The sequence below is a fragment of the Ischnura elegans genome, chromosome 6, assembly GCF_921293095.1.
Source record: "Ischnura elegans chromosome 6, ioIscEleg1.1, whole genome shotgun sequence".
Taxonomy (NCBI): domain Eukaryota; kingdom Metazoa; phylum Arthropoda; class Insecta; order Odonata; family Coenagrionidae; genus Ischnura; species Ischnura elegans.
In genome coordinates, this window is record NC_060251.1 from 121,618,982 (window position 1) to 121,740,877 (window position 121,896).

General features: G+C 38.9%; 3 protein-coding genes across 3 annotated transcripts; 2 read left to right on the forward strand and 1 right to left on the reverse strand.

Annotated features, from left to right (window-relative positions):
* Nucleotides 1-22,153: 22,153 nt before the first annotated feature.
* LOC124160075 lies at nt 22,154-27,606 on the forward strand. The gene is made up of 2 exons (XM_046535793.1): nt 22,154-25,289; nt 27,093-27,606. Exons 1-2 carry the CDS (start codon nt 22,986-22,988, stop codon nt 27,363-27,365), a joined length of 2,577 nt encoding a protein of 858 aa, XP_046391749.1. The 5' UTR covers nt 22,154-22,985; the 3' UTR covers nt 27,366-27,606.
* Nucleotides 27,607-28,508: 902 nt separating this feature from the next.
* On the reverse strand, nt 28,509-97,602 carry LOC124160076 (vesicular glutamate transporter 1-like). The gene is made up of 9 exons (XM_046535794.1): nt 97,356-97,602; nt 70,819-71,047; nt 58,187-58,423; nt 57,493-57,667; nt 52,593-52,726; nt 50,289-50,406; nt 46,673-46,982; nt 39,299-39,419; nt 28,509-29,722 (listed from the first exon to the last, which is right to left on the reverse strand). Exons 2-9 carry the CDS (start codon nt 71,044-71,046, stop codon nt 29,489-29,491), a joined length of 1,557 nt encoding a protein of 518 aa, XP_046391750.1. The 5' UTR covers nt 71,047; nt 97,356-97,602; the 3' UTR covers nt 28,509-29,488.
* Nucleotides 97,603-115,776: 18,174 nt separating this feature from the next.
* LOC124160580 lies at nt 115,777-117,463 on the forward strand. The gene is made up of 4 exons (XM_046536462.1): nt 115,777-115,811; nt 116,728-116,805; nt 116,883-117,112; nt 117,197-117,463. The coding sequence occupies exons 3-4, from the start codon at nt 116,888-116,890 to the stop codon at nt 117,425-117,427; spliced, it is 456 nt and encodes a 151-aa protein (XP_046392418.1). The 5' UTR covers nt 115,777-115,811; nt 116,728-116,805; nt 116,883-116,887; the 3' UTR covers nt 117,428-117,463.
* The last annotated feature ends 4,433 nt before the right edge of the window (nt 117,464-121,896 follow it).

Consider the following 121,896-nt stretch of genomic DNA (forward strand, 5'->3'; position numbering starts at 1 on the left):
TGGAAATAAGTTCACCATAAGACTCTACCGGACTGCCAAAAGAATACACATTTCACATGAGTATACGCTTTCGCCAATATTATACGCAAGTCTCACTTTGTTATGAACTATAAAACATTACAGATGCACATCAGCTACCTTTCCATTTCTCGGCATCGACTTTCCGAGCCGACGAAGTCTACAGTTTCACTAAAATACCCTGTTATCATGATGGAATCAGTAACAGGAAGCTTGCTAGGATCAGCCTAAGAATAACCATATGCCTTCATCTTTACGCAATCTATCGCTTTCAATGGAGGAGAAATAGATCAAATAATAGCCCCGAAGTCACAATGAACAACTCCGATAAGTCTGCACTTCAATAAATGAATCATAACCACGCCGTCGCATGTATTCAAGTATGCAACCTATACTATGGCCGTGCCGCCGTGCCTCGTACTGAACTATGACGTCACTTTTCTACCAGCCAATCATCGGCCGTTTTCGCTTCTCACTTGCATTTGAAAATTCTCGTGAACTTTGATGCATTAAATATCGCAAACCACGTCATAAAATAATAAAAAAACTTTCACCGAGGTATGCAAACATATATTTTTATATAATTTTGGGGCTATTGATTATATCTGAAATATATGCAAGTTCCCTATTAGAGCTTAAAAAACTTAAATTCTGTCAGATATGCGTCCCGTTAGATCTCTTTCTTTTTTTGAACCTCGTGCGTGTCATACAATTATTGAAAGCTATCGAGATATCTTCGGGCTCAGTAGATGACTCACCTAGCATTTGGCCTCCATAAACTGGGAGATCGATCAAGGTCAGTTGGTGAGACGGGGTAGGGATGAAACACGTTTCCATTGTTCCCCTGTAACTTGATGTTTTCCTATTTTCCTGCGGGGTCTCGGAAAGGAAAAAAAAATGGCAGAGGCATTGGCTGATGGAGGGCCGAGTGTGGTTCCGTTAAATCCACGACGTGGTTATTATCTTACGGCGCTGAGATTGCCCCGATTGTTGTCCAAGGTCTTGGGAAGGTTCATGCTATGTGCCTGTCGTGTTTTGCCTTAAAATTTTCCACAGCTGCAATTCTATTTCAATACTCCTGCGAGAACATTTGAACAAAATTGTTCGAGAATAGGACAAGCTATATCCCAAGCAAGGAGATATTAATTGAAAGAGGAAATTTTGATAACTGTCGAAATTCCAGGCGTACGTCTGCAACACCGCGCGATAGTATAAAAAAAATGCAGCAAATTTTTTTTCTTCATAGCTCCGATGCTCAAAATAAGGGTGCGCCTCTTACACGTGTGCGCCTCTTACACACGCTTATACGGTATAATGAAAACATTTTTTTGGTACTCGATGCTTTAATTTAAGGCATTTAATCTCTTTATCCTGGACTTAAGCAATCCTATGCTTATCTTATAGCAATAATAGAAAGTAAAATTTTAAACACTTATGTATATTATTTATGACTTATAGAAACATTGCATTTTCGTTTTCTATTTAAGTGTGCATATTACTATATTCAACAAAATTTAATCAGTCAATCATAATTAACTGACCAACTCATCCACTTAATTTATTTTCTGATATTATAAATAAATAATTTAAAAATGCATCCTTCTTTTATCTTACCCAGCCAAAACCAATTTATTTTTTTTATTTCAATTTAAGAGTTTGCCTAATCATTATAAATAAAATTCAAATAACCAATTTACTACCTGCAAATCGAATTCTCGTTATTCTATTCAAAAGTGGATCTTGCTAACTTCTATAAAAACTTAATACACCTATATGTAATCCTTAATAACTGCTGACCTCATTTGCTACTGTGAGAAATAATGAAAAATACCTGTTTTTGTAATTTGCACCTTAAAAAAAACATTGTCTTTCATTTTTTTTGTAAACATTATTTCATTCAATGTATTTAACTCTTACTGTCTACTTAGTTTATATTTTACTGTGAGAAGTAAAAACTTGAATTTTGTTTTTATTATATGAACCTTATAAAAACCAATTTAATTTCCATTTCAATTTCAGACTCTTCCTTGATATTTTGAATAAAGAAAAATTTCACATCTTAGCCTCTAAATATCTATTTAGTTAACCTACTCCTGTAGAAAAAAATATTAATTACTTATTTTTATTAGTTAGTTGAGAGTATACTTTTTTGAAGGGTGGTATATAATTTAGTAAGAATGATGTGAGCATTTTGAATAGTGCAAATGAGGGTATCTAATTCAGTGTGAATAATGGTTTTTATTTAATGTATTTGATAGGGGGTTTTTAATTTTTATTGGCCCAATAAATACTTTAAGCATAGGCGTGTAAATAATTTTTTTGCATTTTTTCCCTCGGGTACTGATGGCTGCCTCTCTCAGGGAAGCAGACTGAAATGTGCTTCCGGGGGATGGGGTTGGTGTGGTGGCTGGAGTGTTGGCTTCCCATCCCGTGGGCTCGGGTTCAAATCCCGGCAGTGGCAGAGAATTTTCATAGACTTTTTATATAATTTTCATAGAATTTTTCATACAGACGTCACTTCAGCTGCATCACTCTTCTCCGACCCCCATAGAAGTCCTCTCCACCTAGCAGTGCCTCTCTGACCGTCACATTTGTGATAGCAGGGGGCGGAGTGACACCGTATACCGAACGGAAACTCCACCTGGCGGAGGCACACCGCCCTCTCGTTCGTAATGGGCCCCCAGGAGCCTCAACTGTGAAAGACCTGGGTGTTTATTTCATCAAAGCACAGTCTTTCAATGCTAATATTGAGCATTTTGTTTCAAAGTCTTTACGTACGCTAGGCTTTATAAGATTGCTGCTCAGTGATACAAAAAACATTTATTTGCTTTAAGTCTTGTACTCAGCACTGGTATGTCCTATTGTTGAATGTAACAGTGTTATCTGGTATCTTTATTAGAAAGTACAAATAAATAAATTTGAGAGAGTACAAAATAGATTTTTAAGAATAGTAAATTTCTATGATGGATTTTACACTCAATATACCCATACAGAGAAACTCCTCAAATATTGGATATTGAACCTTTACTGGCCAGAAGGAAACTTATAATGACTTTTTGTTCTTATATAAACTATGCCATAATATAATATGTTGCACTTGTCTTAATGATATTATCTAGTTTTAATTGTTTAGTTACTTCAACAAGAAATTAAAACACTTTTTGTTAAAATTTAAAAAAAAATATGTTTTACAATAATCTCGTCACCAGGGCAATGAGGCAATTCATCAATGCAACACATGAAATTTATGCTGATATATTTTATGATTATTTTGATTCGTCTAAGTAAAATATGTTAACATATTTGCTGTCATTACACTATCAATGTGATACCTAACCAATTTTATGGGCACTCTGACAGGTATATAAAAACAAAAATTATCAATTTGCTAAATTATGATAGCCATCTTATTAATATGATTTAAATGATTATCCTCTAATGAATGTACCTGTACTCATATGTAATTTGTATTTGAAATGTTACCTTGAAGCTTTTTAAGTGTATAACTTTTCTTGTAATTTCCTTCCTTAGGTTTTTTTGTAGATTGGGTTTACTCCCGAGATGTATAAAAAAGTACATATATTTCATAGATTAATTGTTGCGTGTACTTTTATATTCCAAATATGAGGAGACTGTTTGCCTGTAATACCCTAGTGCCCCTCCCCCCAGAAAAAATCCTGGATCCGTCTTTCTCAACAACAATGATCATATATCATGAAAGTTATAAATTATTGAATGATAGCATACCAAAAAAGGCAAAGTCATTTAAATCTCCTTTAGCCACTAGGATGAGATTTAATTACATGCCTGCCATATGTTAATATGATTTTCAGGGGTAAAAACAACATGTTCAATGTTACCAGTTACTTTAACAGCATTATTTTAAAAGTTTACTTATAGATACATGAATATGACATGGAATGATTAGAATGATTAATCACAATTTTTATCATGAAAATCATGATTACTCACTATGCAATGTATCACCACATTTGTGAAATATTAAAATAAAAATATCAAACTAGCCAAATTTAGTAAGGTAGCTGCTAAAATATCATGGTGATATTCCAGTGTGGCTTTTTCAGATACGTATTTAAGACTATTTTTTCCAATTTTTCAATAAATGTATCTGGTATTCTACATTTCACAGATTATTCATCTTTAAGGGAGATGGAAATATAGCTAAGGAAGCATTCGAATAGTTATTACATAAGGATGTTTTTTGGCCAATTTGACCCCTCTGCCTCTACAATTGTGAGAAAAAGTGTCCATTTAAACTTGATTGTTTCTGGCTTTACTTTGTGAAAATCCATTCTTAATAATAAAACGTTATTGTACTTTTCCACACGATTTAATTAATACGACCGGTTTCGTCGCAGAGGCGACATCATCAGGTACAGAATCCGTTATAATAACAGTTATTTTGTTCTTGTTTATCTGGTTGCTATTACGTTTGTAGGGGAGGGTTGCGTTGGGGTTGGAGCGTCACTCAGCTTCAGGGGAATCTCCAAGAGCGGGGAATAGTTTACAAAAATATTTTCATTTGCTAAAATTCCATTTTATTATGCAATACAAAAGATAAAATTGACTTAAATGATAGAAGTGGCATCTACAGACTCAAGTGCAGTGACTGTGAGACCTATTACATAGGCCAGACTGGACGTTCGTTCCGAGTAAGAGCAGAGGAACACGGAAGGCATTTGAGAAACGGGGAGTTAGAAAAATCGCATTTTGCGAAACATCTATGGGAGAGTGACCACAGGAGCAATTTTGTTCCGGAAATTCTCCACCTTGAGGGAAAGGGAAGAAGGATGGACTGCTTGGAGGAGTTGGAGATAAGGAAGCATATCAAAAATGGAATTTTAGCAAATGAAAATATTTTTGTAAACTATTCCCTGCTCTTGGAGATTCCCCTGAAGCTGAGTGACGCTCCAACCCCAACGCAACCCTCCCCTACCAACGTAATAGCAACCAGATAAACAAGAACAAAATAACTGTTATTATAACGGATTCTGTACCTGATGATGTCGCCTCTGCGACGAAACCGGTCGTATTAATTAAATCGTGTGGAAAAGTACAATAACGTTTTATTATTAAGTGTCCATTTGCCAAACACTTCCCCCACCACTTGCTCAAGAGAAATTTTTCTATTTTTAATATTAGGTTCTCTTTAAGAGAACTTAACATTTACTATTTTTGAATGGTTTCTTTAACAGTGTCTCATACATATGTATATACCATAAAAAAGCATACTAAGAAGTGCTTAAGTACTGCTCCTCAGCAAACTATTATATGTACACTAGACCCTCATTATTACGAAGTTATTACTCTGCATGCGTTTATTACCTGGGCATTCCATCTTCACTGAATAATACACTCTGCTCGACCTATCTACCTTTATTGGCTACAAAGAGTGAGACCATCCTATCCTGTACTTAACCCATTATTCCCCAGACTGCCCATAGGGCTTTTAACTCCGGTTATTTCGTATTTTACGCTTAATTATGGCCAAATTAAGATTAATTGTCGAACAAAATTTTTATATTCAGCATAATATATGATTTGCATAATGTTGCGTTTATGCAATGCTGGGAAAACTCCAGAAAATAAAAGCAAAAAAAATGTTCAACACTTAGGTTGCATATTTTATTTTTCATCGTCTTTTCCGATGTAATGTTCAATAATATGCTGCATGGAATTAAACGTAGCACTTTTAACAACATAATTATCCTTGATTTGCAAATTTGACATCTTCGCCGGGCATTATTTGTAGCCTGCGGATGAAATGCCCTATTCGCCCTTGACAGGCATGCTGCGGTTTACCCCACATACATGTTATTTTTCCTAAGGTGTCCCGCATGTGGACACCGATTTTTATGCCAAATGTCATCAGCCATTGTATTGGAAACCACTTCTTGTCTCAGTAAAGTTTTACGATCTCCGACCGAAATTCTAACTGAGGAATTGCTTTGCCCGTGACTTAGGCGTAAAATCACCACGCACTACAATTACATTTATGGTCTTTGAGGAGAATGAAACGTGAAAGTAATTTAATTTTCTGCTTGCTTTTCTAGGGCAAAGAGAAGATTAACTGAGAAGCACTGCACTGTCAACCCCTTTTCGGAATAGAGGCCACCTCCATTTTTTGCTCATAGTCTAGATATGGTAACATGCAACATAATTATCGAGAAAATCTAGCCCTCCCATTCCCTGATTGTAATCGTTGATGATATTTCGATTTTCTACGGGAATCTCCGGGAATATCTTTTCGTCCTTACTATCAGTTCCATATTCCCATAATTTAAAGCAACAGCGATGACAGAGTTATCATGCCATCGCACTAAGAGAATATGTTTTGACCTGTCAAACGAATAGTAGAAATCCCCGTTAGGTTTTTTTGTCAAATATATCTCTCGAAGACATGAGTGCGCAGTTTTCCGTTCGATTTCCTCTTGCTTTTCCCGTTGAAAAATAACAATTATCACTTAAGAGTTGCAAATAGATTGTAACTGATGAAGAAATTATCAAAATACTTGGCAAGAATTTTCGGAGACTAACAAAAAATTCAGCAAATTTATTACAACCCTTTCTTCTAGTGAACTTACAAATCCTAGGCATATCACTTTCATGTTCACCCTCTCCATATGGCAAAAATTCATAGAGATAGCCTGTAGATGAGGCCAGACACCACAATGTTTAACCTACTCTAAATTGTTCCCCACGAATGAACATTTTAGCTGCGTGCCACCTGAAATATGGAACCATTTGTTAGGAAAATTCCTAACTGAATGGAATTTTGGTTTAGTCTATTGAGAAAAAGTCCAACTTTCAAAAATGTATCACTTTGTGTAGTTGAGAATTATCGGAGAGCTGTCGATATTTATTAAATTCATCAAACCAAATCCTCGTCATAAATTGCCTCACAATTGCGACAGACATCTCCTCATGGCTTGTCCAGTACAACTTCGTGCGTGGTAATGTATGATACCCCGACAACATTACGATTCCAATTATTTTTTTATATCTGCCTCACTCTGAGTAAATGTATGGTAACTTATCTCCTCAGTGTAATTATTGAGTAGCTCAAAATAAATTCAATTAATTTTCCACTGAGAAATAATGACGGAGCTCAATTGGTGAGTGGCCTCCATACTGAGTAATAAGTGTTTCTATTCCCTTTTTCACACAGAAATTCGGTACTCCTACGGAGGTAGATTCTATTTTTTCACATTTAGATGAACCACTGGTTGTTCTCTGCATCTTTTACCTGGGCGTGCGCATTTACTGGACGATTTTTCTTTTGATACTGCTTGAGTAAAATGTGATTTACCTTGCAGCACCTCCTGCAATATTTGAAATACTGAGAAGATGTAATCCCCATTGTAGGTCCAAAGTTAAGAAAATATTATACATCGCCTCTCCTATCAATTTATATTCTTCAGTTACCTTCTTGACGCTTCTAGTAGTCAGGATTTGGGGAGTCTGGGACAAGGTCAAATTAAGCGTTCCCTTTCACTCCCAGTGAATTCCAGACACGTGCCGAGCCCATAGCTTCTCCCACTCGAGTTGGATATGTTCCCATTGGTAGTTAGCAAGATCTCCTCATACGTGAAGGTAACGTGAATCGTATTTCCCCGTCTCGGCATCGGAAATAACCGAAATAATACCTCTAACTACTTTGTTATTGAACATTTTGAAAATAAATGCTTTTCAATGAGAAAACGGGGACAATCCAAAGTCACTTCCGCGTAGCAACCGCGGGGAAAGGCGTCTCGCTGTACAAGTCCCCATTAGACGCACGTACCGAGGTCGCCTCCGCCCTAAACATGACCATACGCATTTCAAAACTTGGTTTTCAAACATAGCTACCGTCGACATAAGAAGTCAATAGAAATTGGGAGAACCACCTCAGAGAGTGAATTGGTGGGTGCCAACCTGAGTCCATATTCTTTTGGCAATATTTTTTAGAAGTCCATGCAAATGTAAGATCATTAAAACCGATAAAATTGATCCGAGAGCTTCAAAACACCTTACAAGGGAAATTCTGTCAACTAGCATTAATCCCTGATATTTTTCTCGAAAATACCCTTTTCAGGGTATTTAAGGGTATTCAGGGTAAGGGAAATTTAATTTTGTCCTGACACCCCCTATGTACCCCTTAAGGGGTCGATCAGGGCGGGGGGTACTCACTACTACGTAGTGAGTAAATTCCCCAAGTTTCAGACCGATTGGACCTACGGTTTTGGCCCTATGACCAAAAAACCCGAAAATTTCGGGAATTTTGCTCAATAACTCCTTTATTTGAAGAGATAAAAATATAGTTTAAATTGGAAAGTTGTTCAGTAAGTAACTGGTCATCCATTGCGTGTATTGTTTAACACCTTACACTTCGGGTGTGACCCCTACACTCTGGGGGTAGGGCATGAGGATAAAACTTAAACCTCAATATCTTTCTTATTTGAAGTGATAAATGAAAACTGTAAACGGCAAAAGTGATTTAGTTTAACTGTCCTTCGAATACACTAATCAAAATTTCTCCGACTCCCAAGGATTCAGGGTCAGGGTAACCATGTACCCTAATTTGTAGAGTTAGCATTTTGACAATAAGTATCGAACTTGTTCATCTTTCAACTTTATATACGATAAATTAATTTATTTTTCATAATTCCCTCTTAAAGTGCCCAAAAATCGATTTCAAATGGAGTTTGGACTTCGAAAATTTTTCTCGTTTGGGGGAAACTTATAAAACCTTAAATATCTTCCACATTTGAATAGATAAAGTTTTGCTTTAAACGGCATAGCTGTAAGCATTTTATCATCCTTCGAATGCAATCATCAAATTTTCTAAGACTCATTCAGGGCGCAAAGTAAGGGTACTAGGGTATCCAATTTGAAGAGTTAGCGCTTTGACATTTATTACAAAAAATGTTTCTCCTTCAACGTTATACACGAATCACTGATTATCTTTTACGAATTCAACCCGTAACTCTCAAAAAGTGAATGGGGAGTCTGGCGCATGACGTCACAGCATCATTTACCTTGAATATCTTCCACATTTGAATAGATACATTTTTGCTTTAAACGACATAGCTGTAAGCATTTTATCATCCTTCGAATCCAATCATCAAATTTTCTAAGACTCATTCAGGGTCCAAAGTAAGGGTACTAGGGTATCCAATTTGAAGAGTTAGCGTTTTGACAGTTATTACAAAAAATGTTTCTCCTTCAACGTTATACACGAATCACTGATTATCTTTTACGAATTCAACCCGTAACTCTCAAAAAGTGAATGAGGTTTCTGGTGCATGACGTCACAGCGTCATTTACCTTAAATATCTTCCACATTTGAATAGATAAATTTTTGCTTTAAACGACATAGCTGTAAGCATTTTATCATCCTTCGAATCCAATCATCAAATTTTCTAAGACTCATTCAGGGTCCAAAGTAAGGGTACTAGGGTATCCAATTTGAAGAGTTAGCGTTTTGACAGTTATTACAAAAAATGTTTCTCCTTCAACGTTATACACGAATCACTGATTATCTTTTACGAATTCAACCCGTAACTCTCAAAAAGTGAATGAGGTTTCTGGTGCATGACGTCACAGCGTCATTTACCTTAAATATCTTCCACATTTGAATAGATAAATTTTTGCTTTAAACTGCATAGCTGTTAGCATTTTATTATCCTTCGAATGCAATCTTCAAATTTCCTTTTACTCATTCAGGGTCCATAATAACTGTACTAGGGTATCCAGTTTGAAGAGTTAGCGTTTTGACAGTTAATACAGAAAATGTTCCTCCTTTGTCGTAATATACGAATCACTGATTATTTTTTACGTATTCAACCGGTAAGCCTCCAAAGCTGCATGCCGAAGCTGGCACATGACGTCACAGCAGCATCTAACTTTAATATCTTCCACATTTCTATAGATAAATGTATGATTTAAACGACATAGCTGTTAGCATTTTATTATCTCTCAGATGAAACAATTAAATTTTCTCAGACCCTTGAGGCTCCATTGCCAGGGTGCAAGGGTACCCCTATTTCACGATATATCGTTTTGACGTCTATTACAGAAAATGTTCATCCTTAAAGCTAATAAACGAAACCATACTTTGTATTAACATTTCTGTTCTCTAACATTAATACTTTCTATTTTAATATTCCAAATTAGTGTTGAATTTTTTAGTTTTTAAAATCGAAAGATCATCTCCATCATTCTAATGCAACTTCTAGCATATTTAAAGGTTATTGTTCTGGGTAAATAAATTAAGAAATAAATAATACATTTTTCATTCCATTTGTAATGTGTTTTATTAATATGCGTACATAAAACTTTTCATCCCCGTTTCAGTTGTAAAAACATACTCCCCCTTCAGTCATCCTGAACATCCGGGGATAGTATAGATTTCTCTCTCCCCCATCATAATTAATTAGGGGCAACAACCCCTCTCCATCCGATACTTCACCCATCCTCCAACTCTTACTTCTTGAGGAAGGTGAACACCTCCAGTACATCTTGTAGTCTTCTCCTTAATAATCACTGCCAGAATAAATGGATAGAAAAAAATATCAGATATTTGATAAATTAGATACATTATCATATATTTCACAACGAAAAAGAAATAAACCCTTTTAAATGAGTAGGAAAAGCTTGCCGTGTTGGTGAGGGTATGGGGTGGCGGTCGTGTAAGAGGTGGCGGTCGTGGTAGTAGGGGGTGATTCCCATCCTTCCATAACAAAAGGAAGCGAATAAATTAACATCATAATGAACAATGAGATTTAAGAACTCCAATTCTTTCCTCCATGATCTGTAATATATTTTTGAAGAAGCAGATCTCATTAATTATTTCATTGATTATTATAGCAATAAATTATACTTTTCTTCCTCCCAAGTCGTGAAATTCCGTATATTTCACTCATAATCAACTTAAAGTTGAATCTCAACGTTTACAACACTCATAAATAACACTTTTCACCCATTTCCACGAAACACCGCATGGAAACGGTAGAGTACATTTCTTCTTCTTTATTTTAGGTATTCTAGTTGACATTTTTTCCATTTCCTTTCCTTTCTTATTTCTGCAACTTTTTCTAGTGAGATTTAGGGGTAAGGGGTATCACTGGGGTCATGACTCCGTAACTATCTATGCAGTTATGCCTTTAATTATTGAAATACAAGTGTCCTCCATATAAGATGAGTATTATGTTTTTTATTAGACGAACCATCACTTCACAAATTTGCGTCAAGCTCGGGTGCTTATACTTATGACGTGGGAAGTCAATGAAGATGACAAATATGCGTCGAAAAGTCGGAAAAGATGTTAAAAAATTGACAACACCTCAAAATAAAACAGAAGCATTACTAATAACTAGATATACGTGTAAATAGCACATTCATTTTAATTTTATAGCACCTTCAATTATAGTTTATAGCATTGCGTAGCGTCTATCTTTTTCTTTTTTCATTATACATTACCAGTAGATGACGACAAAATGCGGTGAAACACAGTTATTTGAAAAATACGGAATAGTTTTATTAATAATGTGTTGGAAAAAATTAATTAAGGAACTAGATATAACTAAACTAGATCACCCCGGTGAACTTCGTACCACCTGATATTCAATGAACGGTTTCAAAACACCAGTTCTAAATCAAGAACGGTTGTACTGATTTTAATAATTTTTGAATTATTATAAAAATATTAGTAAAAAGTGTGCACTCAAGAAAACTACAAGAATAAGTATTACAATGGCTTGTTAGAAAGACATTTTTATTTATTCTATCTACGCTGGGTAGACGGGAGACTTAACTTGCCCGCTCTTGGGACAAGCTTACATAACGCTAGACCGATGCTTGATTGACGTAACAATCTCGTGAATCGGCCCTAAGGAAGAACATTAATATGTTATGACTTATGGCGCGCTATAGTTTTAACTCGGTTAGGTAAAGTGCACCGCGTAAATCTACCCCATGTGCAAACGTACCTCTGTCTACCCTACACATTCGGGTCTATTCCATTGAGCCAAGCACCTTCTGATATACAAGGCAAAACACAAAATGTCATCATCGTATAGATCGCTAACTATCTTTGGTAGCGTTTTTAATAACCGTAGTCAAGGTGACAGTCTGAAAAAAACATTCTCAGGAAGAAAGGTAAAGAGGGAGAAATGCTTCTATATTCCAATTGGTGAACTCACCGATTTTGCGCCTTTTAGACGGAAGCGTGCGAAAATGGGCTGGCGGGGGCGGTGGTGTAGCCTGTATGGTCTAGTTTGAGTCTCATTCAATTAGCAGTAAGAGCCGGCAGAGCATTTCCATAGAGCTCGTGACTAAATTTACGAATTTTACCATCGAAAAGACAAATTTGCTGATTAAACATCATAAGAGTCCAGTCATCGCGCCTATGTCGCATTTATTCACGTGCATCGCATCAATATCGCATTTATCACATTAGCAATTTTTACGTATCACTACAAATAACTTATTGGTCATGAAGCACACTCGTTGGTTGACACAGGAGATACCCATTTCCTCTCGTTTCTCATTGTTCTCTAAGCTCTCATGCTTTCACTTATTCTGTTTTTATTTTGCCAACAATGTCAAAAAATTGAAGTATTTTCTCAATTATCATTAGGATACATCTATGCTGGTAATCACTTATTTATTCGAAAAGTCAATGGTTTTCATTACAAAAGTAAGTACAATCTTCTACCATAATCAACGTATTTTAATGCGCATCATCCTAATGAGATTTTTTTATTTTGATATTTCGTACAGATAATTTTCGATCACAATTTTTTTTACGTATCTCCAGCTTAATTTAGCTAATTCCACAAGCTGTATAAGTGTTATGCGTCATCAAAATGGCATGTGAGAGTAGTTTCCATTGAGGCAAAGCTGTTTCCTGCTCCGAATTCGATCATTATAATGTAAAATTTTAGAACTCAGGTCTACAAGCTCCTAACATGACTTATGATCCCACAAATCCATACAAATATATTTTAGACGTCAATTTACGGGAAGAAATCTCTTTCAAATTCATTTATAGCGATTAATTTACCCACTGGAGGCGCTCCAAGCCCCTCCCCCCCCCCTTGCCCCCCAAAGCTTTTATTTCTTAGCTTACCATGATCTAACCTTTATGTGATCCGGATGCGTCATGCGTCTTTCAAACAAAAAATTTTTAGAATGTGTTAGCTTTATTTGAGTGATGGAGTCACAGATGGATACCACTTATTTATCTCCAATAGTCAGAAAAATATGGTTCAAACTGGAGGAAAAATATCAATAAAGTTCAAAGCTCATGCCCTAGAGACATAGGAGTAGGAATAATGAACATATTTGAGTAATTATCAAGGATTCTGACTATGGAAAACATAAGTGACTTTTATTCATCTAATCAATGAACAGGTAACATAATTTTTTTGTAGTATATATATTTCAAACCGTCATGAATCATATGTTGATATCTGCACTGTTTGGTTTCCATTTCTTCAATCAAATTAAATAATTATCTCCAAACTTCTTTGCAATACTCTGTGATTAGAATTGTTTTGGTAAATATTGTTGTGTCCGTAGACGTCCAGTCGCTCTCGTTGCGGCTCGTGAGAGAACAGGATGCGTTCCAAGTGTAAAAGGACGAGTATTCTGCTCCACAATTGTCAGTTTTTGGTCCAAAGCCGAATCTTAACCTACGGAGCACTAGCCTCCCGGTGAACTAGAGAGAGAGAGACTAACTCAGACGGTTATAAATTCGTTAAGTGCTTTGACGTCTTGACCCTGATTTCTCCCAAGCTCCTTCGGTTGTAGCCCGGACGGTCCACAACCCCGATTTTCAGGGTCCTGTCCTGATCGTCGTAGGGATGCGACAATATTTTATTCCAATAGATCAGCTTTCTTAGAAAAACAAACTTCCATCACGGTGAAATGCAGGTAATTTACAATACATATTACTGTAATGAAGTTTATTATGAAGAATACTTAGATAGTTTATCTTCAGCGTTTAATTGCAGGCTATGTTTTATTCACGGAGCCTTGATATTGAAATTTTCACTTTAACCAATTTGTTATACTTGTATTAACTTGAGTTTTTATAAACCAAAGCTCCTAAGGCACATTCCATTCTTATCATTGGAATAAATGGAATTAACAGTGACGGCGATTTGGATTTCTCGGTGACAACTAACGCCATCTATTACTATGTATCCAAACAAGGTCGTTAGGCCCACGGATAAAACGTTACGTTAATAATACATAGGAGTAATGCACATGAATTTAATCGAATGATCATTAATCGGGTAAAACAAACTTTATCGGAAGGAAAAGAGTTTAATTTTCAATCGCTTCGTGCAACGAGATTGGTTGGATATTTCACCATCCCCTCCAGGACCAACCTCCTATTATTGCCGAGCATAAATGAATGGGTAAAGGCTAGAACTCCATCAGTGTGTGGTCCAAGGCGTCGCTGATGTGACATCGTCTTGCATACGGTGATAAACAATCATCAAAAACAAGCAAATGACCATTGGAGAGAAAGAACCACTGGTTACTATTTGCTTTGGAATCCTACGGTACACTTTGGCATTTGGCATTTTTGGTAAATTTGAATATTTTTTCATTTTACTGATTTGCCGATACTTCCTGAATGCAAATATTTTTCACTCTATTTGCAAAGTGTACCGTAGGATTCCAAAGCAAATAGTAACCAGTGGTTCTTTCTCTCCAATGGTCATTTGCTTGTTTTTGATGATTGTTTATCACCGTATGCAAGACGATGTCACATCAGCGACGCCTTGGACCACACACTGATGGAGTTCTAGCCTTTACCCATTCATTTATGCTCGGCAATAATAGGAGGTTGGTCCTGGAGGGGATGGTGAAATATCCAACCAATCTCGTTGCACGAAGCGATTGAAAATTAAACTCTTTTCCTTCCGATAAAGTTTGTTTTACCCGATTAATGATCATTCGATTAAATTCATGTGCATTACTCCTATGTATTATTAACGTAACGTTTTATCCGTGGGCCTAACGACCTTGTTTGGATACATAGTAATAGATGGCGTTAGTTGTCACCGAGAAATCCAAATCGCCGTCACTGTTAATTCCATTTATTCCAATGATAAGAATGGAATGTGCCTTAGGAGCTTTGGTTTATAAAAACTCAAGTTAATACAAGTATAACAAATTGGTTAAAGTGAAAATTTCAATATCAAGGCTCCGTGAATAAAACATAGCCTGCAATTAAACGCTGAAGATAAACTATCTAAGTATTCTTCATAATAAACTTCATTACAGTAATATGTATTGTAAATTACCTGCATTTCACCGTGATGGAAGTTTGTTTTTCTAAGAAAGCTGATCTATTGGAATAAAATATTGTCGCATCCCTACGACGATCAGGACAGGACCCTGAAAATCGGGGTTGTGGACCGTCCGGGCTACAACCGAAGGAGCTTGGGAGAAATCAGGGTCAAGACGTCAAAGCACTTAACGAATTTATAACCGTCTGAGTTAGTCTCTCTCTCTAGTTCACCGGGAGGCTAGTGCTCCGTAGGTTAAGATTCGGCTTTGGACCAAAAACTGACAATTGTGGAGCAGAATACTCGTCCTTTTACACTTGGAACGCATACTGTTCTCTCACGAGCCGCAACGAGAGCGACTGGACGTCTACGGACACAACAATATTTACCAAAACAATTCTAATCACAGAGTATTGCAAAGAAGTTTGGAGATAATTATTTAATTTGATTGAAGAAATGGAAACCAAACAGTGCAGATATCAACATATGATTCATGACGGTTTGAAATATATATACTACAAAAAAATTATGTTACCTGTTCATTGATTAGATGAATAAAAGTCACTTATGTTTTCCATAGTCAGAATCCTTGATAATTACTCAAATATGTTCATTATTCCTACTCCTATGTCTCTAGGGCATGAGCTTTGAACTTTATTGATATTTTTCCTCCAGTTTGAACCATATTTTTCTGACTATTGGAGATAAATAAGTGGTATCCATCTGTGACTCCATCACTCAAATAAAGCTAACACATTCTAAAAATTTTTTGTTTGAAAGACGCATGACGCATCCGGATCACATAAAGGTTAGATCATGGTAAGCTAAGAAATAAAAGCTTTGGGGGGCAAGGGGGGGGGGGAGGGGCTTGGAGCGCCTCCAGTGGGTAAATTAATCGCTATAAATGAATTTGAAAGAGATTTCTTCCCGTAAATTGACGTCTAAAATATATTTGTATGGATTTGTGGGATCATAAGTCATGTTAGGAGCTTGTAGACCTGAGTTCTAAAATTTTACATTATAATGATCGAATTCGGAGCAGGAAACAGCTTTGCCTCAATGGAAACTACTCTCACATGCCATTTTGATGACGCATAACACTTATACAGCTTGTGGAATTAGCTAAATTAAGCTGGAGATACGTAAAAAAAATTGTGATCGAAAATTATCTGTACGAAATATCAAAATAAAAAAATCTCATTAGGATGATGCGCATTAAAATACGTTGATTATGGTAGAAGATTGTACTTACTTTTGTAATGAAAACCATTGACTTTTCGAATAAATAAGTGATTACCAGCATAGATGTATCCTAATGATAATTGAGAAAATACTTCAATTTTTTGACATTGTTGGCAAAATAAAAACAGAATAAGTGAAAGCATGAGAGCTTAGAGAACAATGAGAAACGAGAGGAAATGGGTATCTCCTGTGTCAACCAACGAGTGTGCTTCATGACCAATAAGTTATTTGTAGTGATACGTAAAAATTGCTAATGTGATAAATGCGATATTGATGCGATGCACGTGAATAAATGCGACATAGGCGCGATGACTGGACTCTTATGATGTTTAATCAGCAAATTTGTCTTTTCGATGGTAAAATTCGTAAATTTAGTCACGAGCTCTATGGAAATGCTCTGCCGGCTCTTACTGCTAATTGAATGAGACTCAAACTAGACCATACAGGCTACACCACCGCCCCCGCCAGCCCATTTTCGCACGCTTCCGTCTAAAAGGCGCAAAATCGGTGAGTTCACCAATTGGAATATAGAAGCATTTCTCCCTCTTTACCTTTCTTCCTGAGAATGTTTTTTTCAGACTGTCACCTTGACTACGGTTATTAAAAACGCTACCAAAGATAGTTAGCGATCTATACGATGATGACATTTTGTGTTTTGCCTTGTATATCAGAAGGTGCTTGGCTCAATGGAATAGACCCGAATGTGTAGGGTAGACAGAGGTACGTTTGCACATGGGGTAGATTTACGCGGTGCACTTTACCTAACCGAGTTAAAACTATAGCGCGCCATAAGTCATAACATATTAATGTTCTTCCTTAGGGCCGATTCACGAGATTGTTACGTCAATCAAGCATCGGTCTAGCGTTATGTAAGCTTGTCCCAAGAGCGGGCAAGTTAAGTCTCCCGTCTACCCAGCGTAGATAGAATAAATAAAAATGTCTTTCTAACAAGCCATTGTAATACTTATTCTTGTAGTTTTCTTGAGTGCACACTTTTTACTAATATTTTTATAATAATTCAAAAATTATTAAAATCAGTACAACCGTTCTTGATTTAGAACTGGTGTTTTGAAACCGTTCATTGAATATCAGGTGGTACGAAGTTCACCGGGGTGATCTAGTTTAGTTATATCTAGTTCCTTAATTAATTTTTTCCAACACATTATTAATAAAACTATTCCGTATTTTTCAAATAACTGTGTTTCACCGCATTTTGTCGTCATCTACTGGTAATGTATAATGAAAAAAGAAAAAGATAGACGCTACGCAATGCTATAAACTATAATTGAAGGTGCTATAAAATTAAAATGAAAGTGCTATTTACACGTATATCTAGTTATTAGTAATGCTTCTGTTTTATTTTGAGGTGTTGTCAATTTTTTAACATCTTTTCCGACTTTTCGACGCATATTTGTCATCTTCATTGACTTCCCACGTCATAAGTATAAGCACCCGAGCTTGACGCAAATTTGTGAAGTGATGGTTCGTCTAATAAAAAACATAATACTCATCTTATATGGAGGACACTTGTATTTCAATAATTAAAGGCATAACTGCATAGATAGTTACGGAGTCATGACCCCAGTGATACCCCCTACCCCTAAATCTCACTAGAAAAAGTTGCAGAAATAAGAAAGGAAAGGAAATGGAAAAAATGTCAACTAGAATACCTAAAATAAAGAAGAAGAAATGTACTCTACCGTTTCCATGCGGTGTTTCGTGGAAATGGGTGAAAAGTGTTATTTATGAGTGTTGTAAACGTTGAGATTCAACTTTAAGTTGATTATGAGTGAAATATACGGAATTTCACGACTTGGGAGGAAGAAAAGTATAATTTATTGCTATAATAATCAATGAAATAATTAATGAGATCTGCTTCTTCAAAAATATATTACAGATCATGGAGGAAAGAATTGGAGTTCTTAAATCTCATTGTTCATTATGATGTTAATTTATTCGCTTCCTTTTGTTATGGAAGGATGGGAATCACCCCCTACTACCACGACCGCCACCTCTTACACGACCGCCACCCCATACCCTCACCAACACGGCAAGCTTTTCCTACTCATTTAAAAGGGTTTATTTCTTTTTCGTTGTGAAATATATGATAATGTATCTAATTTATCAAATATCTGATATTTTTTTCTATCCATTTATTCTGGCAGTGATTATTAAGGAGAAGACTACAAGATGTACTGGAGGTGTTCACCTTCCTCAAGAAGTAAGAGTTGGAGGATGGGTGAAGTATCGGATGGAGAGGGGTTGTTGCCCCTAATTAATTATGATGGGGGAGAGAGAAATCTATACTATCCCCGGATGTTCAGGATGACTGAAGGGGGAGTATGTTTTTACAACTGAAACGGGGATGAAAAGTTTTATGTACGCATATTAATAAAACACATTACAAATGGAATGAAAAATGTATTATTTATTTCTTAATTTATTTACCCAGAACAATAACCTTTAAATATGCTAGAAGTTGCATTAGAATGATGGAGATGATCTTTCGATTTTAAAAACTAAAAAATTCAACACTAATTTGGAATATTAAAATAGAAAGTATTAATGTTAGAGAACAGAAATGTTAATACAAAGTATGGTTTCGTTTATTAGCTTTAAGGATGAACATTTTCTGTAATAGACGTCAAAACGATATATCGTGAAATAGGGGTACCCTTGCACCCTGGCAATGGAGCCTCAAGGGTCTGAGAAAATTTAATTGTTTCATCTGAGAGATAATAAAATGCTAACAGCTATGTCGTTTAAATCATACATTTATCTATTGAAATGTGGAAGATATTAAAGTTAGATGCTGCTGTGACGTCATGTGCCAGCTTCGGCATGCAGCTTTGGAGGCTTACCGGTTGAATACGTAAAAAATAATCAGTGATTCGTATATTACGACAAAGGAGGAACATTTTCTGTATTAACTGTCAAAACGCTAACTCTTCAAACTGGATACCCTAGTACAGTTATTATGGACCCTGAATGAGTAAAAGGAAATTTGAAGATTGCATTCGAAGGATAATAAAATGCTAACAGCTATGCAGTTTAAAGCAAAAATTTATCTATTCAAATGTGGAAGATATTTAAGGTAAATGACGCTGTGACGTCATGCACCAGAAACCTCATTCACTTTTTGAGAGTTACGGGTTGAATTCGTAAAAGATAATCAGTGATTCGTGTATAACGTTGAAGGAGAAACATTTTTTGTAATAACTGTCAAAACGCTAACTCTTCAAATTGGATACCCTAGTACCCTTACTTTGGACCCTGAATGAGTCTTAGAAAATTTGATGATTGGATTCGAAGGATGATAAAATGCTTACAGCTATGTCGTTTAAAGCAAAAATTTATCTATTCAAATGTGGAAGATATTTAAGGTAAATGACGCTGTGACGTCATGCACCAGAAACCTCATTCACTTTTTGAGAGTTACGGGTTGAATTCGTAAAAGATAATCAGTGATTCGTGTATAACGTTGAAGGAGAAACATTTTTTGTAATAACTGTCAAAACGCTAACTCTTCAAATTGGATACCCTAGTACCCTTACTTTGGACCCTGAATGAGTCTTAGAAAATTTGATGATTGGATTCGAAGGATGATAAAATGCTTACAGCTATGTCGTTTAAAGCAAAAATGTATCTATTCAAATGTGGAAGATATTCAAGGTAAATGATGCTGTGACGTCATGCGCCAGACTCCCCATTCACTTTTTGAGAGTTACGGGTTGAATTCGTAAAAGATAATCAGTGATTCGTGTATAACGTTGAAGGAGAAACATTTTTTGTAATAAATGTCAAAGCGCTAACTCTTCAAATTGGATACCCTAGTACCCTTACTTTGCGCCCTGAATGAGTCTTAGAAAATTTGATGATTGCATTCGAAGGATGATAAAATGCTTACAGCTATGCCGTTTAAAGCAAAACTTTATCTATTCAAATGTGGAAGATATTTAAGGTTTTATAAGTTTCCCCCAAACGAGAAAAATTTTCGAAGTCCAAACTCCATTTGAAATCGATTTTTGGGCACTTTAAGAGGGAATTATGAAAAATAAATTAATTTATCGTATATAAAGTTGAAAGATGAACAAGTTCGATACTTATTGTCAAAATGCTAACTCTACAAATTAGGGTACATGGTTACCCTGACCCTGAATCCTTGGGAGTCGGAGAAATTTTGATTAGTGTATTCGAAGGACAGTTAAACTAAATCACTTTTGCCGTTTACAGTTTTCATTTATCACTTCAAATAAGAAAGATATTGAGGTTTAAGTTTTATCCTCATGCCCTACCCCCAGAGTGTAGGGGTCACACCCGAAGTGTAAGGTGTTAAACAATACACGCAATGGATGACCAGTTACTTACTGAACAACTTTCCAATTTAAACTATATTTTTATCTCTTCAAATAAAGGAGTTATTGAGCAAAATTCCCGAAATTTTCGGGTTTTTTGGTCATAGGGCCAAAACCGTAGGTCCAATCGGTCTGAAACTTGGGGAATTTACTCACTACGTAGTAGTGAGTACCCCCCGCCCTGATCGACCCCTTAAGGGGTACATAGGGGGTGTCAGGACAAAATTAAATTTCCCTTACCCTGAATACCCTTAAATACCCTGAAAAGGGTATTTTCGAGAAAAATATCAGGGATTAATGCTAGTTGACAGAATTTCCCTTGTAAGGTGTTTTGAAGCTCTCGGATCAATTTTATCGGTTTTAATGATCTTACATTTGCATGGACTTCTAAAAAATATTGCCAAAAGAATATGGACTCAGGTTGGCACCCACCAATTCACTCTCTGAGGTGGTTCTCCCAATTTCTATTGACTTCTTATGTCGACGGTAGCTATGTTTGAAAACCAAGTTTTGAAATGCGTATGGTCATGTTTAGGGCGGAGGCGACCTCGGTACGTGCGTCTAATGGGGACTTGTACAGCGAGACGCCTTTCCCCGCGGTTGCTACGCGGAAGTGACTTTGGATTGTCCCCGTTTTCTCATTGAAAAGCATTTATTTTCAAAATGTTCAATAACAAAGTAGTTAGAGGTATTATTTCGGTTATTTCCGATGCCGAGACGGGGAAATACGATTCACGTTACCTTCACGTATGAGGAGATCTTGCTAACTACCAATGGGAACATATCCAACTCGAGTGGGAGAAGCTATGGGCTCGGCACGTGTCTGGAATTCACTGGGAGTGAAAGGGAACGCTTAATTTGACCTTGTCCCAGACTCCCCAAATCCTGACTACTGCTTCTTATAAAGTATACGTCTGAGGCATGGAAATAACGGATAAAATTTTCTTCAATTTTAAATCTGAAGGAAACCCCTGAATAAATTATTTAGCAAAAAGCCGAGCAAAAACTATGCGGTATGATTGATATAATTACTGGATGAGAATTAATGAGGCATTTCAGTGGACAATTTCACTGATACGAACCCAACTGAAGCTAGATTATTACCCTTACATCAACTAAGCGATAGAAGAAAAAATAGGTAACTCAGGATTGCACGGAGAAAATTCCAATGAGCGACTAGAGGAACGCTCCTCCTTCCATCACAATCCTGCTTCAACTAATAGGTTTTGTTATGTATTCGAGTTCTCTTTTATTTGTATTGCCGCCTTAGTGATGCGCTGTCCGCCATATTGGAAAATATGTATTGTTATTGCTTTGTTTTTTTGGTATGTATGGGATAGCTTGGGGAATAAGGCTCTCTCTCTGACTAGACTTGGGACTAAACGGACGTGCTCACCGAGAGCGGCCATCGGGTGATAATAAACGTCTGATTAAGATGTAGGCCTTTTTATTCCACCTTCCGGACCCAACAAATGGCGACGAGGATGGGATCCATCGGAAGCGGCGGAAATGCAAGATTGGTGGCTGGAATAAGTATTGCTTTTGAATTGTGAAATGAAAATGTGAATTTGAACTTGAACTTAAAATGTGCTCACCACGTGGTCGTAAAACTTTAGTGCCTCAGTATTCTTGCCTGTTTGGTGTTATTTAAGAGCCTGTTTGGCGTTACTTAATTGCCTGTTTGGCGTAAACGCTTCTTACATGTGTTTTTTTTTATTATTTGCCGATTAAATTTTTGCCTGTTTGGTGGAATCTTGTGTGCACGTGTTTAACGGATAGTGGTTGCTGTTTTTTGCCTGATTGGCGTGTGTATTTGCTGCTTTTATCGCTTGAATTTTTGGCTTCAACTGATGTGTGATCGCTTTTTTTCTTAAATTTTCGTCATAGTTATGGATTTGTAGTTTTTGTGTTTGCACGTTAAGGGGTTTTCGTTGTTGAACTGATACTGTGTACAAGAGGACTTAAAGTGATCATACTATGGGATGAAAATACCTCTATTTTGTTAGTTACCGATTTCCTGTGATTTGTGTTTTTTGTGTGAACTCTGAACCGACAATTCAAAATGGCTACGGGCGAACTTGGTGGCGTGGGTACGGCATGTGCTCCGTTAATAAACGTCGGTATGGTCCCTAATTTTAGTGGGAATGCAGAAGAATTTGAGGACTTTAAAGAACAATTACTATTTTATTTTGAGGCACATAATGTGGTTTTACCTACCCAACAAAGGGCTGTGCTTTTATCGTGTACTGGTCCTCACACCTACGCGATTGCAAAAAAATTGTGCGCTCCTGACCGGCCGGGGACTAAAACTTTTGATGAACTGATTGCCATAATGTCTAGCCATTTTATTCCTACCGCGTGTGTGTGGGTTGAAAGGGATAAGTTTGATGCCCGCATGCAGGGGCCGGATGAGGCCTTCAAAGATTTTCTAGCGGACCTTAAACAGTTGGCCGAACACTGCAAGTTCGACAACCTCGATCAAGCCCTTTTGAGGCAAGTGCTCCGCGGCATGAGGAATTTGAGCTTGAAAGAACAATTATTTTCCTTAAAATTCGAAGAGCTTACTCTAAGGGTTGCAACTGATCGCGCTATTGCGGCAGAAAGGGCTAGAGTTCACGTTCGCCAATTTCAAAGTGCTGGTTCGGTGGAAGTGATAAACATTCATTCAGTTTCGTCCCCGAGACAAGTGACTAGGGCAGTGGGAAGTGGTCCGGATGGCCCACGTCATGAACATCAAGGGAGGGGTCCAGCGCAGAGTGGCACGGGATGTCACCGTTGTGGGTTTCCATCCCCGCACAATTGCCCCATGAAGGATGCCACCTGCCATTATTGTCACCTTAAGGGGCACATCGCGAAGATGTGTTTCCGGAAACGTCGGGCGGCGATGCAGAGGTCTGATGGGGGAGCTCAGCAGCAGCAGCACCGTGGACATCAGGAGGATGCAGACCGCTTTGAGCCAAGGCGGGATAACGTTCAAGAGAGGACCTATGGTGGACCTTCTGTGCGGCAGCAGCGGAACCAGGGGTTTCGTGGTGGTCACGGGCCGTCTTGGCGGATTCAAGGATCTTCGCAGCATCATCTGCCATCATCTTCACAGCATTATCTGCCATCTCCAGATGAGTCTCCTGAACCAGGGTTTCGAGGTGGTCATGGGCCGTCTTGGCAGCATCAAGGATCTTCACAGCATCATCTACCATCTCCAGATGAGTCTCCTGAGCCAGTCCCCAGCCCATCCAGTGCAAATCAGATAAGATCTATGCTTTTTCATACCCCTGCTTCAGTGGCCCCTGCTCCTATTAAAATTTATGTCAATATAGAGAATGTGCCTGTTTTAATGGAAGTTGATAGTGGAGCGGGGCATACCATAATAGGTAAAACATTGTATGATGAGAAATTCTCCTTTTTGAAGATATCTCCATCAGAGATTAGATTGTCCACCTGGTCCAATCAAAAGTTAGATATTTTGGGACAGTGTATGGTGAATGTGTCGTACAATAACGAAAATGCTAGGCTGTTGCTCTTAGTTGCTGCTACCCCAGGTCCTTCACTTTTGGGACGCTCATGGTTTAAAAATTTAATGATAAGTGTGTCAGGGGTAAATCATTTGAGCAACTTTGATAGCCTTCCTCGAGAGATTGCTGACTTTCATCATGTGTTTTCTCCTGGCTTAGGGAAATATTCAGGACCACCTGCTCGTATTCATCTTAAGAACGATGCGAAGCCAGTATTCAAAAAAGCACGGCCAGTTCCCTTTGCCTTGCTTCCTCGAGTGGATAAGGAACTTGATAACTTGGTGAATGAAGGAATCTTGGTTCCTGTGAAAGTGTCTGAATGGGCAACTCCTGTGGTGAATGTGTTAAAAAGGGATGGAACAATTCGAATTTGTGGAGACTATTCTTGCACAGTGAACCCAAATTGCTTGAGAGATGTGTATCCCCTTCCGACTATAGATGAACTCTTGGCTAAATTAGCGGGTGGAAAGTTTTTTGCACGCTTTGATTTGTCTTTAGCTTTTTTGCAGCTGACAGTGGATCCAGAGACAGCTAAACTCCTTACGCTGAACACTCACAAGGGGTTATTCCAGGTACATCGCCTTAGCCAAGGTCTGAGTGCCTCACCAGGCATTTTTCAACGGACAATGGAGACTTTGTTGGCAGGACTCAAAGGAGTGGTTGTCTATTTAGATGATATTTTGGTGCAAGCTTCTTCTAAGGAAGAGTTGTGGCAGAGAGTGCGAGAGGCTTTATCCCGCATATCCACTGCAGGCCTTCGTCTTCGACCAGAGAAGTGCCAATTCGGGGTAACGAGTATCCAGTTTGTAGGGTACTTGATCAATGGACATGGAATTTTCCCTACCAATGAGAAGGTAAAAGCCATATTAAGTGCCCCTGTTCCTCATAATGTTGATACCTTAAGAGTATACTTGGGTTTTATTAACTATTATGACAGATTCTTTCCAAATAAGGGCTCCAGATTTCATATTTTGTATGATTTACTGAAACAAGACACTCCATGGAATTGGTCTTCAGCACATGATGAGTGCATAGAATATGTGAAACGTGTGGTCACTACTGCTTCTTTAGTACATTTTGACCCCAATCTTCCCTTAGTTCTTGCTTGTGATGCCTCTCCTCATGGAGTAGGTGCTGTTTTATCGCATGTTATGCCTGATGGCGATGAAAAACCTGTGGCTTTTGCTTCTCGGGTGTTGAAGCCAGTGGAGAAGAACTATTCACATGTGGACAAAGAATCCCTGGCAGTGATTTTTGGTGTGCAAAAGTTCTATATGTATTTGTGGGGGCGTAATTTTACTATAATAACTGACAGTAAACCTGTTGTGGGTATATTTAATAGTGAAAGGAAGCAGCTTCCAGAAGTGTTATCTCCTAGGGTATTGAGATGGTGTCTGTATCTGGCCAATTTTAATTATGTTATAAAACACCGACCAGGGAGTAACCATTGTAATGCTGATTTTTTAAGCAGGTTACCTATTGACCAAGATGGAGATGACTCCTTCCCAGACCCAGCAGGTATTTTGTTGCTGGAAGAGGCCCCCCCCTCTTCCGCATTGACGGCTTCATCAATTGCAGAAGTCACACAACGGGACCCTGTACTATCCATTGTTTTGGACTGTATCCTTAGAGGACGGCAATTTTCTTCTGATCCCGCTGTTCAAACCTTTTTGCGAGGGCATGGAGGCTCTTTATCTGTAACGAGTGGGTGTCTTCTTCGGGGGGATCGAGTGGTAATACCAGCAGCTTTGAGACCTTCAGTTCTCCAGTTGCTGCATAAAGCCCATCAAGGCATTGTCCGAACAAAAAGAGTGGCACGCAGTTATGCTTGGTGGCCAAATATTGACAAAGATATTGAAATCATGATTAAATCTTGTGAGAGTTGTGCGTTGGCACAAAATAGCCCTCCAAAGGCTAAAGTAATGTCATGGGATATTCCTAAAAAGCCGTGGTCGAGAGTCCATGTGGATTTTGCTGGCCCCTTTCATGGCCATACTTTATTTATTTTGATTGATGCTACTTCGAAGTGGGTTGAGGTTGCATTTACTAAAGGGTCTTTCTCTTCTAGTACTGTTATTTGTCAATTGAAAAGATGGTTTTCTACTCATGGGTTGCCTGATCTAGTAGTATCTGACAATGGCCCAGCATTTACGTCTGAACAATTTAAAATTTATCTGGAAGGGAATGGGATTAGCCATTATTTGACTCCTCCTTACCATCCAGCCTCTAATGGCCAAGTGGAAAGAACTGTCCAGACCATAAAAAGATTGTTGAGGAAGCTACCATCAAAGGATTGGGTAGAGGAGCTCCCAAATATTCTCCTCATGTTGAGGTCAACCCCTAATGATATGGGAAGGGCCCCGAGTGAAATCCTAATGGGTCGCAAATTAACAACCTTACTAGACAGGTTGCTCCCCAACACTGGAATTGATGGGGGGGAGGGAAGACCTGACTCAAGTCTCAAGTCTTACAAATATTCCCTTGGGGATTTAGTTTATTTTAGAGTTTACTATGGGGGTAAGAGGGTTTGGCAACGTGGGACAATTGTAGGAATTGAGGGTGCTAGAATTTTTAAAGTAAAAAATGAAGAGGGGAAAATTGAGAGGCGTCATGTAGACCAACTCCAGAGGAGAATATCTCCTAATGACAATTCTCAGTTCATTTCACAGGCATGGTCTCCAAGCAGAGATGTTGAGGAAAGAAGCTCGTGGGATTGGAGAGGTGAGCTACCTCCCTTAATATTAGATGAGGTTCCCGAGCCCACAGTAGTAAACGGTAGTCCTTCAACTGCTCCAAGCCCTGAGACAGAGACTGATGAGGACACAAGACCAGAAGCCCAGATGGCAGTAGACAATTCTCCTGGACAAGATAACCGTCCGAGGCGGATGACCAAGCAGCCTCCCTATCTAAAGGATTATTTTGTTAATTGAAGATTTATGTTCATGATTAAAAGGGGGGAGGATGTTATGTATTCGAGTTCTCTTTTATTTGTATTGCCGCCTTAGTGATGCGCTGTCCGCCATATTGGAAAATATGTATTGTTATTGCTTTGTTTTTTTGGTATGTATGGGATAGCTTGGGGAATAAGGCTCTCTCTCTGACTAGACTTGGGACTAAACGGACGTGCTCACCGAGAGCGGCCATCGGGTGATAATAAACGTCTGATTAAGATGTAGGCCTTTTTATTCCACCTTCCGGACCCAACAGGTTTCTCACCCTCTCATTCTACCATCTCTAAAAATGAATGCATCTGAAGCTGAATTTAACGTCTACGAAGTAATCCTTTCACTCAACGACATGGGAATGACATTGCCCTGTATCGGTTACACGTGTGCGCGCAACAGTTTGACTCCACGAAGTACCAGTGTGACCGATGTAAAATTCGTACCGATGGCCATGTTGGAATTCAAGATGCCATTCACTCTTTACTATGTAAACTCACAACCTGTGAGTGCAAAAAATGCATCTAAACTGCCTCCAAAAGACTACGTTGTCGATTAAAAGCCATATTGACGATTTTCGCTATGCTTTGAGACAAGGCCTCTGGTCTACCAGAGAATTCCAATCGTTGCGTAAACGCAACATTATTAACAACAACCATATTTATAGCAGTAATGGCGAATGTTCGTGACAAAAATAAACATGATGAATAAAGAAGCTTAGAACTAAGAGAAAACATTGTCTCTAGCAAGATCGCCCAATAAATCTTTGTAAAAAAATATTTACAGTTTGTAGTACTTCAGCGCTTCGAAATAGGCAAATTTCGAAGTAAAATAAAAATTGTTATTTTAATGAATATTTTTCCAAAAATAACTGAATAAGAGCGAATGGTATTTCAGGAATTCAGAAACCCTGAGAAAAAATTATCCTGAAGCAAAGGTTTTTTATAATAATTTCAATTCAATAATGTTGCGTTTACGCAACGCTGGGGATTAATGGGTTAAGCACTGCCATAAAAAGTAAGCAAAATCTTAACCCTCCCCACTCAGGGATGCAATTTCAGTAATAATTGAACTTAAACCAAGTGCAAAGTGCAGTAAAACATTACCTTTATGAAATCACAAAATGCACAATACACAAATGAATATTTACTGAGCTAGAACACCGTCTGAAATACAAGTTCAATGAGATGTTCAAGTACATATCAAGTGCCCTTTTGCTCATATGACAAAGAGGATGAGGAAAATACATCAATTGACTTTCACATCTCACACAAGTTTTGTACTAACTATCCTCAAATATTCCTGCACATTCCACAACTTTCCAGGTGGAAAGAAATGGGGTAACTCACTCAGAACCAAAATTGGAAACTTTAAAAGAATTTGTAGGATGAAAGGGAAACATTATGAGCATAGGTTTATTTCCCTTACTAAGCCATTGCGCCATTCTGCGTACGCAACAAAAACAGAGGAAAGTTAAATTTCATGAGCAGGTGACGTCATTTGAGTTGTGATGGTTCATTCCGCAGCATTGATGTGAGGAATTGTCGCTCACAGCATAGAAAAGTGCATGCAACAACATGAGGTGGAGGCTACAGAGGTGTGGAGACTGGCTGGGCAAAGGTGACATCATCAACTTAACTGTAAAAAGGTTAAGGCCATCGCAAATTAGCTGGAGATGTAGGCAACAAATTGTGGAACAGAAAAATATGACTCACAAAGTGAGTGATTCAACTCGTAGTTTGGTTTGGATAGAGCTTGCCCCAAACTAAACCTCAGGCATGCGAATTTCTCACAATGTGAGGCCAGTTCCTTTCCTCCTTCAACTTTGAGGATTTTAATTTGGGGTTTTTTTCAAGGGATTCACGCAGGACTTGGGCCCAGCCAGCCAAGACCTCCTTCCACGAGGCCACCATAAAATACACTCCTCCTCATGTTTCAGATCATATCACAACCAAAGACAACGGAAGAAAATTGGTGAATGAGCTTTCCCATGACAGGAGGAGTGGCCACCTCGTCCATCACCAATGAGGCCGTGCCGATGGCCATCGTGACAAGTAAAACAGTTTAGGTCTTTGTTCAAAAATGGTGAACAAAGACCTGGATGTGAGTCCTCAGAGGCTCTCATCAGCCACGGCTTCATTTGTGTAGCACAATATTCTGCCCTCAGTCTCTCCTGGACCGCTGCTGCCAACGTCACCACTCCCCGACACTTTCTTCTCCGTCGCTTCGCTCTCAACTCGAGCCCATGGCTGGAGCTCCCCAGATGCAAACGTCCCATAGAACACAGCTCCAGCAAGGTAGATGGCACTCGAGATGTAAAACACTATCTTCCACTCTGCAGCAGTCTGCGAGACAAAGGTATTTCTCTGCATATGTAAACATGAACAGGCTCTCCTCTCCTTCCAACCAAATGGTACTTTCACACACTCCCACCTAACTGACAGCTTTTACTAGATTTTCACAAACAAAACTCAGACCTTGGGGCATTGGCAGGCAGTGAATAATTATTTTTCAATTTTGCATGATAGCAAGGGTGCTTTTCTGTTCCACTTTTATAAACCAAGGTTATAAACTAATACCAACATAAGTGTCATTTGGAGCCAATGCCGACTGCCTGGAGATGACCCTTGAAATCCCAGATTTTGATGCGCTTTGATACACACGTGAAACTCCTCAAAAATAAAAACTAAGATTTGAAGGGATAAATCACACATTAAATGAAAAATACTATTTAAGGGTGTTGATTGGCAGCCCAAATTAAATTCTGGTATTTCCCAGATGATTTTCTGCTAAATTCTTGCATGCATTTAAACTTTTTGAGTTTCACATGATATACTTTCCCTGAATCCATGCTGAGTTCTCATATATAAGTTTTGAAGGTGTTTTGAAGGAGTTCTCATAAATAGGTGCTGAATTACCAAGCTGACTACAATGTGTTCCACGACTTTGCATGAGATGGACGTTATATATGTATTGATGTATGTAATTAGATGGCTGTTCCTTGTCTCCACTTTGAATATTGGCGTAACATTAGCGATTTTCCAGTCATTAAGTACTTCGTGCTGCTTGATAGATTTACTGTATATTAACTGCAAGAAGGGGACAATTTCTAAGGCTAATTCTCTACATACGCGAGAAGGGATTTCATCCGGACCAGGTGATTTATTTGGACAGAGCAATTTCAATATATTTACTATTCCGTGTGCACTAATGTCAATAGGTGGCATCTTTCGTATGCAGAGATTGTCAACTGTCTCGGATGAGTTCTTGGAAGGCTTGGTGAACACGCTCTTGAAGTAGGGATTTAATAAATTGGCTTTATCGGAACTGTTTGTCAACACATATCCATTATTGTTTCTCAGCGAACATACGGTAGGTCATTTACCTTAAACATCCCCAACATAAGACTAAAATGCTATTGGTTTATTCCACATTTTCCCACACCTAATTTTTCTTGGTTTCAAAAAAGTATTTCATTAAGTCCCCAACGGATAGTTAATTATGAAACTGAAATCTTACAACCTTTATGATTATGTCATTTCCTGGATAAGAGAACTTTTAAGCGTTCACATGCAAATAGAAGCATTAGACAGCGCAGTCTCCGATGGGGTTAGAATAACCTGGCGTCCCTAAGGGCAGTGTCATTAGGCTGTCCCAAAAAAACACTTTTTTGGAAATTCCAAAATCGTCACTCGGATTTCGATGACCCTCGGGTATACAAGGATAGGCAAAAAAAGATTTTCGAAAAAGTTTAAATAATTAGGTAGCGAGGGGCGCCTTAATACCAACACCCTTAATTTATCATATGATTTCCCAAAAAATGTCAAATTAAGGGTAATCAGGGTAAGTTGTGGCCCTTTGGGCTAAAATTTCGTCGGTTTTTGCGTATCTTTCACCGTTTAGGCTTTGCGGCCTGCGCAGCCTGGCGCCAAGAGTGGCGCTAAGCGATGCGGCTCGCGCGACGCGGCGCAACTGACGGCTGAGGCGGTCCCCCTCCCCTCCCACACCCCTCCTCCTCACCTGCCGTCGCCCGCCATGTTCGCATGCTTCAGTGACTCTGTCTCTCTCTAAAATTCAGATTTTGAACTCCTTTCGTAGACCAAATCATGTCGGCACGTATGGTAATAATCAATCTTATCCTTATTTTGGAAAATCGTTATAAATTTGTTAGCCTACTGAGAAAATTATTCAACAAATCCAGGTTTCAGTTGAACAAGCTCTTTCCTCGTACCCCCATTTAGCATTTACCGAAGTTGGGAAGCAATCTGCAGTAAATATTGCTTTTGTTCTTCGTCGTTTGAGATACTGCTATTTAATTCTATGATTGGGGCCACCCCCTCTCGGCCACATCATTCACCACCTTGAACTGTTTGATGTGATGTCGAGCTGTTTGGTAGCTTTCTGTTGTTTCCCAATTCTTAGGATATTTGTTGAGAAATTCATGCGATAGCTCACGAATAAAACATTCATTGAACTTGATGAAACAAAAAATGATAAATCTTACCTGTGCATGTTTCTAGTCATGGGTAATTTTTTCAGAGATTGAACGAAATCATTTTCACGTTCATGCATTCGTTTCATCATTTTTATTTTGATGTGAAACGGCTTGATTGTCAAACGATTAATGAGAATAGTTCCTGGCTTAGCTTTTTTCGTTTGTTCCAAAGTTCGATCTCTTTCTTACGACCTTGGATCACATTCCACCTTTCTATGGCTGGTATCCGAGCTCTACCGTAAATCAAGAGAGCAGTATGTACCCGTTAAATAGCACTGACGCTTATGGTGTGCTTCAACTTTCTCATTTGGAATAATAAAACTGATAGTAGATCACGCAATTTTGGTATGTGCTTGGTGTACGAGATTCAGATTTCTCTTTTATCCCGAGGGCGAAGATATAGCGGGCTCTTCTGATCACCTTCTTGGCTCCATGTCTACAGCTCAAACACAAACCACTATGTTCCTATAGTATGCATACGCTTTTACACACTTAGACGCAAATTGGAAATGCAAGCGTTTAGAACGTATTGCAGAGCAAGAGTAAAGCCCACTGAATAACAGCACGATTCAGTAGACACGAAGCTGACCCACAGCGAACTGACTTCGCAATTCACAATGAAGGTCCGAAAGAGAACGGGGCGTAAGAATGTAATACCATGCCAATTACAGCAGTGGTATTAGCTTCTGTCCTTTCGCAGAAAAATGATTTTATGGCTTGGACATCAGAACTTTCAAAACCCTGTCTGGCGGGGCAGGAAGGTTATAAACTATGGAGGGTCAATGAGAGAACCCTTAATAGTTGCTGCTAACCCTAGCGCCTCAGTAAATTCCATGATTCATATCTACCAGAGGTCCGTGTTGTTACATTGAATTCGCAAAAGGTGAGGAAATGCGCCGTGAGGACCAAAAACATTATCTGTTGCAGTTTGTATCTCAGTCTCGAAAAATGGCAGGACAAATAACGGAGAAAGAGCTTCTGGACATGAGTAGGATTGGACCATGACGAAGAACAAAAGCAATATTTACTGCAGATTGCTTCCCAACTTCGGTAAATGCTAAATGGGGGTACGAGGAAAGAGCTTGTTCAACTGAAACCTGGATTTGTTGAATAATTTTCTCAGTAGGCTAACAAATTTATAACGATTTTCCAAAATAAGGATAAGATTGATTATTACCATACGTGCCGACATGATTTGGTCTACGAAAGGAGTTCAAAATCTGAATTTTAGAGAGAGACAGAGTCACTGAAGCATGCGAACATGGCGGGCGACGGCAGGTGAGGAGGAGGGGTGTGGGAGGGGAGGGGGACCGCCTCAGCCGTCAGTTGCGCCGCGTCGCGCGAGCCGCATCGCTTAGCGCCACTCTTGGCGCCAGGCTGCGCAGGCCGCAAAGCCTAAACGGTGAAAGATACGCAAAAACCGACGAAATTTTAGCCCAAAGGGCCACAACTTACCCTGATTACCCTTAATTTGACATTTTTTGGGAAATCATATGATAAATTAAGGGTGTTGGTATTAAGGCGCCCCTCGCTACCTAATTATTTAAACTTTTTCGAAAATCTTTTTTTGCCTATCCTTGTATACCCGAGGGTCATCGAAATCCGAGTGACGATTTTGGAATTTCCAAAAAAGTGTTTTTTTGGGACAGCCTACAGTGTCATATACCTACCCAATACCCTTCCTTCTCTACATCAATGATATTGGTGAAATAGCCAGTAAACTTCAATTATTTGCAGATGATGCTGCTATTTACATGGAAATCCGTTGCAGTACAGATGGGTGACTTCACGAACAACCTTATTGCTGTCCAAGCATGTTGCGATGGGTAACTTAGAGTTAAATTTGAAAAAAATGCACAAAAATGAATTTCTGAAAAAAAGCCTCTCTGCAACAGAGATATTTCATTCAAATTTCAAGGTACCAAATTTGAGACCATAGACTCTGTAAAGATTAAGGAGTTAGACTCAATAATGATCTATCGTGGAATAAACATATTCGGGATATAACAGGTCAAGCTAATTGTAAATTAGGTTTTTTTAAAGAATACTAGGAAAGTGCGACGACAAAGTGAGAGAAATCAGCTGCTTCTCCCTCTTCAGACCCCATTTCGAACACAGTACCTACCAATATTGTGATTCTCATGAAATAGGCTTAAAAACAAAGAACGCATAAAGAGAAGAGCTGGCAGGTACCTGAAAATTTGTTATGATAGTCTTTTTACTGTAACTGACCTCTTAGAACATCTCAAAAGGAATCTCCGTCATATTATTTAAATCCAAGAGCAGTTTATTTTCCGACAAAGGTAGCCATTCCTGTCTTGCATGCTGCATGCTTGTGATTGATCACCCCCTGCTAAACACCTCTGTTGGTGGTTTGCTGAGTAATATGTGGTGGTAGATATTGGCTTGATTCTGTTTTTTTTGCCTAACCCATAGGAGAGCCTTGATAATAGCATCAATGATATAAACCTTCTTTTACTGATTAATTCATATTTTTAATGGCTTTATGTCCTAAAGATGTCCTAATTGAAGTCTCTATTCGGACATCTTTACCATCTATCATGCAGTTTCTTCAGATACGGAAGGGGCTGCTGCACTTAGGTCTCAGCTGAAATATCCTTTCACCAATACGCAAGATACAACATTATTTTGGCATTGAGCACTGTGCTGAGATATTGAAACAAATGAATGAGCACGTATATTTTGTTATTATTATTTGTGACATTTTATGACGGTGTGGTGTACATATTGCGGTTCTCCTACATGCTGAATGTTGGAGATTGACTACCCCATGCAAAGCACCGAGGAGGTGGCTCGCAGGGTATTATGTAGATGTAGATTGCATGCTTTTATTTTTCCATTGTTCCATTGGGGAGTGCACTTAAGGGGATCCTGGTCATTGGTCACCCCCTGCCATACACCCTATAGGTGGCTCGCATGGAGCTATGGTGATGTACAGAATTCCGGATACACTCATACACGCGGGTGAGCTAAAAAGTGGAGTGGGGGAAGAAAAAAGAGTTTCTTTCTTTCCCCATCCCCTCAAAACATTGCAGCATTTTAAATCTGTGGAGGCAATCGGCTTAAAATTCCAACAGTTTTCGTAAAATCCTTATTTGTCATCATAGAACCTCAATCAAAAGACACTCTTAATCGCTCAACCGCGAGGAATATGATCAGTGTATTTATTTACCTCTAAGTATTCGAATTAGCAAAGTAAAAAATATATTACGACAGGTCATATGGGTAGGGGTGGGCTCCTGCTGTGACGACCATCTCCCAAGGGCCTGGATTATCTCTGGCAGCCCAAGGAAGGGTTTGGAAAAGGGTCGTGCTCGAGCATTGCTTGGGTCCAATATACCTGGCTGGATCTTGGCCCCACCAAACTACCACTAACCATATACACTTCCACCAATATCATTTACCTCCTCCATCACGACTTCTGCCCCGCTTCCTATGTAGTCCAATGCACCACCCCCCTCAACCTCAGAATAAATAAGCACCGCACCTCCTGCTATCCGTCATCCCCCCTCGCATCTCTCCCAGTCCCCACACATTCTTTGTCTCGTGACTCCCTCTTCAATGAATGCTTCAAAGTATCAGTTATTGCCTCCCCCCACTGTCTCCACCCTCAATCTCACACCCACCCTCGGATTGGCATCTGCAAGAAATCTAGGTTGAATGTCTCATGCTAGCCACCTCACCCCAAAAACCTCTCCCCTCGTATAAAATCTGACACAAAAATTTGATACAAAGTGTCGAAACCATGGTCGGTTAAGTGTTAAATAAAATAAAATAGTGTGGATATTACCATTTGTGCTTTAATCATGGACCTCTCCCCTCTCCCCCCTTGTCCAACGCACTCCCCATTCTGCCTCAGGCTGAGGAAGAAGTCACTCTGTACTTTGAAAGCTTCAAGTTTTATTTTCCCGTGTGAGTGTCTCTTTTTTTTGTTTAGTTTAGCGATAGTGACTTACCATTTATATTATGCACTACGTGCATCTCATTATTCCACAACACAGCCCTCACCTTTTAACCGTGCCAGATGCAAAACTTGTTGCATCCTCATTACCAAACCCCTTCCCGATAAATTCCACGCCTTCCCTCTCCCTTCAGTATTAGACCTTTCTTGACCGACGAAAAATATTGTTCATATAAACTGCTGAGTCAGAAATGCCCCTCCATGCTTTTTACATCGACCTAACCACCACTCCCTGTGCATCCGAATGAATGAATGGGCACCGCTCCTCCGCTCCCAATAGTGCTTCCCCTCTCTCTCTGCTTCCCTTCCAGTCGCCGTACATGCTTCCTCCCACAACGCTCTATTTGACGAGTGTTACTAAATGAGAATATTGGCCTCCCTCACCCCATGTACCACCCCCCTAGAGCTGAAGCACCTGAAGCAGGCGTGCATTTGGGCTTTCCCTGCGCTTTCTGCACCAGGAAACAACCGCGCCCACTAAAGCACAACCAATCCCGGTCTGCCGTTTTTCCTCCCTCCATCTTTACCCTCTCCTTTGCACCCTTCCCTCACTTTTCCTCCTCTTCTCACTTGATAGAGGTGGGCTGCATCCCATTGAAAATTCAAAAGAAATAACTATTCCCCATGAGTTCCCTCCTTTTCTTTTTCATTTATTTTTCCTTTGCCACTAACAAGGAGACTTTGCATAAGTGATTGTCAAGAAAGAAGATGAAACCTTTTTTATTTGAAAGTGGACACTTGGATAGGAATACTGTTGAAGGGTTTTGTCCATATACGCCCTGAATTTAATTAAAAAATTTTGCTGCTTCAAAGCCGGTTTGGTCTAGTGGTAGCATGTTGCATTTTTGTTTTGAAAGACTAGGGTTCGAAACTCCGAGAGAGTAAATGTTTTCCAGTCTGGCACCTTCTCCATTTTTTGTAATCTGTTACATCTTCTTCAGGTTTGTTGATTTCAAACGTTTTACATATTTTTTACTTAACCGCTTTTTGAGAATAAGCCCTGCACTGACATTTACAAGAAAACTGAAATTACATTTTACAAAATTTACAAAAAAATAAGAAACCCGAAAGTAACACATTTATTTGCAAAAATTCAGCCATTAACCCAATAAGGTCACAGTCAAGGTCATAGGGGTGGCAAAAAGAATAGCATACCTATAAAGGTGTCGATCCATAGGTTTTAAAAGGTGCCCAAGTCATTGGTATTGTCCAAATACCCTTCTTATCCACTAACTGACCTCGTAGACTAAGACTGAGGTCAAAGGTCAAAGAGGTAAATATCAGGCCATCGTGACAACCAACATGTGGAATCAAACACTGGAGATAAGGTAGCCTGGATATGTCAGTGGTCTGAGCATCTGCCCGGAAAGCAGAAGGTCCTTGGCTCTATTCCCGGTCGAGGTGAAATTTTTCCATGTGTTTTCGGCCTTCATTCCATCCCCACACCACTCTGCGTCATCGTCTTGTGTTTATGTTTCTGTCTCTTTGTTTCAATTTCGATTTGTAATTACATATGCTTGTATGTATTCTAGCTGACCCGGCGAACTTCGTACCGCCTAACATTCAATGAACTTATAGTTTAGTTGCACCATTTATAAATAAAGAGGGGCTGTATCGTTTTAATCATATTTGATTTATTATAAATTAAATGAGAAAATATTGATGAAATAAAAATTATACGCATTCAGTTGTTGGCTATTTGTGTTGTTAACCATAAAATAAATGTTTTTAGGTTTAAGTCCGTACCGTAAACTTGGCTCGTTCACGGGGCAGGTTAACGCAACGCTAGACCGACGCTTGACTGATGCTCAAAATAGTGTAAGAAAAGCCCCTATGAAGCAGCATTCGTATCAAATGACTTAAAGCATACCTATGTTTGGAAAAAATGCACTGAGTAAACGTGCTGCATGCGTACAGTGTGCCCTACACCACGCACGCACCTTGGTGTGCCCTACACATTCGGATTTAATGTCTTGCGTCAAGCGCCTTCTGATAAACATCAGGTTTTGTTTTGTTATCAGGCGCAAGATAAAGTGAATGAAGCTAAATAAAAATAGCAAAGCGAAGCAGGGACGCAGCGAGGGGGGTTTTTGGGGGGTTGAAACCCCCCCAAAAGCTCAGAGAATCTTTTTATAAAACATTTGGTTATTAATATTAGGGGGACGGATGAGTCACAAAATATTTAACTGTTCACACAGCCGCAAAACCTACCATTTTGAACCTTTTATCCTAAAAAAATGTCTGGGGAGGGCCCCCACACCTCTCGCTTACCTTGGTGAGTTTTATATACCCTACAGACCCGCCAGTATTAGCTGCGCCTATCCTTAATTCCTAGCTGCGACCTTGAAGCGAAGGAAGAAATGCAGTGGATGGTTTACCGACTTGTAAACATACCACATATTATTTACCATGAGAAAATCATGGGTTTTAACTGACACATGAGAACAAACATCACAAAAACTGAAAGACTGACCATGCGATTTGTTCATCGTTATCACGAATGCAACACCAATTGGAAATTGAATACGTTTAAGCTCAAAAGGGCATATAAGTTGGAATCATGGAATCTTTGGATTGAGAACTTCCTCATCTTTGAATTTTCCTTTGAGTATAGTGGCGTGAATCTCTTTCATTATCAGTTTTTTTAATAACCAAACACGTTCCGTTGGATAGTTTTGGTTGGTTTAGGTTTCGAAAGATCATGAACACAGAGCCTACCTTTAGCTGTAAATCGTGCTGTGGTAAGCCAGGTGCGTCCAAGGACTTTAAATATTTAGATAGATAGTTGGTGACTTCGTCTTCGTTTATTACAAAGTTAAAAGATTTGAATTCATGCAGAGTACACGGACATTACTGATAATCAACAATTGCTTGGAGATTTGTTTACACACACGGTAGTTATGTGTTTGTTGACAACTCAATTCGAGCTGAGCTAACCTCTAATTCAATTATTTTAATACTATTTTAATATTACTTTTTATATTTTTAACATGTTTGAACATTTTAATTTTTTTAAATATTGTTAAAAAGATCAGTCAATACATTAGTACAAACGATAAAAAATCTTATTTTTTTGACCGTCTTAACAATCAACTCCTAAAAACATATCTCTAAGATAAAGTTGATTTTTTTTGTGAACTTTTCCTATTTTTTAATGTCCTATATGTTATCCAGGGCTGAGACGAATCCAAAGAGCCTAATGTCACTAAAATCGGTGCAGCCATTCTCGAGTTATAAGTGTTCTAACTAACACGATTTTCGACTTTCTTTTATATATATAGATACACACAAAATGATGAGGAAAAATGATGCAGTTAGCACATATTATTAATGGTTAAAGTCACTAATGTTTTCACATGTGAGTTTTTCTTTTTATGTGTCAGCGTTTTAGTGATAGTGACTTGAACCATCAGCGTAGCAACGGTGTAAACACAACCTACTCACCTTATTTTGCACGATATAACCAGTGACAGCAGGACTGATAATTCCAGGCAGTGTTGCAACTGTGTTTGACAATCCCATTAGAACGCTTGCATGCTGCGGTGCAATATCCAGGTGGTTAACACTGCAATGAGAGATACATTTCAAAGACAGGTTATTTCCATATCTTCCCGAACTGAGCCTGACAACAGAGAACTTGTGTTAGAAGCATGAAAATTTGGTGAACGGGAAGAATGAAAAGATAGGTTCTCTGCCTCAAGCACTTTATTCATGACAACACCATGTGCGTTTTTAAAAGCCAAAGGCACCACCCAGTGAGAAATGGGTGGTGGAATCCACGTGGAACCCACGTGGAATCCACGTTGAGTGGTGGATATTTGGTGGTGGTGGATATTGAGTGGTTGGACCCACGTGGAATCCACGTTGATTTCAAGTGGATTTGTGGTGATTATCATAAAATGTTAAACAGAATTTCTAATTTGTGGAACTTAACTCTCTGGTGACATTGCGTCATTTATCATCCTGAAACCACGCTAGTTATGTGAAAATGTATCGCACATTCTATTTTTATATAATTCGTGGAAAGGCAGCCATGAAAGCACATGAAAAATCGTAGACACATATATAGAAGGTTTAGATATAGAGTGGTTGAGGTTTATAATGGTTTTAGGACAGCACCAACTGCTGTTTTAATTTTTCCACCAAATTTCCACGTGGGTTCCACGTTGATTCCACAACCAAAAACACGTGGTATCCACGTTAATTCTCCACGTGGGTTCCACGTGGATTCCACCACCTATTTCTCACTGGGCAAAGTCACCATTTTCATACCGTGGTGAGAGGAAGCCAGGTGATGCTAACCACCAAAAACGTGTCTTCAATTCAAAGAGACAAGATGCCATGATCAGGAATATAAATTCATTGAAGAGGAGAGGGGAGCAAGTCCAATCAGCAATGAATTAATCTTTCTTTCTGGCCACCCTACAACAGCCAATAAATATTGCACATAGACCACTTTGTAATATCACAGAAAAAATTCATCATTCAATGAGTATAAGAATCAAAATTCAGTTGGGAGCCGCTAGAGGCTTGGAGGCTGCGTGCTAGGCTTAGATTGTTTGAACAATTGAGAATAGACATCTTTAAGAGCCACACGGAGATCATCATATTAGAACCCCACTACATTTCCAAGTACCACAAAAATGATAAAATAAGAGAGTTATTTAGGCAAATGGATAGGTGCCGGAATTTGTTATTTCCTTCGCACAACAAAGGACTTGAATAAATGCTAGGCGTAATTTTGTTAGAACTTTTCTTTGTTATATGAATACGGTGGGTGTCCAGACATCCCCCACCACACGCCTATTGAGACGGCTTGTGGGGTACCATGTAGATGTAGATACCACCATAAAACTTTTACTAACAAAACGGCCTACTACATGTGCACAGTATACTATAGTGTCTTTCTTTATCAAACACAGCCAAAAACCGCCGCTTTTGTGTCTTGAATATTTCAAATATCCTATATCCCCAAGCATATCCTACATGCCAAAGGGAGTAATTTCCACGTTCGGCAAGTAAGACACAGACCCCCATTTCCCGCCCCCCCCCCCCCCTTTGGTCCAAACTCAGATTGGCCTCTGGTATCAGGCGTATCACTGCAGGTTTTGCAATATATTAGATCGTTCTTTTCTTTGCTTGTGTTTGGTGCGATGTATTGAAAATAGAAACTAAGCGCTCAAAAAAATTTATATATACGTACAAAACAAACTAAAATTATATGATTATGAAGAGAAGAAAGAACCACACATCACGTTGACTCAAAGCACGTCACTAGACGGTATTTTTAAACTATTAAAATGAAAATGGGAATATTCCAACGTACCTGAATCTGTATCTAAACTCTCATTGTGTAGTAAATCAATCCAGGAACTACCTACTGTTCTTGTTCAGCCAAGCACTTGAGTTTTTTGAGATTTTATTAGCATAAAAGAGTTTTTTCTTCTTCTCATTTCTTTTCTACACATCACTTTTGGAAACACGTTTCATATTTACACTTTAAAGAGGATGAAACTTTCTCACCAACCAAATCAGCATTCACTGAACTAGTTAGGATTTTGTGGTCTGTGTGAGGAAAAATAGAGAATATTTGTGCTGGGCAAGTGTAGCTTCCCCTTCCAACAACAACGCTTCCTTCCCTACTTGCTGTCTGTGGCACTGAGCACCACTGTCATTGATACCCCTTAGTCAAAAACTCAGACAAGTGAGATATGTAGCTATGCCCAAACATTGTAACATGATATTTTTTCTCGATGAATAAATTGAGGTATTGACTCCCAGAAACTTCTGCAGGGATATCCGGTTTCGCTACGGAACTGGAGACTTTGGGAAGAGTTGACGAGGGAAAAAAATGGCAAGTCACATGATCCATCGTAGTCCACAAAATATACTGATATATACACATATCTATCAAAGCTCAGGACCCCAGTGTCCTCTGGATGGCAGTTCTCTACATTACTCTCTCATAGGGTTATGAGCTGTGTAGTGTATTATTGACAATCCAGAGGACTCTGGGGGCCCCCTGAGCTAGGGGCCCTCATCGATCCCCAACCAGCCGACCTGACCAAACCACCCATGAACACGGTATGCAAAATGACTAATACCCACTTAGGCTTGCAAACTTGAGGGTCGAAATGAAAATAATGCACCTTGGTGTGTATGAAGAATCAGCTTAATGAATAGGGTAGTTTCCTTCATCGAAGAAAACAAAAGGCATTGATTGCGATTCGTTACCCACCATTAGTGTATTCATTATATACATACAAATTATTTGGTTTTAGAAATTCCAGTTTAGACGAATGGCAATGGTCAATTTTAACCTCATTTGAAAAAGGCCAGATTGGTGCCCATGCAATTCCACTCCACGTCGTAGGGACCTCACAGGAACCTAGATGCTATACGATTAGATAGGATTTTTCCATCGTCTGAGATTACCAATGCATGCATGAGGCACAGAGCTCAGGGAAACGTCTCTTAATAATCACCTATTAAAACTGCCTAAGGTCAGAAAGTTTCCTTCGTTTGATAGGGTATTAATAATCCTTATCTAACACATTCTGTGCTGACTGTTTATTTGAGAAAATACCCTGCGGCTGACTTTTTGGCAAAAATTTGTATTTTTTTATTATTATTTTAACGACGTGATCTTATGACTTGAGATGCTGGGTACATGTTTCACACTTTTTTCCAAAAGTAACCCTTCATTTGTTAAAAATTTGAAATTAAAATTTTCTAAGTATCCTGCCAAATTTGTGATACCTTCCCGCAACACACCTATATGTTTCTGCCATTTCTTTGCTCTTTGTCAGCAGTGCGGCGAAAACCCATTCAGACTTTATCACTTTCTGGAAAAAACTAATGAAAATAGTTGTGCAGCTAATATTAATTTTTTAATCCGGAAATGATACATTTAAATACGATTTTAAATGTTTTCTTGCGCTAAAGTAAATATTGCGAGTATCAGTGGTGCAGCGAGGGGGGGGGTTTTGGGGGATAAAAACCCCCCCAGAGCTCAGAGAAATTTATAAGTTTAATCCATTTTACTTTATTGGAATGAAGTAGGGCTATAATATATGATGTGTCCTGGCAGATTATAACATTCTTCTTGAAGCACTGCCCACATTTCTTCTGTTTTTGTCTTTTCTGTCTTTCGTGTTTTTCATACAATCGGGGAAAGGTCCCGATAAGCCCTTGGTTTTGGAAGAGGTGGGCTAGGATCACGGTCTCTTCTAAGGAGTCAAAGGTCACGGAAGCACAGATATAGTGACATAAGAGATTCTATAATTTGAATTCAAAAGTTGATGAGAGGAATTTTCCAAAAATTTTCTGTGAATAAAAGATAACGGTTCAGTAACAGTAATTTCAGTTGATGGATTCCAATTTTTAGTACCATTTGATGGATTTCCATTCAATGGGAAAGTAAGACATCATTTGATCCCTATGATCGATGCCACTCATGTAATTGTTGTATTCAACCATCACCTGTGGCTTTCTTGGTGTGCACCCTCGTCTTTTCATGGATTCAATAATTTTTTGCACTGAATTCAGTGCTGATCATCCGCACTTCCCTCTTATCCTTCCACCTTAGGATACAGATTTCATTCTCAGAAAATGCCTCCACCATCTCACCTTCCTTTAATTCCTGGGAGAGCATAGCAGGAGGAATACTTTTCTTGCCTCTCCTCAGTGTCCCCATCATGTTAATTTTTCCATTTGGATGGAATCTAGAACTGGCTGCGCTGTTAGAAAGTTATATATATAAAAGGATTTGCCGCAGTCTAAATGATCCTCCATCATCTTCTCCAAATGCCCTTTTCCAGACACTTCTGAGTTGGAAGATGCTTGGTATTTGAAGACTTGCAGCACCAAACGCTTTGCTTCCGTCAACATATACCACTTTATTGCGTACCTGTAGTATTTTCCCCTCATATATTCACTATATCCCAGCCAAGCACTTCATGGAACCATAGACTCTTCCAAGCTCAGGTCATGTGAGGGGGTCACTACTTTGTCCATTGTTTCGATGATGGATATAACCGGGCTAATTTTGAATAATCAGTTGGTCAGAGGGGTGTTAGAGTCGGAGAACGTAGATAGGTTCTCGTTGATTTGAAGGGCTTGGAGAATTGACATGAGTTGATCACATGACTTCTCTCTCCTGAGGCAATGCAAGTCATATAAAGGATGAGCCTTTCAATAATCGGAGATACGAGAAATTTTGATAATTCTATTATGAAAAATTAGGCCAAAAAGTGGGGAAATTCTTCTATATTTAAATATTTCCATCTAGTAATTTTCCTTCAGGACACGCATTGCCCATTCTATATCCTTGGATGTATATACCCAGTGAGAAATGGGTGGTGGAATCCACGTGGAACCCACGTGGAATCCACGTTGAGTGGTGGATATTTGGTGGTGGTGGATATTGAGTGGTTGGACCCACGTGGAATCCACGTTGATTTCAAGTGGATTTGTGGTGATTATCATAAAATGTTAAACAGAATTTCTAATTTGTGAAACTTAACTCTCTGGTGACATTGCGTCATTTATCATCCTGAAACCACGCTAGTTATGTGAAAATGTATCGCACATTCTATTTTTATATAATTCGTGGAAAGGCAGCCATGAGAGCACATGAAAAATCGTAGACACATATATAGAAGGTTTAGATATAGAGTGGTTGAGGTTTTAATGGTTTTAGGACAGCACCAACTGCTGTTTTAATTTTTCCACCAAATTTCCACGTGGGTTCCACGTTGATTCCACAACCAAAAACACGTGGTATCCACGTTAATTCTCCACGTGGGTTCCACGTGGATTCCACCACCCATTTCTCACTGGGTATCAGTGGGCCGGATCTGTTTCTCCGAGTTCGGCGGCATGAGACTGGGTTAGGGTAAGATGCTCTCTTTGGCATTTTTTTGCTGTTCATTTGTTTGCCAAATAAAATGCTTGCAAGGATTTAGAATATTATGGAAAAAAAACAAGTAATGAGTCTGTAATACAAATGTTAATGAACGTAAGGATGGGGAAGTCAAGCTATTGTGCATGAAATGCATATAGTAAAAAATAAATTGCAATGTGGAACCAGGACTTCACTGAAGTTATTGTAAAATTTATGCAAATATGGTTATTATTTCAAGCGTAGCAGCAAATAAACACAGTGATGATAGAGTAAATAAATTTTGCCATGATGAAATCATAGCAAAGGAAATTCACTCGGAAACTTTAAAGGTATAAGAAAGAAAGCATTTATTATTTATCCTAAGGATTGAATTACACATACCTGGAGTATGTCCAAAATTACGAAACCAGCCAAGCATTTTACCACGTTAGCATTAATTGACACTAAAAATTAAAATAACAACAGGGGAAAAATATTTCCATTCCTTCTCATAAAACCATTTAAATTAACACATGTTAAACATTTCGTGAAAAGTCATAAATAAAGGTAAAATACCTTGTAATAAAGTATCTTACCTATCCTCGTCAACTGCAAAAGGATCTTTCTTTTATTTCACTTTGAATATTTGTGAAAGTTTTTTTAAAACGTATAAGAACAATTGTGAGAATATAATACTGTTTTCTTCATTATAAAATGAAAGTAATAATGAAATAGATTGTAAAAATCCACCCCCAAAGACGTCCTAGCAGAGCAAAACTGGGTAAAATAGAAAAAAACGGAAAAAGTCTAAAAAAAATTTTTCCGGAGCTTTCCGCACGGCAAACAGGCAAAGAGTGGTGACTGACCCTCTCCCATACCCTAACACCGGTGGCTGGTGCTCAAGGCGGAATATAACGCAAAAGGGAATTATGACGTAACCCTTGTGTCATCAGCCACTTGGCAGTGACTGCCATGATGTAGACGTTACGTCATGAGAACGGAACGTGTTAAACCAAGCGCTACCTACTAGCATCGTATCGGCGCTCATAGCCTCGCACCAAGGTGGCCTCACACGGTGGCAGCTGGAACCAGAATCATATACCACGGGCTTTTCCCAGCATTCATATTAAGCCATCGCGTTTTCGTACACTTGAAAATTTTCACTTTTCATTTAATCACGAAAAATAGATATCATCATTTAAAAATCTAAAAGCATGAAATACTTACTCGAGGAGTAATAATCTTTCGATTTAGGCAATAAAAAAATAATGGGAAACCACCGTATTGGCACGAGGAAGGAGAATTTTGGAGTGGAAGCTACAGAATGATACACACAAGATCCATAAATGGTAGTGCTGGAATGAGTATAAAACTTAGAGGGAGCTCTGGAATGCGAGTGAAAAGCTTTCTTCAGTATAAGGAACAAATAGTTATGAATAAGATCAAGACCAAACCAGTGGAAACCATAGTGTCAGCAATTGACCACGAAGATGAAGAGACTGAAGACATATATGCACATATATGTACAAAAACTGAAGGAAACTTTAAAGAATGTAAGGTACTACCATTTTTATATTTGACAATTTCTATGGTATTTTGTAACCTTTCAGAAATATTGTGATTATCATTAGGAACAAAATTGTCCATCATTCAGATTAAAGAAGTACTTTACCAATGATAAGAAAGCCCAGCTGGCACATTATCATACATTTTGAGGTGTGCATACAGTGAGTGGTCTGGTACTCTGGCCCGGATCGGGACAAGGGAGTGGGGCTGGGAAGTGGGGGGAGCAGTAGAAGGGGTCCAAGCAGAATTACCATCTTATCTAGAGTAAATTGGATGCCAGAGAAATTGGGGTGCATTAGCCCCATAGCCCCTCTCTGCATCCACCACTAGTGATGTTACACGTGTGATGAGAAGTCATGGGTAGGTACCTGAATCCAGACCATGCAAATCCGCCAAGGCCAACAGCGAGAGTAAGTCCAGCCACAGCACCTGCTGGAGAGGGCGAATGCGCGGCCAACAGCATGAAGACAGTCTGACACAAGAATGCACCGCAGTTGAACACTTTCCGAACTCCCGTGGTCGACAAAACGTACGAGACTATCTTTCCTTTCTTTGCAGTCAGCGAGAGCGTTCTCAAGTAATCGGCTAAGTACCCAGCTGCCTGCAATACGATGGTCATGGCCAGGTATGGCAAGGCAGAGAGAAAACCAGCATTTTTCAAGTCAAAGTGCAGGGTATCTGCAGAATAAAGAAAGAAAATGATAAACCCCAAAAGTCAGAACATGAATGATACACAATGAAATAAAAAGTACATCAAAACTCATAATGCACCCATCACAATTCACTGTTTGCCATTTAGATCGGACAAATACATACATATAACATATTCACCATTAAAGTCAAGGTGGCAAGCCAAGAGAGTACACATACATCATTCCTACACCATTGAAAGTGTTTACATTTACACTTGTCCTCTGGAATTACAATATGCAGCAATCCCCTAACACTCGATGCAGGAAGGACCAAATCTGGAAAGCACACAACAGTGACCCTTTCCTTACTTAAGTCTATTGCAAAGATTGTGAATCAAGAAACATACACTGAAATAAGAAATAAAACACTTCTAAAATATAACAGCACATATAAAAGCATTACGTGTACATCTTTATGATTACGTAGTTATGCCTTCGAAAATGAAATTTAGAAACATAACCCCTTAATAATCCCACCCGCATCGAACAATTCAATGCTTACTTCTCACTTGTATTGTGATTTCCTCGCCTTTTTCTGTTTGAGTGAAATCGATAGTGTATGCAATCGTATGCTCACATGAAATTAAAAAGAAAAATATTGTTTGAAGTTTCTGTTGTTCATATTTGTTCTTTCTTAGTGATTCCAACATTGTGTGATCAATTGCTCTCTAGTTGGTATGTGCTAGTTTTAAGTTAGCGCCTCCTACAGGTTTTGTTTTTCTTTTCGATGCTCACATGTTCATTGGTTAGGGGTAAAGGTGATCGCAGGAGAGGTGGTCTCATGCAGTGTCTCCCAACAAAGTCCTGTGTGGTCACGGCAGACACCCAACCATACTCTACGCATGCACCTCATGAAAATCCACAGTTTTGTCAACAAATATTGCGGTGCATATCTGTTACTGCTCTTATACCACTACTTGTGCGTTATATAAGAATTATAAAGAATGTGTTGTACGGTAGCTACAAGTGGTGAGAGCTCCAATAAAGCTACAAAGAACGGACTTTAAATATCCTATCACAGGTAGGAAAATCGTTGTGTTGTGGTGATTATGTACTTTGAATGATAAATAATTCTAAAGAATAAAAGTCATTTACACAAATACAGCTCCTAATTTATATTAATTTGATTATCTTGAAAAGTTTTCCAATGTTTCTGAAATTTTTATATTAACATGGAAATATTAGAAGAAGAAAATTATTAATAAGGAAGGGGAGAATAATGAAGTGCAAGAGGAACATAACATTACAGCTGATTCTCACCGTATGACCTCCGAACACATCTCCGTTGAAGACTTCAATAGGGATTTGCAAGAGGAGCTTTTAGATTATCGCCTGAATCAGAAATTGCATTCATATGCAGTTCCAACTTCAAAAAGTTTTCTAACTCTTAGCGAGCGGAAAGTAATTGTGTTTTAGTATTTTTGCGGGTCCGGATCCCCCCTTGAAATATAAAAATACAAATACTTTCCTTCATTACCAAAAAAAATTTAAAAACCATGAATTTGAATTGAAAAGTACCATCTACAAAAATGGACTGCCACCACATCCGCTCCTAATCAAGCACTCACAAGGAGTTTGGGTGAGACCAAACTGATTCAATATGAAATTCTCCTGGATGTTCCTACACCAGTGAAAAGCCACCCCTATCAGTTAAGCCCCCGAAGTTGGAGATTTTACGTAAGGAGATTAATGAGCGCCGTGACAAAGGTGCCATTGAAAGGTCAATCTCAGCATCCCCTTGTTTCTTAGTCCCAAAGGGTGAGGGAGACTTCAGAATGGTCGTGGACCATTGGATTAGGTTGAATGCAAAGCTCCGGTTAGAGTCAGTACCCTTACTGAATATAAATTCAGCTTTCGACTGGTTTGGAAGGTCTAAGTATTCCATCACAATCGACCTCAATTCAGCCTATTACCAAATCCCCCCCCCCCTGGCAGAATCAAGTAAGCACTTGATAGTTTCTGCATGAATGCTTGGAATCTGTATCAATTCAAACGGGTGCCCTATAGGCCAGTCGCAGGGGCTCAGGTACTGATGAGATTATTAGATCAAGTGTTTTACGATGTTAAGTATCGTTTTGTGCCCAACTATGTGTTTGGATGATGTGGAATCATATATTCGGAAACCTTTCACGCCCACAGGCAACATTTGCAAGAGATCTTCACCAGGCTGAGAATGGAAGGTTTAACTGTGAATACAAAAAAGGTAAAATTTGCTGTAGGTATGTGAAATTTCTTTCCTCCGACATTCAGTTTCCGCCTAAGGAGTGAATGTGGATCAAGGGCTGACAAAGGCTATACGAGAATTCCCACCCCCTGGGGACTTTAAGGGAATTGCAAGAATCATCTGGATGGTAAACTATTTCGCTAAATTCATCACAGAAGGATTGTCAACAAGACTGCTGCAGTCAAAAAAACCAACAGAGGCAGACCTATAGCCACAAAATGCAGGCATCATATAAGTTAATGCCAAGAAAGTCTTTGAGCCATTAAATTTGTGTTTTTACTATTATATTAAATGTTTCCCCAAACTCAACAAAAACTATATTTAAAAGTATTACATATATCATAGAATAAACAGATTATGTTATGAAATGCTGTGCATCAGTGGCAGCGCGTGCGTATACGCATGTTAGCAAGTGCACACCCAAAGATGAATAAATTATAAAAGAAAACTATTCCTTTGCAACGCGAAGGATAAAAGTACTGTCTGCATATGCAAGAAACATGAGCCTCCGAACGCTACAGCTATCTCCTTTTCGAATTCACCGCTCTTCAAGTGTGCGATCCCGTGGCATCATGCCGGGCGCATTTTCGCTCTGTACGAGGTAAGCGGGGGGGTATGTGCTGTTCAAAGGGGCGATGGGAGCAGACTCAAAACCATGCGAATGCGCACGCGCATGTTTTTGGTGACTGACTAGCAGGTAGTGTAGTGGTGTAGCCGCCACCTACACTACCTGCGCCCAGGATCCTAGTCCGTCTACAGAGCCATCTGTATAGCCGTTTTCTACACTACTTCCTCAAAGGGTGTAAGGAAAAGAGAATGAATTTCAACTACCGTCACTTGTAAAGGTGTGTTGAGAATAATTATTTTCATACATGCTAATATTATTTCTGTTCATGCAATTTTAAGGGTAGAGTTTACCAGTGATATGTTTTGCTTGCTATGTATTCTATTGCAACGAAATATGACGCTCATGGATTAGGATTAACATAATATAATTAAATCATCCTATATCTGCTCTAATGCACACCCTAGATAAATTACCACCAGCCGCCGCTGCTGTGCATTTACCTTTCATGAAGGTGGGCAGCTGAGTGAGAAGGGTGTAAAAGCCCCAATTTTCACTGAAATGGGCCATGACAATGGACCAGACTGGAAGCGATGTCATAAACTTCCTCCAAGGATGGTGCTGTAAAAATATGGCAAACAAAGAGTAAGCATATGTTTTCCAATTAAAATTATCAGGTGAATTTGCATTGCTGCAATTCCTATCAGCCATGATTACATTACCATCAGCTAAATCAACTTATAGTAAATTGTATCATTAGATTATCAATGACCACCAACCACATGTTTGGCAATAATGGTATAAGACATATGTCTCATTATCCTCATACTCTTCATCTGGCCTCCCCAATTGTTCCCACTGAGAGAGCAATGAAAGTTGTATTTTTCTTTGAATCATCCCAAAGAAGATAGTATTGCTACGCTTGTACATAAATATATTCTAGATGAGAGACACAAAATGTTGCATTTCACTCAAGAATTCCTCAGAGTGGAAAAGTGAGTACATATTTTGTACTATGTACGATTGGTCAAAAGTATCATCTACAAAAATGGACTGCCACCTGCACATCTGCTCCTAATCAAAATTTGAGTTTTTCTATTGTTGTTAGTTATTCTAAGGCCACAAATGTGATGATCAAAACTCAGGCACCATTACAATGGATGTTTGCAGAGGTTTGGCACCTTTTTGATAAATTGTGCAACTCAAAAGCAGGAAAATGTGCTTGAAAGTAAGCATGCCCCTTGTTCCATAACTATGCAATTAGTGCAACAACATTGCAGAAGACAGTACAATTGTCCATATGGACAATTGTACTGTCTTCAGCAATGCACAAGTTTTATGCTTACTTGATGATTTTGTTAATGGTTTTTCTTTTGTTTAATTTTTTTATGACACAACACTTTTGAAGTCCATAACAGCATTTTCCCCCATCTAATTTGTAGCTATTAAAACAAATATCAAGATATAATAGCCAATTCATCACATACCTAGGGGCATCTAATCTAGAAAAAAGTTTTTTATTGTGTGAACGTTAAGTTAAAATTAAAAATGTTTTTGTAATTAATTTATATTGCTTTATAATCATTAAACGCTTTGTTAAATGTATTACCATAGCTTTTCCTCCGATTTGGTGTGTTCAATTTCATCTATGAACCTATCTTAGTACAGAGCTAGCATAACAATAAAAAAGTATTTTTGGGCAAATATAGTGGCTGAATGAAGACCATAGTCCGAAAATGGCCAGCCATCATTACTCTCGTGATAAAAGTAAAAACAGATTGCTGCAAAGGTTTCCAAGGCAATGTTCATGATGAGTGCTGTTTTCAAGGTACTCCAGCCATGAGTTGTGAGTGACGAGCGTTTCAAAAGCCATCCTGTTACATAACATCTTCAGGTCGTAGGTGAGAAGCTCGTTATTTCGCCAGCTTATTTGTATAGTGCTTTCTATCGTTCCACAGAATGCTGGTTGGCTACTCTGTGGAATCTCTTCCACGTCATGCATTGAGTCTCTTCCACGAGTAACTAATGGGGTAGCCATCGTCTCTGTTGAAATTTTCAATCTTGTGCATTGCCAAGGTCTCTCTAATCTGCCATGGATAGAAGCACCTCTCCTTTACCAATATCTGTTAAAAATCAATCGTATGACCTGCCTCACTCCATGCATGCTCTGAAATGGCCAACAAGCTAAATAATTTGTTTTCATGGCTTGTTGTCGAGTGTAGTGGATAGCAGAAGTAAGTAGTTCAGTAAATTTTTCTCTTCTTCCAATTTCATATATTAAATTTAACACATTCATGAGAATTGGATAGGTTTTTCTGCCCCTTTAAAAACTGTCTTTCTGAGACACTTATGCGAGTCCCTCAAAGTCTTGGCAATGCAGCCCAAACGTACATTCACCTCCATCGGGTGGGTGTTCAGGCAAAATGAGACTTTCCTTTTCATCTATGATGTCATCATTTTCACAGAGCTATTGCGTACGTGGTATGTACCTTCTATCCATTTTCAAGCACTAATTAGGTTCCATATCTTTTTTCAATTTCACCATTATTTTTACTATAACATAGGAAGGGATGTCCTTTTTTAAAATTACTTAACCTAAACTTACAATGACTTTGGGCCACCCACTAAGCCTCACCAAAGGTTTTCATTGAGTTAATTAAAGTCCTGACTGAACACAAAAACCAGATAATTTGCCAGACTTGGCAATAACATTCAATAAAAATACAGGTCAATAAAATTTTGATAGAACTTTGGCGGTGTTTTTCCAAAAGAATATTGATCAGGCACTTCAAGGGAAACCAACTCACCGTTTCCAAACTCTGTTTCCCTCCTAGTGAATCCTCGATGAATGCCAACTCTTCTTTGGAAATTCTTGGGTCCAGGTGCGGTCGTTCATATACCAGCCAGAACCACAGGGCAGACCAAATCAATCCAATAACACCTGTTCCCACAAAATACACACAGAACACGCTCACTGCTTCTGCAACAATCACCAGAGTAAACACCCAAGGGACCACAGTACATGTTCATAATACTTCATCTTAAATAACATGAAATATAATACATAATCACTTTTTCAAAAGCAAGAATTTCCAAATCTATTTGAATAGGCAATTTTGAATTTTTCGATCTCCCTGCAAGCCTACTTATTGCATTGTGAAAATATCACAGTAAAAAAATAATTCAAAAACCCACATTCTTATTTGAACTGAAAAGAAAAAAGTGAAACACCCTGCCTTGGCCCACATGTAAATTTTATAGACTTCAAAACCAAAAACATCTATGCATGCGTCTAAATAAATTTTCAGTGCATTGTACTGTTACTATTTTATTCTTTTTAGAGTGAATAACTTATTTCGGCATATTTTTTGTTATTTCATTATGCTATTGGTTAATTTTCTGTTGTTTTTCAAAATTTGGTCAAATCTTGCGGATTAAATTTTATTCAATGCATTTTATAACACTCACTTGAAATTTTGTAAGTTTAGGAGCAAAATGATTATCGCTGACGGTTTTCAAAAGGTTTTACAGACTTTGGAAACTGTAACTGTGCTTCTACTGGTGAAATGCTATTTGTGTGAAGTGTTGTGTTAAAAAAACTGACCTTGGAGAGATGAGATGGGGATGGGATAAATGCTTATGAGATGTGGGTGTGGAGAGAGGGTGGGTGGATGAAGTGAGGAATGAGGAAGTGCTGAGTTGGGGAGGAGAGAACAATATGTATGTATTGAGAACTGTAATGAAGAGAAGTGTGAAATGGATGTGGCATATTTTAAGGGGATTTTAAATAAATCAGTCGAGGGAGCAGTGGAAGGAGACAATTGAGGAGAGGAAGGAGGCTGAAGATGACAGATGCAGAGAGGTTAAAAAGGAAGTACAGTAATACCTCCATGTAGTGAACCTCTTTACATCATAAACCTTCATACTTCAAACCACTCTTACAGTCCCGTCAGATTTACATGTAAATTTATAGGCAAACCTCTTTGTAGTGAACCTCTTTATCTCATAAAACCTCCACTTATCATACCAAGGAGACACCCCTGAGATGGCCAAACTACCTCCGCAAATCGTACCAAGACAACTAGAGACCATTAATGAAGTCGCGATTACATATATATGACATTTTCAGCAATAAATGTTTCACCCTTATTGTTTTACCATAGCATACCTAACAGTAAATAAAAAAAAGATATCCAACTATCCTAATCATTTAAAGTGACTGTTGAATAAAGACATAACATCATTTCCTCTTGAATCATGGTAAAAATCACGCAATAGCACTCGCTTTCTGGAATTATTAAATAATAAATGTATGTTCACTAATGCATGCATGTTTATTTAAACACATAAATACAATGGTTTAAAAGACACCAGTACTTTTCATTTCCAAAGGAAATGAAAAAATGGTGCATATCACGAAAACCTATCCATAGTGAACCTCCATGCATCAAATTGTCCAAATTTTGGTACCCTTCATTATGATGTACGTAAAGAGGTTTTACTGTACATAAATATGTATGTGTAAAAACCAAGGAGGAGGCATGGGATGGGAGGAGTTGGGGACAACTTTGATGTTTGGTACTTGCTGATGAAAGGCAGAAAAGCAGTTGGTGATGATGACGTAACTGTATCTAGTAATTTTTTAAGTTTTACAAATTTTAAACGGTAAATTCAATTGAGCCTGAGTTCCTTTTTTTGGTCCACTTAACCCATCTTTGATCATCATCAAGAAATGCAAAAGTCCTAAGTGAGATGCAGGCAAGGGATGCAGTCTCTACTTTACTGCCTTCTCTGCCCTGCTCACACCTTCAGTGCACATAAACCAGTGAATTTGTCCAACGTCATATTCTCAGCCAAAGAAAGAAAATGAAACATAGAAACATAGGTCCAAAATTTGCTCTCAACATTTCCAGCATTGTCATGGATGGCTAGGTATTTGCTGATCAAGAGAAAATATAAACACATTTGCAATTTTTTGGGCACAAATGGTGATTTTCAAGATTTCTAATTATATTCCCTCTCATCAGCTTTAGACCCTATGAATATCTTAGAAGGTAAATAAAACCTGCTGAGTCAACTCATTTTCTTTTTACAGACAGGTCTAACATGAGACCCATTTGAATTTGGCTGCTGAAAGGAATGATAGCACATTTATGTATTTGGTCTCAGGCTTGAGGCAACCACCAACAACCAATGGGTGTGTTTTGACAGCTTTGTCACCTCGAGAGGTGAGCATGAATGGTACAGCAGTGGCCCGAGGGGTGTGCACCATGGCGGATTGGAAAAATCAATGTTTTTTTTCAAATCCATCTGGCCCAGTGAAAAAAAGTATTGGGACTGATCTAAAAAAAAATCTTAAAAAATTGAGACCTCTACGTGAACCCATGACCCTTGCTCAATTGGGATTTATGGAGGGGAGGGTCCAAGAACAAACTATTAAATTTTTTATGATCATTTCTTATACATTTTTCCTAGTTATTGCTCATAAGATAAAAAATTTTGCATTTTGACGTATCTGCCACCGTTATGCTACAAAATGCCAAATTTATGCATGCAACCGCAAATAAAATATTCCAATGCCCATGCAGTGGGGCGGATAGGCCGGTCATGTACGTACCCTCCCCACCCCCCTACCGATTCCCCCCCCCCCCTTCCACATCACCAATGTGGAAAAATTCATGCTGTGTGTGCTGCTAGGAGGGCAGCCCTCAACCTATATGAACTATATTAATACAGAAAGGTCTTTGTCCGTCATTCAGTATATGCCCTGTTAATACTGCACCCACAGTGATAAATGAGATCTAATTTTAAAAGTTTAATCACTGGCTTCTGATGAAAAATACAATCTGAATCTCAAATTTCACTATTCACCCTTTAATTTGACTTAAAAGTTTTGATTTTTCCATATCAATCACTCACTCAAGGTATACGGACTCCACACATTTTTTTGTTTTCTAAACTTCAAAAATAGGTTTAAAAATTCATAAAATCCAGAAGTTAACCGAAGAAACATAACATAAGCTGGCAAAAATATTAAAAATAGAATCTAAGAAGACCAAAGAATGTTAAATGTTCTCTGTAAGAGACCTCGTGTGTAAGGAACTTAAAAGATAATGTTTATCACAAATTAATAAAAATATTTATATTTGTGTTAAAGAAACTCACCATCAAAAAGTTACAAATGACAACATTGTTACTTCTAATATTGTCTTTAAAGCAGTTTTTTATAAATTGCGTGCCATATTTCAGTAACAGACATCATGATTGTTCCTCCCAGTACCAAACTCTCTTGTCTGTAATGTATTCATATTTTTTTTTATTTTTGCAAGAAAACAAGAGTAAAGAAAGTACTTTATGATGCACCTTCTTTTCTATTTAAAACACAATTATTCCGTTTCCTTAACACTAATATTCTCTGATAGTGTGAAAGTGCAAAATTTTCGCACATGCTACCTAGTCTTCTTTGATAATATAAATCGGCAGATGGCGGAAGGTAATAATGAATGCGTAGTAGTAGTAGTAGTAGTTGAAGATACACCCAAGGTAGTGAACTGGAGTTATTTACGCAGACAGAAAAAGATATTAGATACTGTGAAAACAAAAAAAGAGGAATCAAAGGGCTCCATTTAGATGGAATGAAAGACTATTCATTTATATTGATGAAAACAGGCAAGAGAGCTTATCAATGAAAGGTTAGGGGATTAGGAACATGCAGTGTTACATAGTTGAAGAAGAAGCAAAACCGGGGTCCCACTTTGTGGGGATTTGCCTCCCCTGCAGGAGGATCAGCAAAAGTTGTAAAAATCTGCAATTCTTGATTCCTATGCAAAGAAAAAGTAAATACACCAAATTCAAAAGGAATTGTTTATGATGGCAGCAAGTGAATACCGCCCAGAAAGGAGGCATCATCCGTTGGCTACAATCACAATTACAATGTCCCTTAAAGCGGTCTATTGGCTCCAACCAGACCAAGTTGTCTCAGCATTGTGACATAAAAATTGGGAGTGCAGACGAAAAGGGTCCCGAATTTGAGAACTAATTGGCTACTTGCTTGAAGACTGCCACAACCATGATGTCCTAGTGCTTGAACCTATGCCATCAAATTTTCAAAGGAACGGATTTTTGCAGACACTCTGACAATGCACCGCTTGATACAATAGCATCAGGGGTTCACCTAGAGGTCTCAAAAAATTTTAAGCCTTATTTTTGATCAGTCCCACAACTTTTTCATGTGGGCCAGATGGATTTGAAACAAATCAATTGTTCCAATCCACCCTGGTGTCCACTCTTGAGAGTTGTTGGAATTCCAGAGTGGAAGACAGGGAGCGATAAGTGCTCATTCACGAATCACGAGTGGTTGGGGAGGGAAGTGAATCTGCTGATGATGCGTGGGGGCGCTGAAGACTCAACAGGCATGAGACGGCCCACAGTGCAGTTGTATTCTGTGTGTTCCTTCACTTCAGTTCTCTCTATTCATTCAATTAAATCATTTAAACTGAACTCCTAGCTTGTTCACTTATTGTATCTTTGCTGAACCCATTTCTTCGAGACAAAATCTTACATTCCTATTTTTACATCTCAAGAGGACACAGTAAAAAAACTAGTCATACATTAAATTTTTCATTCTATGAGAAAAAGTTTTCACTTCATTCCATCAAGATAAAACAGTCAAATGGTGTTTTCATACCATGATTGAGTACTACTCACCAAAGACATAGAAGATAGCCTCCCAGCCAAAGGCATTGGCGAGGATGGAGGAGAGTGGAAGGGAGATGACCGTACCAAAGTAGCTGCCCGAAAAGGCAATGGTGGCGAGGCGACTGCGCTCCAGCGGCGGCGCCCACTGGCTCCACACTGCATGGATCGACGGAAACGTCACGCCCTGCCGGTCAACAGGATGCACAGGACAAATCAATCACACGTGTAGGCCATCAAAAGAGGAGCACTTGAGATCAGATCCCTTAGTCCCCCTTCGCTCCAGTCATGCTTCCAGCCCTCCCACCCACAGCTTCCAACTAGGAATCTACATTGAAATCAGCAAAAGTAGCCTCCACAGGGACGATAGCAAGCTTGTAAACCCATGGAAGCATGTACACATTATGCAGAAAAATGAGGACATGAGAACATTCAAGAATACTTGTCAGGCTTTGCAATGGTTGATATGTTCAAATACAACCAAGGTTTTGATATGTGACTTGTCTTCTATTTTCAAAGCCTGCTGTGTCAGATATCCCAACTTGCAATCCTTGAATTCCCAAATAGAATGACTCTCCACAGGCACACCAATGCATTATATTATTGCAATTGCCCTTTTGGTCTGTCTGTGGTCTAAATCAGAGACTGCAATGATTCAACACCACTTGTGCTGCATTGATGGAGAGATAATGAGTCACTTGCTCACCTCGCAGAAGCCCTCGACCACTCTGAGCACGAAGAGCGCAGTGAGTGATGATCGCGCAACGGGTGGAGTGAGCAGGGTGAGCAGAGCCGTTGCGACCACGCCAGCACCATACACCCTGGCGCCCCCACCAAAGCGAGTGGCCAGCCACCCCCCAGGGATCTGCGTCACCACGTAGCCGTAGAAGAAGGAGCTCAGCAGCAAGCCACGAGTCGGCAAGTCCCAGTCAAAGTCCTGCCTCTGTCGTCACAGCGATAGTAATAAGTATACCATTATACATATTTACACTCACCAGACATAACGCAAATGCAATTTTTTATAGTCTCCATTAATGTGTGATTAATCATGAACTTCTCTCTCGGGTTTGCCAATGCACAAGAAAATTGAAGGCCCTCTCTTGGGCCCTTTCACGCCCATGCTCTTGGCCACTGATGTTGCTGGTTTGAAGTGACTGTTGAAAGCTGGCGTCAGGAGAGCCAGGATTGATCAAGCCCTGATTGTTGGGGTGGAGCCCCTTTTGACCAGCAGGGACTCACCTACCTCTGGCAACCTGAATTACATATTTTCAGAATCTGATTCAAAGAGCTCCTGATTGAGTAACTGATATCTTAGTTGTAATTCTTCAACTCTAACATCCAATCTCTATAGTCTCTTTTGTTGATCCATCCCAAATTGATTGGATCACCGTTACCCTCTGGCAATAGATTTCAAGGTCTCAACTTAGGATATGCTCAATTGCTGCTACCTTCAATTTTCTCGTCACAAGGAGGCAAGATAAGCTCGCTCACAATATCCATCAATCATATATATAAATATAAATATATAAATGATATAAAGGAACTTCTTCTTGCCCTAGGGTGGGCACACAAAAAAACTTAGAGATTGATAGAAAAACGACAGCACAATTTTTTCATATTAAAAAAAAAACCATTCAAAGAATTTCAAGCTTTTCACAGGACCCTGGAACCAACACTGGTTTAAATGGCAAGCTTTTGGGACTACATATTCATTGAAAGGATATATTTTTATAATATTAAAAGGATTGCTATTTTTGGACAAGTGGCAGTCGGGCTTAAAGGGTATATATCCTTATCCTCACACCTAGGTATGACCATGGCAAATTTGGAATGGGTTTTCTCTTACAATTAGATTTCAAGCATCAATGTAGGTACATACATGTAAAAGCTGTGCAGAGCCAAAGTACCAAGCTCACTGATAAGAGGATGACAATAATTCCTTGGGAGAGAAAAACAGATAATTCTGCCTTTTTTGGCAAAATAAATTGACTTCTGTTGGATGAATAATGACCCCCTTGCTTGATGCCATAATTGATATGGCAGTGAAGCAAGACAACGTATGCACAAGGAAGAAACTTGTTTGGAATCAAAAGTTAGAGTTAACATAACATAAGCATGGTTTTAAAGTTTTATCAGTGCACCAAATACATTTGGCTCCCAAGTTAAGTTTTGGTCAATTTCAAAGCCCAACAACTTGATGGTGAATTTTTAGCAATAAAGGTCACATAGGAGGCACATCAACAAGGATATATTGTGATGGTCCGAGTGAGTCGTCTGTATTTAAACTCCCCAAAAAAAAAAAGAACATCGAAAAAAAAGCAGACGACAGAAAAAGTGGGGAATAATGGGAGATCCTCATAGGAATGTAAGGAAGGTAGAGAGAGAGAGAGAGACCTGATTGGATTGCATACTGCCGGGTGGTTCTACACTTGCAGTGGGAGTCCACCTTCACAGTGGGACTGAGGACAGCCAGTCGAGGTGCAGGAAAGCGACCTTTACAAGAGCGAGCCGAATCCAGTGGAGGAGGAGGTTCCGGGCAATTTTGGGAGCAGATGTCATTGCTTCTTCGGCTCTTCATCCGACACCCATGATTCCTGGAGGATTTGTTCGTGCTCAACAAAACTTCGTGCGAACTCCTGTCGTCACATGTTCTTATGGTTCCCACATTTTAATAGCCATTGACTCCCTACGCATTTTTTTTAGTTTAGTGTATCTTAAAAATTCGAAACCACTCTCAGTATCTTGTAACCCCGGTCATTAAATTCTCAAAAAAGGACCAAATTTAGTGGACTATTACTGCAACTTTCTATCTCAAAAGTGTATCAATTACAAGCCTTACTTGAAGGCGACATCCTGTGCCTTGTCGTCATTTAATATTTTGTTTAAATTATCTTGTTGAAGGTGATGCCATTATAAGAGTTCCTTTTTGCTGTATTAGAGGTGACGCCATTTTTTAAGGGTTAATTTTTGTCTGTTGAAGGTGACGCCGAGTTTGGAAAAGGATTTTTTTTCTTTCTTCTTTATTTTTTTATTAAATTGTGTTGTGAACAGGACATATTCTTTTTAAAATTGGCAAACTTCCTACGTACGATTGCCTCTCTCAGAGTAGTGATGTGGTTGATAGAGAACCCGGGGAACTATGCCTGTGCCCTTATTCATTTGCGCAACAAAAGCCTGCTTGTGGCGGGGCGTCACTCGCTCATCGATCGTACGGTTTTTTAACAATCCACCACTGCCGAACAGCAACTCCTTTACCTAGTGACAGGGACTCCAACTCATCATCCATGGTCAAATGTCATGGGGAAGGCCAAGGTTGGAACCCAAGGGGAAGGGAGCGAGTTGTGCCCACTACTATATACATACGTACCAAGAATGTTGGCAATTGTAACCTTTTGGAACCTTATTTTGCCACTTTGCCATCTTGGAAGTAATTGCAATGCCTGGTCAATCAATTCCATATTACTGAGGCCAATTCATTCCAAATCAATTGACATCCCATCAGAATTTCTACCTCAAAATTTTGAATGCCAACAAAAAAATACAACAGAATTAATTATGGGGTTTGCATAGAACAATGGGCTTCAAGTTAATTGTAGAAGAAAGGTGTGGTTCCACCTGGACAGCGTTAGAATTATAATTATTTTGCATGGAGGCAAGTAATAGTTTCCCGAAGTCCAGCAGTATGTCCTCAATAACCTGAGGATATAAAAATATGCACTTCCTTTCTTCACATAAATACATGTCACCCATAAAAAAAATAAGGATATCGCAAGTCCATAATTTTTCCATGATTGAGTGATAGAGAGTAAAAACGGCCGGCATTTGTCATGCAGAGAGACTCCTGGCTATCACTACCAGAGCACCTTAAGTTAAGCACATCTCCTTCTAAAAGCTTTCATGGGACTTCTCTTCTCTCCTGCTCTTCAAAAGACTTCCTCATCACTCGATCCATTCTACCTCCATCATTCCTCAGTTACACCACATTTCAAAGGCATCCAACATCGACTTCTTTGCTCCGCTCACCATCCATACCTCACCTTCAAATAGAAACATGGTCCTGATGCAAATGCTAATGATGAAGCTTGAATTCTAAGTGGTGAGTGAGTTTTCCTTTCAGTGCGCTCGTGAGCCATTCCCCTCCCCACCCCTCTCATTCCATCCACTCATATACATACCTTGCTCATACATGCTTGCATTACCTCTTAATCAGCTTCCAATATCACGCAAATACAGTTTTCATTTCTTTGTGCTTTTGATTTTTTCTAATTTAACATAGTCTTGGCTCCTATACTCTCATGCTGCATGCCTTACTTTCTTTGACTTAATTTCCAGCTGAAACCTGGCCATTTTCCTTTTTATATTAACCACATTCTTCAACTCACCATCACATATACATTGCTATGTCATCATCAATTGCAGAGTACAAATTTTTCCCAGTGGTTATTGGTGCCTTTTTTCAGGTAAATATTGGAGGTGGATAGGGCACTAACATTTCTCACTCCTTTCCTTATTCTTTTTCCTTCACAGCTGGGTCCCAATTTAATCACAGCTTCTTTGTTTTTACATTAAGCGTGAACAATTCTATTGTGAATGTTAAGCTTCTAACTTCTTCCAGACATCCAAGCAGAGTAAAAATTTGAATGGGCATTCCTCTTTCCCTGAGACCACAAGCTCATTGAACATCACGCTTTCCTTCTCAGTCCTCTTCTCTTGGGCCATTTGCCCATTATTGCTTCCTCCAGCAGCTTCGATTTTCCAAAGTCCAACTAGGTCTTCATACAGATGCCTCTGTATCTCCTGAAAATGATTCTTACGAGTATTTTCAATGGATTCGATGAGCTTTACCCACATTATGTTCAAGTAATGACTCTCTACTTTCTAGTCTTAGAACATTTTTGAAGGAAAATATTATAACATGCATCACTGAAGATTCATAGGATGATGAATTAAATTGTTTGCGAAAATTCAGTGAAAATTCACCAAAAATCCATCTTTAGCCAGATATTGTTCATTGTTCAAAAGTTTTTTTTGTTATTTGCATGCCAAGAGTAAAAAAAGTTGAAAACTTGAACATTTTGTACTCTTCATTTCAACACTTGCCTAACATTAACCTATGATAAAATCCCAAGGGTTTAGCGCAGGTGGGGGAGTCTCAATGAGTGTTTTCAGTTTGGAATATCTGACTAGTAGGTCCTCCAGGATGCTGAATAAATCTCGTACACTTCCAAATCAAATCTATTCCAAGTTTTGAAGGAGTGGGGGAAGGGGTTTGGGCGTCTGGAATTTTTTTATATTTGAAATAGCTTACTCGGGGGTTTTCGAGGGTTCTGCCCTATTGAAAATTTCTTATAAGTCTTACAGAAATTCTTATAAGAATTCTGTAAGACTTATAGGATTCTATAAGGCTTATAGGATTCTATAAGTCTTACATATTTCTTATAGGATTCTATAAGTCTTATAGAAATTCTTATAGGATTCTATAAGTCTTACAAAAATTCTTATAAGAAATCTGCATTTCTTATAGAATTCTACAATAATGCTGCGCGGGTCGCATACCTTTTAGGTTTTTATCCAGTGTCACCATAACTTATGTTGGCAATTGATAATTATTTAAGGAATTTTACAAAAGATAATTTTTTGAAATTATGTATAACTCTTTTTTAAATAATGTTCTGCTAATTTCCTAGTTTTTTTTCAGCATGGTATTTGACATAAATGGTTCCAAGAAGCAGAGGCTTCTTTAATGCGACTTGTTAGTATATATATCGCTGAGGGCACATGAAAAATTGTAGACTTAAAAGATCTGTCTGTTTCGAGTCTACAGATTACTTGGCCGATGGAAGTTCGATATGGGCCATGAATAACCACGATGTATACTGCGATTGCATACGTTGCAGGATACTGTTCACATGGTTCCCTAGCAACCTAACAACCAAAACTTGTTTGGTTGTTAGGTTGCTAGGGATTGCTTTTATATGTTAATCATTCACTATGTCTTTGTGATAGCAGTTTAATAAAATAAGTCGTGTGCTTCTAACCAAAATAAGGCATTGACCTCATTTGGTAAGTATTAAAAAACTGGTATTCCTAAAATTTTGTTACCTTAAACAGATAGTTTCGTTGAATTTTAAACTTTTCATCATCAATTTAGATAGACATGTATATTTTTCAGATTGTGGCATATCTAACATAAGAGGAAGTTTTAATGAAAACAGTGTTTTAATGGACAAAGTGAGTGATTTCGTCGTCTCTGAAGAGAATGAGAATGAATTTGTATGAGTATGCCAACATCTGCACAGTTATTATTTTATGAAAAATACATCAACTATTATTCTCAATCAGTGTTTCTGTGATTCCTATTAATGTCCCTAAATCTTGCACTTATGGTTAGCCATATTCTACGTATCCTTTTCTCCAAAATGGCATCAAATTCCATTTTGCTTCTTGTTTCTGCTCATGGTTTATTTCTTTCATTATCTATCCAAATCTGCATGTAGAGGTCTCATCTCTCTGGTTTCTCAAATAAACATTGCTCATATGCATTTGATTTATCAAATTTTACTTTTCCTTCCCGTATAATTTCTTGAAGTACCTATCCCCAGTCGAACTTGAATTTTATTTCATTTGCTTCTTCAATTTTCCAGGTTAAATCATATTCCATATTGCAATTCCTGTATCTTTCATTGCGTAATGATTGCCAAAGTTGTATTCAATTATCAGTCCATCATTCTAGGCTATCGTTGGTTTCATTGATTTTAGTTTCTTTTAGCATGTAGGGACATTAACCCTATACAGAACCCATGCCCTGAAAGACCTCTATGGTATCTCGCCTTGTCTGGCCATTCAGGTGAACTTTACAGGGCTTCAATGTCCTTTTTGATGTACCTACACTGATGATAGACATCTACATTTGGTTCATGGGAAATCATTAGGTTTGCTGTATAAGATATAGGCGTCTACATTTGGATTGAATTAGGTATAATGCTAACTTTGTACTCTCAGTAGGGATGTAAATCTTATGTAGCTTTTTATAGAAGTTTGCGCAAGTGTTTTAAGCATGTTGATATAATATTTATAATAAATATTTCCATCAGAAAATTTGTTATAAATAACATTTTGTAACTGATAGTTAGAAGAAATTTTCTTATAAGAAAAATTCTTATAAGAAATTTTCTTATAAGAAATATGCCCAATTTCTGATAAGAAATTTTCTTACAGAAAAATTCTTATAAGAAAATTTTTATAAGAAATTTTCTTGTAAGAAATATGTCCAATTTCTGATAAGAAATTTTCTTATAAGAAATTTCCAATAGGGTGAAGCCATTTGTGGTTGAAATTACAATCGGAATGAGTTTGAGCGTTAGTGGGAGGACTAAATATGTGCAAGATGGTATGAAACGGGTGTTATGGGGACACAGGTCTTGGAAAAAACAGCAAAAAATGGCCAAAATCTAATATTTTATTTTTTTTTCGCGGTGTTCCACCACCTAAATGTTCTTTTTTCATTGCATTAGCCAAAAGGTATTTTAATACTCCTTCGAAACACATTTTTTCTTAGTGGTCCTCTCAAAAATATTTTTTGAAAACTAGCATTTGAAATTTTCAAATCAAAGCCATTACTTACTCCTTATGCCACTGAAAATTTGTGAAAAATTGGGCATCTGCTCCATTTAGAAAGCCCTCAAATGCCGCAAACTGCATTGAATAATATGCTTTCTACCCCGAGATATTAAAAAAAAACAGTGGAAATCGAATTTTCGAGTTAGCCGGCCTTGGTAGCCTGGGGCCTCTAGCGGGCTGGAAGTGTGGGGAGGTTAGTCCTTTTTGATCCCAAATCCTATGCCCCAAGTCCGGGAAAAATCCCTGAGGGGGGACTTTTCACCCTCTTATTCGGCTATGCCCTTACGACTTTGATTTTTCCCTATTGGAAATTTCTTATAAGTCTTACAGAAATTCTTATAAGAATTCTGTAAGACTTATAGATATCTATAAGTCTTACAGAATTCTTATAGGATTCTATAAGTCTTACAGAAATTCTTATAGGATTCTATAAGTCTTACAGAAATTCTTATAAGAACTTTGCATTTCTTATAGCATTCTATAATAATGTTGCGCAGGTCACATAACTTTCAGGTTTTTATCCGGCATGCATTTAAGTCACCATAACTTATGTTGGCAACTTATAATTATTTAAGAAATTCTTATAAGATTTTTTTGGAAATAATGTATAACTCTTTGTTAAGTAATGTTCTGCTAATTTATTGGCGTTTTCAGCATGGTATTTGACATAAATGGTTCCAAGAAGTTGAGGCTTCTTCTTATGAGACTTGTTAATATATATCCCTAAGAGCACACGAAAAATTGTATACTTATAAAATCTGTCTGTTTCGAGTCTATAGATTACTTAACCGATGGAAGTTTGATATGGGCCATGAATAAGTACGATGTATACTACGATTGCATACGTTGCAGGATACGGTTGCCATGGAAACCTTGTTTGGTTGTTAGGTTGCTAGGTATTGCTTTTATATGTTAATCATTCACCATGTTTTTGTGTGACCTGTTTAATAAAATAAGTCGTGTGCTTCTAACAAAAATAAGGCATTGACCTCATTTGGTAAGTCTTACAAAACTGGCATTCCTAAAATCATGTCACCTTAAACAAACAGTTTCGTGGAATTTTAAACTTTTCATCATTAATTTAGATAGACTTGTATATTTTTCAGATGGTGACATATCTAATATATAAGTGGAAGTTTTAATGAAAACAGTGTTTCAATGGACAAAGTGAGTGATTTAGTCGTCTCTGGAGAGAATGAATTTGTATGAGTAAACCTAAATAACATCTGCACAATTATTATTTTATGGAAAATACATCAACTATTATTCTCAATCAGTGTTTCTGGGATTCCTATTAATTTCCCTAAATCTTGCACTAATTGTTAGCCATATTCTACCTATCCTTTTCTCCAAATGGCATCAAATTCCATTTTACTTTATTTATTTCTTTCATTATCTATCCAAATCTGCATGTAGAGGTCATTCTCTCTGGTATCTTAAATAAACATTTCTCCATTGTATTTGATTTATCAATTTTTCCTTTTCCTTCCCAAATAATTTCTTGAAGTATCCCAAGTCGAACTTGAATTTTATTTCATTTGCTTCTTCAATTTTCCAGGTTAAATCATTCCATATTGCAATTCCTTTATATTTCATTGCGTAGTGATTGCCAAAGCCATATTCTATTATCAGTCCATCATTCCAGGATATCGTTGGTTTCATTGCTTTTAGTTTTTTAGTTTTAAAATGTGGGGGGCGTTAACCCTATGCAGAACCCATGACCTGAAGGACCTCTATGGTATCTCGCATTGTCTGGCCAGTCAGGTGAACTTTACAGAACTTGAATGTCCTTGCTTGATGCACACTAAAGATAGACATTACATTTGGTACATGGGAAATCATTAGGTTTGCTGTGTACCAGATATAGGCACCTTCATTTGGAAAAAATTAGGTATAATGTTAGGCTCTCAGGAGGGATGTAAATCTCATGTAGCTTTTTATAGAAGTTTGCACAAGTGTTTTAAGCATGATGATATGATATTTATAATAAATATTTCCATGAGAAAATTTCTAATAAATAACATTTTGTAATTGATACTTTTGACAAGAAATTTTCTTATAAGAAAAATTCTTATAAGAAATTTTCTTATAAGAAAAATTCTTATAAGAAATTTTCTTATAAGAAAAATGCCCAATTTCTGATAAGAAATTTTCTTATAGAAAAATTCTTATAAGAAATTTTCTTATAAGAAGAATTCTTATAAAAATTTTCTTATAAGAAAAATGCCCAATTTCTGATAGGAAATTTTCTTATAAGAAATTTCCAATGGGGTTGACCCTATATCCTGCAAGTACATGCCACCCAACAAACATAATTACACTGCGTGATGCATGTTTTTAAGGATGTACTCACATTTTATGGTACCAAATGAAATTTTAATTTATTACAGGAGATTAACTCAGGATTATCCCAAGGCAAAACTTTACGCTACCGAGTGGGTCCACTGGGTTGCAAATGGTGAGTCAACCTCTAGACAGAGAGGTTACCTATGGCATAAGAGTGTTCACTCATTAAATAAGCAGTTGTGGACAAAAAGAGATGGAATTCCCAGGTGTTATTGGTCTGCGATTGGACAGTGTCCAATGGACACCAAAAATAATGCTTCCCATCAACTGGAGGAGGAGGGAGCCGCTTTCCTTCAAATGGGTGATGTTGGATCAGTGCAGAGACATTAATGTCATTGCAGGTGCGGTAACATTTACTTAAACAGCTGGAGTACTGCAATGCAGAAGGGAAGGAGAGGCCATTGCATTATTATTCTGAAGAGTCGTAGCTACTCCACTCGCTATAAATGTCTAGTATAATGGAGTTCTCTTGAGTAAAACATGCCAGTGGTTCTCCATTCAGAACTCTGGCCAGGGACAGCCTGTAAGAGTACATTTGTCAATACGTATGTATTTTAATGATAGGAACATGGAATGTGGGATAGCTTCAGACCTAACCCAGACGGCACAGAACCCTCCGTATCTAATTCGTATGTACATAGTACCCATTGACTACGGGGATACTGTGCCGCTTCGTCGCTTTTCGTCAATGGATAATTTCCATTCGCGGCCTGTCGACGAAGTGCGTATGCAGCATGTGAATGTCCGCTACGAAGCACGTACGATAGGATACAAAGCACGCAGGAACACAGCACTCAGGCTAATCTCAATCGATTAGGTCGAAAATTAGATATATCGTAACTCGCACGATCGAAAAATGTATCGAACGCAACACAATCGATAGCTACCGACCGTAGCGAGAACCTTAATACGAATCATTATGAATTGTAAGTTCTCAACAGGTAAATAATACTATATCATGGTATTTAGAATTCATGATACAGTATTATTTACCTATTGAGAACTTACAAAACTTATTCGGCCACTTAAATAACTGCGAAAAATGAGATTCTCAAGGCTAATTCACGCATCCCCAGCATCCAGCATTCTTAAGTGGCTCGTACTTACTTGGAAACCTTGAGATGTTAATAAGAATAAATTCTTATTAATTTTGACACTAAATAAGACATCACATAGCCCACACGCATTAAAAAGCTTACCCTAAAGCCTGACGAAATAAAATTTTTAAATAAAAATTGCCGATGAAACAGGATTGCTGACACATCTGCTATTAATATGATCGAATTCATCAAAATGCAAGCAAAAATTAACGTATAGTTCAGTCTCAGCTACTAAAACTTACCCATATCAGGCGCTAAAGTATTTGAAAAATTATTTGGGATTAGTAAAAGTCTCTAGGTCACTGCAGTAAATGTATCAACCTATTAAAAATATGAAAGTCCTGCCAAATCACCAGCATAAACACTTGTAAAATAAAACATGGTATCTCTTAGATCACACCTCCGATTTTATACTTACTTTGCATGAAGTCACCACCACAAGAAATTTTAAAGAGGCAGGAAAGAAAAAACCCACAGAAATACAATACATATATTAAATGTATTTTCTATTGTCAACCACAATAATATTTCCAATTTTCTCTTCTATCCCACATCTAATTTAGCGAAACAATTACTCTTATTCTCTTTCGAATAGAAAATTATTTAAAAGAGGACTGGTCGATACATAAAAACTATCTTCAATACTTTCTCCGATGAACGTCCACTATCACAGCATCTTGCACAAATCAAATCCACATCCACAAATATGTCACTTCTGCCACAATGTCTGTCTTCTTGGCGACAGGTAACAGTGAAGCAATGGTACCTTCCTCCAATCTGGGCACCTTCAATTCAGCAAGAATTTTCTCCTCGTCTTCTCGTCCAAGGCCACAGATTATTTTCTGATATCACAAGGTGCGATGTGAAGCTCACACACCTAAAATTAATAAATAATAAAATACCATGTAACTTATTAGGTCAAATCATTTCCAATTTTTGGTATTTCTGCATGAGAAATCAAATTACTAGGCTCGTAAATATTTGTATGCCTGATATTTTTATTGTTTTAAACTATAGCATAAGATAATTTGAAATGATGAAAGCCGACGTGTAATACACCATAGGGCAAGCTAAGAAGCAATATTCGATCCTATAAACTTGGCAGCTTATTCCTAGTTTCTCCTTTAACCACACGTTTACCGAATGAATTAATACAAAAAAGACAACTAAAATGCAAGAATTTTCAAAAGAATTGCTGCTACAATATTATAATCACCATTTTTAGTACTGAATAGTACTATAGTACTTCAGTACTGAATAGTTCGGGATGTTGATGCATCAACATCCCAAAGCCACTTCTAACTTAAAATTACATCCAAATAATTACAGCGAGAAAGAGTACATACCTCACAGTTTTTCGTAGGGGTGAAATGTTTTCTTCTTATCGCCCAAATGCACTTCTTCTTCAACTCAGGATCTTTTGGAAAGCTAAAAACTTGAACCATGTCCCGGAGTTTCCATTACATCCCGACAATACACACACGAAAGGCATTTTTAACAAAAATATCTCACAAACACGTTTCTGAAGCCCAGTGAATGAAATTAAAGAATAAGGGAAACTTCACCATTACCAGACACTCTATTTTTCACAAACTTAACCACAAAAATCCCTGAAATGTGGTGAGACGTGACGTAAACGATGCGATCTCCAACGGCTTGTGAAGGCATGTGATCTTTCTAGGAGGATATGGCACGATGGCACCAGATGGCACCACCCGCGAAAGAAAATAGTCCCAGACCGAATACAGTTTTATCGATGAAATACAATTTTATCGATGCATATGAATTTGCCAGTCCTCTTGCATCTTTTTTTGTCATTAAAGGAAATAAAGAAACAAAACCTTTTTAGTAACTTCCTAAGCGCGATTTTTGTATCTTGATGGTCCACCCTCGTATTCAGGTACGAAAACTTCCTGTGCCGTCTGGGAAGGAAGCCCAGTGAACCTGGGAGTGGAAATAGAAAGTATTGATCTTAGCTTAAAAGGAATCAGTGAAATGGCGTGGCTCGAAGAATGAGATTCAAAAAATGGAAGCATATGGGATTACACAAACAGGGTACAAGCAGTTTAAGCGGCAATGCTGGAGTTGGAAAAATGTCAAAAAATGGTCATATTTCATGCAATCAGGATGGGTGACCCCAGTTTGTTTCTTATTGGCCAGCTTCGACTGAGAGCATTTATCAGCTGAGTTTTGAACCTTTGAAGGGCATTTTGCCTGGCAGCCAAGCACTCTATCCACCGACAGAAAGTGACATGGAGAAAAGAGAACTCACATAAGTGGTCTCATTTGTGCCAGGTGTTGTGATGGAATAATTGGTGGTCATTGCTACTACAGCCACGCTGAGATTCACTCGCAGTGCGTAGATGTTCCAGAAACCAAAGAAGGCCAGGGTGGCGATGACATAGCGACGCAGCAGTGGACGACAGCACAACTTGCTGGCAGTGTCTTTCTGGCCATCTGTAACATTGGCGACATCTATGGACCCCATTTGGTGATTCATCCTGCAGTGAGTGAATGTGAAAATATGAAAAAAAAAAAAAGAACTGTTATCTGTCACAAATAGTGTTCATGAACATTTTTCAGCAAGCCCAAAAAAAATCATTATTAGCCGTAAACTTCATACACTTGATAGATAACTAATAATGAAATGTGCATTTTGTGTTGATGACAGCAACAGTTTTTTTCAAAATCTTCCCATTGTGTTTAGCAAGAAAAGCTAACAGTCATGAAAAACTAACTCTCAAAGTTCTCTTCCTCCCTCCCCAATGCTCCTCTGCTTTTCAATATGCCCGTTCTTTTCCCTCAGCAGAGACTTAATAGGATAAGATGGCACTCACGTAAAATACAACTGCATATGGCAGCACGTTCATGCGGATTGTGCCACTGTCCCTCAATTAAAGCCCAACAGTGAACGTTAACACTTTCCACTTTCAACACTCAGGTGCAACTTCAATAAAACAAAGAGCACAGAATTCATTTGGAATGTGTTTTGGGATGGAATCAAGGGGAGTGTGAGAATGCAGCAAGGAAGAGGGGGTTCTGTTATATTTTGAGTCTCCAAGATAACCTCATCTCACAGGGAACTACGGATGGAAAAGGTTGGAAGGTTGTTGCATGTCAAGAAGTAGGAACTCTTTAAAGAGTTGACCAATCTTTAAACAAAGCACTCAGGGTTGGACATTTGTATTACGTGATGACAGTTGGAGGTGTGTCATTCCACTACATGAAGGACCAATTCAACAAAAACCAAAGAAAGGCCTCCCATGTCTCTTTTTCTTTGAGGCAAGATAGGTTAGGGCATCCTCAAGCCATCCATAAAATATCATCCATAAATGCAGGAAAATTGTCAGATAAATGCGATACTTGTGTTGCAGGCAAAATGAAAAGATTGAAGTTTCCAGAAAATGAAGGAGAGAAAGAAAAGGATCTACAGCAAAGAATTAATTCTGACGTTGCGGGACCAATCACACCATCAACCAGCCAAATTTCCTGAGACCATGCCACCATCTTTGCTCTCAATGTACACCCAGAATTCTTCACAATGCCAGCACACAATTACTTCGAGCAGCTTTTCAAGAGACCCGCCGAGAACTGGACAACGTAGGCAAGGAACTTTTCAACATACACATCATTCTTGCCAATGCCATGAAGAAGGAAGATTTTGAGGGGCTTGACAGGATGATGGCATCACACATGATCGTGGTAGCAAAGAATAAGAAGGAGAAGCAGAAGAGGAAATTCACCAGACTACAAAATTTGCAGAGACCCTACAATCCACAATGTGAGGCACAGGTTATCGCCAACCTCTCAAAACACCCCCTCGGCCCTGCTGCCCTGTCGATCCTCCAAAAAGGATTCAATTGTGTGCTGAAGCCAAAGAAAATTCATGCGGAAGAAATCATTAGCAGAGTAGAGAGGCCATTGGATTGGCCATTTGCCCCACAGCAAGGCCAAGATAGTTCGTCAAGACACCTGCCGAATCCTCAGGATGAATAACAAAAGCCAGAAGCAAAATACCACCAAGGCAGAGTGAGAAGCCATCTGTAAACTAAAAGAAAATGACAGCATGGTGATTTTACCAGCTGACACAGGCAATGTGACGGTTGTACTAGATAAAGAAGACTACGTATGATAAGAAGATGGAGGGACTACTCCCAGAAGGACCTTATAAAAAGATCAACATAGACCCAACCTCCTGATACATGAGGATAGTTACAGAAATAATTAAGACTTATATACCAGATCCCACCGAAAGAAGAAGAATCAACCCTCAGGATCCGAAAACTCCTCATATCTACAGCCTGCCTAAAATTCATAAGGATGGAGTGCCCCTTAGGCCCATTGTCAGTGCCATAGACTCGCCATATAAATTACCGAAATACCTGGCACCGATTTTAAAACCTGCAGTAGAAGAGGTGAAATCATATGTGAGAAAAACTCAGCATTTTCTTCAGATTAGTAGTAGCATCAAGGTCAAAAAAGAAGACATCCTAGTCAGCTTTGATGTAACATTGCTCTTCACAAATATACCTCGCGAAGAGGCAGTAAATGTCATAAAAGACAGATTCGGAGAAAGCATTGCCAAGCTGGCAGAAATATGCCTCTAGAGTACTTTCTTCTGGTGAAGGAATAATTTTTATCAAGAGAGGTATGGAGCAGTGATGGGTTCCCCTTTCTCCCCAGCAATTGCAAATATATTTATGGAATGCCTAGAAGAAACAGCAATCCAGAACGCCACCCATTAACCTAAGAATTGGGTGAGATACATCGAGGATACCTTTATAATTTGGAGGCATGGGAAGGAGAAGCTTCAAGAATTTTATACATACTTGAATGGTATCAACGACAGCATAAAGGTTACACTGGAGGTGGAGGAAGATGGGAAACTTCCATTCTTGGACATTCTCGTGGAAAAGAAGACGGATGGAACATTGGGGCATGCAGTGTATCGAAAACAAACAGCAACAAATCGGTAACTGCACGCTTTATCTCATCATCACCCAGCCCAAATAAATGGAGTGGTTAACACTTTGATTCACCGCTCATACACGATAAGTGACAAAACCAAGTTTGCCAAAGAAAGGCGGAAACTAGTGGCCATTCTACTGGGAAATGGATTCGATGACAGAGTTATCTCTCGAACATTTAATAAGGCCATTAAAAAGAACAATGAAGACAAATACAATATCGCAGAAGCCGCAAACTCCTCTACAAATGACCTCAGTGACCAGAAGAAAGCCTTCTTGTCAAGGGGATACCAAGGGGTCAAAACCCATAAAGGGGAAGACTGACAAAATAGGAAATATCCTACGAAAATTCCAGGTAAGGACAATCTTCTCTTCTCACGTGCAGATAAAACACCTCATGAAAACCTTCAAGGATGGAACTCCACTACAAGTTGAAGGGGTCCACCGAATTCCATGCCAGACCTCTAGGAAGAACTACGTACATTGGAAAAACAGGATGATCGGTAAAAACACGCCTGGAGGAGCACAAGAGAGCAATTTGACTGGGGCACTCAACAAAGTCTACGGTAGCCGAACACGCAGTGCTGGGCCAAACAATCGACCTTAAGGAAGGAAAAATTGTTGCCAAGGTTGTGAAAGGTTTCAAACACAGACTCGTCAGGGAAGCCATAGAAATAACTAAAGAGGAGAAAAACAATTTTAATAGAGACACCGGCCTTAAAATAAGTCGCAATAAAATTAATTTAGTAGTAGAATACTGGGAATATAATAATGATCTGTTTGTCTTGTATATAGACTTCAGTAAAGCATATGACTCAATAAACAGAGAAAGATTGTGGAAAAGTTAAAGAACTTTACTTTTAATACTTGGTTTACTTGGAATACCTGTGAAACTTGTCGAACTAGCCAAAATGTGTGTGAAAGAGTCCAAAGCCAAAGTTAGAGTGGGAAGAGAAAATACCAACACGTTTAAAATAAATACAGGTGTGAGACAGGGGGATGCACTTTCTCCACTTCTCTTCAATAAGGTTAGGTTAGGTCTTCAGAAGGTTAATCTGCTTGCTTTTGCAGATGATGTAGCAATTTTTGCTTAAAACAAGGAAGACCTAATAGACCTAGCAAAGGTGCTATTGAAAGAAGTGAACAAAGTAGGCCTAAAAGTGAACGAAGAAAAAAGAAGTTACATGAAAATTAGCAGAAACGTGGACAAAGATAATTATATACCAGTATTAAATTATACATTTAAAATAACTACCCATTTATGATATTTAGGAATGATACTAATGAGCAACAATAAAGAAGATGTAGAAATAAACACCCGAATAGCAGCAGCCAAAAGAACATATTGGAGCTTAGTAACTTTTTAAAAATAAACTCTTTGTCAAATAAAACAAAACAAACACAGATACTTATAAATATGGAAATGAATTCACACCTCATCGGAATCCCTTGAGAAAGTGACCAGCATCGGTCAGGAAAAGTTGGGGCCACTCAAAAATTTACATGACGACATTTCCCAAAAGTTTTAATTCAACATGGCGAGTACCCACGAAAGTTTTAATGAAGAATTAGTTGCAATGTTGTCTTCAGAGAAGATAAATTTCCATCCAGGTGTGTGCTGGGACCATTAAAAGACAAGACTGAGGATGGGGTATTCATATTCCAGATTCATTCCTATTTCCCGGACGTGATAGAGGATATTCCTAAAGCAGAGGTTGTGGCAGCAGGCGCAACGATGGTCTTGAGAGAGCCACCAGATGCAGCACTGGAGAAGCCTGAACCAGGGCAGGCAGTCTGATCCTTATACACACTGATGTTCCAGTGAAGACAGCAGAGGAAGCATTTCAGTGACTTGCAGCTGAAGAAGGGAGAAAAGCTTTGGAAGCAGAACTTGATGACGCAACAAGAAACATGTGAAGCAAACAGGAGATCGCAATGTATTTGGTAGAAAGTAAGTTTTTGAAAAGAAAAGGGATCAGGAAGGGAATGTGGTGAAGTTTAAAGCAAGTTTAGGTTTAGGTTAGTGGCCCTAGGCTTTAGCCATAATCCATGGTATGGATTACACTGAAATCTATAGTCCAGTTATACATTAGAAGACTATTAGAGTTTTCATGGCTTTTGCTACTGAGAATGATTGGCAAATGAAACAATATGATGTGGTAGGAGCATATTTAAATAGCCACTGTATTCATGGAGCAGGCCCCCCCTTGCATCAGCAAATCAGCTATGGATCCTGGTAATTTTGTGTAAAAATTATTAGAAAGTATTTATTACGTTAAAAAAGTAGGTAGAAATTGGAAGTTTCTTGAAAGATTGTTTGTTGAAGACCGGACAGAATAAGTATAAACAATTTGTATTTGCCGCATGCATAGGATGTCATTTTTTGTACTGTGCTACTACTGAGCGGAATAAAGGAGCTATAAGTGGAATAAAGGATCAATAAGCTACAATTAGGGCTTTATGATGTCCCCCACCAATTATTAGCATCAAATCTTCTCATGATTTCCACCAGTTTAATTTGTTGTAGTGTATCACTGGCATGTCAATGGTCAACTCGTCCATCGTGTTCAGGGTGAAAGAATAAATTTCACTGAATAAAAAAGTTGTTATGTAACTATAAACAGTAACAACAATCAGGTTACTCCTGATCAGCCAGAAAGATATAGGTACAGAGGCGCCGACTCCATGGGGCTTGAGGGGGCCCGAACCCCCTCAAAAATTCGTTATGGGTGTGAGAAAAAAATGTGTCAGCCTTTTGATTTTCCCTGGAGTGTCCAGATATCGAGATTAAAGTTATCAGGGTTCTAATTTTGATCATATGACTCTTCTAAAATGCTTAAAAAACTTAAAACTCATTACTTATAAAATTTCCCGGGGCAAGAACCCTGGTTTGGGCCCCCCCAATATTTTTTCTAAGTCGGCACCCCTGTATAGGTACCTAATTTGGATAAAAAGGATCATCTTTAATTGTCTTTAAAAAATTTTATACCCCGTGTCTCAATTAAAAGTAGTTTTACCAAGCCTGATCTCCATGGCCCACTTAGCAAGCAGTGCAGTCCCAGAAGTCGTTGGAGCAACTGATTTATTTGGTGCATTCCCATTTATCATGTGGTCCCTATTGATTGTTCAGTCACAGCAGGCTAGCATCAATAGGGTCCACAAGATTAGCTGGGACAGCTTTTCTCAAAAATTCAATAAATACTGTGTGAAATACAACAAAGTTTACTTTATAATCTAATCCCAAGATTCAACTATTCAACAAAGTGTACCCTGTGCCCATCAAGAACTCATCCAACTGCCCAAGATGATCCTAAACGAAAGGTCAAACAAGGAATATTATTCTACTGTAATGAAAGCGAAATATAATGCTGACATCAACTTCATTAATAGTGCCTCAAATAAATGTAAAGCTGCCTGGAGTGTGATCAATAGGGAAATAGGCACTGCTAGAAATTGCTCCACCATAACTATTGACCCTATGATACCTTCAATGATATTATGTCTATTCTGTGAACACCAGTAGGTCCAGTTAAGCTGCTGCATTGTCCTCCGCTTTGATTTATCTTCATGGTGACAGTTTCTCCCGTGTTGCATCTTAAGGTTAGAAGTGTCACGTGAATCTTTTTTTCCTTCTCATCAGTGGCGGCGCGTGCGTATACGCATGTTAGCAAGTGCACACCCAAAGATGAATAAATTATAAAAGAAAACTATTCCTTTGCAACGAGAAGGATAAAATATACTGTCTGCATATGCAAGAAACATGAGCCTCCGAACGCTACAGCTATCTCCTTTTCGAATTCACCGCTCTACAAGTGTGCGATCCCGTGGCATCATGCCGGGCACATTTTCGGTCTGTGCGATCGCTTGATGGAGCTCTGGCGGGACGAGGTAAGCGGGGGGGTATGTGCTGTTCAAAGGGGCGATCGGAGCAGACTCAAAACCATGCGAATGCGCACGCGCATATTTTTGGTGACTGACTAGCAGGTAGTGTAGTGGTGTAGCCGCCACCTACACTACCTGTGCCCAGGATCCTAGTCCGTCTACAGAGCCATCTGTATGGTCGTTTTCTACACTACTTCCTCATAGGGTGTAAGGAAAAGAGAATGAATTCAACTACCGTCACTTGTAAAGGTGTGTTGAGAATAATTATTTTCATGCATGCTAATATTATTTCTGTTCATGCAATTTTAAGGGTAGAATGTACCAGTGATATGTTTTGATTGCTATGTATTCTATTACGACGAAATATGATGCTCATGGATTAGGATTAACATAATATAATTAAATCATCCTATATATCTGCTTTAATGCACACCCTAGATAAATTACCACCAGCCGCCACTGCTTCTCATACAGTGGGGATGGACAGGTCGAGGTTTTCTTGTAATCCAGATCAGATCCTTAATTTCCAGAGTCGCATCTTCGGATATTTTCGGATCCAAATGCATTTTTAAATGTCTGCTACAAAACGAAGTAATATTCAAGTTTCTTCTGGATCGTTAAAATCAAAGAAATGCTAATTATTCTTGATTAAAGCTTTTGCCGCTCATGGTGATTACAGAGAGACATACAAGTGTATGCCATGTGATGTATCAGAATTGCCCCGATGTTTCGTAAGTGACCGCTGGCTACTTCTTCAAGGGAATGATGTTGGGATTTGGTTTTTGCTGCCTTTTTACGTCAAATGGGTGGAGGGATTGAGGAATGAGGACTGGAGGGGGAAGATGACAAAATGTTGTGGATGACTGGGTTCCATGTATTGCTAATTCTCAATCTGGTATCTCTGTTATAATTATTTTTGTTTTTCTTTATCTCTATGGCTTCATGGATGAGTCGTGTTTTGAAATGTTTCTCCTTTGCATTAATCCTAGATTTTTTTAAATGTATCATGTGTCCCTCGGCTTCGTGCTTTGCTACATCTGACTTTGAAGAGTAACCCAGTCGAATGGCCCGCTTATGCTCATCCATTCGAGTTTTGACTGTTCGTCCCGTTTCCCAGTTCTATTTCTTATCGCAAGTTGTGCAAGGGATTTTGTACACTCCATCCAACTGAAGTGGCATCCTGTCCATGACATTTCCTAAGCGGTGTCATACTTGGATGTATGGTTTAAAAATGGCCTTATGTCAAACTTCCAAAGATGAAAATTATCATTCGGGATTCACTATGATGGTTTCTGTCCCTCAAGGGTCAAATTCTTCTCCCCTGCGGTCAGAAAAGGGGTATATTTTAGTGTGATAAAGCAAATTTAAAGCTCCTCGCTCACCTATCCAACGAAGCTAGCCAAGCGACTCAGAAGCCATGTGGAGGTGGCTGCACCTAGAGCTCCTTCGCCTCCTCTACCCAACCAACGTAATGCAGACCAGTTTCTTTAATCTGCATTGTCACCGTTCGCAAATATTGTGAAAAATTGATTTCATGGCAAGTTCTGCCAAATTTCCGGCCAAAATCTCAATGTGGATCTGATGGAGCCATCACATTCATGGAGTCACTGCTGCATGCGTGGGAGGCCGCTTCGGAGACTAACTTCACTGTCCGTTCTATTGCCACAATGTGGTAGATATATAAGTCTAATGACTATTCTGGCATAGTATTTTCAGGAAGAGACCGTTTTTTCAACAATTTTTCATTTCATGTATTCCTCACAACTGGCAGCAGAATGAAGGAAACATCGGTGCTTACACAATTAATCATTTCTCCGTAATCTATGGCTTCAAAATTCAAATGGGGAACACTTTTGCATCTGATGCAATGATTTAAATTATCTGCTTCATGTTGCATAGCACTAAGAATTTTAATTAGTGCCCTCTGACAGGTAGTAAATCGACGATCAGATCATCACTGGGCAAAGAATATCTTCTGGGATTACAAAATACGCTTTTGTTTGGATGGTTGAATAAACTACTGCTTGGTGCTTCCTTGGCAATTATCACCATTTGAGACATCTACGAATGGTCTCAGAGACATGACGATCACCATCGGTGATGAATGATTGACTCATGATCCTGCATTGCATCACTCCATAGACTTTTAGTACGAATGTCCCAATTTCGATGAATTTCTTAGCCGAATTACATAACCTAAGAATTCTGTTAGCTGTGGCCAACCAACCAATATATAGATTTCCAGGCATCATAGGGATTAGCTGAAAACATCTCTATTTCGCGATGCACAGTGGGCTGAAATCGAAAAAGCTGGCCAAAAATGATTTTTTTCACTTTTTAATTTGGAAAAACTATTATGTTTTCAAATTATAGAATGATCAGTAACCACATTACTGAAATTATTTTATTGATAACTCATTTTTTTAAAGCGGGAGACGTATGTCAATTTAATGAAATATTATCTCAAAATATTGGAAAAATATCCCATTTTTTGAAAAAATTGACTGAAGTTTTTTACTACTGCTGCGTTATGTTTTAAAAAGCCTAAATTTAAATCATTACATAATAAAAATGAACATTTTTTGAATCCGTAGTGGTGAAATTTTTTATTCTAGCGATAATTTTTATTACTTTTATTTAAACAATTAAAATATCCTATTTTTCACGTATTTTTAACATAATGTAGTGAAAAACTTTGTGTTTTTCACTTTGCTTCACGAAGTTTTTAGCACCACATTATAAAATAAAGTGTCAACTTTAGTTATCAGTTGAAAAATCCTGCCCCAATTTGCCACCCCGCCTTTCCTATCAAGTTATGTGCGTGAATGTCCAACCGCCCGACACGGTGGTTAGATGCGAATATTTGTTCAGACTCAGCTGTAGTCCAGGATAATTCGCTAAAAATGAGGCGAAATTACAGTCGTCTACACTTACATACACTGCTAACATTTAGCATGCCACATTAGTCTTATTGTTACAATTTTTCCAAGGGCACATTACGATTTCCTTCATAAGACATAATGGACTCAACGATTGCGCCGGCAAGTCAGATTCTTCTCTTCGGAAGCGGGCGGATGCAAAGCATTATAAATAAATTCTTGGAAAACCCAATTCTAAACTCTATACACTCGCATATTTTGCTCTCCACGCCCTCCTAGGCCTTTTACAACTCCCATCAGCTGAAACAGTGGAAAGGGCACACGTGTGGCGGAGCGCCGCCACTGCGGCGGGCACTACCCTGCCGACCGCGTTAATCCCTATTGTACCCGAAAACCCAACCACCGTGTTATGATTCTTATCTAGCGTTAAAGAAGTTCTGTACTCGGTTCATAACTGTCCCTTTGTAGATATCTACCGATTCGATCGATAGATTTTTCTTCCTCATAGGAAAATCCACTAGGATCGCTAGAACATTAATTGCGTTTCGCTTGGTTTCGCTGTTAGTAGGGCCCGTCCGCCTTTGTGACGGTGCGGGATTCCTCGTCCCCTCCTTCCTCCCCCGTCCTTTCCCTGGAGGTGTCGTCGGGCTCTCATCGCGGCGATGCCTCCAATCCTTTTTTTCCTTTCCGTCCTTCCCCTCTCGAGTAGCACGGGCGTATAAGACTTGGTTCCCGGCTCTCGAGAGTGTAACCTTTGCGGGGCCCGCCCTGGGACCCCCGAATCCACTGTCCCTTTGTAGAAATGCCGCTTATTGCTATATTGCCTCGGTCCAAGGTGCGTATAGGCCTCGGTCTATGAAGGGGTTTTTGGACAGTTGAGGATCGCTTCCCTAGGATATCCGCGCAAACGTTTCCACGAAGTAGCTCGTACGGGGTTTTCCACAAAGGCTTCTTTCCAATTGGTTGAAAAATATTCTCTTTCACGATTTTACCGAGAAAATTAGTCAGTTTGTCTTGAGTGCGAAAGGATCTGAGTGCTTTTGATACGGAAGCGAAGAACCAGGGTTTATTTTCCCTATATCGTGAACTTTCAGCGTTGAGACCGAACTACCACTACAGTAGTGTAGAATATCTCGGAACGATAAAAAGGTACGTTTTCCAAGTAATATATCTCAGGCACGACTACTGATGGGAACACTGCCCGATGTTTTTTTCTGTATCTAAGCTAACATCAGAAATTACTGGTATATTTCATTCTTAAACTCATTAATAAACTCATATTTCATTTATTTATGAATTCCAAAATTTGTTATGAATATTTAGATTTTTTTGGAAGAAGGATTTAGTGAGGACTTTTTCCTCTTTTCAAATAGGCATTAAGGAGGAACTCATCTCGAGGTTTGTCTCAATTTTAAAGCTCTGACATCTGGACTTGAGATAGATTTCGCCAATTTCAGCGAGTACTGCTCAGAAACTGCATCCATTTTTGTGGATTTGTATCCGTGGTACTACATGCCGCCCACAGTGCACAAGGTTTTGTTTCATGGAGAATCAATTGCCAAGACAGCAGTGCCTTGGCAATTGACCAACTTTCGGAGGAAGCTTTGGAATCTCGCCACAAAGATATCAGAAGATTCCGAACGCACCACACGCGAAAAATTTCATGCTTAGCTGAAATGGGAGATCTTTTCCGAAGGCACCTCCTTAATTCGTATCCTCTAATATCCAATAGTTATGTTTGTATAAATGCTAAAAGAAATGTTTCAAAGGATATACGAAACGTATTGGTAGAGCCAACTTCTGATGAGGACAGTGACAGCTGCGAATCCGATGAAAACTGGCAGTGGGCTGGTTAATTTATCCCTTATGTTTTCTTATGTTTCATATATTTATGTTTATTTATTATGGTACATAAAATAATTTAATGTGGCATTGTAGTTTATGGTGTAAAGTGTATGCTAGGTGATTTCTCATGTGTGTTCTCTCAGACAAAATGTGACGTAAAGCTAATTGACTAAATCATTAATAATGTTTAAAAAAATAATTTTATGTATTTGATATGAATTTTTTCATTTAAATTATTAAAGTTAATGTTAAACTACTTATTATTTTATTCCTAACTTTTAGTTTCAATTAAATGTTCCCTCTCTACTAAAGCGGTCCAAATAGTCGATTTTCGTTTTTTTTTTCGTCTCCTCGAATTTGTTTAAAAAACCTCCCCGAATCGATTTTTCGGAAAAATGTCATTATATTCATGTTATATAGCCTGAAAAAGATTAGAAGAAAAAATTTCATCGAGCTAATTATAAAACTATGGAAGACATAATTTTTGGCCAGCTTTTTTCGATTTCAGCCCACTGTGCGTCGTTTATTGCAAGCATAGTGTATAATGAGATGACATTATGCGGGTTGCCTACTACACAAAACTTCTTTCGGGGACACGATAAAAGGCCATTTTCTCGACATTTAAAAGCAAAAGAGCTGACATATTTGGTCTAAAATATTAATTACAGTCCAAAGTTATTCTCCATTGCAAATAATCAGTGCTCGCTCTAACCAAATTTAAATTATTTACATTTTTAACGTTTTTCGTCAAAAATTTCGAAATTTTCGACAAAAAATTGGACAAAATAGCGGACAGAAGATATTAACCGATTATGAAAAAAATCATATTTGTAATACGCATCCGGGTACGCAACTTCTGTTGGATATTACGCTTATTTGCTCTTAAAAAAGTGGCAAAACGAGGCACCCTAGGGGACAATATCCCGGGTGAGCTTCTCAAGAATCTAGGGAGGGATGATACGAGAAGGTTTTTCGAACAAGTATGAAGGATTTATGAGGACGGATATTGGCTGGAGGGTTTCGAGAAGACTGTTTTAATATCGCATGCGGCGAAAGTGGCACGGAGTATATCAAACAGACGAATGGAGGCGAGGGCAAACGATTATTTGGGCGAAGATCCGTTTGATTTTAGAAAAGGAAAGTCAATTCCAGACGCAATAGCGATAATGAGGTCCCTGGTGCAGAGGAACCTAGAATATGACCAGGACGTGTATGCCTGTTTCGTGGATTTTGAAAAAGCATTTGATAGAGTGAACTAGGTAAAGTTAATAGATATTCTCAAGAAAATAGGTGTAGATTGGAGGGTTAGGCGACTGATTCGCAATCTGTATATGGCCCAGACTGCGCCAGTGAGGGTAGCGGTCGGAGAATCTTGGTGGGCAAGCATTGGCCGGGGAGTGAGACAAGGTTTGCCCTCTATCGCCGCTGCTTTTTAACGTATGCGCTGAGGAGATGGTAAGGGAAGCTTGGAATGAGTTGGAAGCTGGAGTGAAAGTGGGAGGAATGATGTTTATATCGGTAAGGTTCGCGGATGATCAGGCGCTGATTAGCCAGTCAGCAAGGGGACTGCAGTCTCTAGTGGATGAGTTAGACGAGCGGTGCGAGGAGTATGAGATGAGGATTAATCACAAGAAGACAAAGGTATCCTAATTTGTAAAGCATTGCGAGCGAGGGATGTGAGACTCAAGATAAAAACAGGTGGGGAAAAACTTGAGCAGGTAGAGCAATTCAACTATTTGGGCAGCACATTAGAGGAAAACGGGTACAGTAGTAAGGACATCAGGAAGAGATTGTGTTAGCCAAGGAGGCGTCATACACGCCAGCTGCGGCGTGTATAATTCCCCGTATTAGTGCATCCCACTTTAACGTACTCCTCATTGTAGCGACACTAACGATAAGTCAATCCATCCGAACCAATCCACGCTATTTTTGCGTTCTCATCGGCAGCAGCGTTCATGAACAGGAAGGAGCTTATGAGAGGATCCTTATGCAAGAGTTTGATAATTGAGTCTGATCTGGAGTGCTGAGTTTACGGTGCATAAATATGGACACGACAGATGACAGGAGGCATTCGAGATATGGGTATGGAGGAGAATGGAGAAGGTGAAGTGGACGGAGAGGATTAGGAACAACGAAGTGCTGGACATAGTGGGTGAGGACAGGCAGCTTTTAGATGATATACGGAGGAGAGAGAAGGTATGGATGGAACGAGTACTTAGCGGGGAGGGGATGTTGAAAACGGTGTTAGAGGGTAGAATGGAAGGAAAAAATAGCATTTGTAGATAGAATGAAAGGGGACAGGCTTTAAAGTGAATTGAAGAGGGAAGTTCTTGAAGGGGAGGCTCCCAGAATATTTTTGAAGTACACCATGGAAATCTCCCTTAATCGGCCGAATACTTAAATAATAATATACGTACGAAGGTTGTTCAATAAGTCCTTAGAATATCCGATAAATTGCTCTCGTAGTGAAAAAATTAATGTTAAGCAGAAGGCAGCGCTCGTGGACCAGTCAGCTGTAAAATTTTCAGATGTATAATCCATACGATCCATCCCATATGTTTCATAGTTGCTACTGATTGCAGTGAACAACATTCATTTGTTTATTAAAATGGATAAAAGGGAGTTTGGTGCGGTGATCAAACGCTTGTTTTTTAAAGCGTTTACGCTGAAGGAAGTCAAAGCTGAGTCACATAAACTTCGTGGCACGTCTGCTTTTGTGTTTTCAACTATTTACAATAGGGTTAATGACTTTAAATTAGCCCGTACGTCCAAAAAAATGAACACCATTCCGAAAGCCCTTCCCGAAATGATTGAAAAAATCCACGATATTGTTTTAAGTGAAAGACGAATAAAAGTGCGCGATATAGTTAAGGCCATAGACACATCGCAATGCACAATTGCTTTAATTTTGCACGAAAATTTGGGAGTGAAAAAAATATCGGCTTGTATTGTATTCTATTGTAAGCAAACACGGCGCAGTTTGCTTACAATAGAGATTAAACGCAATCACGTGGTCAACGGTCAAAGGCTGTTTTGACGCTTTTCCTTCTTAATCCCGGGGGGTTTTCCGCTTTGATACACAACTTTTGATGAAATATGGATTGATCAGTATACTGCAGAGACAAAATTACGGGTAAAAGAATGGAATTTTGAAGATGAACGGGCTCCAAAGCAGGCAAAGATGGTGAAATGAGCCGTTCAGGTCATGACAACGATATTTTGGATGCATGTGGAATAATCTACATCGATTATATGAAAAAAGAAAAAAACGATAACAGGAGAGTATTATGCATCGTTATTGGACCGGTGGACGGTGGAAATCGATAACAGCGTCCTTATTTGAAACAGACAATGTTCTTCCTTAAACAAGGCAATGCACGGTTGCACATATGTTTATTTTCAACAGCCAAAATTAAGTAAATTAAAGTTTCAATTATCAGAGAATTCACCATATTCACCAGAATTGGCCTCCAGTGACTTTTTATTATTTCAAAACTTGAAGAAATCGCTTGATGGACAAGGATTTACGTCTAAAGAAGAGGCCATCACCCAAACCAATGCCTAATTTGAGCATGTACCAGAATTATACTTTTCGGGCGGCTAAAAATGCTTACAAAAATTTATAGAGCTGAAAGGCGACTGCAATGAAAAATATTTTAAAAATTAATCAAGTACAATTTATTTTTATACCTTTTTCTTAAGACTCACTGAACGACCCTCGTAATAATGGAATCATTAAACACCGCGGAAATAGTGAAGAGCTGGATTGTTTTTCAGGTTGCCGAATACGCAGGAAGATGTCCTAGATTGACGCCAAAGTAGGTCAAAGGGATATTATACACAATCTTTTCATTGAAAAGTTCAGGGATTGCGGTAATGACGGCGCAAAGGATTGATTGACAGCAAAACGTTTTAGGGATACCTACTCAAAGCCTGATAATTCGCTGATGACTGTAGTTTACAGGGAAATCGGTTTCAGCAAAGATATAAGGGGTGAACTAACGGTCTGCATTGCCGTTATCCATGTATGGTGCGATGCGTGGCAGTTAGAGTTAAATTTGAAAAAAAAATGCGCAGTAATTAATTTCTGGAGAAAGAAATAACTTCCCACTACAGAGCTATTTCAGTCATGGTACCTACACAATTAGACTATGGAATCCGCCAAATATTTGGGAGTTAAGACTAAAAAATGATATACCATGAAATACCATATTCGGAAAATAACAGGAGAAGCTAACCGTAATTTGGGTCGTGTTGAAAGAATATTAGAAAAGTGTGACGACAAAGTGAGAGAAATTAGTTACCTCTCGTTTGTTAGACCCCATTTAGAATACGCTGTCAGTGTTTGGGATCCTCATTAAATTGGCTTAAAAACAGAGTTAGAACGCGCACAGAGAAGAGCTGCCAGGTACAGTCAATTTCAAAAGTCGGTCCACATACCCGGCGCAGCCGTCTCACTTATTCTCCGAAGACAACCTTCGCGTATTGCTTACGAGTTCCTTGTCCACTGGAGATCCATTTGACTTGATCGGGTCGTGAAAATGGTGCAACTTGACTAATTTAACCCTAAGAGCCCCATGCTCGACTTCAGAGGCAGGAATGTCCCGGAAAACCCTTCCCACCCCTACTGCCAAATAATTCCACCATCGAAGGAAGCGACGAAGGATTTAAGGGTTTTGTTTTGGCGAGTAACCCATCGTGAGAGGAAGAGAGAGGAACATCCGAGTCTTTTGGTAAACTTATACGGCACATGTAGTACAAATAAAATTTCGGAACATGAGAAAAATACTTACTCCAATATTTTTTCTCAACATGGCCTTGATAAAAGTACGAAATATATACACTAATGTTAATATTATAGTTTGCGTCACGGCTACCCTCCATGCTCGCGTTCACTCGTGTCCAGGGCGAAGGATTTTCACTCAATTTTCCACGTTTACAAATGAAATTTCAGTTACTATCCAAGTTTAACTTTATTCGGAGTACAAGTGGTGCCTACATTTTGAATACCGTAACTTATTCCCATCCTGTAAATAGAAAATAAGAAGAAGTATTTTCATTTTGTACCTTGAAAAAACTACCGGTAAGGAAATTGTTTTATGAGAGAAGATAATTTTTGCATTATATTTTTCAGATGAGCAATCGGATTGACTTTAATTGCTTTTAAGATAAATATAATTTTTCACTGAAAGAAATAGCGAGATATTTATTGGCAAAGTAAAATGGGAAGCTTTCAGGTCACAATGCGTCGTAGGAAATGTTGTCCTTTTCTTTCTGGGGAATACTCGTACATTAGCATTGTTCGGCGTTTTTTTAACCCTCTTAGCGCCACCGAATTTTGGTGGTACTAGCGAAAAGTGCCAACCTAAATTTAAGAGTTTTGTAGCACTTTATGAAAAAACACAATGTGAAGTTGATGTTTGAGATATCAATCTAAGGTTTTTTATTCTACTAAAAATGAATTATTTGTTCATTATAATATTCTATTTCACTGGATAAAGGATAAATATAATTATTAAAACAATATTAGCTTGAATATCCGGTCTACGCTCGAGCCGATATATCGGCTCATGGCACTTGTCGCCCATGGAGCAAAAGCCGATATATCGATCGGCCCGTGGCACTAAGAGGGACTAGTGCGAGCAGCATCTGCGTGGAATAATGACTGCGAGTCAAACCTTTATGGTGGTCATGGAAAAACAAAATTTACCTGCCCTTCTGAAATCAAAAAGGGAGTATATTTGATTATTATTAAAGGTATTAATTATACATGTAAGATTTTACGAATCACCCCGCCTGCGCCCCTCCCAACTCGAACTTACCTCTTTAATTAACAGTAACGCCCATTCGCATTAGAGCCCTTTCATTCTATCCATATCCTTACCTTCATCCTTCTCCTCCCCCCTTACCTCACATCTCTCCTCAATGAATATCATTTCTTCATTTCTTTTCCTCTCCGTGCATCTCACCTTTTCCGTTCTTTTTATGCTCTCACCTCGGATGCCTTCATCCTTTTCTTGTCCCTCTTTCGTCGTCGTCTAAGTTTCCGCACCGTAAAGCGCTACATCTCATCAAGATTTATATTTGGTAGCTAATATATATCGTTTGTCTTAATTTCGCAGAGATAGCCATCAGGTACTCGAAACGATATATTTTTATCGGATGAAAATTATACATGCGTAGTTTTTTGTTTTTAGGATAATGATCAGTATTTGTTCACCCGTAAGACTGACTCAAGGTATTCATTACGTGAGTGGAAGTTCTTTTATTGGTGCGAAACAACTCACACAAAATAATTTGGAGGACATTGACATGCATGATATATCACTAAACGCCAACTAAGACTGATTCTATCTGAAAAAAATAAACGAAAATGGGGAAAGACTTGGTTTGACCTCTCAGTTAAATGGTGAATGATAATATATGTACTAAATGTGCCTTAAATTGTAAAAAAATAGGCAAACAAGTCATGTAATTATCGCTTCTGATGGTTTTTTAACTATCTAAAATATATTTATGATTAAACTATTTAGACATTCCAACTTTCTATGAACATTAAGATGTGTGTTAATTACTTACTGATACCTTGAATACATTAAGCATTATCTAACTATTTTATTAGGGAAATGTCAGCAACGACAGGAATAAGCATCATAACGAAGTAAACATAATAATTTAGCGCACATTGGTATATTTTATTTCTCGTGTGATGAGAAGCGTAGAAAACTGTGGGATAACATATTTCCGAAGAAAATGCTTAGGAATAATGAATGCATCTATCAGTGGGTCTAAAATACTTAAATATAGACAAATATGCATTGATAGTGTTTGGTAATAATGTGTTAAAGGTATTATATTGAAGGTTATTTTGGAAGCAACTTATAGAATACTCTTTCAGACGTAAATTCTGATTTTCGCTTTTTCCTTATATGTACGTTGCGATGTAGATACGTCTCGGTGTTTTTTAGTACAAGCCAGACTACTCAGGCCATCTGTCTCAGAATACTATCACGGTGAGAATCGCGCGACTGAGAACTTATGCTTCGCCTTGTGTTCTGGCACCGGGAGTCGGGGAGGTCGCGAAGAATCTAGGAATAGAGAAGAATGCCTCGGTGACAGTTTCTCGGACGATGAGAGTAAGTCAAAGTGGTCCATTCAAGGCAAAGAAGGCATTCAAGCAATACCCGAAGTTCGAGCTCAGCGAAAAACGTGGTTGGTCGAGTTGGCCGTGGGGACAGACTTTTGAAAGTGACTGTACGTGAAACGCAGTTCTGATAGTCTTGACAGTGTAACCGACCTCTTAGATAAACGCGGATGGGAATCTCTGTCAGACCGTAGACTGAAAACTAAACAAAAAGTATTGCGTAAATTCAAGAGCAGCGTATTTTCCGATGAAGTTAGCCATATCTTACAACCGCCAATATACTACTTTATATCAGATCATGTAAATAAAATAAGACAGATGGACTGTAAAACCGATGGATTCAGAATGTCGTTTTTTCCACGATAAACAAGAGACTATAACAGTAGCGTTAGAACTTTCAAATAGGTTGGTTGATTCATAGTTAAGCCTACTAACTTTTGTATTCCTTAATGCATGTTTTTGAATTTTCTTATTATTTCTAACATCATCTTTCGAATATTCTAGCTCTATTGGCAGATTGATTTCATGAGTAGTTGGTAAGCTTTGTTTTTGCATGAATGTGAAAGAATAATTAGTTAGTACGCGTAGCATTTTTATGGCCCAGTGATCATGCAGTTTATATGTCAATTAAACCATATTGACAGTTTATATGCTACTGTTTATATGTTAATTAAACATAATTATGGCCTCTTGCATGCTGTATGCTGGTGATTGATCACCCTCTGCCAAACACCTTACATGTGGCTCGCAGGGAATCATGTAGGTGCAGTAGATAGCCATGGAGATCATTTCATGACACGATCATTTCCGCCCCCAGGGTTTTCTACCCCTGACTTACTCCCTGCGTGGAATGGAGACAATCAATCAACGAAGCACGAAGGGGAATAATGAACACGATGCCACCGGTTGAAACAATATCATATAAAACATTATAAATGGCTAATTCTGGGACCAATGGCGACACCAGGAACCGCGTGGCATCGTATAGTCCATGATGGCTCTGGCCACTCCCTCCCCTCCAAACTTCAATTGACAGATTTCGATTACGGTTCTCTTTCCTTAGGTATAACTTGAAGTTAGGTATATGTGGAGCGTTTGGCGAATCCTCCCGGGCGACTCCCCCCCCCCCCCCCAAAAAAAAATAAATTGAAATGTCCTTCGCTCTGTTCTTTCATTGCTAGGTGCTCTATAGAGATGAGTAGAGTACGAGAAAATTACAGTAACTAGCTCTTTGGGGTAATGACGGTCACCTAAAAGAAAATGAGTCCCTATGTTTTAAATTTGGAACGCAATCGTGTGTAATCGCTTACATATATATATTAACTATTGCAGACCTTAATTGAGCCCTAATTAACCTTAACTATTGGTAAAATCAAAAAAATTGCAAAATCAGCTTTGACCGGTATTACCTCTACCCTGAGGTAATGGCAGTCGGTAATGTCATGTTCTACGAAATGTTTGTAAAATAAGAAATATGAGGATTTTCGATGACGTAGGCACGCTAAACTGAAATATTTATGTTTATTATAATAAATAACTCCGCATTTAAGAAATGACAAAAAAATAATGGAAGTACGGACGTAATATGAAGTCAATGATTTAAAAAAATGTCTTTCCACGGTAAAATAGGGCTGAAAATTTTAAGGGCGTTGCCAATATACTTACATAAGTTGATGAGCTTTTAGAATCTTAAGTTAATTTTACATTCCGGAGCACATGTCGCATTATTACCACTCAGGAGTGTTCCATCTACAACATTCTCGGTGTGCCCGTAGTCCACCGATACCACATTTCTCCATATTTTACGGTGTCTTTGGAATAGAAAGAAGTTTCTTTGCCCATTTCCGTTAAAAGTAACTCTGATTCTGATTCGTCTTCACAAATCTTTTTCTCATCAATAGAAGTGTCTGAGTCAGATTCAAAGAGTTTCCTGCTCATTTTCTTTTGCTTCTCTTTTTTTGTTTTTATTTTAGCAATAGTAGCCGTTTCCTTATGATTTTTTATCAAATATCTCTGGTACACGCTACTAGCTTCATTTGTTTTCCTTATTATTTTCTGGGCTTCTGAAGCATCGAAAAAAATATACGAGTACTAATGGGGTAATGCCGGTCAGTTGCCAAAGCGACAACTATTACCCCTACTGCCTGTTTTCATTCAAGGGCTAAAAAAATAAATATCAGTGCTTAAAACCTAAATAAAACGCCACGTGATATAAAAATATGGGTTACCTTGTTATTTCGAGATCAGTCTCGTCCTATGAAAGGTGAACGGTAAGAGCTGATGGTGGGTTAGTGAGCTATTGTCTTTCTTGTAATGCGATACGTCATAAAAGTCTTTCTTACACATTAGGCAATTTACGATTCACAAGACGACGAGCACAAGAGAAGTATATCCATAAACTGTCGTGAGTCGAAAGCACTCATCAGTTTGATTCTGCGTTTCACTTTACGAGAAATCATAGTGACCGCCATTACGCATCCAACGATTTGATCGTAGGATTATTCTTCCTCATAGGATAATCCTCCAAAATCGTTGGCACATTAATGGCTGATGCCGGGTTTCGCTAGTCAGTAGTCCCTTTTCGCTTCTATAGCGTTAAGGTGTTTTACCCCGTCCCATCCCTTCCAACGCTTTCCCTACCCCTGAGGCGCCGTCGGGCTCCTTACCGCGGCGGCGCCTCTTTCCTTGTTCCTTCCCATTTCCACTCCCCTCCCCGGGTGATCGGGCGAATCAGCACGATTGCTGGGTCCCGGTGTGTTGTATCCTCGCAGGGCCCCCCTGGGCCCTCATTCTCTGACCGCCATTACCCCAGTCACCCCTACACCACAATTGGAAGAGTTTTGTAAAAAAATTAAAATCCTTGACTTTTAATTGCAAATAATGCATTTTATGTATAGTCTGCACTATTTAAGAAGAGAGTAGAGGAAAATGTCAGGCGTCTTACATTAGCATTAAGGACCTTGATAATGTTACTCTGTAACGGAACCATGGTCGGTCTCAATAAATTACCATGTGGAGATAGCATAGTTGTTGATCCTTCTATTCCTACGATTATGGATTTCCACCACGTTACGCCCGCTACTATCAATTGTCTTACATTAGACTAACCTAAAAAAATAGTCTAACCACATGTCCATTTTCTCATTTCCTCTTTCCATTTGGGCTGCGACTATAACGCCCATTATCGACACTCGGTAAAGTTGTGCTCGCGGGATCTTTTCGAACTAGATGCTCCCGAATGGTAATCGCCGACAAGCAGCGATTAATTTCAGGAAACAATGTACAATTAGACGTATTAGAGACATTTTTTAATTTCATGACTCTAAATGAATGAAATATATGTAATCGTTTATTGGTCACTTTTCCTCCGCCACTCAGCTTCCCGCTGCCTCCTCAGACGACTGCACTACAGCTCGAGAGCCTCTTCCCACCCACATCTCGACTGCATTCCCACTTTCCCTTTCCGCAAAGCGCAATCCTCATCCACAAAATGCCGCCACCTGTGCCCACCGCGCATTTCCATGTGCTCAAGCGCCATCAAATCAACTGGGTGTACCTGCGTGTTAGAAATATTGCACGCATTTCCCCTCATTCACCACTTCTCGAGCCCTATTCACCGCTTCACGCTCCCCATAGTGTCCGAGTGGGCCATCGTATCTTCAGTCGTCTCACGTGGTCCCTCATAGGTCAGTCACCCCCTCGCATCCAATTGCTGACCTCAGTGATATTATCTTCCTCCCGACCGAGTGAGTGAAGTCCCCAACTCATGAATGGAGGGCGGCAACTTCCTTTCTCTTTAATTTGAAATTTATGAGACTCACGAGGTCGAATTACAAAGATTATTTTCCTCCGCAACTTATCATTCTCTTCGTTCAACCGAATTCTTTCGAAAAATTCCAATTTCGGATTTGAGAATTTAGTGAGTGCACGACCTCATCGAGAAAGAGGCAGAGAGAGGCGATAAGACGCGAGGGGGGGGGTAGAGGCTTGGGGGGTTGGAGGGGTGGGAGGCGCACAGGCGATAAGAGAAACATTACGAGAAGAAGAGGCGGCGTGACCACCAAAGAATCGCTCACTGTAAATTAAGAAATACTACATTTCACGACATTTTAAACGACACACGACCAGAGATGCGTGGAGTGCCAAAAATATGCAACTGGGCAACAATTTCAAAAAGACCCAAGTTATAACCCAAATTTGAAAGTTAATCATTGATCAATCGAATCGCAAACACAATGTATTCTCAGGTTTTACCTTCGAGAACAAATTTACAAACAAACGAAATATTTGTGGCGCGAAACCAAGGAGAGTAATAGTTCAATTTCTCAGAGGAGCAGAAGTGGTGGCGCTCAATTTGTGGTTTGGAAACCATTGTACATTTGTCGATTATCTACCGATTCGATCGATGGATTTCTCTTCCTCATAGGAAAATCCACTAGGATTGGTAGAATATTAATTGCGTTTCGCTTGGTTTCGCTGTTAGTAGGGCCCGCCCGCCTTTGTGACGGTGCGGGATTCCTCGTCCCTTCCCTTCCTTCCCTACCCCCTTCCCTTGGAGGTGTCGTCGGGCTCTCATCGCGGCGATGCCTCCAATCCTTATCCTTCCAGTCCTCCCCCTTCCGTGGTGCAGAGGTGATAAGCTTCAAGCTTTAGACCTCGGCCCAGGAGTGTAACCTCGCTAGCCCGCCCTAGGGTTTCGTATCCTCTGTACATTTGTCGATCTAACAATTTGATCGTTGGATTATTCTTCCTCTTAGAATGATCCTCCAAAATAGGGTAGTTTCCTTCATCGAAGAAAACGAAAGGCATTGATTGCTATTCGTTACCCACCATTAGTGTTCTCATAATACACTAATTATTTGGTTTTAGAATTCCGAGTTTAGACGAATGTTAATAGACAATTTTAACCTAATTTGAAAAGGGCCAGATTGGCGCCCGCATGCGATGCATTTCCAAGTGACGTCACAGGGACCTAGTTTCTATACGAGTAGATAGGAGTTTTACATCGTCTGAGATTACCAATACATGCATGAGGCACAGAGCTCAGGGAAACATCTCTTAATAATCACCTATTAAAACTACCTAAGGTCGGAAAGTTTCCTTCGTTTGATAAGGTAGTAATAATTCATATTTTAGCCAAGCGCTACCAGCTAGCAGGGTACCCTGCTACCTGCTAGCAGACTGCATCGTATCAGCGCTCAAACCCTCGTCCCAAGGTCACCTCACTTGCGGCAGCGGGAACCAGAACGACGTCACACGGACTTTTCCCATCATTCCTACTTAGCCGTCGCGTTTTCGCGCGCTTGAAAATTTTCACTTTTCGTTTAATCGCGAAAAATAGATATCGTCATTCGAAAATCTAAGAGCGTAAAATGCGTGGAGAAATAATCTTTCGAAATAGGCAATAAAAAATTATAGGAAACCACCCTATTGTTAGAACATAAAAAGCTTCGCTTGGTTTCGCTATTTAAATGGGCCCTCTTCACTTCTACAGCGTTGAAGGGTTTTTTTTCCCCGTCCCATCCATTCCGCTCCTATCCTTATCCCAGGAGCGTCGTCGGGCTCCTATCGCGGCGGCTCTTTCCTTTTTCCTTCCTCTCCGGCGCGATCGGGCGTCTAAGCCACGGGCTTGGTTCCCGGCCCCGGTGTGTTGTATCCCTGAAGGGTTCATCTTGAACCCTCATACTCTCTGTACATTTGTCGCTAATAAATCAAGAATACTTTCTCCTGCGTTAGGTACGGATGTTATCTGAAATAATGAATTTGATGGAAATGTGTGTAATAATGCATCGCAAATCACTTTTTCCCTCCCACCAGGAATGAAGCTATAAGTCTCCCTATCTATAGGAGGTACGTTGAAATCTCCACCTGCAATCAAGTTTCTTTCAGGATACTTGGATACTATGCTGTTTATTTGGGTTTCTAAATCCAACATTGTGGTTATATCTGAGTTGGGTCATCTGTAATACGAGAATAATAATATAGTTTTGAATTTTGGACATTTAATTGAACACCTTTCAGATTCAACGCTGGTATCAGTTACGGTTTCCGCTTGGCTGACGATTGAATTTTTTACAGCTATGAATACTCCGCCTCCCGCTCGATTCTATCTTTCCGATAAACAGTGAACGATTTTGGGGAGATCTCATTGTCTGAATCATCATCTGTTAGCCAACTTTCACTTCCAATAATATAGTTACACTTCGTACTATGAATTAAATGGTGGAATTCGGGAATCTTATTTCTTAAGCTACGGAAATTAACCACAGCCACTATTATTACTTCGGAACCAGGATTATTGCGATTCGGTACTATTTCTGATTCGGTACTTTTGCTCTTTTCGATTAGGCTATTTTTATGCTCTATACCCCTGATAAATGGAAATGCACATTTTTTGTCTCCCCATTAAAATGACTTGAGCCTTGACTACTTTTGAAATTATAATTTCAAAGGCATTCAAGGCATATATGACTCAACTGACGTTTCTCATACTTAAATGTATCACCTGTATTATTGTAAATTGGTAATGCTGATTCTGAAACGCTGATTTTTCTTTCTATTACTCTAATCTCATTTCTGGAAGAACTTCCGCCAGTAAGAACTTTTGAATGTACCCCTTTATTTATTAACACACTATTATATCTACACTCTGACCTACTCTCTACTCTAAAAAAGACCTGCAGTCCTCAAATATCACTCACATCGAGAGCTTGACTCCGGTCTTTCGTGGTCGACGCGGATCATTCAGTACCTATCCATTTCTGGGTGAAATATCTTCGTTTCGGGATGTTTGTTCTTGAAAGCCATCAAGTTAAATATCCCAAGATTCGATTAAAAATGCGAAAAAGGGCCTTTCTAGGTACCTGAACTTGTCTCAATACCACGACGTTGAAACAGATTTTAGGAGATGGGTTAGATGTTTAGCGAAAAAAGTTTTAAAATACGAAACAAAAGATGACATAACCATTGCCTGGGGATCGGGAAGACAATGCATCGACCTGTATGTTTTATGCATATACATCGATGTAAAATACTACTTTTCCGAAAATATTTTAGACCGAAAGAATTGAAAGAACAGTTTTGCGATAAAAATCATCGTAAAATTCAACATTCATGCACGCAATATATTCTATGAAAGCATAGGCATTGTTGTTTTTACAATTATAATCTACTTGAAAAACGTCATTAATAAAAACATTATCCATGAATTTGCTATTGAATACCTTATTTTACGCTACCAAGATTCTCGGTACGCAGTGAATATAATCTCGCCGAATTCGAAAACAGCACGAATACATAGGCTACTTAAAGGGTCGATTAGGAGGGAAACACCACTCTGCATTATCAAATCAATGTCACTCAAAAATACAAACTGATGTGCACGGTAAGGTCGAGCGCATAAATAAGAAAGCACCTCAACAACGACCGTCGATTCACATTCCGAAGAAATCCTTTTACATCTTGGCCGTCGACTCCGCTCCGGAAGACCTTCGGATTTTAAATTTATGGAGTTGAAGTCTTTTCCATCAGTCGTTGAGTTTGACGACTCAAATGTCACAAGACGCGCAGTGAACATCAATAACGACGCGACGAGACACCGGAAGGCAGAATAGGGAGAATTTAACCGCACGCCTTAAAGATTGGAAAGGCCAACTAGAACGAATACGCGAACGAAAACCCGAGAAAATAACATGGGCACTTAAACCACACCTCTCGGATATCACAAAGATAACACTGGGGAGCTGAATAAAAGTCACAGACTACAGACTTTCAGACGTTCTTTAGAAGTTCATTGCATGGCATATGCTATATCAATTTTCTGCAATATGCTTAATTTTCGCACAACATGGTCCACTATCTTGCGGCACCATCAAGAACAGGATCAATTCGGTTAAGGTTGTTACATCAACAATCGCTGCCGCAGATCTCGACTGTTTAATTGAAAAGCGGCAACCATTGCCAACGTAAACAAACATCATCTCGTACCACAACAAGAAGGGGAACTCGTCGTTCGAACGTTAAAAACTCAGCTCAGAATATGTACTCATTCCGCGCTGGGCCGTGGACAGGAGCGGAGGGGCAGAATACGTACGTGGAGCAGTGGAGAGAACGGCGCGACGACCCACATTCGGCAGCGGAGGCAACCACACTCACTCTCTCCTCTGCTGGGCGAGGCGTGGCCGCGAGCGATTAAGTACCGCCGCCATTCAATCCTGTTGGCCGTGAGAGGAGACCACTCGCTTCTGGACGATTCGCGCCACGCCACCGTTTCGCCGATGACGCTCAAATACCCCGGCCGAGTATCCACACCACGGCGTTTGGACGACGACTGAGGCTACGAGGCAAGGCAACCGGGTGGAAAGAAACATGGCGTCGGCATTCGCCTGTTCTAGGCGCCCAGAGGACGTCCCATCCGACGGACGGAGTGCTGTCCTTGAATCAATCGACCTCCAAAACGCACTCTCGTACGAATAGGTTTGAATTCATTGTGGGTCAGAAAAAAACTAGTGGGGTTTCCATAGTGAAAGGATAGAGGGACTGGTGCAAATGTGGAAGCATAACCTTTAGGGGTTGGGAGGCAGGGGCGCAGCTAGGAATTAAGACTGGGAGGGGTTTTAGGCGCAACTAATACTGGGATGTTTGGGGGTACGGCATACCCGCCAGGGTAAGCGGGAGGTGCGGGGGCCCTCCCCTGAAACATTGGCGCGACCGGAGTTGGAGCCCCTCATTCGCCAATTGACGGATTGGTGGCGGTTTCTAGAACTATTTTTCAATACAGACTCACACACTTCTCTACAAAAACTATACCAATCAGACACTGTTTTATCCGTCACTTTCAAAACTGCCATATTGTACTTTTGCATACACTGCCCTAGCCATTGACTAGTCAATTTTAAAATTTGACATATATGTACTTAGATGACTATTGAAAAACCAAGAACCCTTTCTTACAGATCGTGAACATTCATGCGGATTATTTTGAGTTTGATTTTTCCATACCCATTCATTTCCATCAATCTTCTTTGGTCTCTTAATTAACTTCATTTGCCTTTCACAATTAGGACATTCATAATTTGACGCAATCAAACCTTCATTCATACACCAATTTACACACACTTTTGTCCGTAAACAGGCAATAAAGCGAAATATCCGCTAGAATATTTAACCTCTCTTGAAAAACATTCATCCAAATTCATTTTGTAATCCACTCCCATCAAAGTCATGTTCGAACGTTTTATGAAATGGTAACTTTGATAATAAATCCGATTTGTAGATAAAAATTTAGTAACCATAACGCGCGGGGAAACGCGGGGATTTTTTCTAGAAACCGCCGCCAATTGGCGAATAAGGGGCTCCAACTCCGGTTCACCCTAAGTAATATTAATGCAATTAAGTAAAATGGATTTAACTTAAAAATTTCTCTGAGCTTTGGGGGGGTTGGATTTATCCTCCAAAACCCCCCCTCACAGCGCCACTGTTGGGAGGTAGGTACTCTAGGCTAGCGGTGACCGCATCAACTTCTTGGTCTGCTTCTTTAGTAAGCCTGTAGGAGCGGTGACAGTCAACTCATGGTTTTTGTCTGTGAAATACTTGTTCCAACTTTCTCTTCACTCGTAAAACTTTTGAGGTATTTTTTAAAGTTTCATTTAACCACCTAGTCCACCAATTAGCTATTTCTCAGTGATATAAAAGTTATTGTTAAGCATACGCATGCTACAATCTGCTGTAAGTAAGTAATCTACTATCAGGAAAATGTAGCTTAGTTTTATCTTCATAGATCAATATGTTAATGCTAGAAATGGGGAAGCACAACACATCTATGTCTACATAATACCCTGCGACCCACCTCTAGGGTGTTTGGCAGGGGGCGATCAATCACCAGCATGCAATTGGACTCCCACATGCACACCACATCCATTTCTGAGACTAGTTCTCTTTATAAGCGAGAAGGGATTTCGTCTGGACCTGGTGATTTATTTGGACTGAGCGATTTCAATATATTTACTATTCCGTGTGCACTAATGTCAATAGGCGGCATCTTTCGTATATTGAGATTGTCAACTGTCTCCGATGAGTTCTCAGAAGGCTCGGTAAACACGCTCTTGAGGTAGGAATTTAATAAATTGAAACACTGGGGAAAATCGTTTCCACATTTCCCTCTCTCAAATGTGTACTCTCTACTACATCACCTTTTCGCCTGTCTCAGAAGCCGATGAAGATTATCGGCCCTAATCCCAAATGTAAATTGGGATTTCCAATCTATGAGAAAAGCGATTGTTTCCGTAAGAGAAAGGAAGAACACACTTTGTGCGCCAGTTGTGACAATGAGAACTACATTTGTGACCTTTGCAAGTGAACTTTTAATTGAAAATTGCTAATTTTTAAGCCTCTGCGTTGATTTTTCAATGAATAATAAGTAGATGATCTGATATTACGCTTTGCTGTAGTATTATAGCCAGAATACAAACGTTTCCACATTACCAGCACATTTTGAAAATTAATTTACTATTATTTTTACGAAGTAAACGATATATTTAGCATAAGCGGGGGCAGGTTATAAAGTTATCTTTGTGAGTTTTTTTCATGAATTCAGGAAAAAGCCATTAGAAAACAAACTAGTTATAACATAATTTAAAACATGGCTTTTACTTTTGTAACACCACCTCTACATTTCGGTTACTTATCAGTTGGGGACAGATACACTTCAGACCATTTTTCAAAATGTTTTGTGACGTTTGACACCTCTGCTTCCCCTCCCACAAAAGCCACAGCCATGACACGGTGAATGATTGATTATTCCGTTGAAGAATTTTTTCACCCGGCATACGCATGTGGGCGACCTCATGAACCTGTATCTACATTGGTCCACAGTAACTTCCCAAATATTTGTGGGCACACATTTTCCGGGGAGTCGCGGAACCATACTCTTTCAATCGAACAACCACGTTCACAGAATGAGTTATCTCCAAACGAGATCATCAAGTGGGCCTTCCTCATTCCCCACTAACATTCAGCACAAAGAATTTCACAACACGCAATCGGAGCACAAAGTTCATTGTCAATTTCATAACAGAAAAAATAAGTGCTTAAACATCCTTTTTTTTCAAAACATTTCTACCTCTCCCATAAAAAGATTTAGGGGGGCACAGGGGCACCCCCCATATGCTTAAAAAAATAGACAAAATGTTTTATACTGTTACCATCACGTTCACTTTGATTTGTGTATTACGGGACCTCAATAATTTAATTTCCTATTAATATCTTTCATATTAAAACAAAGAGAATATGTTGTACAGTAATTGTTTTATCTTGTTTTTAATCTCAAGTATAAGATGACCGTTTGCCCGTCAGACACTTGTTTCCCCCCCCCCCCCCCTAAAAAATCCTGGATCCACCCCTAACCACTCCCAGACGCAATAAGTGTCCCAAAAGTATTATTCCATTTGGTATATCTTGAATTTTTAGTCCAGAAAATCATGTATGTAAAATCGTATCTGAAATTTTTTCCATTAAATTGTAAGATGTATAGAGGTAGTGCTTCCTGACGAATTGATTAACACCATTCATATTACAATATTGCTCGGACAATATATATTGAATGAAAATCGAGTTCATTAAACAAAAATTTAATAGGGTAGTTTCCTTCATCAAAGAAAACGAAAGGCATTGATTGCGATTCGTTACCCACCATTAGTGTATTCATAATACACAAATTATTTGGTTTTTGAAATAACGGTTTAGACGAATGGCAAGGGTCAAATTTTATCCTCATTTGAAAAAGGCCAGATTGGCGCCCATGCGATTCCACTCCGCATGACGTCACAGGGACCTAGTTTCTACACGAGAGGATAGGAGTTATACATCGTCTGAGATTACCAATGCATGCATGAGGCACAGAGCTCAGGGAAACATGTCTTAATAATCACCTATTAAAACTGGCTAAGTTCGGAAAGTTTTCATCGTTTGATAAGGTATTAATAAACCTTTTTTAAGCCATGCGCTACCATCCAGCAAGGTACTCAGCTATCCGCTAGCATCCTGCGACGTATCAGCGCTAAGCCTCGCCTCAAGGTCAACTCACCGGGCGGGAGGGGGAACCAGAAATACGACGTACGGAGATATTTCCCGGCATTCATACTTAAGCGTCGCGTTTTCGCGCGCTTGAAAATTTTCACTTTTCATTTAATCGCGAAAAATAGATATTTTCATTTAAAAATCTAAAAGCGTGAAATACGTACTCCAGGGGTAATAATCTTTCGATTAAAGCAATAAAAAAATAATAGGAAACCACCCTATTATTGGCCGAGATACGGCTTTGTGGACTGGTATTCCGACAACCTCTCCCAGTCCAACTTAGCGAAACACTTGAGGGAGGAGAACCACAGCAGTGATTTCATCCCAAGATTCTACACCGGGAGGAAAAAGTGAGGAGAATGGACAAGGAGGAGGAATAGAATACTCATGAAGAAACGTTCCCTGTTTAAGGACACTTTATTTGAAAACCTCTCTGATCCTCAAGGAAAAACCAGCAACCCATAATCCTAGCCATACTCCACCCTCGTCGTTACCTCAGTTACCGACGACCCTCCCAAACTCACGGCGCTTACGGCCAACGTTTCATCCACACACACCCCGCCCCCACCACATCCCAACTGTCGCCGCCCCCCCGCAATCACCCCCTCCAGATTTCCCCTTCCACCTGCCTTCTTCCTCCCCCACTGAAATCGCCTTACATTAATTGGGAATTGGTAGGGCTTATTCTGTGCCTGAACCTTTATTTGTACCTGAAGATGATGCCACTGGTTCGTAACTAGAAGTGCCGTGAAAATAAATTGGTGGAAAAGTAAAAAGTTTTTCTTTTCATTTGCTCAAAATGAACTTCCTCAATGCAGAGCCTGAGAAAATAGAGATTATGAAAATGGCCTTGTCAGCAGGATATAATCCAATCAAATTTAGATGAATCCTGATATTTACTTGGTACCAAAATATATTCACTTCATATTGGAGGTAATAAGGTAACCTTTTTCCTGTAATTACTATGTAACCAGGCCCGGACTGGCCCGCCGGCCCATCGGCCCTTAGAAAAAAGCGTTCCTGCGCCCGCACGTTAAAAAATCCTAACTGCTATGATGTTCTTGATTATTTTCAAATCAACAACGCCTTTGTCGGACTATCTTCAAACAAAAAATTTAGATTATGCACAGGCTTGGAATTTGATTTCATCAGCTCAAGACAGTCTTAAGCGAATAAGAGAAGAGTTTTCAGGCATTGTACATGCTGAAAAAAATTTTGTCAAGTTCATGTCAAAAAGTCTGATTAATAAAATCGAAGAAAATCCAATTTTGGATCAATATTCCAACAACATCAGCATAGAGAGTGAATTGCCAGCCAGAAGACAGAAAAAACGGAAAAAAATGCCAGATGAAACAAATGATGAGGTCGTAGAAACTCCATTCAGCAGTGAAGAGAGTTTTAAAGTTAATGTGTTTTACGTGGTTGTTGACCAAATTAACGCCAGTATGGAATCAAGGTTTTCTGATCAAAATCGAGTTTATCAAGATCTTTCATGCTTTGATCCTGTAAGATTCTCTGAGTTAAGAACAAATGGAATACCAGAACATGCATTGGAAAATATATGCTCTGTGATCCCCAACATTGACAAAGGCAAGCTCCAGGAAGAACTTGAATCATTTATTGAGCAATGGCCAAGCTTTAATATGAATTTACAAGATCACTTTCAGAAGGACTCCAGTGACATTGACGTGAGTTTAAGTTCTAAATCATAAGATGAAGAAACAATTTGGTGTAAAAGCAACAACAAATGCCACTCCTGTGTTAAATGTACATACAAGATACTTTTCCAGTACAACATGTACTCATTAATGTATCCGCAACTCCATAAGGCTTACAAGTTCCTTTTAACAATACCGATGGCCCAAGTGAGCTGCGAACATGCATTTTCAAAGCTGAAGCTCATAAAATCGAGAATTCGTTCATCCATGAGCAATGAGAATTTGGAAGCTCTCCTTTTGATGCAGTCGGAACGAGAATTAGTCTCAAAGATTAGCAATGAAAAAATTATAGATGAACTCTGTTTCCAAAGCAAGGAAATGAAGCGCCTACTTTCCTTCTGATAATTGAAGTGGGCTCCAAAAAAGTGGCCTTCACAATAATTAGTGATAACTTCAGTTTTCAGAGGCTGTTTTGTATTTCTACAAAGATATGTTTTATTTTGTATTAATTTTATTTCATAAAACAGTTTAATACGTCTCTTGTTTCATGTATGATTTGGTTTGCATAAATGTATGCATAAATAAAACGCTTTTATAACCTTAATCTTACTTACAAGTTTTATCTTTTCCATTATTCAAACATCGTAAATAGTGGCAGTAGTGTAATTTGTAATATTAATAATAAATATCTTTGAAAATATTAAAATATAACATATTTAGAATATATCCATCTAAAGTAGAAGCCAATTACACATGATCATTTAGAGTATTCGCTTGTTAAATTAGTGTACCTTCTATCACATACACGTTGTAATAGTTAAATAGCTTTTTTGAAACAATTGTTGTAAAAAAATACCATATTTTTTTCTAATTTTACCTTTTGAATTTCAAAACAATATCCCATAGCCCCACCCTCGGATTGCGCCCTTTCTTAAGTTGAAGGCAGCGCCCTTTTAGAGGTCCCAGTCCGGCCCTGTATGTAACCCATTTTTAATTGAGCTGTTTATGTAAAAAAAACTCAAATTTTAAATAGAATTTTATCTTAGAGTAAGTATATACATACTCCATGATTTTATCAGGGCAGAAGTCTACGCTAACCTGTAGTACCATATAGTAAGTACATATAGAGGGTTCACTGCACGTACAAAAATCGTATACATTTTTGGTGTAGTAGTTGCGGAACAATAAATCAAATGACGAGGAACAATTTTTTGCGATTTTTTTAACTTGCTCGTTCCACAAGTCCAAAAATATACTCTAAAGCAGAAAGGGTCGCTACGTTTAGTGAAGACAATTTTATTCGATTTTGTTTATAACAATTGTTATAAAAAACATTTCCTTTGGCCGAAGGCCTTAGATCTGAAGACCCGCATTGCAATTTCAACGAAACTGTTGTCGCCGAAAGCCAACGGACGCGATGGAAACCCGAAGAGAATGCAGAGGTCATGCAACATAAAGTTTTTAGTCCAAACTTCGAACCGCAAAAGACCTGTTGACGAGCCTTTCCGGAGATATTTCCTCTGAGTGGCTGAAATGAAATCTATCAATGATTTTCCCGAGGTGTAACCCGCATTTTCCCCCATTGTTAGGGACTTATATCCCGACGAGTAAAAACTAGTGATGTGTTTTCACAAGGTTGAAAAACATCCAACAAATGTAAAAAAAAATTCGACGTAGTCGACGTACAAGTAGCCCTCCGGCGCGAGAATGTATACATAGGCATCCAACAAAACTGTTCAGATATAGTTCCACCTTTGCTAATCCAAGTACTATCGTTTTCAAAAGTATTTATACACTCATGAGGTCCACTTAACTGATGTGGTCGGGTCGGTAAAAACTTGGAAGGTTGGCACATGAGGTAGCCCGCATTCCCCACGCGTATGCCACCAAGAGCCGACGAGGACGGACCCGGGGCGATCGGGATAGCGAGACAGAAGTCAAACTAAAGGCTCAAATGCGCTAGCGGATAAAATGCACTGAGGAAACTCACGTCCACGCACAGGTTGGGTAGTCGGAGTGTTTTCTGGCGGGCTACGTGGCGAGGTTTTCCCTATCTTTAGAATCATATTTGGACTCACCATTAACGCCTCAAAAATTAGTGGCTCCGTAGACGATTAGGATTATTCTGTGCGCGGTGTAGTTGTGGGGGGTTCGAATCCGAAGTATTACATTTTTGTAGGCTGCATTTTCTGGGTTTCACCCCGTCGTGGTTGCGTTGGAGAGTTTCTCCTGCATTCCAGCAGGCGTCTTCAGGTCGAAGTGAAAAACTCTTCGACCTGAAGACGCCTGGTGGAATGCAGGAGAAACTGCTGTCCCCAATGCAACCACGACGCGGTGAAACCCGGAAAATGCAGCCAACATTACCAGCGCACCGCGGAAGCCTTCGCACCAACTTAATTACATTGTTTTCATTTTGTAAAAGAATTATTCTTAACATCAACGTAGTAGACACAGTTGACTTAAGAAAAAAATCAATACTGATTTTTTTAAACGACTTAATTATTAAAATGGTGACTCCATATATCTAATTATAAGTTAACATATTAATTTCTGAACGGATCTATTCACGGTGAAGAAATAAGCTAGGGATGTGACAGTGGTTTTGTCCTCGTGTCCTTTCGGATAATTACTGCCAAATCTCCTTTGAATAAAATTGCTACTCTTAGTAACTACAATTTTCAATAAATAAGCAAATACACTCGCAGTTGAAATCATTTTGAGAATCCAAGAGTAAAACAAATAATTAATGCAATTCGATTGATAATCATAGTTTTGAAATTTCTAGTACTCGATTAGGAAAAAAAGGGGGAAGTTAGGAGAATGAAAACGCACAACGCTTTCCTAACATTGGGTGTGCGAATCGCGGTTAGCAACAAGTACCAGGTGGAAATAAATTGCTATATGAACGCTGTAACAACAATTGATCCAACGACTATTAAGAATTATAGCCCGGTCAAAATAGACATTGACCCTTGCATTGATTGCTAACAAGCTGAAAATTTGTATGAACCTCAAGGATACCACTCTAATGAAATCATGAAAAGTTCCCATCGATCCCGTGGGTGCATAAAATTTTATTCAAGGTCAAAGGTCACAAAAATGATTTTTTTACTTTTTTTGGCCAAACGGTTAGTTTTATGATAAAAATTGCTCAGACCAAATTTGTAGATCAGAAAATTATCTACAAAATTGTCATTTCACTTTTTTCTCTAAGATTTACCGTTTCTGAGAAAAAGACATTCGAATGTAGGCTGGAGGTGTATTCTCCGTATTATGCATGGCTATATTGTTGCGCTCTCCGAACATTATTGGACGCGTAACTCGACGCATATTGGTTACTAGCTCTCACCTGTCTATCCACCAATAATCGGGACAGAGGGTTTTCCATTCTCCATAGTATGCACACGTTTCCTCGCCACCTATGTGGTAGTGCACGAGGCGCGTTTTTTTAAGCGTAGTTTCCCCAGTAGGAATACTCCACGGTCTGTTCTACTCGTAAATCAGGTCTTATTGAGCTTCTCCTTATTTATTTCTTCTTCCTCTAGATTCCCGTGGGTCGATGTAACTTGTAGTAACAGCGATACATTATCTGTTTCGTCGTTGATGTCGGTACTTCTTCTGTTGAAAATTCAACTTTTGAACCCGACTGGGCTTGACAAGTGATGCTTGCCGTTGAACGAAATAAGCCCACTTTTTACAACTAAATTTTGAACTACACCCTTTCTTGCAGTTGCAAAAAAAAGTAATAAAAGCGTTAAGGAGACGGGCGTAGAGGGTGGATTGGCTCCAGTACATTGTGAATTACCTTCCAACGCCATTCTTCTGGACAAGGACGTACCCAGGATCAAAACAAGGGATGGGGGGCAAGCCATGGTTGTTCAAGTTGTAGGTACGGTTTAAGCATGGAAAAGGTGAATGAAATCAACATTTTATGGAAACTGTAACAGCTCTTTATTATCTTTAAAAATTATTTGCTTGAAAAAATGTTATTTTCCTCAAAGACACTCCTGGGGCGGGGGGCAGCCGCCCCCTCCTGCCCCTCGCTGGGTACGCTCATGCTTCTGGATCCAGTTTATTGCCAAGTCACACTTGAACCTATTGATACAATCGATAGATATATCGCTGAGCAGAATCTGAGGTTGATGGAAGGCAAGCAAATTGCACACGTTTTTCATTACGTGATTTTTTATCAAAAGATAAGAGCACGTGATTTTTGTTGGAGATCCATAGACTGAAAGAAGAAAGCGAATTCTGTGAGCGATTGGAGTATTAAAACATTTTTATGAGTAGTTTTGAGGCAAACTGCCGACGAAAAAACCTTCAATACCGAATTTTAGCTGGGACTTGAAAGACCGAGATCTAACAGCAGTCATAATACTAGGACAAATAGGGGTGTTAACCTCAAACAAAAAAAACCCATTTAAGTAGATGATAACGGTGAGTTTTGTCTAATAATTCACATTGGTGAAAACATTTCTGCAATAGGTGCATTACATTTTCTTTAGTGCTCCGTTGAAATTTGTGCGCCTTTGAAACGGCCAGTTTCGGCGGGAAGTCAGGCTCGAATGGCTGTGACGTCACACACTGCTACTTCGCTGACTGCACGATTTCGGTAACGCCGTTATCCGAGCCGTGCTTGAATTTGTGGATGCCGTGGTGAGAAATGCCTTCGGATTGTGGTTTTGTGAGGGCTAATTCTAATACTGTGCCTAATATGAGTGCTCTGATGCTCATTTTTCATCATGAATAAAAAGAGGTTAAGACAAGAAAAATATCTAAATACGCAGTAATGACATTTTTAGCGCTCCGGAAATTCAAGGAGTCAAGCAGGCAAGTTAGGAGTCAATGCATATTAATTATGATAGCACTGTTAAATATGTTAATCGTACTGATGAGTATATTTTGCATCAAATACTTAATTTTGTTACGATTAACTCAACCTTGGCTTCCATTTTTATCCGAATTATCCCCTAGTAAACGCTGAAATGATTCTCCAGGGGTACATTTCATATTATATCACAAATCCATGTTACGCAATGCTCGTTTTTTTAGTTTTAAAGGCTTTTGATAATTTATAGCCTATAAAAACTTAGGTGACATTAGGGAACTAATACCGTAAAATAATCACTTTTGTTCGTCTCAGATTTGTCTGAATCATGATATGGAATGGCGAATTATAGTAAATATTTATTATTGTGAATGTTACTGTAAGGCCCCTTGCACACGCACCGATTTTGGACGGCCGGTAAAATATCGGCCGATATTTTACCGGTGAAGCGCTGCTTGCACACACGCTGGATTTTCACAGGTCAAAAGATAAGTTGCTTGGTTGTTGAGCTGGCGCAGGGGATCCGCAGTGGCATTGGCCGGTAGCTAACCGACTTTTTACCGGTGCCGGTGCGCGGTCGGTCAGTGTGCAAGCTCCCATACCCTTCCATTGTTCACCATTGGAATGTTGACGGCCGTCCAAAATCGGCGTGTGCTATGGGTCTAAGGGTTGATAACTATTTCAGCGCTGCCAGAAAAGAATACGGCGATTCAGCAGTTTGCTATATCCAACTTAAAAGAGAATAATATATGCACTATGAAAGGGAGTTTGTCCTGAGCACAAAATCAGAAGAAACCACAGGAAAAATAATTTTTGTCACTTATTCTTCCGCCATACCCAGAACCCAGAGGAACAAAATTTACAAATTCATTTGGTTCACAAGGTACTACATATTTGATAGCATTACATTTTTATATTATTATACTCACTCCATGTCAAAGCTTGATTTATTGGATCAGAGGGCTTTTGAATTTGAATTTCAAAACATTCAATTATATACTGTACATTGCTGTAATTGGCTTAAAAGACAATGGTAGATCAAATTTGTTATGCTTCGGAAAAAATATTAAATTTTTTAAGCGATGTGAAATAAGAGGTAAAATTGTGTGGATAGTAGAAGAAACTCTTGTCTTACTGATTTTTAATTGGTCTCCTGATCTCTTTAAGTTGTCATTTAATTTAATTTTGATGATGGTGATGAAAATGTCTCTAGTGGCAATCTTAAATATTCCAAAGAGCAAATCAACAACGTACATTGTTTCTTTAGGTGTTCCTAAGTACCTCTTGGGGTAACTTCATTATTAAGTCAGTTATGTTATTGTTTTCACCAACTCCAAAACTCTCGGATGAGAATGTGCTCGAGAATATTTCATTAATAAACATTATGTTTGGTTACTGTATGGCAATCTCTGGTGTATTAAATCTAAGACTAAGTTAGCATCAATTAACTTCGGTGTTCATTGAATAGTAGCATAAACATTGTTCTTAATCTTTTGTAAATTATTTCCCTTCAAATAACTTAAATTAAAATTTTTTTCGTACGAATAATAATAGGGAAATTGCATACTTTTTATAAACAGTATGCTGATATACTACAGTAAACACTTAGTACCGCAATATACTTTTTTCCGCTAAAAATTCAGTTTATACACTAGAAAATGACTCCCAAAAGTCACCCGAGTTTCGCGGGCTAAAAAATACCGCCCCCACTAATCTTATGCCGTGACGTCATAGTTCAGTAGGAGTCCAAGATCCAAGCCCAGTACTGCAGGTTTGGAAGAGCCGCGACGTTGCGTTTAAAGGAGAACATGGCTGAAATAAGGAAAAATTACAAAAGGTGCATTGTTCCTCTGTGCAATAACACCCCAGAAAAAATTTTCGTCTCCATTCCCACGGAGGAAATTAGAAGAAAAGCCTCGATGCATACCGTCTGTCGGGATGAGCGTTACGGAAAAATAAGAGTATAATAAACGGAATGATAAACCCGTGTGCTATGTGAGCAAAGATAACTTTAATATAAATAATATTTCCATATTTCATTGACTGAATAACTTGAAACTGAGATTTTTCGATAATTCTGCAGCCGTAGAATAAAAACTCAACTTCTCAACAAAAATCGAGATAGGTGTTTCTCGATGGTTACGATGGACTCAAATCATTTATGGCACTTGTTCAATTTCAGTTACGGAAGGACATAGGAAATTCCATGATGTTTAAAATCAAGGGAGGAAATATGAAAATATAGAGCAACGTTGATCCTCATGCATTCGAGTGCCAGCCAAGAAGACAGCGTTTTCTTCTACTGTCGGCGTCAAAATGATGTGCCGCTGTACTTTGCAAATTTATATCCTGGCTTCACTGCATGCTATAATAATGAACTATACGTCATTTTAAGGAAATTTTATCCTAAATTCTGATTTATTTTATTACAAAAAAAATCAAAAATGTAGACACGGCCAGTGCAATAAATGACTCCGCGCACCGAAAAATTAGCCGTTTTGTCAACTTCATGAAATTTGCAACTCAACCTAAGGAAAACTACTACGTCTACAGCATTCATCTTCCACTTTAATTTACACTCATCAGTGCGGTTTAATAAAATGGCTTTTGGGTATTTTTAGAACTTATATTTTGTTATAAATTAATGAAAATATTTAAACATTATCTTGTCCCATGGTTTACCCCGAAAGATAAAGGAAGTTGTAGATGGAAAAAGAATGGAATCCAGAGGTGGTCACAAAAAATGAATCGCAGCATTCTTTGATTTTATTCTACACCGTTGCTTGCTTTTCAAAAAAAAGTTGAGTCACAAGAGGAATGTTCCGCGGCCTTTGATTTGGAAACTATGGAGATAGGAATGGACATGTGTGGATCAGCAATTTCCATTTAGTTGGTTGTCAGGATAAACCAAGGATCCATTTAAAGGTTGTCAGGCCATCGTATAAAGATAGGACTGATATGCACCACAGGGGAAATGGGGTGTTTGAGGGAAAGTCAAACCCAAAGAATGTGCAGTTCTATGTTGCTCTTTCCTCAGTTAAAACCAAATAGAAATTGGATTGGGATGATATTTTCACCACGGGTTCCAGTGATAGTGAGAGTGCAGGTGATCATGGTTATCGTCGAAGGTCATCCCTCTAGGATTTACGATACGGAATTTTTAAATGACAACCGATCGCAATGACGATGAGCTCGCCTTTAGAGTAGGTTTCAGATATATCGTGAGAAAATCTCCCAAAATGTATTAAAGACTGTTTGGAAAATATTCACATTTTAATGCTACTTTAGGAAGGCTTTCAATACAAAAGTAACTTATTAACACCTGAAGACGTGTTTATTATATTGATCGAAGTGCGATTGACCGATTCTTTCTGCAGAATAGGAAGTGGCTTCGGGGTTTTTGAGTCACAAGATGGTAGATTGTGTTGGAAGTTCGTCTATATTATCGCTACTAAATTGAAACATTAATCGTCTGGCTTCCTCAGAGCTTCCTGTCGCTCTCCAGGCAAGGTATTTTTAAGTTGAAAGCATCATTGACTGATTCGAGCTGAAAAATAAGTTCACCATAATACTCTCGACCGGACTGCCAAAAGAATACACATTTCACATGAGTATACGCTTTCGCCAATATTGCACGCAAGTCTCACTTTGTTATGAACTATAAAACATTTCAGATGCACATCAGCTACCTTTCCATTTCTCGGCATCGACTTTCGGCGCCGACAAAGTCTACAGTTTCACTAAAATACCCTGTTATCATGATGGAATCAATAACAGGAAGCTTGATAGGATCAGCCTAAGAATAACCATATTCCTTCATCTTTACGCAATCTATCGCTTTCAATGGAGGAGAAATAGATCAAATAATAGCCCTGAAGTCACAATGGACAACTCCGATACGCAGGGGCGCCGACTTATAAAAAATATTGGGGGGGCCCATACCGCGGGTCTTGCCTCGGGAAATTTTCTAAATTTTAGATGAAAAATAGTGAGTTTTAAAGTTTTTTAAAAGCCTTTTCGAGGGGTCATATGATCAACATTAGAACCCCGAAAACTCGACTCTCTATAACTCGACACTTCGGGAAACTCTACAAGCCTGACACATTTTTTATGTCATTCTTCCATTCTTATAAAATTAGTCATTCTTCCATTTAAATCAACCGGGAGGCAGGTTACATCCCTCTTGGCCCGCCAGTTTGTACCCGAAGGTTCACGCACCGGGAAAAGTTCAAAGTGTGTCGCAGCCCCGAAACACTATCACGATTCACACCACTTTTTTCAGTTAACCTGTTTAATGCCGTAATAATTATTTGTTTTATATCATCACTGAATTTATTTTAAAAGGTAACTATCGTCAAACAAGGAAAATAAAAAATACCAACATATTTTTGTGATTTTACAAAGCATAACATAACTTAATTAATTTCTTGTATTATTGGGGGGGCTCCGCCCCCCCCAAACGAATTGTTGAGGGGGCTCGAGCCCCCTCAGGCCCCATGGAGTCGGCGCCTATGCCGATACGTCTGCACTTCAATAAATGAATCATAACCACGCCGTCGCATGTATTCAAGTATGCAACCTCTACTATGGCCGTGCCGCCGTGCCTCCTCGTACTGAACTATGACGTCACTTTTCTACCAGCCAATCATCGGGCGTTTTCGCTTCTCACTTGAATTTGAAAATTCTCGTGAACTTTGATGCATTAAATATCGCAAACCACACGTCATAAAATAATAAAAAACTTTCACCGAGGTATGCAAACATATATTTTTATATAATTTTGGGGCTATTGATTATATCTTAAATATATGCAAGTTCCCTATTGCGGTCTTCCGAAGTAAGTCGAACGGACGTCCGTTCGACTTATTTTGGAAGACCGCAAGTAAAACAATAAATCACATTAACTGACGTTGTAATGCTGGCATTTGGTATAAATTTAACACTAACATTAAAATAATCTTCACAGCAATAATAAGATGTCTTGACGTTGATGTTTTTGGTCATCTCGCATTGCTGCAGTTAACCATTTCCTTCGCACACGAGAATTAAGAGGCACAGCAATAAAACGTTTTCCCGGAATTCTTATTGTGGTAGAATTACAAAGCGGTAGAAAGCAATATAGTATATACGCCTTCTTCCTAATTTCCTCCATTTTCACCCTCTTTGTGTCTTCTCTGACGCAGGATCACAGGTTTTTCGACGGGGTTGACGGGTTCCGCGAGAAGTTCGCTGTGTGTGACGTCAGCATGCCTTCGGCAACCATCGTGCGCTCTCGGAGCGTTTGAGCCGGCCCTCGGATTCCACACTTTTCGCCTAGCCTTTTTAGGATTAAATTTTTGAATAGAAAAGCGCTGAAACTGCCGCCGGTATCCTCTCGGTGTGCACTTTCATTTAAGACAGTAAAAAAAATTGGTGAACAACCCTATTTGTACATACTGATTTCATATGTTCTAAATTTAACCGTTTATCTTTTAAAATAATTTTCTCCAAAACATGTGTCAATGACCACGGAATATATATTTCTATATCTACAAACATGCAACTTGGTGGAGGATAATGAGAATTATCAATGGCTAACGATTAAATATCATCTCGGATGATTGCTGCCGCAGCTTCCAGGATCTAAAGTCACTCTTCTTTTCTTGAATTAATCGATCATTATGATTATCAATTACGCATATAAACGTTAATTTTCAGGGTTTCTCAGTGATAATAACATTATTACCATAATTAATATATATTGCAGTTTAACACTTCTATTATCAAGATATGAACTAAACTGACAGTCGTAACTACCCTCGATGTAGGCAAATATTTCTTCCATGGCCAGATTCAATGCTTCACCTCGGGGGTAACTAGTTTTACTTCCAGTGGGTGGTTTTAAAAAAGAAACTGCAACCATGACGATAAATAGCCTCAGCAGCCACTAAATTATGGTCCACCCTCGTATCCAGATACGTAAAATTCCTGTGCCGTCTGGGCAATATCTTATATTTATGTCAAGGTAATCAATATATGATGACACAGTGAATTACAGTGGCCTATTCGAAGGGGGACAAAGAGATAACATTGCGGCAAACCTCATTATTTACTCGGTGATGAGGTGAAAACAAAATAAAACTTAAAATGCGCTATGGGGAATTCATGAAACCCACTACACCATAGGTGTCGGTAGCCATACCGACACCTTTTTGGAGTCGGTACGGCTACCGACGATCTCCCGTTTTGACGTAGGTGCCGCACCGATCGGGTTCGTACTTCATACAGAATCGCACGACTGCTTGCCGGGAGTCGGTGTGACGTCACACCCGACGAATCGGTGCCGCACCGATCGGTTTGGAGATACAGAATACGGCACCTGGGTAGATATCCTCTATCCAGGGCTTGGTTGTTCGTGTAACTAATTGTCGAATTTGTTGAATATCCAATATAAAATGGCTCAATATTAGCTGTACTCGGTGGTTTGGGAATAAAACAAAATTTCCATATTGAATTGTGGTTTATGATGTTATTTTGACGGAATGTAGATTCGTTTTACGTAATGAAGATATCATCGCTCGCATTTTTCGAAGCGGAAGGGGAAAACCGGTGGCAAACGAAAAATGGACAGGTTTCTCAGTTGATATATACTTACGCGAAATATATTCAACTAACATAATAAGGTACTAATAAAATATATATGTCAGCTAGCTTGATTGAAAGTTGCACTTGGATGTGAAAAACAAAGGTTACTAAAGATACAGATAGAAATATTTTTTATTAACACCGATTAAAAGAAGTAGATAATAAAACAGAAAACGATGAAAAAATTCTGTGGGAGAGCCGAAACCAGCGTTTCAAGATATAATAGTAGCAGTTAATTCATAGTTGAACTTTGCGTCATCATTTTTTCTGATATACCACTCGTAAGAAATCACCCCGAAAGCATTTCATATTTTGAGAAATGCAATAGGGTGGTTTCCCATTATTTTTATTTCCTAAATTGAAAGACTAATCAGTTCCTGGCCGCTACCGGAGAAAACTCTAATTCTCGGTATCGGATAGGAAGAGCAGATAGGTATGAAAAATATTGAATCCGAAGCCGGCGATACCGTGAAGAACCAATAGAAAAGCTTTGTTTCAAATAAAAAAACGAGAGGGAAATCAAACGATTCTCACCTGTAATAAGGGCTACTCGTACATCATTAAAGTTAAACTTTCAAATAAAAGAAATTGATGCATCGAAATTATAATTGATAGTGGATAAATCGATTTAAATCCATCGCAGATATATTTGTTCATTAGTGCACACAAAAGAGTATATTATACCATTGAAAAAGGAGAGACTAATGCGTAACACCAAAGCATTTTTATGTTTTAGATGTAGGTATCTTGTATACAAACGGCCGCTGTATTCATTGATGATATATATGGCATATTTTTTGCACTTCGGATGCTTACTTTCATTGGTGAATGCATGATGAGTATGGAAAAACATAACTATCAACGTCAGTATTACATGCATTTATCCTCGAAAAGCTGAAATACACAATGTGGGAGTGGAAAAAGAAAATTGAAAAACTTTACTATGCAGAAAAGAATCGTAAAGAAAATAACGTTAAGATAAATGTATGAATGGTACATATTTATTCTTGCAAATACCTACGTGCGATCAATTAGTAACATCCCAGTAAACACGAATAGCTGCAGCAGCGCTGCACAGGGGTTTCACAGCTGCAAGTTCGTTTCCGTTTCAATGAAGCGCGGTAACAGCGCTTGTGCAGCGCTCTTTCGCAGCGCGCTGGCGAAACATGCAATTGCAGCGCATCAACAGCGCATGCGCAAAGCATGCCTGCAGCACGCTGCTGGAACGCTGCTAATGCGAGTTTGTGCAACAATGCAACAATCCTCCGCTACGCGATTGTTTACCAGGGTGCTTGGGAAGTTTACTGAGTCTATGGCGGCCAACGTTGTGGAACTGTTGATCGTCCTTGGGGATTCTTAATAGGTAAGAATTTATCATCTTCTTTTAAAATGTATAATTTTAGTTAATTTAAATTCAATTCTCCTTGAAATTAGGTAGAATTGGCATTCTAGCATGGTGAATATAAACACATTTTAAGACTTTGTGTTTTTGTTTACATACGTGCCCACACAGCAGAAATACGTCTCGGATACGTCTCTGAGACGTCTCGAATATCGCATGTTACGTCTCAGAGACATTCTGAGAGCTTCAGAGACATCTCTGAGACTTCTCTGAGATGTCACTATGTCCAAAAAAATGGTCTATGAGATGTCTCATGAGACGTCTCAGATAAGTCTCTGAGATGTCTCATAAGAATTTGTACTCTGGTATGCTTAAAAATGTCGGCAAAAAATAACTAAATTCAAATTATACAGTTGTGACCTACTTATCTCGATCATTTTTAGCGATGAATTTTGTGATGGATGACCTTTTGAAAATAAGAAACCCATATTAAATGTCGTGATTTTAATAATCAAAACTGCGCAATTGCACCGAAAAATATATATGTAAGGCATTGATGGCGTTTAAATAAGTTTTTTTAAAAAAATTCCTGAACGGCTCACGATTACATCTCTGAGACATCTCTGAGACATTTGCGATATTCGAGACATTCGAGATCATAGTGAGACGTCTCTGAGAGGTTCGTTGCTATGTGGGTGGTCGTAGTTATGTTCGGAACCATTGGATATAAGCTTTTAAATATTGATTATATAGGTTTCCATTAATAGTGAAATAGGAAATGTGTAACGCATGTCACAGGAAAAGTTCGCAGCTCAAAATTTTTTAGTTAGCCAACCTTTTTAGTAAAATATTAAAAAGATTGTCTAACGAGATGGTCTGACGCGATGATGTATTATGCAGTACACGAGTTAAAATTAATGGACATTTCTCATAGCAGGAAAACAACTAGATCCGCAAGCACCTGGTGGGAAAGAAAGAGAGACTAAGCGGCCGGCAACAGCAGAAGAGTTGCATGGTAATATTTTTATCATGTATTTATTTATATAAGTACTGACATAAAGGTCACTTACCTTTCCACATTTAAAATTTTAGGGTTCATGCAAGCTCAGGAGAAGATATGGGAAAAGAGATACAGGAGATTAGATGGGAAGGTGAGCATGGCTTTAAGCATGCTCACAGAATTAAAGAAAGAGCTAAAGTCCAAGCCTGTAGTGAATGAAGAGAGCATTTCCGTCAACCGGAAATTCCCTCTTAAAACTTTGGATGATGTAGAGGAGCTTGAGAGGGAACTGTCAGAGGATGTATCTCTCCACAATAATTTGGTAAGGCCTCAATCATTTGTGTTTAATTCTTTTATGATAATTTCAACCAGAATTCCATTGATTACATAATATTTTTCTTTACATGTTACTCAAATTGCTCGCATTTGTGGTGATGAGGAGCAGCCCTCAGTATACAAAATTTTATATTTTGTATTCACTGACGAAGCAGCGAAGCACTTCTGCCTCACCGGAAAGTCTGGAGTTGAGGGGATGAAGAAGAAAAAGTTTATGGGAACGAAAATATGCAGTGTCATTATGGGTGAGTGTCTTCGTGTATTATGTCTATCATTAATCAGTACTCTAATGTATACTTAAAACAGAGTAATCATTAATAAAATCATTTATTGCAAACCTGTGTTTTCAATTAATTCTTGCTGCCCCTCACATACTTAAGTAGTACTTGAAGATTGCTATTATCGGCGCAAAAATGGTAGAATGCTGAACGTTAAGCATTTGTATAAATTCTGCCGAAGCTCGACAGTCGTGTCAGATATCGTTCAACTCATTGTTTATTTGACTACAACAATGGATCATTAGTACAACGATATCTGAAACGACCCTGTGGAGCTTCGGCAGAATTTCATACAAATGCCTAAAGTTCAGCGTTCTACCTTTTTTTGCGGCGATAGTATAGTGGCACATTAGGAATGTATTTTCAGCGATTCGGACATGCGTTTGAAGCGATCGTGGCACATTAGCGCAGCGCTCCTGGCATGCTTGTGAAGCGCTTATGACATGCTTGTGCAGCGCTTATGACATGCTTGTGCAGCGCGTATGACATGCTTGTGCAGCGCTTATGACATGCAAAAAAGGGAAGTTTGGGAGTGCTAGACGCGCTGCAGCAGCGCCTTCGCCGCAGCTGCAGCGCTGCCGCGAAGCGCATCTGATGCGCATCTGCAGCATTTTGTGTTTACTGGGATATGTTACAATCTCCCAAAATGTTATAGTTTAGGAAACACAACAACCTGCCTCGCTAATTTTAAAAATTTCAAATACTGACAGCGTAGAATAGCGAAAACATGGGGAAAATGTATGATCTTAGGTTTTCCCGGCGTATCAGTTGCAGAAAAGTTTCTCGGGTTTTCCACCGGTTGATGTCGTCCATGTCTCCCGACGTTTCGATCCGCGACTTGCTGATCATCCTCAGGGGATCTTCCGAAGATTCCGAAGATTCTTCGGAAGATCCCCTGCGGATGATCAGCAAGTCGCGGATCGAAACGTCGGGAGACATGGACGACATCAACCGGTGGAAAACCCGAGAAACTTTTCTGCATGGGGAAAATGGTTTACTAGAGGTATATATAGAGAAAACAAAGCAAAATTACCCTTACTTGTACATATTTATTGCTCATCATATCACATACAGCACTACAACGCACACATTTCTATCTTTTTAATACTAATAATCATTATATTCGGAATCAACTGTTTCAATAAATATCTTGGCTCACAATAAATATAAAACACTATTATGTAACACTAATAAAACATGATAATCGGTTTTCCAACTACTTTGCACACACTAAAAGAATTTGCACTCCTTGAAGTTCGAAAGGATTCTTTACACCTCACTTCCTACTCATCACTAACGACTTAGAATCAGATTACGTTATTTCACATGAACATTGCGAATACAATTAAATGAATAGGTTGAAATAAATTGCTAAACCAATTATTGTAACACCAACAAACTTCGAATTTCACTATCACTCTCACCGTAACATGACCAAAACAAAAACAAACAACAACACAACGAAATGCGTGAAATGTAAAAATTGCCAAAATCTCACAACGGGAATTGGAAATAGATGCAATACGTTATAAAATCAAACATAACTTAGAAGCGAACAAACGAATGATCAACAGGCGTTCGATGTATCCCTAAAGTAAGACTAGTTCAAATATGAAACATATCCCCTTCGCAATAGTTAGATACCTTTCATCGTAATGTATACATTTGGTTCGTAGCCTAAGTTATATACGTGCGAAATAATTTCGTCGAAGATGTTACATTCACAACACACTTCACTCTTTACTTCATCGTCTATGTGCAATCAATAGGGAACTTGCATATATTTCAGATATAATCAATAGCCCCAAAATTATATAAAAATATATGTTTGCATACCTCGGTGAAAGTTTTTTTATTATTTTATGACGTGGTTTGCGATATTTAATGCATCAAAGTTCACGAGAATTTTCAAATGCAAGTGAGAAGCGAAAACGCCCGATGATTGGCTGGTAGAAAAGTGACGTCATAGTTCAGTAGGAGGAGAGACGGCGGCACGGCCATAGTAGAGGTTGCATACTTATACATGCGACGGCGTGGTTATGATTCATTTATTGAAGTGCAGACGTATCGCAGTTGTTCATTGTGACTTCAGGGCTATTATTTGATCTATTTCTCCTCCATTGAAAGCGATAGATTGCGTAAAGATGAAGGCATATGGTTATTCTTAGGCTGATCCTAGCAAGCTTCCTGTTACTGATTCCATCATGATAACAGGGTATTTTAGTAAAACTGTAGACTTCGTCGGCTCGGAAAGTCGATGCCGAGAAATGGAAAGGTAGCTGATGTGCATATGAAATGTTTTATAGTTCATAACAAAGTGAGACTTGCGTATAATATTGGCGAAAGCGTATATACTCATGTGAAATGTGTATTCTTTTGGCAGTCCGGTAGAGTCTTATCAGTCTTATGGTGAACTTATTTCCACCTCGAAGCTGTCGATGATACTTTCAACTTAAAAATAACTTGCCTGGAGGGCGACAGGAAGCTCTGAGGAAGTCAGACTATTAATGTTTCAATTTAGTAGCGATAATATAGACGAACTTCCAACACAATCTACCATCTTGTGACTAAAAACCCCGAAGCCACTTCCTATTCTGCAGAAAGAATCGGTCAATCGCACATCGATCAATATAATAAACACAACGTCTTCAGGTGTTAATAAGTTACTTTTGTAATGAAATACTTCCTAAATTAGCATTAAAATGTGCATGTTTTCCAAACAGAGTCTTTAATACATTTTGGGAGCTTTTCTCACGATATATCTGAAACCTTCTCTAAGGGCGAGCTCATCGTCATTGCGATCGGTTGTCACTTAAAAATTCCGTATCGGAAATCCTAGAGGGATGACTTTCGACGATGACCGTGATCACCTGCACTCTCACTATCACTGGAACCCGTGGTGAAAATATCATCCCAATCCAATTTCTATTTGGTTTTAACTGAGGAAAGAGCAACATAGAACTGCACATTCTTTGGGTTTGACTTTCCCTCAAACACCCCATTTCCCCTGTGGTGCATATCAGTCCTATCTTTATACGATGGCCTGACAACCTTTAAATGGATCCTTGGTTTATCCTGACAACCAACTAAATGGAAATTGCTGATCCACACATGTCCATTCCTATCTCCATAGTTTCCAAATCAAAGGCCGCGGAACATTCCTCTTGTGACTCAACTTTTTTTTGAAAAGCAAGCAACGGTGTAGAATAAAATCAAAGAATGCTGCGATTCATTTTTTGTGACCACCTCTGGATTCCATTCTTTTTCCATCTACAACTTCCTTTATCTTTCGGGGTAAACCATGGGACAAGATAATGTTTAAATATTTTCATTAATTTATAACAAAATATAAGTTCTAAAAATACCCAAAAGCCATTTTATTAAACCGCACTGATGAGTGTAAATTAAAGTGGAAGATGAATGCTGTAGACGTAGTAGTTTTCCTTAGGTTGAGTTGCAAATTTCATGAAGTTGACAAAACGGCTAATTTTTCGGTGCGCGGAGTCATTTATTGCACTGGCCGTGTCTACATTTTTGAATTTTTTTGTAATAAAATAAATCAGAATTTAGGATAAAATTTCCTTTAAAATGACGTATAGTTCATTTTTATAGCATGTAGTGAAGCCAGGATATAAATTTGCAAAGTACAGCGGCACATCATTTTGACGCCGACAGTAGAAGAAAACGCTGTCTTCTTGGCTGGCACTCGAATGCATGAGGATTAACGTTGCTCTACATTTTCATATTTCCTCCCTTCATTTTAAACATCATGGAATTTTCTATGTCCTTCCGTAACTGAAATTGAACAAGTGCCTTAATAATTTGAGTCCATCGTAACGATCGTAACCATCGAGAAACACCTATCTCGATTTTTGTTCGGAAGTTGAGTTTTTACTCTACGGAGGCCGAATTATCGAAAAATCTCAGTTTCATGTTATTCAGTCAATGAAATATGGAAATATTATTTATATTAAAGTTATCTTCGCTCACATAGCACACGGGTTTATCATTCCGTTTATTATATTCTTATTTTTCCGTAACGCTCATCCCGACAGACGGCATGCATCGAGGCTTTTCTTCTAATTTCCTCCGTGGGAATGCAGACGAAAATTTTTTCTGGGGTGTTATTGCACAGAGGAACAATGCACCACTTGTAATTTTTCCTTATTTCACCCATGTTTTCCTTTAAACGCAACGTGGCTCTTCCAAACCTGCAGTTACTGGGCTTGGATCTTGGACTCGTACTGAACTATGACGTCACAGCCAAAGATTAGTGGGGGCGGTATTTTTAAGCCCGCGAAACTCGGGCGACTTTAGTGAGTCATTTACTAGGGTATAAACTGAATTTTAAGCGGAAAAAAGTATATTGCGGTACTAAGTGTTTACTGTAGTATATCAGCATACTGTTTATAAAAAGTATGCAATTTCCCTATTCACTAAGGGGTACACTGAGGACACAAATATTGTTCACTTATACTAGAGGCACAATGAA

What these genes read in the sequence shown, in the direction of transcription:
- LOC124160580 (XM_046536462.1), top strand. Translation starts at nt 116,888, where the DNA reads ATGCAAGCTCAGGAGAAGATATGGGAAAAGAGATACAGGAGATTAGAT. An exon ending in TATCTCTCCACAATAATTTG is followed by an intron (nt 117,113 to 117,196) that starts GTAAGGCCTCAA and finishes TTTTCTTTACAT; the next exon opens with GTTACTCAAATTGCTCGCAT.
- LOC124160075 (XM_046535793.1), top strand. Translation starts at nt 22,986, where the DNA reads ATGGCTACGGGCGAACTTGGTGGCGTGGGTACGGCATGTGCTCCGTTA. An exon ending in TTTTCCCTACCAATGAGAAG is followed by an intron (nt 25,290 to 27,092) that starts GTAAAAGCCATA and finishes GACAATTCTCAG; the next exon opens with TTCATTTCACAGGCATGGTC.
- LOC124160076 (XM_046535794.1), bottom strand. Translation starts at nt 71,046, where the DNA reads ATGAATCACCAAATGGGGTCCATAGATGTCGCCAATGTTACAGATGGC. An exon ending in TGGTCGAGGGCTTCTGCGAG is followed by an intron (nt 57,668 to 58,186) that starts GTGAGCAAGTGA and finishes GTTGACCGGCAG; the next exon opens with GGCGTGACGTTTCCGTCGAT. An exon ending in GCTGCCCACCTTCATGAAAG is followed by an intron (nt 46,983 to 50,288) that starts GTAAATGCACAG and finishes TTTATTCTGCAG; the next exon opens with ATACCCTGCACTTTGACTTG.